The 136417-nt window shown below is 41.4% G+C and overlaps 1 protein-coding gene across 7 annotated transcripts; it reads left to right on the forward strand.

Annotated features, from left to right (window-relative positions):
- Window positions 1-21683: 21683 nt before the first annotated feature.
- On the forward strand, window positions 21684-114052 carry ARNT2 (aryl hydrocarbon receptor nuclear translocator 2). Of its 7 annotated transcripts, none has more exons than XM_052671663.1 (20): window positions 21684-21832; window positions 41185-41296; window positions 46785-46832; window positions 49746-49790; window positions 52410-52623; window positions 54219-54432; window positions 72155-72257; window positions 74485-74550; window positions 74982-75067; window positions 82928-83004; window positions 84979-85113; window positions 85987-86061; window positions 91145-91296; window positions 97851-97923; window positions 98083-98206; window positions 101549-101648; window positions 102265-102403; window positions 104468-104633; window positions 106915-107051; window positions 109359-114052. In XM_052671663.1, the coding sequence occupies exons 1-20, from the start codon at window positions 21802-21804 to the stop codon at window positions 109455-109457; spliced, it is 2196 nt and encodes a 731-aa protein (XP_052527623.1). In that variant the 5' UTR covers window positions 21684-21801; the 3' UTR covers window positions 109458-114052. The 7 variants fall into 7 exon arrangements, with proteins under 7 accessions (XP_052527623.1, XP_052527627.1, XP_052527621.1 ...); XM_052671667.1 differs by lacking the exon at window positions 21684-21832 and adding an exon at window positions 21950-22064; XM_052671661.1 differs by lacking the exon at window positions 21684-21832 and adding an exon at window positions 27492-27552.
- The last annotated feature ends 22365 nt before the right edge of the window (window positions 114053-136417 follow it).

Consider the following 136417-nt stretch of genomic DNA (forward strand, 5'->3'; position numbering starts at 1 on the left):
GATCTCAGGTGGCCCTTCGCAACCTTAATGATTCTGTGATGCAAAAAAGCATACCTGGGATTCAAATTGGGAAATTTGCAACCCCAAATTCATTGGGTATTCTGCTGAGGGACAGCAGTTAAGCTGGGAACTGTCCTGGAATTAGTGAGCCAGAAGGCGATGGCTTTAGGGAGGTTCATGTTTTTGCTTTGCTGTCCCAGTGCTTTTCTTTCAGTAGAGTAACTTTTGGCTGTATTGAAGCAGCACTTACATGCAGCATTTTTTCATTAGACAAAACCATTTCCTCAGTTTATCTTCTGCAGTTTCCAATGGGTGCTGTAAAGCAGCATGCCAAGCTAGATTTAGATAAGAATTATCATCTCTGAGATCTTCAACCTGATGTGCTCTGTCAGATGGTATTTAAATTGCATCTGCAGACTGATTCTTCTGCCACACCACAAACCTCACTATGGTTCTGAGTTCAGGCTGCACAGATAGAATTGTTACACTGCTTTTGTACCTACTAGGTATTAGTTTGTGCTGTGTGAGCTTCATTTAGTACAAATTACCAGCTCACATCAGAACTAAAGTTGTCGAGGGAGGAGCAGAGATACCTTTACATCTTGATTTACCAACTATGTCTATTTTGTTCTTATGCAACATTATAGCCTTAAAATTATAAGACAAGAAAGGGAAAGACTGCATTCAGTTGAGGAGTTTTCTGAGAGATACAACTGGCATGTTAGAATTTCATTCATTGCATGGCCTCAGCTAAAGATGCAAGGAAAGTTTCAGTTACTATTTCCAATAAAATCAGCCTCATTTAGTGATAAAATAAATCAGCCTCAGGCACAACTAGCAACAGTTCCATCTGAGACTTCCATTTCTTTGTGATGGAGAAGTCAGATGTTCTAAATAGATCAGGAACAATTTTTCTGTAAACAAAACTCGCTCCATTATAATATCTGTGATTTGATCTTCTATGCTCAGTACATGCAAGCAATGAGAATTAAATGCTTTTCCTTGAAAGAGAAAATAAAAACCAAGCAATGTCATTTTTTATTTTCCAAAGGGAAGGATCTAATCACACCATGTGCGGATTTGTTCTGCTGCAAGCATCTTTTTAAATCAGAATAACCTCAGCTTCTCAGCTGTTTAAAAAAAAAAAAAAAAAAAAAAAAGCTCTGCTCCAGTAAATTTGAGCTCAATTATAACACTTTATTGCAGCAAACAAAATGCTTCAGTCCCTAGAGAGGAATAACATTGAGAATGATGAATCGTCTGCTGCTTTATGACCAAGGGCCTGTGAAGGGTCCAGTGCTGAACAAATTTCTTAGGTTCTGCTCATGTGAGGATTATTTTTACCTTATTAAAATAGTTTTAAAATCTCTGCCACAAATTGAAGGCCCAGAAAAATACTCCCTCTAGACCTCAGCCTCGTTATTGTAATATAATGAGTTTTAGGGTTTTGAGTTTTCAACGTTTTAGTAACCTGCAGCTTCTTTTCATGCTAAAAAAGATAAAAAAAGAGGATCTGTATTTATTTAGCACTGCTAGGGTTTGTCACATAATGAAAATGCAGAAAACAATCTGAATTCTATCTCAGTTTTGTTTGTGTCTATCTGTAAGGAAGTAACCATTGCAGTGTGAGTGATGGAAATTTTCACAGGAAGCCCTTTGCAGACTTTCTTATTTACTGGTCAGCTAAGAGAGGAATAGGAGGTTGTGCTGTACTTTTCTGAGAAGCCTTACACACAGGCAGTCACAACTTTCACTTCTTCGTGCTATTCTGACCGTGCTGATGGCTGTTTTCATCATGTGCTGAGGAAACAATTGTGAATTCCGTGTGATGAGTTCCTCTGTCCAGGAGAAGCTGAAAACATAGGACAGACTTCTCGAGGCCATCCCAAAATCCACATCCTACTCCCAGAGTGGCTCAATAGAAAGGCTTTCAAAGGTTGGATGAGGAGAGCTCTTCCCTGCCATAGGGACTGTCTCTCACAGTCACCCACTCACCCTTCAGTGGATTAACATTGACATTCTTTTGGGATGGAATGTGATCTTCAGAAGTTTCATGACTGCAATATATGGCTATTTATAAATACCAGAGAGTCGAATAGTTATCCTGTGTTGCAAAGGAACCTTTCCTAATTCTGCAGTGAGATGGTGCCTTTTATATAACAGTTGGATGTTTTGTCTGAGTGGATTTGGCAATGGCTCCAGCAGTTCTATACGGTACCAAAAAGTCCCTCAGTTTGCTACTCCACTTCTTTCTATTCTACTTTGATGCTGAATTAGAAGAAAACTGTTCAGCCTTGCACTGAGTGAAAACAGAGTACTGGGTGTTAATAAAATTAGTTGATTCTCCTTAATACAAGGAGTCAGCTTGCTTTAGGAAGGCCTCCTTACATTCTCCCCTCATTGCTTTCTTTGTGATGTGCATCACGTTAGCAGTGACTAAGGGCAAAAGTATCAGAACACTCAAAAGATTGAGTTGTTACATAGATCTGATGGGTTGATGGCTCAATAGTAGAACTAGATGATCTCATTGGTCTCTTCCGACCTTAATGATTCTATAATCAGCATAATGTTAATGACAGCAATTGTAGCAGACCTATCTTCTCCTTTATTTCCACTGTGGCTTTTTGTAACACGATGTTAGGGCTGTTCACCATGTAACAGCTATCTGTACATGCCAGTAGCTAAACGGGCATATTTGCTGAGTTATATTTTTCCAAAAAAGTTGGAAATGGATTTTCAGGTTCTTTTTCCTCTTCCAGGTACTTATGTTTATCTCCTGAGGCTTGAAGTGTATCTTATCTTAATAGGAAGTAGCGGTAGTAGGGAATTAGGTGAAGAAGTTGGGTGAAGTATTTTATGTTTTCAGTGCATTGCTTTACCCTCTAGGAGAGTATTTCAAGAAGTCTTGAAAATTATTTTCCGTCTTGTGACAGAAGTGATCTCTTGGATTTGGTTTTCCCCACTTTTTAAAAAGGAATCTGAAAAAAGTGAGAATCCTCAGACTTTCATGGGAGAATATTCTTGGTATAAAATGGGTTGTAAAAAGAAACAGTATGGAAACAGTGTTGGGTTTTTCTTTTGTAGGGAGAAGGAAAGATGAAAAACCAGAAAGTGTTAAAGGGAAAATGCAAACTTACAAAGTGTGAAGGCTCTGTTTGCTGCACTTTTATTTGAAAGATCCTCGCTTATACCTCAAGTGAAGACTTGCCTACACGTTGCCCCTTTATTCATATGAATTACAGAAAGCAGAGAAAGCTTACTAAAGAAAGCAAATTCAAGAGTCAGAGATGCTGCAGGGCAAGAGTCTTTTACACCAAGGATCTAACCAGTGAATCTGGGAATTATTTGTGTAGTGTTCTAGATAGCTGATCTTAGCTGCTGCGGTTTGGAGAACCAGGGGAATTTATATTGCTTTCGTGAGGAGTATGTATGCTTCAGTCTGTACATGTGAAGATTATTTATAGAGTGAAGTCCAAGAAAGCTGTTTAGTCTGGGGGAAAACGGAAACCAATAGGCAACAAAACAGTGGTCTAGACATGATACCTGGGGTAAACAACTTCAAGGGAGTTAAAATAACAATAACTCAATAAAAAAAAAAGTTGGGAAAATGCTCTTTTCCAGGCCCCGGGCACTTACACAGCTGGCTCGCCAAGTCTGAGAACCCAGAGATCAAAAAGGATGTGAATCTTAAAAGGGCCTTGTTGGAACAAGAAAGGAAGGAGTGGGCTGTGAGCAGCTGTCAGGGGATGAGAGGAAGAGTCTGAAAAAGGAAGGGAATGCAGCTGAGACCAAAGATGGAGATAAGTGAACACTCTGGAAAAACGTAGGCTGAAAATGCTGCACAGTGCTTTTTTCAGCAGCAGGTGGAAGTAAATCCTAGCGCACCTAGCAATATCGTAACTAGAAATACCTGATCATTGCGGAGATTTGCACTGGGCAACTTTTGATGGGATTTGATCTTCAGTGAGCAAGAAAGAGAATGAAATCTAAAACTGGATTTGAAACCTGAAATTCCCTTTTTATCTCAGATTCAGCTTATTTTGTTCTAGCATTTCCCTGAATTAGTCCAACTGTTCTTTCTGTGCAGTGGAGAAACTTATTGTCAGCTATACTCAGAGGGATCTGTAAAGTGCTGTTATCAAGTGAAGTCCATACTACAGTTATGGTGCAGTGCAGTTGTAGGGTAAGGATGCTTTTTTAAGAGGGAGTTGGATCTTGAAGACAAGCAGGCAAGGAAGCAAAACTGTCTGCTACTTACTTGAAAAGAATCTAAAACCTATGGTGAACTAAGTTGAGCAGTTGGTCATTTTTCAGGTGGTGCACTGTTTGTACACCTGATAAATAAATAAATTAAGGTCAACAGAAGGAAGCCTCTGATTTGTTCTTCTGAATGACAATGTAATATTTGGTAACCAAAGAACATCCATGCTCTCATCCCGTGCCTTAGTCTCACAAATACATGCCATTTAGCACTTAGCAGTATTCTTTTAGCATATTCTCATTAGAATTAAGATAAGGTATCAGACCAACAAATGATTTGAATAACTGAAAGTGATAAAGGCACAGGTTCTTGAGATTTCTTTTGCTGCAGGCTTGGCTGATTCAGGCATCTTTGTAGCACTGTCACTTTAATATTGCCTGACTTAATATTCCCAGCAGTAACTACCAGCTCTAACTCCTTGTCTGTTCTTTGTTCGCTTTATTTCTTTTCTGTTGTCACAGCTGTATAAACCCAAATTTTAAGAAAAATCCACAGGATTTGGGATTTCTCATCTTTTCTGCCTTCATTACAAAATGTTTTCTGTTTCTTTCTGTCATTTCCTTTGTATTGCAGATCAGATCAGATAGGTGTGTTTTAGGTATCTCAGTTACTTGAAATGAATACAAAAGCAGGAAACATGCAGGTAATGAGAATAGTGGGGAAGAGCTGGTCCTGTATAATACCCTTGTGTTGAAAGCTTAACAGAAATAAAAGCACTAACAACAAATCTATAAGGATAGATTTGTATGAACAGAAGAAATACAAGGAAATAATTAGCAAAGTCAGTTGAGAAAAATATCATAGATTTGCCTAAAGAGGAAACTTGGTCTTTTGTAGTTGCTGATATAAAAGCCACACGGAACTGCGAGCTAAGGGTAGGGAGACTTGCAAGGAGTGCTGTGATCCTACCTGGATGAATAATTCATACAGTACAAATGGAATGGGAAAAAAAAAAACCTAAATAAAAGAAAAAATATTTGATCAAATAAAGCTATTTTTTTAGAGACCAAGAAGTTTATGATTACATTGGGAATGCCAAAAAAAAAAAAAGTGAAACTAAAAGCTCAGGTTTAGGAAGAGAGCTGTGGGAGGTGACAAGGCACTGCTGGCTATTTGCAGTGTTTGCTTGTGTCACTGTCCATTATTGGCTGGTGGCTAAAGCAACATTCTCAAGATTTGCTTAAATTCTCTGCAGAAGAATTTGCCCTGAAATTGTCTGGGAAGCACATCCCTTAAGCTTGAGCTCCTCTGGAAAATACACCGAGTTTGAACATGACAGTGAAATATCTTTTTTTTTTTTTTTTTCTTTTTTTTTTTTTTTTTTTCCCCTTTAACTCTGATCCCAAGCTGTGCAGGCTGGGACAAGCCATAATCAGGCTCTTGGTAAATTAGTTGTGATCTTCTCCATGCATCACTTCTCTGCAGACAGCATCACATCTGCTAACTCAACTCCTGGCAGCTATATTCCAATACAGTAAGGTTTTCTTCTGCAAACAAAGGGCTCACTGAGACAACAGCATGCAAGCACAAGCATTGTCTGTGCGGAATGAGAGTTTATGTTTGGAATGATTCTTCTATCTTTGAAGCCTTGAAAACCTTAATAAATATTTTGGAAGCAGATGACTGGGGGTTGTTTGGAATTTTTTGGAATCCCATCATGCCTTGGATTGCCATCCCATCCCACGGATTTGTCTCATCTATATGCTATAGCTCAAGCTGCAGGCTCCAGTGACTGTCTCAGTGAGCTGGCCACTGCATGACACACAGATATTTGCTACAAAGTACTAACAGCTAAAGTAAATGAGATTCAGTTAAGCATTCAGTTATTGCTTTTGAATTTGGAATTTCTTGCTCAAATCTCCAAGAAAAGATTATATTTTCCAAAAGGAAATCCCTCTTGAGGATTTACCATATAAAGGCTGTAGCCCAGAGCAGGACAGACATCATTCAGTAGTGATTTCTGTGTTGGAGTCTCTGCAATTGGAAGTGAAAGCTGGAAATATGCTGCAATCTAGTGATAAAAATTGGCCATTTTAGATTGGATCATTGGTGGATATTGGGATAAATGCAGTTTTCATAGATGGTTAGAATTCTCCCAGTAGACTTTAACTACAATTCAATTTGCTGCGCAGAGGCTAAAGACCCTCATGGTGTAGCTGAGTCCGTTCCTTCACTCCTCAATAACATGAATGTGTGCCAATCTTATTGCAGGCACACATCTGCCCCAGCTCGTGTCAGTGTGGCTCAGTCCAGGTCCACTCACAGATGGATGTTTGCAGGGAGTATCAAGCTAAGCAACAGCTTGGTTTTCTTTCTTCCCATCTTTGTGGAGAACCAGCCTAATGTTTCCTCTGAACATAAAACTGTGCTGGCTCATATAGCAGAGGGTTTAAAAGTCTGTCAGAAATACTGTGCTGCAGAGTTTTCAGAGTGACGTATATCCTCATTCCTCTTCAAAGCTAACATCCACCTAAGCTGTGGTTAAGAGCCAACCACGCTCAGTACAAGGCAGGGAAAAGGAAGGCTCAGCCCTGCTCCCAAAGAGCTGCCATTGCAAATCAGGCATTGCCAGCCTTGTGAAACCCATGGGAAGGGCAGCTCTTAGATTGTCATAGATTTACAGTTCTGAGTCATTGCTTAGTGGCATCCGTATTGGAGAAATCTGTTGACAAGGAGAAAGTAAGGCGTGAAAAAAAGACATTAACAGTTCTGGCTCTGCACAAAGCCCACCATGCAAAGAAGTCTGTGCATGGCTACAAACATGGTACGTATGTATGCTGGCCCCACTGTCATTGTGTTTGTTCAATAGGGCTCACAATGGTTCCTGCTACATTTTCCTTTGGCTCCATCTACAGCTCTTGACTCCTTTCTAAGAATTCTCTTGTTTCTTTCTGCTCTTATTCAGCAGAACAGTACCAGGCATTGCATTCAGTTTTGAAATGCATTGAGTTGTTTGAACTCGCAACCACCAAGATCCTTTTCCTAGGGAAAAAATAGTTACAAATATATAATGAAAAGTGTTTAATGATCAGTAGCCTTCAGCATCTCTGACTGATGTCAGTTGGAGTCTTCCCATTGAAATTAACATCATTTACGGCTAAATAAAGGCCAGGAAGAAATGCATAGGGATGAAATATGTATTTTTAAATCTGTCCTTTGTTTAAAAATGAATAAATACCATAAAATTGAGATAAGGGTTAAATAAGTTTCTGAATAAGTAATGGTGATGCACTTAAATAAGTAGGATGGGTTATCAGTAACATAATCAATAGCATAAGAGCTTGCTGGAATATTTATATCTGTTCATCTCAAATAAACCTCATTTTCTGTTTGACAACAGGAACAAATGCTGTTTATTACCAGGAGACAGTAAGGAGTAGGATTGAGAGGGCCAGATCTTATGTTCCACTCACAGCACTTCTTTGAGCATAGCATTTTGATTTGTATGTAACAAACATCTCATACTTTTGATCTGTAATTGTTAATGTTTGATAGAGGGAAGGCTGTCAAAGCTCCAATATTATTGGAAATTATCTTTTTAAGTAGTTATCCAGTACTACTGACATTGACTGAACAGCAAAGTAAAAATGTATTTGTCTCTTCTGATGCTAATTTTCACGTAATGTCCTTCACAGAAAGACACTGCATTCATGCTCTTACTCTGTTTTGATAATGCAGCTCCCTGCTTTTCTTCCCAATTGTTCTAAAGTGATCCTTAAAATAGAAATGCAATGTCTCTATATCTGTGTATTTTCTACTTCCAGCACGTATTCCAACAGTAATCTTGTGTCATAAGTAAATGAAACCAGTAACATATACTATTACTGCTTGTTGCTCAGTGTTTGCTGTCCAACATTACTTCATAACCTCTGAGTTTATTAGGGGGATTTTGTAAGGCATTTCTGGAAACGTTGATCAGATGTAATTCCACCAGACTGAAAGAAATATTTTTTGACTTTGTGCTGTTTTGTGTCAAAGCCAAATTTATGTCTGGGTAGATATTACTTCTTATTTTTGCCAGATAAGCAGTAATACAACAAGACCTCTGTCTCTGCATTCCTCATATTTGGGGATCGTTGGCTTAGCAAGCTATTACTAACAAGCTGTTTTATTTGTGTCATATCAGAGATGAGATAACCAATGCCAGAATTTAGTTTTGTGGATCCTAAACAACTTTTCATTACATCTTTAAGTTGAGGGGATGCACTGGGGCTGCATTTACATTTGCATCTCAGATTTTTTTTTTATTTACCTCGAGTTTGTTCTTTGCTACAGCTCTGTATTTCCCTCAGCATTTCAATCTTTCATCCAAATGACATTTTTCCTTCTATGAATTGACTTTGAGCTTTTCTGTAGATACAAAGCTAAATAAGATTTATCTTATTGGTAGTTAATAAAGTCTCATCCTTAGGAAAACTGAATTCATGAACTGAATCTGTTGAAATATTATCACAAACAATAAGTTATTCTAGATCTTATTTTTGGCCATGTATCACACTCCTAAATGAGCAAAACGAAACAACACTTTACTCATCAATGGAGTAGTCTTGGAATAAAATGGATTATGTTGTCCTAAGTACTGAACTGTTTACCTACTGTAAACAGACATGATGTCTCCTGACTAACTTAGAGGCAAAATGGACAACTCAATCCATCCAGCCCTGTTGTTTCTGTCTTCTTGACAAGAGCCTGGCCAAAAGCTGAGCCATGAGTTAGAACTTCATTTCATCTCACGCTTTCTCAGTGCCCCAGCTGTCTCTTGCTGCCTCCTACACACGGATGTAAAAAATATGCAGTGGAAAGCAGGGTTACTTGTGTGAATCAGACTTTCAAGGCAAAATATTTTCCTAGGTACAAGCATCACCCTTAATAAAAACAAAGCACAGAAATCAGTAGGTCTTGGTGCTAGAAGACCTTCATTGCCACAGTCACCAGCCACTGGGTGTTACCAGTGTAGGAACTGAGAAGCAAACATATTGAAGTATATAAGGAAGAGATCTTCGCAGTTTAGTAACATTGTGAGATTTTTTTTAATGATTTGTTCAGTTTTGCTGCTTTTATTTCTGTGCCGCGTGTTTGATGCATGAGCTCTAGAGTTACTGTCTTGATGGTTTAAATTATATTCAGTACCTAAGTCTCATTTCACTGTTTGCTTTACTCATTCCTTAAAATGAGAAGGGCTTGTGGCTGCTTTAAACCATACAAAATAATGAGTGCTTGCTCACTAGACAAGAACTGCATAATTTCACTAAATACTAACATACAGTAGAGAAGACACTTTGAGAAATGTAATCTGTAATTCATAGCATTGCAAACCTCTCTCTTTAACAAGTAAATCCCAATGGAAGATCTCTTACATGATTCTCCCCTCTGTGCTGGGCATTGTCTACGTTTAAATTGTTTTTCATGTTTATCAAGAGTTGACCTTATCTTGTGAGAGACAGACTTAGAGCCTCTCTCATCCCAAAACTTCACCAAAAGGGGTGAAATGACCGGGCAGACTCTTGCCCTCACTGAAGACGATGAAAGCTTGTCACTGACTTTGGTTCTTGCCTATGAACTTCAGCATTTGTTCTATCATGGCATTGCAGTAAGTTTATATCCAGGTTGAAATGGGAGATACCTGTTTCCTAGTAGTTCTGTTTCCACCTTAAATATTTAAGTATAAGAAGTAAGCAAAAAATGTTCCCTTACTTTGCCTGTTCGTTGCTGCTGCTTTTGATTTAAAGCCTTTCAATTAATTGAGCACAGTGATGACAGTAGGAAGTTGCTGTCATGTGATTTGTGGGACAATTTGGCTTCCACAAAACTGTTGCAGATCCAAAGAAACAGTCCAGCAGACCGGCTGGTTTGTATGAGGGAGGAACATGGATTCTTCTGGCTATTAACTCGGTTTCCATTATGCTACAGTTTACAGTGTGAAAGTAGCCCGACTTGTAATGCTACAGCTTAGCATTTTGTCCTTACCTTCTGCTTTTCATGAAAATAATTCAGTGTGTTACCCCAGATGCACTTGCATGAACCTGTTATAAAACTGCTCTGAGTCTTCTTACTTAACCCCTGAACATGACATATCCTAGAGATTTTCTGGTACCCAATTCTTCTACATATGAAGCTAAACCTTGCAGAGGGAGGAACGTCCTTGATTGCAGCGGCTCAGTTGAGGTATTAATGGATAGTCCAATGTGAGCATTGAAACCAGAATCTGGGCATCCATCTACATCTGGGTGACACTTAATTTAAATAACCTCCTGTGACCCTTGTGTGAATAGTATTGTTCATCTAATTATAGGCAGATTGATCTTGCCCATAAATCAGGTGAATTGTGTATAAATCCTTAATGTTAGGGAGTAGGATCTTAAATGTAAGGTATGTGCAGAAAGAATATAACATGCAGAATAAATTACTCTTGCCAGAAAAAAGTCGATTTGCTGAGTTCTGTTTAGTTTTTAATTTATAAGAAACTCACCCCATCACATTCTTTGCATCTTCTGTTAAAATATTAAATGACACTATATCAAATAAATCCTCTGTGACATTAAAGGAAACAGAGAACTTAGCCATGCATTAATTACACTCCAAAATGTGGCATGCAGCTTAATAAGCATAATTTCAATAACCTTCAAACAATTACACCTATCTTTTAATTGGAGCAAAGGAAAGCTGTGATGCACGCTTTCAGACAAACTATTTCTTATGTGGAACTGTGCTTTGCTGACGAGGTGCACTTCTTGCAGCATGTCACACGCCAGTCTTGTTACGCAGGCTAAATTAACCTCCTGGATATGAGGACGAAAAAAGGCATTATGAGAACCAAGTAGACAATACAGGCATCTCTAAAGCAAAGCTTTCTGAAGAACAGATTGGATTTTGCTAGGAAAATGAAGTCATTTGTTTCTGTTTAAGGAAAATACATTGAAAGGACCATATATGCTTCAAATCCAACAATAACAGTTTAAGATGATAAATGTTATTTTAATGATCCCTATCTACTTTGTTATCTGAGTCATAGCACATATGTTTAAAACAGAAAACATCAGAATCTGCAGAGAAAGTATTAACGTGGGGGAAAAAAATCCCATACAAAATCAGAGAGAGATTAATAGTTTTAATTTACTTAAAAGATATTCACAAACTGTTATAAAAAACAGATTGGTCATAAGAATTAAAGTTGTTAGCATATGCATCTCACAGATTCTGTTATGTTCCTTATGCTGGCAAACTGACTAATGATTTCAAGATTGCTCTCCAGACCGAAACATGACAGTCCGTGTGCTGTGTGTTAGAGCTCTCATTGCTCTGCAGCAGAACAAAACGTAAATTTTGCAGAAGAATTTAGATATTATCTCACAATCTGTTCTGGTGAGAAGAAAGTTGTATAGCAGCTTAATATATATTTCAAACAGACTCTTGCAGCATGTAGGTGAATGATGTATTAAGTATACTGGCCTTGTATTTCATTTTCTTTTTTTTTTTTAATACTGTAGCCACAATCTTAGGATTTCATTGTCCTGTGGATTCTTCAGTTGAGAACTTCTGCAGACCGTTTGGCTGTTTTCTTACATATGTCTGTTTTTTTGTTGTTACAGTTTGGAGGCACTCAGAACAGGATGGGCTGAACACGCAGGTAGTTCTGTTGAAAGTAATGGCAATTGAACTGTGTACTCTGAAACCTAATGGTAATAATTAAAAATGTTAATGCTGCCAACAACCCAGCATTATTAGCTGGATGGGGCTTTGAGCACCTGATCAGCTGTAGGTGCCCCTGTTTAGTGCAGGGGAGTTGGACCAGATGGCCTTGAAGGGACCCTTCCAACTCAAACAGTTCTATGATTATCTACACTAAGCATAGGTATTTGGAAGCATATCCAAGATATTTCATAACAAAATCCGATCATAAAATTTAATATTTTGCCAAAAAAAAAAAAAAAAAAATGGCAAGAAGTCTATCTCTAACAAATCCTGGTAGACTAGAAACTTATGGCTCAATTATCCTACACTGTGGAAGTCCTCAGTATTAACAGAACTGCCTGGAAAATATGCTCCCATGCTCTTCTGAGCAAAAAGATGATGCTAGCGAGCTTTGCAATTGATGTCAGATGACTGGGGAATGAAACTCCAACCCCACGTGTTCCAGTGGTGAGGAAAAGTCTTGGACTTCCTGAGCATTGTTTCTTCTGCCTGGCAATGAGGATAGGAATAAATGAGCAACTACCAGTGAGCTCCTCTCCTCTATTTTAATCCCCAGACATACCCTGCAGGATCACACTTAAGAAATTGGAAAACATTGAATTGCACTATTTAATTGTGGTTAAGTAAACCTCCATTTGGCTGTGCAGGGTTTGCTTCCAAAAACATAATACAAATAAGTAAATAAATAAATTGGAATTAATCTATACTTACAACTGTGGGGCAAATTTACTCCAGAAAATAAATCGAGTAACTTAAGAAATATCTTTTCTTCCCTGTTGCCACTCTTTTGTTTCAACACAACCTGGTGGAGTGGGCTTTGCATATGGCTATGTGCTTCCAAGTGACTGCTGGATAATTAGTAATTCAGCATGACCCTGAATGCTGTCACCCACAAGATGGTAATCACACATATTATGTCTATTTTGCCATTGCTTTGAGCAGGAGAAGACGGAAGGATTTGCCTTCTTCACTAAGAATTTTGGCAGTAGAATTAATCTGCTTCCTTATGGTATTAATAGGAGTTCACTTTTTTTTTCTTTAATTCAAATAATGTCTGAGAACAGCATTTGATATTAAATATTGTATGGGAACTGCTGAGTCACGGCCTGAACCTCTGATTCATCACCTGAGGCGAGCCATGAGTCAGCCAGAGGAGCACAGGTGAAGGCAATTCACCTGTGCTGCTGGAAGGGGTTGGAGCCTGGCTGCACCCCTCCTAGACCTATTTAAGAGCTGGCTACCAGAGGGGAAGGATCTCTTCTGGAGATCGCCTCTATTGGTGTTTTGTGGTGAGCCCAGCCAAAGGGTAAGCCTCCCATTTTATGCTCTTTTGTTATCATTGTCCACTTTGCCTAACTCTCTTGATTATATTGTGATTGTAACATCTTGATATCCGTTGATTATACAGAAATGATAGTATAAAAATGTTGTGTCAACATGTTTCTGTGGAAAATATTGCAAGAAAAGATGTGTTTGGTAGATGCTGGTCTCCAGGACACATTGCCTCTGTTCTGTCACCTGTGGTCCTATAGTAGGACAGCGTCCAGTACTTCAAATACTCAATCACATGCCAAAGGATGTGTTCATGGGAAGGAGAAGATAGTGTTCTTCATTGGTAAAATGCAGAGTATGCCATATTTTTAATGATCATCTGTCATTCCAGTATGAGTGGTTGGCAACCCTGCCTGTGGCAGGGGGTTGAAAATAGATTGTCTTTGAGGTCCTTTTCAATTCAGGCCATTCCATGATTCTCAAAGGCCTGATTTGCCCTAAATTCAGTGAGGCAGCTGAGGGTAAGCAGGGGGATTCAGCAGTTATCTGATTCTCATTTTGGCATTGGTCAGCATCAAAACTGTGTAGATGTTTATCACTACCCAGCATTACTATTCAAGATGAGAATCTACTCATGTGTCTCTACTAACATTTAGCAGCTTCCAGGCAGCTGGGTCACAATTAGGAAGTCTGTCCTTTCTCTCTGGAACATCTGTTCCAGGTAATAGGGACAGCAGAGGAAACACTAGCTTGATGCTGAGTATGATTAAAGGCAAATTTAGAAAAGAATCAGCTGTTAAGCACCATTCCAGGAAGCACTGGGAGCAGTACTTTCCTGTGACCCTCTATTATTACTTAGATTCTTGCTAACCACATTGCACACAGCCCCCTCCTCCGCTTGCTCAGTGCTCTGGTCTGTCTCCGTCACGCACAGTCACTGCCAGAGATGCTGGTGATGTCATTGCAGCATGGGAGAATATGTGTAGTTCTGTCCAGACAAATGCAGCTGTACAACCTTAATACCTGCCCCACTTGGGTCTGGAAATTGCCATTATCTCTGCAGTCCTCTATAGCTCTAACGGACCACAGGCATTCCTGGAAAATCCTCTCCTCTGATTTTGCTTTCAGTCACCTTTCAATGCTCTTAACTGATGGATCGTAACTTTGAGGTGAAGCACAGTGTTCTTAGAATGGAAACACTGACAAAACTTGGAAACATCAGATTGTGAAATAATAGCTCACGATCTGAAGAATCAGCCACCAATCCTCTGTCCGTATTCCAATCTTCTGTCTTTGTTTATCCTTCTCCTTCACACCCATGGACAGGATAAAGCACATCATGAAAGAGGCAGTATGAAAAACAGTGGTTTACTTACGTCCCACTGACTAAACTTACAGGGCATTTCCTTCCCAAGTTCAGTGTGAGCATGCTGGAGTGAATTTCATGCACACTCAGAGAGAAATGTCACTTTGGAGTGGGTCTTCCAGAAGTGTGAATCAGTCTGCTTGCCCACTAGGAAAGGAAAAGTCCCAATAGTATCTGAGCCCTCTGGCACTGTTCTCTGCAATTTGGGGGTAGAATTGTGGAACAGCGAACTACACTTCTTATCATACCTCTTAAACATGCATGCATGACAAGAGGTTTTTATTTCCACTTCCAAACCCACAAAATGCATTTGCTTGTATCTCAGTATGTGTTTCCATCCTATTTGCATTGTGTCATTACCTCCTGCACCAAAAGATGCAGCACTCTGTGTGCCAGCTCTCTCGCTCTGCTGTTTAAAATCCTGGTGCTGAGCCTCCTGTTCCAGGTGATCGATGCAGATGCAGCCCAGGTGGACGGGAATTAATTGATGTGACATTTTACTATTAATTCAGAACATAGGGCTGATGTTAAGAGGGGTTTTAATTATTCAGATGAAGCCTCCTAGTTCAGGAATCCCCTTAGATGCAGTCTTCTGAAAGATGTAGGAGTGCAACAGGGGGAAGCATAACCATTTGCCTTGTCTTTGCCTTGTTTTCTCAAACACTGCAGAGATAGTGGACACTGTTAGAATGAAAATGCTTGGGCAGGTGGATCTTTGGGCTGATTAGATCTTACACACTGGCAACTTTTTCAATGTAAGCATTCTTTATTTTACTTTTTACATGTTAACAGATAAAGAATTAGACTGTACTTGAGGTGATCTGGAAGGATGGATAAGAAAGAAAAATTATCTACTGCTATATATATATATAGCTATTAAAATATTCAAGATGGTTGTTCCTTCTTTGTAAATGCAAATGCAAGAATCATAAAGCATATGGTAAGGGATACTCCATCACTTCTGAAGCACACTTTTGCTAGTATAGAAATGAGTTATGTTATATTCCATAATTCAGGGATTACATTTTGAACATGATTAAGCATGTCTTTGAGGCACAGGTACACATATTCACTCTATTTCAGAAATAAAATCAAGTTGGAAGCTACCAAAAATATTTTCTGTAAGCATTTAAATGAATGGATCTGCTAAGAATTTGCATAACGTCTTGCTCATGAAATGCAAAACCTGTCATAAATCATAATTCAATTTATAACACAATTAAATGCATGTGTCTCTGTTCTCTGTTATGGTTCTTGGAAACAGTTATCTTGCACAGCTGAAGAAAGAGGGGCTGCCAAAAGCTGAGAATGAGCACGTAGGAATAGAAAGCAAATACCAGGTAACCACTTCCCTACCTGTTTCTTGTGGTTTTTTTTCAGCTGTCCTACAATCAGCCAAAATCGTTCAGCATACTTCAGATTCCTTCTAATTTCTTATTTTGTTTATGACACAGTACCACCAAATCTCATGGCACTCTGGCTGCTTCATTGAAATCAATTGTAAGAACCTTTCTGCTATTTTGGTCTTTTTGCAGCTAATGATCCTCAGCAAATCTCTCTGATGAGAAACAGAAAACTACAAAGGGACTAAAATTCGGTTTGTAAAACTTACCCAAAGACTCGTCATAAATTCTCATTTCAAACCAGGCTTACACCTCCATTAAGTTGGCAGCAGTATTTTTCCAACATTCTGTGTTTTTAAAGCATGCTTTTCAAAGCCCATTGCCATAAATTTGAACTTCTTCTAGGCCTACTGTTGGTTTCACTGTTCTGTCAGAACGCATCAATCTTTTGCAGATTACAGAAAGATCAATTCTAGAAATAGCATTGGAAACCTTGAAAAGCTGAACTGAGAAATGAAATACTTCTGACACAGTGTGTGGAGATTACATTACTTGAATCTTTACATTTTACTGCAATCATTGACTTAGTTAAGGGGAAGATAGGGTAGCAGGAGTCTGGGAAACCAGAAGTTTAGTGCTGACCTGAGTAGTGAATATGAAAAAGGCCCTTTCTTCCATGCAAATGACTGATCATTTTTAATAAATTAACCAACATAATCTTAAAATCCAGCTAATATCACAGAACTGGTGAACTGAGCGATGTCATACAGAGGCAGAACTGTAAATCAGTCACAGAATACCTCAAGTTGGAAGGGACCTCACTGTCACAGAGTCCAGCTCCTACATCGAGTCCAGCTCCTACATCAAGTCCAGCTCCCAGTGAAAGCCTTCCTCCAGCTGTGCAAATTTGTTTCTGCAGAATTTAGCTCAAGCCCTTATTTTTAAAGCTGGAAAGGAATAAAAGAAGTTGAGGAGTGCCTGGTGACTTGGGACTTTGCTTCTATGACTCCAAAAGGTCTCCAAAAAATCTCATCTCGTGCTTTAAATCAGCGTCCTGACTACAATATATCAGAAAAAGAAAATCCCTTCAAGTAGGCAAGCTTTTACTGAATTGCAAGGTGAAACGTCATTTTGAGGAGAAAGGCTTCACTTCCTTGTGTCATTTTGCTGATTCACATCCCATTCTTGCTCATACCCTGGCATTTTGGTAAGCAGAACGCTGTTTATAGTTTTTGTTTTTTGCCTAATTGCTTAAGAGAACTGTTTCAGAGACCTAATTACATATGCACCATAAACATTTTATTCCTGTATGCTATGTGGTCAGTTCTGCCCAAAGGAACCACCAGCAGCCTCTACGGTTTTAAGGATGGCTTTGTTTCTGTTAGTAAAGGATGTTAATGCTAGGAATGCTAGTTAACATTAGAAAAATTAAATGGAATTAGTAAACTTTGTACATTTGTTAATGTTTTTGCATCAGTGATTCCTCTCTTTGGCCTGATAATCGAGTTTCATTGTTCAAATATTCGTTGTATGTGGTTAAATGGACACAAACCAGGACTATATAGAATGTTAGAGCTGAAAGTAACCAGCACAGGAACATTTGCCTGATTTCAGTTACTTTTCTCAGATATGGGAAGTTCTGCCACTGACATTTCATCTCCAACAGGATTTCTCCTATAGTCAATGTCATTTTCTCTACAGTAAAAGCACAGAGAATTTAACAGCAATAACCATCATAGAAACTGAATTTCTATACCTCCAGGACTGAACAGAGATTAATGTAACTTCCACATTCTTATCAAGGTATTTTATTGTACTTTATGGGAACAATACAATTTACTCTTAAACGATATGGGGCAGTTTAAAGAACAAGGCTGTAATTTCTTAACAAATGCTTTGAAGACCTTCAGGTGATTGTTCATTTTTAAAATGTCATGATTTTCTCTATAGCTTATTTAGGCAAGTGTGGTCATCCACACATGACAAAACAAAATTAAAAAGGGCACTTAATATTCCAGCTGCCAGCAGTTGGGTGGATGGGGTTGCTTAATATACACGTATTGCTCCAAACTGTCCAAGACTTTTGGATAAATTAAGTGCAATGTATTAATGCAATTGCAGTGGCAACACAAACCACATAGCTGGGAGGTCTTTTTACAGTATGAGACATTATTAACGTGTCCCTGGTTCTGATTATACCAGATTAAAATGTTTGAAATTTTACTTACTTTCTTTATCTCCCCAGGAGAGTAAATTCTGTTGAGGAGCTGAATTGTCACTGTTTCAGACCTTGGTGTTCAGCTGTTTTAAAGTGGAATTGCCATAGACAATAGCCGAATGACCTTTTATATACATACATACATATATATATTTGACACATTTTTTCCTTCACTTTGAATTATTACCTTTTTCCTTTGTTTCTGGACTACATTGATCCAGGGTGGATAAACCAGCTTGAAAACACTCATTTCTTCATATGAAATAATAATTTAAATAACCAACACAACACAACACGACTTTCCACTATTTAAAAGAAATAAAAACCTCTTAGAAATTATTATTGCACGGCATGGGACAAAAACACATGGGGAGATAGAAGTTTAAGTTTCCCAACTTGCAGATCAGTGCTGAAATTTCAAAGGAAATGTGTTAATGAGAAACAATTATAGTGTGCTGCAGTGCTTAACTGATCTATTTGTAGTTCTAGTGCCAAGATGCAGAAGACACATCTATGCTGAGCACTAGTATCAGTGATAATAGGCCTCTAAATTGGAAACGATCATTACAAAGACACCAACCAGACTCTTTCTCTGGTACATAATAACAAGATTGAGATAAAAATCGCTTTTCCTAATTCGTTCACTTTCCTGTTGCTGCACATCCTGTCAACATTTGTTTGTAATTATATTAATATGGTAAATGAAGCACCCCGTTGTGCCTCACAAAGAGTAAATCTGTCTCATATTGCTATATGTATATATTTTCTCTTGGTACTGATAATGTGTTGTTTAATCTCAGTGAGTGTAAGGGTATAGATCAGTGCTGGAACCCCATCCCCTAGGAATTGTGCTTCGGCCAGCGGAACAGGGAACGATCTTGTAGAAATGAAACGGTACCTAGTTTATTTCATGCTGTACTGTGAACCCATTCTTTGTGTCACAGAGAAAGCAAATACATGCCATGCATTTCCACCATTACTAGAACATGCTTCAATAGCAGTGATGATTTCTTTCATCAGTTACCGCTGTTAGAGATCTCAGCACAGACATGGAAAGGCTCAGAAGGACACAGCAAGGAAATTGTTCATTCCAGATAAGTAGAGGACAGTTCAATTCATTTATGGATTGTTTCTAAAAGACTCTGCTAAAACTACCTATTAAGATAGAGGAGATGGGGAGGAGGGAGAATCAATCTCATCTCTCAATCTAAGTGAACAAAGAATTGCATGTGAAGCTGAACGGAGTGAATAACAAAGCTCACACCAAACCCAAAGGAAAAGAAAAAAGAGCCTTATTTTGCATAATTATGTCTGAATTGCACTAAATTTGACAGAACACGTTCCATTGTAAGCCCTAAGGTCATATTTAGGTGGAGCAAAGCATCACATATACTGGCTGCAGTGTGCTTTTTCTAGTCTAATCTGAAGTCTCATGGGACAGCATGCAAGGGGACGGCATGCACAGTTGAAGAGCTTTGGTTTAAATTCGGTTGTTCGGTTTAATTGATACGTGTGTTGAAAGCTATGACAGCACTCTGTCAGATCTCTACGTTTCTGGGGTGGCTTTCTTATCTCTAAAATAGAAATGAAATAGAAAATATTAATGTTGCTCTGTTAAGAGAGTGATAAGGTTTAACTCATGAATATTTGTAAACGGCTTCACAGGACACTTCAAAAGTATGCTTCAAAATGCACAGTGTGTTTTTTAAATGGTGTTTTACCAGTGCTACCATGCCAAGGGTTTGGTTGAAGCTTGTGTTTAAAGTGATGTCACCGAGGCTCATGGCAGAGCTTTCATGGTCAGTACTACCTACATAATTTGAACACGGGTCTTCATAGAAACCCACAGGAACAGAGCTCTGCCCTGTGCCCTGGGGTAACCTACTCAGAATGAGCTTTTTCTCCCTAAATGTAAGAACCTAGAAATACTATGACCAAGGTTCTAAAATGACAGTAACAGTCCTGTTTGAATGAAAACAAATTGTATTTACAGAATTGCTGATAGAGCATGGTCTTCTTGTACTATCAGTATAAAATGTAGGAATTAAGAAGGCAAATAAGAGCATCCCAAACTCAACAGCTCAAGGAGGCACTAAAGCAGCAAGACGTTAAAAAACAGCCCAACATCTCATAGGCAAAAATTAATAAATCAAAGATAAAGTAAACTTTCTAGATAAGCAGGAGCATTCTAATGCTATCCTGATAAAATCAATCTACAAAAAACGAGTCAACAGTTTCCATATTTTCTCCATCTTTCTGCAAATGTACATCCTCATGGCTGAACTGTTTCAGGTTACTTATTGATCAAAGTAAGGGAGCGATGTGCAATTTTTTTTGCCTTGAGTGATTCCATTAACTTGTGCAGGACTGCTTGGGGCCACCAAGCACAGTCGAGTGAAGCCGCTTAACAATTAACAAACCTCACAGCGTTCCAAGGGCATGAAAGAGCCAAAAGCCATTGCAATACAGGTTTGCTTTGTTAGTACTGCATATACACTACATGTGACTGCCGCAGTTGTCACATGGGTTGCTTCCACCAAATCATGCAGCTTGTTAATTAGAGTTATTGAATTGAGTTGGAAGGGACCCTTAAGGGTCATCTGGTCCAACTCCCCTGCACTGAACAGGGGACGATGAGACATAGATGTAATTTGTATATACACATTTGGGAGGAGCGTGGTCGACTGTCTGAATTCCTTGATTCTTTTTTCCATTCAAGAGCCCCAGGAACTGGGAGGTCAGGATACTAGGAGAGAAGGTTCTTCACCAGCGGGTGGTGGGCATGGAGCAGACTTCCCAGGGTGCTGGGCAGCCCTAAGCTGCTACATCAAGATCTCCTAGAGATTGGGTCTGATTTTTGGGTGGCCACATGTGGAGCCAGAGTTTGGACTCAATGATCTTTATGGGTCCCTTCCAACTCGGAATATTCTATAGTTCTATGATTCAGTTATAACATTTCAACTAGAAGCACAACGAAATCAATATTATTAATAATAGACAAAGTCTCTTTGTAAGCATGACCCACTGGAAACATCACATCTTGACCTCCAGACATGGGCAGCATATTTGTGACTTGAACACACTACCGGACCTCAGCTTTTCCCCCAGAAAGCTGCAGAGCGTTTGCCCAGCTGAACCCCACGCCACTCTACTGCGAGTGCGTTCACCGCAGCAGAACCCCGCGGGCTGAAGGACCGGAAGCCACGGTCGCGGGCCTCGGCTCGAGAGCTCTCCCTCAGGAGCCGCGCCCTGTCAGGACCGCGCCACGGCCGCGGGTTCGAACCCCGAGGGGGGCGGCAGTTCCGGGAGCGGAGCCCGGCGCTCTCACACCGGGCTTCGGCCGGGGGTCCCGCTCGGGCTCCGGCGGGAGCGGGCGCAGCGCACATGTGCGGCCGCCCGGCACATGCTCACTGCGCGCGGCGCATGAGCAGAGGCGGCGCGGGGCCATCGGACATCTTGGGCCGCCCCGCACCGAGCGGGGAACGCCGTTGCCGCCGCCGCCGCCGGGCCCCGGGGCGGGAGCAGCCCGACAGCCTCCGCGCCTCCCGCCTCGCCCGCCCCGGCGCCGGCTGCCGCCCCCGCCTCCCCCGCGCCGCTCAGAGCATCCCTCCTCCCCTTTGCGTTTGTCTTAATTCCGCTCAGAGACAAGATGGCAACGCCGGCGGCGGTAAACCCTCCCGGTGAGTAGCGCTGCTGCCGGTTCGCCCCGCGTGTCCCGGCCGCACGGCGCGGCCCCGCCCGCCGCAGGCACGCAGCGCCTGGGAACGCGGTGCGGAGGGCGGCAGCGCTGCCCGTGCGGCGGGAGAGGCTGAGCTGCTCGGGGGGTCCCTCACAAGCATCGGCTCCATCCTGGTCTACGGGCACGGGGAGCCGGGTGTCGACAACGCAGGTTGTGGCTGCGTTTGCCAAAAGGTGCAATAATAGCGTTGGATTTTTTTGTTTGTTTGTTAGTAACTTATGAAAAGAAGGAACTGAACTGCAGTTTTCTCTTTGAGTTCTTTGCTGGGAAAGGCTTTCCCTGAGGTGGCGGTGGGTCTGTGTGGAGTGCCATAGTGGATATTGCTGTGATGCACTTTGACCGGCTCAGCGTTGGGTTGCCTAGTGTCCAGTATGAAACACAGTGGCACAGCGGAGCTTGCACCGAGCTCAGTGCCAATGAGCACTTTCATCAGAAGTGGATCCAGTTTTATGTCTTTTAATTTCGTTGTATTTCCTCGTCACTGTCAGTTCTGATTGCAAGTGGTGTGCTGGAGTGAACCTAACACCAAAATGTTGTCCTTGTTGCTTTCACCCCCTTGTGAACGCTGTGACACACACAACTGGTGTATTTCAACCAGCAGCAGTAAAGGAGGCAGGAGCAATCCAGTCGGATTGAGCTTTTGTTTTCAAATTCTATGTATTAAACGAAAATCAGTATTTAATGATGGGTTATCAAATGTGTTTTATTTAGCGTCTAGGCTACCATGTTGTGCACGATAGCAGAATTCCACCGTGCGTGCACGTGGCACCAGTCAGCAAGTGGTTTCGAGCAGCTGAAGCTTGGTTTGTTTCTTACTCTCTGCTCCTCCTAAGCTATGCAACAGGAGCAGCCCCAGCCACGTGCAGGTCTGTGCTCAAACCGCTGGGTTTAGTAAATCTGGCAGCTCTTTGGCACCAGCCTCTTTCTCCTGTTCCTGCCCACCTGCAGCTGCAGCCAGCAAAGCTGTGGTTACATAAGAGGTATATATGCACCTCACGAAGAGCAGCCTCTAAGCATGGCTTTGCATTTGTTTCTCTGTGACCCAGGGAATGCACATGTTGTGAATTTAGGGAGAGCTTATGGGAAATAGGAGCAGCGTTGGCTGTATGCGTTGTGGTCCTCAGACTATTCAGCGCAGATTGCAGGTCCACAGGAAGGATGAGGGAACGAGCTGGTTTCCTGAGGTGAACTAATGCGTGCTTCTGTAAGGCTGGGGTCACAGCATCTTGTTGCTCCACAGCTAGGTAGTCAGAGCAGAGCTGAGCTGGAAGAAAACTCATTAGCTCTTAGTGATCCTCCCTCGGTATTTGCGTGTGAGTGCTGCTGTCAGACAAAGGTAGCTATGCGTGGGCAAAGTCAAAATGAGGAGATTTTGAACTGTGTTCACAGTGTTTCCTCTACCACGGACAGAAGATAGAGCTGCACAATGTATATTAGTTTATGCTATATTGTTTGACATGGTAGCAGTCTCTCTATTTTTTTTTATTCTGGACTAGCTGTGAAGCAGTACAGAGAAGCAGAATCAAAAGCTTTGCTGAGAGGATTTGACGACTGCTGTTTTCTTCCTGGGCCAGATCCTCAGTTGGAGTCAGATGAAAGCAGCCCTATTAGTATTGGTGAAGCTGCACTGCCTTATGCCAGCTGACTTCCTGATCCACGATGTTATGGGAGCACAATAGAGAGATTAACTTGTTAAGCATCTTTAATGATGATTAGAAATTACAATATGATTAAATTTTTATTAAGCAATTGTCTGGGGTTCTAATAACATTTGGTAATTTAGGCAGGACATTAACCTACAGCTACCACAATACAAATACGTGTGGCGTTAGTCATATCCTAAGTAGTGGAATGGGGATTATCAGATGCAGAAAGCCGGGTGTTCTGTGGTTCTGAGGATGAAAGTCCTTCCATGTGGTATCTCCTGGTGCACAGCCACGTGCTGTTGTGTGCTGTTACCTCCTCTCACATGCTAGATGCAGATTGATCCATTTTTCCTGATTTCCTTGCAAGGAAGGGTTTGAGTAGCCAGAACTCATGGAAGTTGGAGAGACTTGCAACCTGTCCTTGTTAGGGCTTGTGGGAATTGCAGTGACAGGAACAGGATGGTGACAGGGACATGGCCACCCCTGCTGATAGTTCATGGTGGTGAAGGGGCTCGTCCAATGCTGCAGTGGGACATTGCACTGATGAAAGTGAGGGGCTCTGAAGAGTGATCTCCTGTACAGCTCTTGCTGTATGATTGACCTTAGGAATATGATCTGGTTGGAAGTACTTTGTTCATTTGTCATAATTCAGATGACTAACTGAACACAATACAGGTGTGTGGGAAGTTCATCTGCATTGGCACAAAGCAGCAGAGTTAATTTATTTCCTCCTGAAATAAGATTGGCATATTAAGTGGTTTTTAAGAACAAAAAAATTGTGGGGGTGTAACAAGCATTTCATAAATTACTGCTTGCAGCAAAGAAACTTAATGCCACATCTGTTTTAAATATATGTATTTTTGGGATGCAAACTTGTCTGTAACTGTTGTTACTTGGAGGTCAAATTCTGCTTAACTTGCAATGAAGTAGGTGATGTGGTGATTCTTGTATTAGTCCATTTAGGATGAAAATGTAGAACTCATAATGAAAACAATGTTTTATTTTCCTTATTAAGTGATCTTGGGTGAAAAGTTCCTTTTCGTTCCCAGGGTATCCAGCTGGAATGGAAAATGGGAGAGTGGTTTGCCTGCACCTGTAGCTCTCACATATTCAACACAGAGCCCAGTTGTTGGTTTTACTGCAACAGTAGTAGCAGCTTTGCCCTTCATTTACTGTGTAGACTATGCAATAAACCCCAAAATCAGTTCTACAGCATTCTGTGCGTTCTACTGATGGTGGGCTGTAATGGGCTTTAATGTTTCTGGGATGCAAAAAAGTAGTCGCTTCTAAGATAATGTTAAAACAAAGATCTCAGAAGCTCAACGCACATTAAACTGTGGGATCCATAAAGTACTGATTCCCTTCCTTCTTTTTTTTTTCATATCTTTGCTGCAGCAGATTTTGCTCTTTCATTCAGACTGTGTTGTGAGATGATAGTGCTTATTGGATTGTTCTCTGATAGTATCCTGACCTTCAGGACCGTGTGCGGAGTAGCAAATTTCTTGTTACTTTTTATCTACAAGATAAGAAACATTTCATTTTAAAGTATCTCTTCTGTCACGGAGTATTTATTTAAAATTTGCGTATGCAGCTTATGGTTAGTTTCAAATATTTTTTCAAATAGAATAATGTTTTCCTGAGGCTCTTAATAAAAATGCACAACAAAGCAGGCAGTGCTGATGCCTGTAATACCATATGGTTTTGCTGTTTTTTCTTTCCAGTAAGAAAAATTGCTGTAGAGATTAAGTAGGAAAGGCAAAAAGCAGCCATTTCAAAACAATCAAGGCAAATAACACCTTTGAGTTAGTGATTATTGTTATTAAGAGGACAGAAATGGGGCTGTCATTAGGAAGATGAATGCAGAGATTATGCTTAAATGGCTTGTGAAGATCAGATGTGCGTGTAGTTTAGGGTAATTTTTTTAGACTTAGTACTTCATAACTGACAAATAAGAATGGGAGTGTGTTAATTCAGTGCTAACTGAAGAAAGTGCAGTGCTATTAAAACTTGCAATAGAAAATGGAAAGAGGGGGCCTTGAGTTTAAGACCCTTGGGGGATTTAGATCTGCCTGTAGCAAGGTCTCCTTGGGTGGCCAGAAGTACTCGGAGGGAGATTTGTAAAGAAATCTGAAAATTCAGAGCAATGCCCTCTCCCATTCAGTAGGATGGTTTTGCAGAATAATAGATTTGCTGGCCCAAACAGGCAGGAATTCAGAAATTCCAGAAATCTTGGATGTTGGGTCAGTATACAAACAGTTGGTACTTGTTTGTTCTTGCCAACAACGCTTCTTTTGTTCCAATGTAAAGCATTTCCTCTCAGTCCATGTCTATCCAGCGTTCTGTTTAAAGAGAAAGAGAAAGTTGTGTAAGGCTGCTTTTGTACATTTTAGCTTCTGATTCTAATCCAAAGTGGATGCGTAGTGTAAGTGAAGTTTAAAAATAAGAAATAATAATAATGAATCGTTCATCATCTACTATTGAAAAATCAAAACCAAAAAGCAAATTGATCTTGGTAGGCAGGTATCTAAATTAATATTTGAGTATGGAGGGTGTGCTTTTGGTCAACGAAATGAAAAGCATTGCCCTGTTTAGTTAGCACATTCTTGGAAGATCTTCAAGCATCAGTCTGATGTTCTTATACCTGTTTGATTTTTTCTTGCTGTTCAAGTCTGCTGTTCTTAATTGGTGGAATAAATTCTCATGGACCAGATCTGTGCTTCGTGGTTACTCCTAAAAGTGACAAAACATTATTGCATATCAGCAAACATTGGCCTGGCAGATGGATAAGTTATAAGCTTTGAAACTCAAAAGCCAAACATAGAATGTCAATTTTTTTTCGGAAGAGTTATTTGAAACTTTGAGTGCTCACCGTTTCAAATGGGTTTGTGTAGAAAAATGGCAAAATGAATAAAGCATCTTTTGTATGTCCTGGTGTTACAGTTTACATGAATTAATGGCCATAGTTGTGCAGTGAGTGATGGATTGGAATCCTCAGCTGTAATTTCCCTTTTTGTAACCAAAGCTATCTGCGCATGGAGAAAGAGACCTCCTTTGTTTTGGATGCTCTACGTTTTGAGCAATGTTTCTAGTTTTTCTGTTTCTTCTCCTTGTCAGCTGTTAATTCCATTCGCCGGCCTTTCTCCCATGTTCCTATCCTCTGCTTTCCATTCTGCGTCCCACTTTACATTGGCTCCTCGAAGGGTGTTGTTAAAATGTAAATACATCCTGCAATTGTACTGCTGCTTCCCTATAGTCTATCAACAGCTTATGAGATCGGCCTTTACAGTCTATGGGTAGCATCTGAGCTCCTTAGGTAAAAGCTGTTCTTCTGTTGTAAGTAGCAGTTGCGCTACCTTTCACATAACGGAGCCGGTATTTTAAAGTATAATCAATTGGCTCAAATTAGAACCATCCATAGGTTTATTTCTTCTCTACATGTCTGTATGTTGCTGTTCTGTTCAGGCACAGCTCCTAACGTTAATTTTAAATGTTTGCATTTGGGCTGCTGCTGTTTTTCTCATCTAAATGTCAGTTGCATTTGACAAATAGAATAACAAAATAATCATTTTTTTTTTTCTCTAATCAACGAAAAATGGTGTTGAATTGCTTAATTACTGGCTTTTCCTGCATACAGATGGGGAGGCTTTTCAGGTAAGTTGCTCATACAAAATGCCTGAAATGGGTGGTAATTAACAACTGGCTCTTCATTGGTATGTTAATTGTGCTGCCATTTGTCCTGGTGCCTGTCCTTGTTTAAATGCTCGGTTACACTGAACTGAAGCGTTCTCTTCCTGGCAAACACGGAATGTATCGGAACAGTTTGACTCCGAGATATATGCAAATATTTTATGGGAAGCAGCATGCCAGTAAATCACTGAGGTGCGAAGAACAAAAACACTGCGGATTTGTATTCTGCAGAGGTAGAAGCAAAATCTGTTTCTGTGGAATGTATGGGCGTGATTTTGAAAAATGTTCTCCATTACGTTTCCAGTAATAGTCCAGAACTCAATTTTAGGTAAGTGGATGGCTGGGGGGACTTGTTACTGTTAGCTGTGCCCTTTAGAGAAGGTAGGTGGACAACTGAGCACTGGGAGATGCTTCTCTCAATGCGTGTGTTTGTGAAACTGCATTGCCTGTAACAAAAGGGGTGGAAAATCAAGCTGAACTGGAAATGCTTTTAGAACTTGAGGTAAAACAGGTTATTTTGGATGCAAGGAGAGTTAAAGTAACTTCTTGTGTATGGATCATGGCAATAGTTTCAAATCTTATTTAATTCACTTCTGAGAACAGGGATTGCCTTCTGTTACCTGGATGGTGCTTTGCACAGGGTAGCCCCAACCTCCAGGTGTTACTGCAGTGGATAAAACCAGGCTGCCTCTGGCGTGTATCTTTAGGTTATTCAGTGCTGTCCTGAAGAAGGGCTGAGCAATGATGCAGAACGAAACCAGGATTTTAGTTTGCTAAGCATCGAAAACTGTTGGTCTTCCTAGTGCTTTGTGAAGCCAGCAACCCGGGAAAGTAGGTGCTGATTTTGCAACAGTAGCCATAAGAAGAGAATTACAGTTCTTGTAGCCACAGCCACTGAGAAGGAGCTTAAGTACACAGGAGCTGTGCAGGCAGGCCCTGTGACTGCCTTCAGCAAAACTCAGGTCACGCTGCCTGCTCCTGTGAGTCATGTTCTTGCTGTTTTGTATGGGGACACCAGTGGTTTCCTCCCATTTAATTTTTTAGGGCATCTTTACGAGATTGCCTTGCTCTTTATGCATTCTATTCCCCTGTATATCCTCTGCGTTTTCTGTAATGAGTGGTGATTTGACTAAAAGAAAGCAGGGCTGCGTAATGAGAACTTCCCTTTGTTATGGGATTTTCAGCAGCCTTTGCAATGTGATGGCCAATCTTTGGAAGTATGTAAAGGTTTTCATGTTCCTGGGATAAATATTCTTTTGCTAATTTGTCTTGTTGGTGTTTTCATATAAAAAAGGATGACGTTTAATTTGCTGGGCAGTCAGCTTTGTGGGAATAGCAATTGCTGCATTGAAGTTTGAAGTATGCATTTTCATTGTTGAATTTAAAGTAAATGAGCCATCATGAAAAAAATACAGGACCATTTTCAAGCTCGTTTATGAAGACTGGAAAAGAAGAATGCTTTCTGAATACGTGGGCACAGTCAAAAGGTGGGGTGCAGTCCAAGTAATTGTTCTTCAGCTGCGTTCTTCAGCCGGCATTGACAGTGAGACACAGTTTGGATGGAAGAGGTCTGACTGTCCACCTCCACTGCACCAGCGCCCAGTGTAGGGCTGGGTTTGGCTACCTCTGACAGTAACCATTAGCAGTTGAGGTGCTGAGGGCAGGTTTCCCTCTGAGTCATCATGGTGGTGATTTCCTGCATAGAAAGCAGTGGGCTGAAGCATTAAGTAGGTCTTAAACGAATATAATAGTCTCCAAAAGTCTCCTGTTAAAGAATAAAACTGCAAGAGGGGGTTTTCTTCTTTCACTGTAGCTGATGGCATTGTGAGTTATGCAGTTTTATGGGAGTCTTTTGTTGCTCTTGTAAGTTAATCAAGCTTGAGAGCTGGCTCTTGAATGAGAGCAGTTTTTGCTTTTATTTTTTCTAAATGAGATTGAATGGTTTTGTACTTGCTTTGAAGCTGTGCTCTCTGAGATGTAGTGGTAGATCAAATATATTTTGTTGGCCTTTCATTCAACAAACAAGCATCAGAAATTTCCAAGGTGTTTGCTGACTCAAGACTTATTAATTATTGTTGTTATTTTCTTTTAATGCTGTTCTCCTTCAGCCACTTGAGCCTTTTGGTTCTGAACTGGAAATGGAACTGAGGCTTAGGATTTTAACATCGTAGCGAAAGGTGCCAATCTGAATTTCTTTCACAAGGTTCCTACGGCCTTGATGTAGGATTTCAAGCAGTCATATATTCTAAGCACACAAACTAGCTTTCTCTGAAGCTTTTCCTGTTGTTGATTTGTATTTCTCACTTTGCTTTCCATGCGTGTTTTTAAAAAGAAGGCCATGTAAATACTCAAAGTAATTTTTGAGGTTAGGCAGCTGTAAAAGAAAACCTTAATTCTGTGGTGCAGTAATCCAATTAGAAGTAGATAGGTGGTTTTACTGTTGGCATTTTGGTTGGATAGAATCAGTTGGAGATCTGTGGGTGGAAGGAACATTTACATGAAGTTCATGCTGAATTGTGTTTTGCTTGAGGAAAACTATTCATTACTTGCAAAGCTGGCACATGGTTTTTTTTTTATTCCTTCTCCAAAGTATTATCTGATGACTGTGATGAAAAGGTTGATATGTCATTAAGGAATTGGTTCTGCCTCATCTACTGATGAAGTGCAAAACCTCTCCTGCCTTTGGCATAATGGAATAAGGTGCATGCAGAACACCAGTCCTTGCCTTATCCTGGGAGGGTTGTGCCTGTGGGAAGTGTTTTGGGATGTGTAGTGATGGCCTTGTCTTGGCATGGGATGCTTGGAGGTCAATAGCATCTCAGTGTCAGCTTTGCATCTCTGCCTGATGAGATTGTTTTTTCAAGATGGTCTTCAGGACAAAATGTTCTTTTATCCTTGTTCAATTTAAGATGTCTGTGGTAATTATGAATAAGGATTTCAGAGGCCAATAAATTCTCTCCGTACGGGGAAATTCTTGGCTGTTACAAGCTGCCTGCATTTTTCAGTTTTATTGCTGGCTGGCTGCCTCCTGTCTGCGTTCTCTCGGTCAGCTCTCAGACATGTCTACAAGCTCTGGGCAGGGTCAGATCTACTCCAGCTTTCCTGCTCAGCCTCTGACAAGTCCTATGGCATCCCTGTGCCTGCCTAGCCACCTGATTTCTTCCTGTTCTCCTGGGTACCATTTGCCTGTCCTGCATCAAATAGGGAATATCCTTCTTTTCCTTCTTTCCCCCCCCACCCGTAGTTATGCATATAATTGATAATGTTTTAATAACAGACTTTTATTGCAAACAGGTTTATGTTGGTCAAGCAAAGAATTTTTCTCCTTTTGGGAAGAAAGGAGATCAAAAGCAGTGTGTGTGTGTGTATGTATGTATCTGTGTGTGTGTATATATTTAGATAGAGGAGGTCTGACTGTGCCCACCTCCACTGCACCAGTGCCCAGTGTAGGGCTGGGTTTGGCTACTTCTGACAGTAACCATTAGCAGTTGAAGTTCTGAGGGCAGGTTTCCCTCTGAGTCGTCATGGTGGTGATTTCCTGCATAGAAAGCAGGAAATGGCAGGTGTTATTTATTCTAAGCACATAAATAATGATCAATTCATGTTTGGGTATGGTGTTGGGATAGTTTTTCTTTAGTGTCTTAGAAAAGTATAGCATGAGCATTGACATACAAGCATAGGCATGACATTGCTGAACTAGCAGCGATCCACCTGGCTGTACAATCTTAATAAAGGCTTTACAGTTTATTTCTTGCTCTTTTAACTGATGATCACTTAGTCTGCCTTTGAAAACATATTGGTTTGTTCTCAGCCAGGTACAATTTCAGTTCAGATTGAGAGCAAAATATTGATTGGCTCATGAGCACAAAAATATAAAACTGTGTGAAAAATAGTTTCACTGTGAAAACTATGGGTCATTTTTCAAGTGTTTGGTGTTTGCTTGGGAGCTGAATTTAAAAAATAGGGAAATGTATTATTAGGAAGGATACGTGGTTAGTAGGTTAACTTTTAATAGTCTTTAAATCAAGTTAATGAGCTTTCTCTGGAAGTAAATATGTTTTCAGAAATCAAATCATGATTCTTCCTGCTGTTGCGATGTAATGATAAGCTATTTGTGGTGGCTTTTTGTTGTTGTGTTTTTTGGTTGTTTTGTAGAAGCATTGGGTTGCTAGCAGTTGTTTGCTTTCTTCTGCAGAGCTCCTGTTGCAGTTGGAACGTGACTGCCAAGCTTGGCATTCAGAGTAATTGTATATGTCCTCTGTACTTGTCTGTGCTGCTCTTCAGTCAGCAAATATGGAAGTTAAAATTTAGTTTGATCAATATTTGTAGACAAATACTCAGCTTGTTTTTTGACAAACATCCAGTTTGTTTGTAGTGAGATTTTTTTCAGTGTCATTCTTCAGTTCCGTGTTTGATGTATCCACAGAACTGTCTGTATGCTTTTGGGAACAAGTGGCTTGTAATGGATGTCAAATCACGTTTAATATAAATAAGGACCTGGGGGGGGGGAGGGAGGGGGGGGGGGGGGGAGTTGTATTATTATATGTTTTCATTTGTGTAGTAGTTTACTGGTTGAACATCCAATTAGTTTTTTGTATTTTGTGATGGTGAAAAAGCAATAAGGGCATGGCCTTCAGAGCCAGTTCCTTCCCGAAGCAGAGCTTATCTGGAAACATAATTAATTGTCTCTCTTATTTTAAAATTGGTAATTGTGACTAAAGCAAAGTATAAGATTCAGTATTATGAAAACTGTTCAGGAAATAGCTCTGTGAAGAAGTTAAGCAGATACAAGTGTTCTAAAATTCATGACAAATTCTTGGGTATATAGTAAAAGTAAAGGGATACCAAGGAATCTTCTGCAGCCAAACATAGCAGAGTTTTGTACTGATTGTATGCCTATCAAGATTTCTCTTACACCATATTGTTGGAGTGTTGTGTTTGGAGCATGTGTGGGGATGAAAAAGTCCAGAATGTGAAACAAAAATTGCAAATGCAGCTGCAGATGAGCTTTCCAAAGCCTGTGGGCTTCTATTGTTTTTGGTTTTTTTGTTGTTGTTGTTTCTGTTTGCAGACATGAAAGATATAATGCTTGAAATTGCCTAAAAGGCAGAGTGTTCTAATCAGTGTAATTAACAATCCTGGGGCAGTGAAGAGCAGGAAAATCATTAAGACCCTTATTTGTAATTTACTTTTTTTTTACTGTTAGAGACATTTATCTTTTATGGAACTAATCTTCAAAGACAAGAGTAGCTACTGCAGGTTGGTATGTCAGAGAATGGAAGTTTGAGATGATGTTCTGAAGGTTGTCTTCTGCTGTCTTCTTCCATTTCTAGATGGAAAAAGATGGGAGGTGTCAGTCAGAAAATCTCACATTCATAGAATCACAGAATGATTTGGGATGGAGAAGATCTTTACGATTTTACCTATTGGAGGTTCAGTAAGGAGTAAAATAAATTTAATATTTAGTATGCTAGGCTCAGGTTGTGTTTTTATAATGGAGTTGTGTGGTTTTTTTCTTCCTCTACTTCTAGAAAGCAAACATTGCCTTGGAAATTGTGAGGAAGAGGAGAAATGGGAAACCACGCTATTTTTAGAGCATTTTTTGTGATGCGTTGTGATGTTCCTTTTAGCAACATCACACAAATGTTCTTCTTCTTGCTAATAAACTGGGATGTGGAAATACCTGGAAGACCAGTTAATTATCGTAACATCAAATGAGCATCGTTTGCTTGTTGATCAAGCAGAACTGAAGTCATTAGTGCTATCAATAAAATATTGTTTAATGAAAACAAGAGAATTCTGATTACCCAACAGTGCCCAAGGACACTGTAAATATACTGATAATTAAGTGCTTGCTAACAGGAGTTGTTCTGAATAAAATGTAGAATTAACATACTCTTTTGAGTCACGTATCAGAAAAATCTTTGTAATAAATAATGAAGGCATTTGAAGGATGTGAGTAACTGATTTAGAATGAATCAGAACCCAGCTTGGTCCATGCCTTGTAGGACAGCTTGTGGTCCATTACTGCAGCAGCAACAGTCACTTAAATCTTCCATGGTGGGTTTGTCAAACAGTTCCTCAGAAATACTTTGTTCACATCCATAATGGTCTTCCTTCTCAGTCCTCTATGACTTGGCCAAGAGAACTGATGACCAGAAATGACATCTCTGGGTGTTTGTGCTGTGCTCTGTTGTAGCGGGCTGGTGGGGCACAAGGTACCACTCCAGTCTAGATCTGGTTCTTCAGAGTCATTCAGAGTTGTAAACTTAGATGAATATTGTGAATACTTGCACCTCTGAGCTTAGAACATGCTTACATGTTTTTATATAATGAAAACACATTGTAAGAATATTCTATGTTAACAGAGGATTGCACATTAATTCATTCATGAGGAATATCTCTGCTCAATATTGAAGCCATATCTTGTCAAAGTTCTTTCAGCTTGAATCAAAAGTTGTAGGCATAGATACTGCCTTGCATGCTGGTGAAATTGGATAACTGACTTTTACTGTAGATAATTTAATAGATGGTATGGACAAGAATCATGTAAAGTTGACTCTGAAGTCACAGAAAATGGTTTTCCTTTAAGTTCTGTTTTCTTACCTACACCATTATAATTATTTGAGTGGTAATTTCAAAACATTTTCTTCAAATTGAATTTGAGCTTCTACATGAATCAAATTGATCTGAGTTCAAAATATAAACCAACTTCTGCTGGAAGAAAAATGGCTAGATAGACAGTAAGAAGCCAGTCTTTCTATTAGGTGAGAAATAGTTTTTAAGTAATCTGAAGCTGATTGAATAAAAATGAAATCTCAGATGATAACATAATAACTGCTCAATAGTTTATCTCTGTACAAATTGTTATTATTTATTTCTCATAAAACAATTGCATAGGAATTTAGTAAAGTACATTATCTCATAAACTTCTGTTCTAAGGTAATTTTATTTTGATTATTAATTATTAATTTTGAGATAATTTTCCAAAGGACAATGAACCAAGAAATGGGGGAAGGAAAAACTGCAGTGACAATATAAAGCAAGTAATTGGTCATCAAGAGTAAAGGCATACTATAGCAAGTAGTTTATTTGACTATTTGTGAAATAAACAAATAGTGGGAATTGGCCAATTTCTTACCTTTGTAGAAGAAGCAAGCTTAAACATCGCGTATCCTGTGAAAACTGGCTGTCCTGTCCCTGGCAAAATGTTCTTCAGGCTCAGCATGCCTTTTCCAGCATTGGCCAACAAAGGTGCTTGAAGGAGAATAAACTCAGGGCAAGCATCTACAGGACTCCCCTGGGTACATTCCCAACCTCCAGCCATGTGTGACTCACAGGCTTCTCGAGCCAGCCCTGATGTTTGTATTTAATAGCACTCAGCGGGTTTCTTTTCCACAGTTTTGGGCAGGATCTAATTCCATATAACCTTCTGACATCCACAGCTTCCTGTTGCAGGGAGCTTGGAGTGTCCCGACTGGTCAGAAAGGCTTGGTGGAAGTAATTGTGTTTGAGGAGTGTAGTTGTGAGGACATCCAGCAATGGAGATCACCTGGAAGAGTGCAGGAACTAGGGATGGTTGGATGGGCAGACGAGACTTAGCAACGTGGAGGCAAATGAACCAGAATTTAGTCAAAATTAGTGCTAATAGTGTTCATGCTAATGGTGGAATGATGTGAGTTTGATGGTGATGAGTTTGTTTTGCTTGCACTGGAACAAATTGAGAGCAACTCTATTGGCTCTTTGCTTTCCTTCTGAGCAACAAAATGTCAGCATCTTATGGAGTCCTTTTAACTGACCAGTGGGATCTTCTGGGGCAGCACCACGTTGCTAATTCAGTGTGGTTGTGCCTGGCTTCAGCATAGCCTCAGCTTCTCTTGCACTTCCACTTTACCTCCTGGTGTTTCATACAGCAAGTATTTTGTTTTAAAAAGAAGAAAAAATGCCCTGTATGTGGATTTCTAACCAAGAGCCAGCCAAAACAAGCTACATGAAACACACTTGTTAAACAATGAATTAATGGACTGAGCGTGATCTATCTCAGAGAAAGCTGAAGGAAAGTCATAGCACTTAATTATTTTTCATCTTGTTTGTTTGCCCAGGCTGGGTGTATGCTTCTTCAGTTACTGTGAGTTCACTAATGGGTTAGCTTTGGCTGCTCTGATACCCAAAATGAGCCATAAGTTGTAATTGCTAGGTTTGACATGGTAAGTAAAAATCACAGAAAATAACTTTGAATGTTACCTTCTGTTTCTTGTGTACAACTTATAACTGTGCAGTTATTTTTGGCAAATACCAAATGTCAGAGGAGGAGGGAGGATCACCATTCATTTTAAGTTGAAATAATGCATTGTGTGGGAAGCCTAATTTTTTTTTGTAATGCAGAATCATTTAATTAGTACACCTGCCACGTGTCACTAGTATCAACTGAAATAATATCAATAAAACTAGGGCAGTTTAAGGCAGAATAAAGTGACGAACTGTTTTATCAGTGCATTGTTGTTTGTGTAGTGGCCTAAGACCAGCGAGGTCGGGTTCAAACAGCACAAACACTACTGCTGTTGACTGCAGTTGTACTGTGACCCTTCAAGTAAGCTAAGCTTCTGTCTCTTGTTTTAGTACATGTTGAATTCCATCAGCCCCTTATAATTTGTTGGAGGGTGGGTGGGGAGGTGTGAAAGTTTAGCAGGATTTGTCAGCAAAGTTGGATTTGCTAGCATATTAGATGGAGCATGAGGAATAGTTCATCTAAGCCAGATATTGGATAGGTCAAGAAGAGATAACAAGGAATTATGAGTGAGAAGTGGAGAAACAGCTAGGAAAAAATACATGGGAATATGTGAGAAGGTGAATTGGTGTCTTGCAGTTTGTCAGGAAGGTGGGAAGAATGCAGAAGGTACCGAACTAGATGGGAGCAATTCCCCTGAAGTAGATCAAAATTTTACTGGTCTGGGTCTACTTTCAATTTTTTTTGTTTGCATCTTGCCTCCTTTTGCACATCCTCATGGTGCCTGACTGCAAAGCAATGCAGAAGGGGTGCTTTGTACTGAGAGGCCAGGACTTCCCCAATGCGTGCTATGGGCACAGCGATGAATTGCAGAAGCACAGCGAACAATTTCAGCCCTGCGGCTTCACCTGTTGTTCTCCCAGTCTACTGGTGGGACATATTAGATGTCTGATACAATTGCTGCGTTGCCCTGATAGCTGTTAGTGCTTTTTCTGGGGTCATGGCAAAGACAGTGGTCTTTTGACCATTAGTTAGGGCATCTCTTGTATGGTTTCTGACTGTGTTGCTGATCCGGTCCCCCAAAATGACTGGCTTAACTGCATCATTTTTTCCCTTAGTATTCACTTGTGATGCAGAAGGATGAGAAATCTCATTTAAATTCTTAAGAAAGGAGCATTTCTTTGATAACAACTCACTGTGCCCTAATTTTTCTTCAAGATTATGAGGGGGGCATCCCCCCCTCAAAATACGGGGTATCTTGCTAAAGGGAAAAGTGTAAAATTAAGCAAGATTTATCTATTAATCCTAAAAGCTCTCCCTATCTAAGTAACCGGTTCCAGAACCTAAATGGTTAAAGTAGAAAATGTTAGTAATTTTGCTGCAAATAAATTGATCAGTATGCAAGACGGTTGTCACTGGCTGAATCATGGTCCACAGTTAAGGTAAACAGATCTGTGATGACATTTTCTGAGCAGAATACCAATGCTGCTACATTTCTTCCCAGAGGTTTCTGACACTTCTTATATGCGGATAAAATCCCTCTCCAGGAAGGTGTTGCTCGCAGGGAAGAAATAGCATCTTTGAAAGAGCCTTCTCTAAAGGTGGGATTTATTGTATTTCCTGATTCATTTGCTGTGAGAATTGTCTTAAAGAACATAGAATGGGATGTTTTTGCTTTCCTGCTTATTCGCTCAGTGCTGCAGATCTTTCTGATCTGGAATCTATTTAAAGTATCTGGCAGTGAAATTCAATAAAACAGCATTTAGCGGAGTTATCAAAAAGAATGTAAGCACTGTAATTTTTATGGTCTCTGAAAGAGATCTCTCATTTTATAATCTGTGGTTAACATGCAAATGCAATGACTAAATATATAGTTAGGTTTTAGCATAGGTGTTTCTGTGAAATTTTTTTGGCTGTGTGATGGCTTCATATGTTCATTGCCATATTCAAAAGAGATATGCTTTGGTTTATTCTTAAATGTCTCTGTGCTAGGCAGAAATCCCCCTCTGCAATTGACTGCAATCAGAACCTCTTTGCTGACATGCATCGAACTCCTGAATGACTTTAGAGTACGAAAAATACCACGAAGGTTTTGAAATCTGCTTTCTCAGAACATATAAAATGTCTGGGTGTTGCTAGAAAGGGGAGAGGGTACATGCATAATTCTTCATTTAGCCTTAGATCTACATTTCCTTTGAGGTAAGTGATGTCTCAGTCATTCTATGGATTGGGGTGGAAATCTGTTACGTTTGTGTTTATATAAGTAGAATCTTATCAGTTTAATCAGATGCCAGTGTCTGCCTTTAATTCTGTTTATTATACTAAATATTGGGGGATACAAGAGCCCTGTGAGGAGCAGAGGCATGCTCAGTGATATCTGACCTGTCAGAGCAACCTGGAGCTGGTCCTTAAAGTTAATGTCAGAGCTCCCAAGTCTGCTAAGTGGGTAACAGCTCCTCTAGGCCAGGGGCTTGAGGTTTGGGTTTAATTTGTTAAGTTTGGGTAAATGAGCCTTGGTTTAATAATCTCAAACTTGAGAGGAAGGTCCAGATGAACCCAGCTGATATCCCTCCAGTGGTGCTTGTGGTTGCAGTTTGCATGTGCTTGCAAGGTATCCCTGCACAGCACTGAGCCACTTCGTGCCTCCTGCTGTGCAAAGTGTGTGCTGATCCTTACAGCTATCCCATCTCTTTGAGATGAGTTTGGAGTTTCCCGAGGCTGGATCCCTACATTTTACCTGCTTATTTTTAATATATGCTTTCCTTTTTTTTTTTTTTTTTTTTTTTTCCCCCACAAAAAATCCATACATAATTTTGGAGTGACATATGTGCAGCACTGGAGGAAAGTGTAATATCAGGGCTTGAACGTGTTCAGCAGTAAATTTAATTCTGAAGGAAAGAGAAGAACGAATGCTGCTTTTACAGTGCACCCTGATGCTATCTCTGGGTTAGCATGGCTCCTCAGGGCTCCTCAGGGTGGGTGTGAGGAGCAGAGCAGAGCCAGGTCCTGTGCCGGGCAGGACATCAAAGAGGTGAGGCCTTGAAGGTTGTCTGCTCTGAACAGAACATCCACTAAAGTGTGTTCTGGTGAGTTCTATTTTCATAGTGTTTCTGTGCCCTTTGGCAGAGCTGTAGGTCACTTTCTAATTTCCGTCCAAAATACTGTGTATATTTCTCAGTTGAAAAGCAATGTTCATTCAACTCTAAGAAACCTGTTTTAGATGATTTTTCTGAGTACTGCTGTATGGTTATTGATGCTTTTTCTTGACCATTCAGTGTGACATTGTTTTACTTTCTGAACACATACCTTTACACTCTCGTTTTAATTTGGGGTACAGTAGGCACTGTTTGTCTTATTTCCATTGACAGGAGGAAAGTCTGCTTGAAGATCCAGTCTCGGAAAGAGAACAGCTTCTTTCCTAATTTTCATTGCTGCTGAAACACTTCTGTGGGCATCAGCACTAACATCTGTATGGACGTGGGCCTGGAACATAATCCTTTTATTGATTTATTTATCTGATTATTGTTTATCCAATGTAGCACCTGGTTCTGCAGTGCTGGGTCAGGCATCTGCCTGAGTAATCAGGGACCTGGGGAAAGAGGTTTACTCAATCTAATCTGGATGGATGTGCATAGGATGGTGCTTCGTTTCTATTCTGTTGCTCAATAATGTTACCTTCAGCAATCATCTCTTACTTCTAGACATTTAAGAGGAAATGAATCCTCCCCTTCTTTTGGTTTGTCATCAGTTTTATTTTATGCTTGAGCAAAATGAAGGTACAAGAATTTCTCATCCCAATTACAAATACAGGATTGCTTTCACTCTTAAAATGCCACTCAGTTGATTTTATTTATTTATTTATTTTTTATGATTACTGCTTAAAAAGAAAAATCTTGATGATTTATACCAAAATGTGTTTCTGAGTGATAGGGACACTTTGCAGGTAGATTTATGGCGTTTTTACCATCTGTTTTAATAAATGAGTCAGCAGAGTGTTTCAAAATGACCTCCGGTTACGTTCATGAAATGTGAGTTTGAATGCTACAAGTGAGTTATCGACGTTAGAATGCTACGAGTGCTCTTTTTCCCTGAAAATAGTTTGGTTGTTTAGAAGCTCATGCTTTCATTTATATGGAAATATGTTAATATACATTAATGCAGTGTTTCCATGTACTGAAGCTTTGGAGACAGCAGGGCTCTGTGGTGTGGTAATCTAGGCAGAGGTCGCTTTGCCCTTGCACATTTTGAAAAACACTGGAATGGGTATTTTGCTGTTGCTTTTTATTTGAAAAGAAGTTAATAAAAGGAAATGCACCAGCAGAAATTCATGAAATCGTTGAACAGATAAAATGGTATTATTTGAAATGCATAATGCTGCATAATGAATTTGTATAAAGTGTAGCAGAGATGAAGTGCTCTCCAAACATAATGAAGGAAACATGGATTCCGTAATTGAAGTTCTGTTGTACTTATTTGCTGGGAAGAATGGCAGGATTTCTGAACAGATTTGCTTTCCATTAGCAGATAAATATATCTGTAGCTCTGGATTCCCAGCCAACTTTAAAAAAAAAAAAAAAAAAAAAAAAAAAAAAAAAAAAAGTTGGATGGAAGATTTTCTTTCATGATAATTAAATGTTGTGACTGCAGATTTTTACCTCTAAAGTGAGTGTAGCTTATCTGCATTTAAAAAGTTTTAATTGCTGGCATGCTTTACAGGAGCTGCACAGAGATAAAAATGTCTGATCCATGGAACAAGAGAAAAGGATATAAATATGTTATAGTCCATTTTTCTTTTTTAAAACTGTAATAGACAGTCTTACTGCAACTAATAGGTTGTAAAAATACTTGCCATTAGTGTTCTGAAGGTGTCAGATGTGTGCTGTTGCTAATTCTCAGGTCAAAGATTTGGGGTTGAGGATGTCATTAAGCTGGGGCTGTATCATGGAATCATATAGTGGCTTCGGTTGGAAGGGACCAACCAAGGACCATCTAATTCCAACCCCCAGCAGCGTGCAGGGCTGCCAACCACAATATCAGGCATTGGATCAGGCTGCCCAGGACCCCATCCAACCTTGCCTTGAGCACCTCCAGGAATGGAGCTCTGGCACAGGGGTGAATGCTTGTGTCTGGGGCTTGGGTCAGCTCTACCAGGTGCCAAGCTGAAATACAGGAAGGCTTGCAGCTCTCCTGAGTTCAGCCTGGTCTTTGGAATACTGCTAGAATGTAAGTGATAAAAACAAAAGCATCACCTGGGAATTCATTGCTACTCTAAACTCTTGACTTCTTTGGAGGACTGAGATGTCTCTGAAGTTTTATTTTTCTTAGTACTTACAGTTACATTTGTCTTGGAAATGCAGCTCTGCGTATCTGTATGGGGCAGTTCAGCTACTGTGAGAGGTTGCTGGCCTTCATATGGCAGCCCATCTGAGAAGCTGAGCTGTAGCAGTTTCAGGTAAACTAAAATAGAGAGAGACCTGCTGTACACTGTGTTCTTTTATCTGCCTCCTAGGCACTCTTAATGGCTATTGACAAACCTAGACTTGTTGTAAGAGGGCTGAAAATTTGCTTGGCTTTGGTGGGAGAGCATTTCTTTCTCTTAGAGGAGAAAAAAAGGAAAGCTTTTCCCTGCTTGTTTTTGAAAGAGCTTTTCTCTAATTTTGTCGCTGCCGTTGTCTCCTTGGGGGTGATGGATTAAAGGTTTTTCTCTCTCTCTTTCCCTCTTCTGTCTTACAGAAATGGCATCTGATATTCCTGGCTCGGTGGCCTTGCCAGTGGCACCGATGGCAAGCGGCCAAGTGAGAATGGCAGGGTCCATGCCTTCCAGAGGGGGAAAGCGACGCTCTGGGTAAGGCATGTCTTCAGGGCTGAAACTGGAAATATCCATCTGTATGTTTATTATGTAATGTTGATGTAGGTAACTGTCTTATGGCATTAGTCACTGGTGTTCTGTTTTTCTCTTCAATGTATCTGCTCTTCCTGCAAGATCAAACTTGCTGATAAGAGTACTGTTTGTTGTTTTGCACACTTCAAAAGATTTTTCGGATTTGGCAAAGCATCCAGAAGCAGAATTTGGATCCTGTGGCTGTTTTTCATGTAACGATTGCACGTTGCCTACATCTGTTTAATCTCAGGAAGAATTCATCATGTGAATAAAGGTAGCAAGATTTGTTCTTGCTTGTGCGTGCCTGCTATCCAACTTCATCTGAAAAATGGATCTGGAATCTCTCAAATAGATGCCTTCTGTTGAGAATGTTTTCTTTATAGTCCCAGGTACATGGAAAGCATAAGCAGCCTCTCTGTTCGATGTTTGTGGTCTGTGACATTCTAAGCCTTAGTGGAACTGTAGCAGAGTCTCTCCAGCTTGGGGAGAAGGAGCCTAAATCAAGTCGAGCTCCTCACCTACTTGAGTGTCCTGCTAAAGAAAAAAATCTGTTTTTTTCCAAATGTAAAAGTTGATGTGACGTAGCCATAGCTTTTCCACATCAGGTTATTCTGTGCAACTCATAGAATCGTAGTAATCTGTATTAGAAGAAAGATGTCTTGAGAGCTAAAGAAGAACAACAAATCACTCTCTAATATTATCAATTTTTTTTTTTTTTTAATAAAAAAAGCTTTATCACAAGTAATGATCTGTAGGTGATTCTTTTCCAGAGTTCTCTCTGGTACGATTCTGCCTGCAAACGAAATCGATTGGTCTTACATTTAGTCCTAAGCATTGCAGTGGAAGGGCTTGGAATGAATGGTAATGTGAATAAAATCTTAACTGACAGGCATCTGGTGAGAAGCCCTAATTCCCTGTGAGAGCCATCCAGTCCTAGGTGCCGGGTTGAGGAGCAGTGTTGAAGCCTTGCTCCTGGGACGAGTTGAGGAAGGAGAACATGGACCTTATCTTGGGCACACGATTGGGCTTGTGGGGTGTTTTTCTGGGGGAGGATCTTCCTTCGGATAGGATGGTTGTTCCCCTTTGAGTGTGCTTCCATGTGCTGAGCCAATTGTATAAGATTGCTTGGAAAAATTACCCCAAATCTGTTTTTGATAGACACTTATGGTGGGAAACATTTTGATGACAAAGCCTGTTCAAGCCTCAGTAGAAGAAATAGAGCATTAGCAACTTTTCATTGCTACATAGCATATATAACCTCTTGTGCTTTTGGGTTAAAGGATATTTATCTCTTTTTTCTTTGATCATAAGCCACACAAGTATGCACACCAAATTTGCACAACAAATTGTGGTTGCAAAGGATTGATGCTACTAACTGTGAAATCTTCTGATTATACTAGGTACTGATTTGATAATTAATTGAAAGCTGTACACTAAACATTGCATTTTAAATATCCTCAATCTATTTGCAAGGAAGGGGAGTGAGGGAGGATGGGAGGAACATAAAATCAAATTATTTGAAATGTACTTAATATGCAAATTCAGTGAATTAGATAGTATAAATTTGCAGCTATACCCAGACTGTGGTGTTTCATCTGTGCACTGTGGCTCTAAACCAGCAGCCCTTCTTCAAGCCTGAGCCGGGGGTGCATTTTTTTTCCTTTGCTGTGCAGTATTCAGGCCTGGAGGGAAAGAATGCCTGCTGTGTCTGATGCCTTGTAGCGTCTCTTTGAACAAAGTTGCAGCTAACACTTGGTCCTTTCATTACTGCCCTGGTGGTGCATCTTTATGCACCTAAATCCTTGGGCGTTTTAGAAATGAGTGCTTTGTGTCAGGCATAAAGGAATATAGCTCTGAACGCAGTGGTCTTTTCTAGCTTCAGTTATCTCTGAAAATTGTTTCTTTTTTCATAATTGCTGAGGCAAGCTGGCAGAATAATTGCTGCGTGGTCTTGAATGTAGATCAGTTTGAGCTCATTGGCTATCCAGGAGGTGTTTCTGTGGTGCAGGCATTCAGCTTCATTGACAGCTCAGAAAAATATTTTTCTTTTCTACAGATTATACCAAGTGCTTTGTAGAAAAAAAGTGAGAGCCTCGTAGTGTGTAAGCTAATACATCGCTGTGATCAATAACTTCCTCACATAAAGTAGTTTTTCTTTAGGCTTTGCTGTATTGGAGGATAAGGGGCTTTTTCTGCAGTCATGAAGGGCTGAGTTCTTGTGTATTTACAGTTGCATTGGTTCTGTTCCATTCCATCACACACTCCTGTCTTTTCTCTAATGCAGCACTGGGAGATCTGAGCAGGACTGACCGCTCCCCCGTCTCTCCCCCCACCTTGTACTGCACGAGGGGCTGCAGTGCACACTCCATACACAGCTCAGCTCTGCCCCTTCCCATGCTGAACATACTCAGCATTGCTTAGGAATTTTACATAGCCATTTTGCTTCAGTGTTCAAATCCTTTCCCATCTCGTTTTTTAACCTGTGCAGAACCTCCTTGTGTTTGTTTGTTTGTTTTTTTAGTTTTTTTTTTTTTTTTTTGGTATGGAAATGTTTCCAATTAAATACAAATAAAAAGCATATTTTTGTCATATTACTTACATTGCTCACATATCTTCTTGTGGAAAATGTATTTTAGTAAGTACTTCATACGTCAATTCCTTTCACAGATTGATGTGATCAATGTGACAAAGGAAAACAAGATTTATATTCTTCAAAACAAAAGAGTGCAGTGCAGCTCTTTCTTAAAGTATCTTTTTAATGGGAATTTTAAATGATGATAAGATACTCCTTCAGTGACTTCTGAAATTATATCATTTGTCTTCTTTGAGGCTGCTTCCACTGCTCTGCTAATGTGCAGTATATTCTGTCTGAACAGAAGATCTGCCAGGGTAGAGGAGTTGGTTGGAATATTATTTTGTTGCATCTTGCTGTGATGAGCTAAAGGTTGCAGCTGATTCCCTGTCTTTCAGTTTGGCTTACTGTAGAGCAGATGCAGTGATTCAGTCAGGGAGCTGAAATCACTGGATTTTAACCTGGGATTTATTTCATGCTGCACACCAAAATTAGTAAACTTGTTTATTAACAACCGTGGGACAGGAATACACTTCCATTTTTACAAATATTGACACTTTTATGAACTTCATGTAATTTTTTTTTTTTTTTTTTTTTTTTGCACTTGGAAAAGAGTTGAGATTTTCTAGTAGTCTTACAAAGCAAAGATCTTAAAGACTTGAGTCTGCTGCAGTCTGGTAGCAGACTGTGGTGAACCTACTGCGAGTATGATAGGAATGACCTACAGAAGTTGAAAAATCAGAATCTCGTAAGAAGAGAAGCAGATATCCAGCCACTTAGATAAACTGATGAGTTACTTCCAAATGGGTGAGTGGGGCTGTGCATACAGCATGGGCAACAAGGCTGAGCCTCATCAGTTTCTCTGTCATTTTCTGTATTGCATTTTAGAAACAATAAAATAGACTCAATGCAGTAGAGGCAATATTTGATTCGGTGTGGTGACGGGGAAATTCATCTCTTAGCGCTCAGTTGAAGTATTTCATGAGAAGCCAAGAAAATACCAAGGCATGTAATCCTAGTGTATTGGAGTGGAAGAAAAAGGGAACACAAAATGAATTCATCCCAACTCAATCTCTGAGGAAGGGTCCTGGCATAGCACAGGACGTGTGGCTGGCCGCTGGAGGTCGGTGTTGTTCTGCGCAACGCAGCTGTGAGGTCACTGCTAAGGGAAGTGATTTACAGGGTGGATTTGGTGATAATTGGGTGAGCAAAAATGCAATTTCTTCTGAAAATGATGATTTCATCAAACTTAACCAAGTTAAAGATGTATTTCTTCTTAAGACTCCTTTGGGAAAATGATTTTCTCCCTGCTTCCTCTAGCAACGAATAACCACTATTGCCATCTGGAAAATATTACTCTGCTGTTCCCAATTCCTTTACATATTTGCTGCTTGTGTCCTGATTGAACGTAGGTTGCTGTGAGTCAGATGCATCTTTTATAGACCAGTCTGTCTTTGATATCAAAATAAGGAAGCAAGGCTGTACTGTCTAGATGGGGCACATACTGCTGTATGTTCATTTAATTATGAAGAGTTCTTACACCATTGTGCCCACACTCTGAGCATACAAATCTTAATTTTTAATTTGAAACGTTTTTTAATATTGAGATAAATATCGTTGTCACTTTGCAGAGTTTTGCAGTTAATATGACATACCTATTGTTAACGTGAAGTGGTAGAGACATTGAGTTGGTAATTATATCAAATTTATTGCACTGAAATGTTAGAAAACTTAGGATGTGAAGAAGCTCAACAAAACCCTTTATAAAATGGAACTATGATTTTCAATCTACATGAATTACTTCTATGTGGCTGCTCAAGTCTCCATCATACTAACATACTTCTTTATTAAAATTGATATACCAATACAATAATTGTATCTGAAAATTTTATATTGGCTTGGTTCTTAGTCTGTTGTAATGCCAAAGTCACCTTTGTTGTTAATGGGATGTCTATTCGTCCACCTCTTCATAGAGGTGGTGGTAAACTGCTTGGAAACATTACTGCTTCTACAGAATTTGTAGCAACTTAACATCAACAGGAAGGAGATGATCATGCTGCCTGACATAGGAGAGTAATGCAGTTGGCTAATTTAGGAGGTTAATCTTTCCAGTCTCACTGTGTTACAAACGAGGAAAGGTTCCTGCTTTTTGTGGCTCCAGAGCAGCCCAGCTAGATGGCTGGGATTTGGCCCAAGGAGAAGCTCGTTCTGTTGACTTAAGGAGGTCTTGGACACGAGGAAGGTAAGTTAGGTAGACCCATAGGTCACTTCAGTTTGGCCTAGATGAGGACCGCAATGTAATTGCCATCTGCAGGCTGGCTGGCAATTCTTGTGAGATGTGGTTGTATAGGGCTAAAGAACGTATCATAGTTAAAATCAATAGAGGCAAAGTACGTAATCCTCTCAGCAGAGAGGCTCAGAGTTCATTCTGGTTTACCTCCAATGTGATCTTTAAAACAGGGGTAAGAACATTGTGTACCTGCAGAACTTTATATTCTTTAGGCAGAATTTCAGTTCTTATGTGGAGTCTGTACTGATTTCTGAAGGCTTCTATCAGGCCTAAGAGAGAGTTCTTATCACCACTTCACAGGAGCTGCATTTGTCTAATATTTTCTATTATTCGTTAATGTAGGTGGTGCAGATTTTTGAAGAGCAGAACACAGCGAGGGTTTATTTGTTGTTTTGTTAACTTGTGTTCCTCGTGTTCCTGGCTCCATCCTGAGCTACTTTCAGAGGAATCTGGAGAGCATGAGACTGAATCTATGGTCATTAACACCTCCAATTAACACAAACTAAACAAGATTGAGAACTGCTGGCTTGAATGTGTATATCACCATTGCCAATTTCATGATTACATATTTGGAAATCTTCATGTTACAGGATGGATTTCGATGATGAAGATGGGGAGGGACCCAGCAAATTTTCAAGGTGAGCCTTCATAAGGAGTTGGCCAAATTGTTGACTCTTTCAGTGGAGGAAGACAGCTTTCTCAGTGCTGCTATTTTAAAGTCTGTTGGCAGCTTCTTCAGCCCACAAGTAGTCAGACAACTTGTCTTAAATTCTAGTTAGCTTTTTACCTGCTTCCTCTGCAGGTTAGGCACACTGGTGGAAATTTGCTCAGTGTAGCTGTTGGCTTGCAAAGCTGACAGTATGCTTTGTCATAATAATTTCATCTGCAGCTAAAAATTGCAATTTTTCTCATTTGACGTGGCTTGGTATTTCAGCTGCTGTAAATGAATTTTGGTTATTTGACATTGCTGAAGTTGTCTTTCTGCCACTGAAAACGAATTTTATTTTGAACTTAGTTCAGATGTTTACTACTTTTTAAAACAATATGACAGATCCTAGAGGCGAGGATTGTTTTTTTTTTGAGATTAAAGCTCATTACATACCATTAAGTGTAACTGGATAGTAAAAATTGCCAAAATAAATATTAATATTATAGTTAACATGGAATATTCTATGCTAGAAATAAAAACAAGCATTAAAGCATCATTGCCATTTTTCACTTTTCCTTTTGTTCTGATCACACTATCTGCGTTTTTTCATCAGAAACCAAGTGGCTGCTCTTGGAATAGGTGCTTTGAGGCCTACAGATAACTGCTAATTACTCAAATTGTAATTGCAGCTATATAGCTGCAGACATATTCAAGCACAGCTGTCACTGTAGGGTTTTAACATTATCATCCTAGCCAGTCTGAAAGAAAAGTACGCTGAAGATGTGCTGTAACACCATAGCGTAACCTTGTGGATGGGACCAGCAGCACTCATGTTCAGCTGTTATCATTTCCTGAAAGCATGTTCCAGCCTGTGGTACTAAAACTGATGGTCTGAGGGCTAGTCATAACACTTTCTAGAAGATGCCTGCTGCCAATTCATAACCAATAAGGCCTAATTTGTGCCTGTACAAGCATCAGGGTTTCTAGACACAGTGCTACACACACTTTTGTCTGGCTCTGCCCTGGCTTCGGCCTTTGAAAATCTGGGGGGGAGAGCCAGTAGTTCCATAATTTTTTTTGCAGAAGTATGATGTGCTGTGCTACGTCTCTGATTCTAGATGCTAGATCAAAATGTGATTTTTAAATCTTAAACGCTGTAGAAATCCCAGATGGATTTTGGAGAAGGTACAGAAGAACAGTGCAGAGATAGAGTACGTCGGGAAGGATCCACTCAGAGAGGTCAGCTGTGGGGCTGAAAGGGAGAAAAGATTAGTGGAAGCAGCAGCACCTTGAGCAACCAGCCAGATGAGGGTGAGCAGGCAAACTGCAAGCTAGGGCAGCTCTGTAGGTAGTTGTGTTAGCATGGTGCTCCATGTGGGTTAACACACCTTACTTCTCAGGGAGTTCCCAGCCAGCTCAGGTATCTGCATGGCTTGTCATGGGCACATGAAGATGCATGTTACTTCTCACCTAATGGCATATGGCAATTCCTCATTGAATCTGTTTTTTTGTTTAAACTTCGTAGAGCACTGTATGTTCTCTGGGCAGAGTCAAGTGGAAGAAAGTGACTTTTCACTTGAATGTTTTGAGGGTGCTAGTGCTAAATGTAATGCAGAAAGGAGTGCAGCTCAAGTCTCGCTTATGCTTTGGCATGAGAGTGTGAATGAGATTTAATGAGGAAGGAAAATAAGTCTCGTAGAAGATTTTGTATGTTTTAACTACTTAAAATTACTTTCAACTCATTTGTGAAGAAAAAAATAATTAATATTTCAGAACAGAAAAGATGCTTTCTTTACACCATCTTTACTTATCAGGTAATATGTGGAAGCTCCATAGGCTTTCTTTAGCAGTAAATTACATTGTTTTAGAAAGGCGTAATTCTGATAGAATATCTGACTTTGCTGTTGTAGTAGTAATAGTCTCAGTTCTAAAAAAGCCTTTTGCTTATTTTGTTTTATTTTTGTGTTTTAAAGAACCTACACATTCTGTTTTGGAGCAAGAGTTTTGATTTCTCCAAATATAGTTTTCTAGGTGCAAAAATATGTCTTTGTAACTTCTTTAGCAAACTTAATTTCAAAGGCTTGATGCCTTTCATAGGAAAAGTATATGAGGAACATATTATTTTTCAATGAAATGTTGCATTGCTGCCTGTCTCTGGGACAACACATCAGAAAGACTGAAGGTTTAATCAATGGGGCTGATGTCCCACGGATCTGGATATCCTCATTGATTTGCTGCAAGTATCTGTTTAGGCATCAGACTTCTATTAATTCAGAAAGGAATGAGGTATCTGCTTACTTTTAGGGATCTAAGCCAGTTATAATTTCACTTCTGTTCACCCAGCAGTTTCATGCCTGCCCAGCTTTTGCCAGTCTTTCCAACAAGTGGTACAGTGTAGATACCTACTAGAGCTTTTTTTTTCTGAAGGCATCTCTGTGTAATGCATTGCACTGAAGTGTGTGTCTCTCTGCCCTGCCGTGTTATCTGTAGACCATCAGTGCCCTCTGCTGAGTTGTGGTTGCAATCTGGAAAAGATAACTCTCACTTCCAACATAGCAATGAATATTTCATGGGCTGCTGTCGGTAGAAGCTCAGTGGTGTTTTCTGTTACGGTGCTGGTTGTGAAGTTTCCCAAGTGATGAGTGTATGTTAGTGTTTGCGTAAATCCAATGAAATGTATCTTCAACTTTTTTTTTAAATGTACAAAGGAAGTTTTTGAGTTGGCGTGGCTTGGAAGTTCCATTGAGCTCCATAGTTTCTTTGCTTTATCATTTTCATGCCCTCATTTTTCTTGCTGTTTTTTGTAATAGTTTGCAGTTGTGAACCTCTTTGCTTTTTGCTGCGTGTTGACTTTCCTAAATGTATAACCCTTGTGAATTTACTTACTGTCTTTTGTTTATAGGTATGATGGTGATCAAATATCTGGTGATAAGGAAAAGTTTGCAAGGTAGGCATGTTCCCGAGAGGTCTCCTGCTGAGAGAAAAGAAGGGAATGGTCATATCCAGAACATCTCAGTATGTGTGCCTTAGCTTAGAGAGCTGGTTATTTTGTTTCTAGATGGGAAGATGATCAAAGTACTCTGACACGAAAAGGATGGCCAGGAACAAAGAAGGAAAATCAAAAGTGATTTTTTTTCCCATTTTTGTTTTCTATGATGCCCTTCTGACTGATCAAAAGTAGAAAGGGTTGGCTGATCTAAAAATTCTTGAAGTCAGCAACACTAACCTTGGACCTTCGTGGGTTTGAATCAGCTCCCACAATCTCTCACAATGTAATGTTCCTCCAAAACTTCCATGCAAAAACAAAGTTAGAAATTACAGAATTAGGACATCATATTGAATGCATGTTTATGAATGCCAGGGTTCCATGGGCAGGCCCTTTTGGAAAAGGAACACGATCTGTCTTTTAGGAGTTTAAGTTTGAGCTAGCTTCAGGAAACTTTCAGAGCTTTGTTTGGTTGATCCCTTTCATAGCCAATTGGTTAACGTGCTATTACTTTTTATGATCATAAATAAAATGGACTATTGAATATTCTTATTTTTCTTCTCTTTTGCTGTGTGTTTATTCTTTACAATAGTTGTTTATAATTGATTGGGAGTATCAAGATAATTTAGTGGCAGCTAGGGGAATATATATTTGTAAATGTAAAATATGTGTTGAGTGCTTGTGTTTTTTGTCTCTCAGTTACCATTTCTGTGAAAATGCTGAACTTAGATCAAGCTTTCATCATGTAAAAATGCATTTTTCTTTCTTTTGCCCATATTTATCTGCATATGTATGCTGAGTTGTACACACATGCTGTTACGTACATGCACATTGTCACACAAGATGTTCTGCTTTTGTGTGCATACAGTCCAGCTCTCACAGGCTCTGTTCTCTCCCACAGATGTACAGACCACGCAAAGGCTCTGTGTCAGCCCTTTGAAGTGGAAAGTTTCATTATTAAGTTGTAATAAATAGCTAAATCAGTAGTGACCTTTTCCAAAGGACTGCATGTAATTTACTAAAACACAGTGGCCTGTCACTGCGGGCCTTATAAATTCCTTGATTTCATGAGTATTGGTGTAGTAGTGTAGGCATCAGTGGGAATAGTAACTGCATGTAGCCCTAACACATAGCATTTCTGTAGAAAGTGCCTCTTGCATGGAACACTTGTATGTGCAGGAAGGAGGTTATATGCTGTAAAGTAGGGCAAGCCCATGCATTCCTTTATTTCGGAAAGCAGCATACTACAGCTTGGATTTTTCTTCTCATTTTAAGAAAAGGCTCTACTATCAAACTTACTGCAAAATGTGCCAAGCCTTTCATGATCATTCTTCATAGCGTTCAATTTCAAAGAATGCTGGAATTTCTTTTAAAGTTGTGTTATCATAGTGATCAGAGCTGGTGGACTCTCCATATGATCACCATGTCATCTTGTTGGATCAGCCAGAGATCCCACAAGAAAAAGCCGTGCAGAGCTCATTGAAATCAGTGGAAGATGCTGCTTCGACATCTGAAGCATCACATACCTGTTGTATACTTGTATTTAGCTGCCATCTGACAGGTACAGTATGTGAAAAATAAGCTCTAGGCACTGGAGAATTCTAGGTCTCTTTGGACCATCTCTCTCAGTTGTGTGTACTGGTGTAATTCCTTGATAGCGATCAGACAGTGGTGACTTACAGTAAGAGAAAACTGAACTCTGAGATCTTCAATTCTGGCAGGCTTTGGTGACTGTCAGTTTTGAGAATTCTCAGTTGGCTCACCAACTCAGCCATATGTTTTCTATAAAGGATGAGAACATCGAAGCTCAGCCTGTAGCAGGGCAGCATCAAGTACTGTCACTGTTACTTCCCTGCTGTTTTAGTTTGTTTTTGTCTTCAATTCTGACCTATGTCTGATGAGCCAGATGTTTACTTGCTGTCTTGTGTATTTATTTTATATATATACTTTATTTATTTTAAGTAGTGTTACACCATGTATGGTCTCAGTTCTGCAGTCTGATCCTACAGCATTTCCCTGCAAGTGTGAGGCCTTGTACTGGGAGGCTGGACTTGGCACACAGCATTAGAGGACATGGAGATCTTTGTCGTCATTAAGTGGGTGTTTTCAGCTGGGATACAGGGTTTTTTCTCCTACATAGTGAGATGTGATCCAGTTACTAGTGAGAGCTTTCCTCTATAGGAGGCTTCCTGTAAGCATAGCCAACACCTTGAGCAAGGTCTGGAAGGTGTGTGGTGCATCACAACTTCAGCAAATTCAGGACTTTGGCAGGAGTTGGCAGGTGTACCTCAAATCTTTCTACTTCTATTATTTGTCCTTAAACCAAAGGAAATTAAACAGGAACCAGCAGGATAGAAATTTGAGTTCTTTCACAGCTATAGGCAAATCGTCCTTCTGTGGCCTGGATTTTCTGGCTATAAACTGAGAGATAGCAATGCTCAGCTTTGTAAAGCACTTTCCTCTCCTGACGTGGTAACTACAAAACAAGTGTAAAGTATTACGATCTCTTACCCCCATTTGAAAATCTCACACTGATTATGTCTGCTTTTCTGTTGGTTTGGTGTTTCTCTAAACGATCAGGGAGAATCACAGTGAGATTGAGAGACGCAGAAGAAATAAGATGACGCAGTACATCACGGAGCTGTCTGACATGGTGCCCACGTGTAGCGCGTTGGCTCGTAAGCCTGACAAGCTGACAATCCTCCGGATGGCTGTTTCACACATGAAATCAATGAGGGGCACTGGGAACAAATCTACCGATGGAGCTTACAAGCCATCGTTTCTTACGGAACAGGTAGATCTTCTCACAAATGTCTGTTTGTTCTGTAAGGAGTTCTAGGCAGCTGAACTGGGCTGTGATGGATCCCATCTGTAATATCTGGGGTACTTTACTGGTTACATTTTTAGTGCAAGAGGGAAGGTGCACCCAGTACTTGAAGAAAAACTGTGTTTGACTGAATGCACTGGAAATTCCTACAATCTTCGCTGTTTGTGAAGTCCTATGGGTGTAATGTGCATTTTTGTGGTCTGAACAATTTAAGTACTTACATGTGTAAGTTATGGCTAGAGGCAATACTTTTTTTTTCTGTTAGAGAAACAGCAGCTGCTGCTGACTTCTCAGTATTCACATCTCTACTTATTTTGGCTTTCCTAAAGTGTGCCTCTAGAGGTGCTGTGCCATTCAACTGCTTTTTGGTACGACACCTTGCTTGCTTAACATTGCAATTTTTTTTGAATCTTGAAGAATGACAGAATTTATTTTAATCTTTGTTAATAATATATTCAAAGCAGGTCTCGTTATCCTTTGAATAGTGCAGCAGTGAGTTTTTTATTTAGAATATGTTCAGAATTGGTGTGTTTTCTTTCCGATGAAAAAGTTGAAGCCAGCAGTAGTCTTCAGGCTGATAAGTATTGATGTGTTATTCATTCTTTGGGGGCCTTAGCAGAATTCATCAGGTTATAATCCTCACCTTACAGGTAGTATCTGCCACTTGCTCACTCTCTTACCTGAACTGGGAAATGGATTATCCAAAGCTCTGTCTGAATTCCAGATGCAGTAACTCACTGCCCTATCTTAGCAAGCCCTTGCATTCACAAGAGCCACCAAGCAAGAGCTGTGAAGCTTGTTTTCTATGAATTGGAGTAATAGTTGTCATCATTTCACAAGAGAAGTTTTCAAGCTCTGTTAACCAAGGGTAGCATGTTCTCATGATGCATGCAGCCGTTTGCATATGCATGTCAAGCTGTTGAGTGTCTAGACCAAGTAGGTATCTGAAAGTGAAGGACAGATTGGAAAAGGAAAGCAAGAAATGATGCAACTTTCTTATGCTCAAACATCCTAAGGGGAGAGGAGGCTGAGGATTCCTATCTTACCCATGTTACAGTTTCTGTCTTCCATCTAGTGACTGTTTAATTTACAAACAGAGCTTATCCTGAGGGGAAAAAAATCCTCAAAAACTGACAGGAGAGCTTGTTCATTTCTTTCCAATTAAATTATCCAGGACGTGTAATTAAAGGATGAAACTGCCATATGAGTTATAGTCCTTAATTTCCTCAGTACTTTTAAATTACTTTTATTTTTATTTTTTTAATATTAGATACCAATCATGCAACATGCAGCAAGTTTTACTTAGTTAATTTTCCTAATGTGAATTGAGATCACCTGTTGAAAGGCAATAAAGGAGAACAAAATTTTGGTTGTTATTAAGGTCAGTTTATGTCTTACTGCAAACTTGAACGTGCCGTTATTTCAGTACTGCAAAGAAAACTTCCCCCAGTGTTTTGATCATCTACTAAAGTCTCTAAAAAATAATATTCTTTGGCACTGGCAGATGTGTTATTTAATTTCTGTTTCATGCTGTCCTTCTAATCAAATCCCTTCCTTGGAAGGAACTGAAACATCTTATCCTGGAGGCTGCAGATGGGTTCCTGTTTGTGGTTGCAGCGGAGACTGGGAGAGTCATCTACGTATCGGACTCAGTGACTCCTGTGCTCAACCAGCCGCAGTCCGAATGGTTTGGCAGCACATTATATGAGCAGGTTCACCCAGACGATGTGGAAAAGCTACGGGAGCAGCTGTGTACATCTGAAAACTCAATGACAGGTCAGATTGGTCCAAAGCATGGTTTGTTGTATTACAGATCCCTGCTGATGTTTTCTGCTGTTCAAACAACTGTTTTACAAATCTCTTAAAAATTGAGTTCAGTGAGATTAGAATACCTTTTTCCTGCAGGCACTGAAGTAATATAAGTCATCTTTTGTGTTACTGCATTTTGTTTGACTTGAGTCAAATCACTTTCATATAGCTCTATCTTCAAACTTCTGGCTTGGGTAGGTTTGGAAGCTGAATTGTTTTCAGACATCGTCTGGAAATCTAGATTGTTTTGCCTTCATTCTCTGTGAACTTGTGACTTCTTTACAAATATGTATTTCTTTATGGCAGTGTTTATTTTGAAGGCAAAAATCATTCTTCAGACTTTTCCATTTTCATAAAAGCTCCTTGTGGTTTTCTAACGGGAATCCTGGAAAAAAAAAACATCTAGTGTTTGGCAGCTGGAAGTCTGATGTGGATTTTAAACAAGAGTTCTGCTCCTGTAGCAGTGGTGTAAGTTAGCTACAGTTGACAATGTGTTATTTAACACAGAAAACTGTATTATACTTGTAGTATAATTCTGGCTTTTACAGTTATTCATGTTTGAGGCTGCCAGTAGGGAACTATCCTCTCTTTAATAGAATATGCATATGTCAGAGCTATGAGAAGTAACTAAATCCTATTTTAACTCAAAATTGGAAAAGGGAAAGCTCAGCATCTCTTTTTATTCTTCCATATAATGTGTTTATAGCTAAAAGAAAAAAGAAAACAACTACAACTGGGAGAACATTACGTATAACCAAATCCTGATCAGTGTTAAAGACACATAATTTCTCCTTGCTGTAGTAGTTCAGACTTCTGACCTGGCTCGCTGGAAGTTTTGTTGTGTTTCATAACTCAAAGGACAGTGAACCAGTTTTGAGTGAACCTGCATGCTGTTTACAGCTTCCATGTTAAAGCAGTGCCAAATTCATGGCTTCCTGTGGTTTGAATATGATGTGGTTTTGGCAGAGCTTTCCTCTATTCATATTGAAAACTCAAAGCAAAATTCTGTGGTAAAAATCCAGATGGATCAAAACCAAACAAATGATTAGGGGAACCTGTGCAGAACAAAACAGCTGAGTTCTGTACCACTTTAAAATGTATATGTGAGATCTGCAAAAGAGCACAGTCACTGTTTTTACTATATAGCATGTTACACATTATAATGCACGTTACCATTTTCCTCTAAGAAGTAATTCAGAACCCAGTTGAACAGTCGCACTTAGACTTCCAGAAGTGTTCTGATGGTTAGTGGGCTTAAGCTGCATAAACTAAAGCAGGACTAGAGAAATGCTGTGCAGTTCTGAAAGTCCAAATCTGTGTTTCTTTCATTTTTCTTTTCTTTTTACACTGAAGTCATCTTTAGCCAGTGGAAAGAAAAGTTCAAATAATTGTATTTGTAGAGCTAAATCCTTTTTTTCCTGTCTGAGTCTTTTGGAGTTGTCAGATTGCCACAGAATTCTTTTAAATCAACAGCACAGGGGCAGCAAAAGTTTTCCCAGTGTGAGAGAAACGGCCAGTTTAGAGCCAGGGTGGCCTGCTTATCTGCACTCTTAAAGGTGTGAAGTCCAGCTGGGTGTAGAAAGATAACTTTTTAGAGACTGGTGAATATGTGTAACTACAGCCTTTTCGAGCATGTGCAGGGAAGAACAGTTCACAATTTATCCTAACTATACAGAGATATTGTACAAGTTTTCCTGTGCAAAGTTACTGTGGTTACTTGTGCACTGCAATTATTGACCCTGGGAAATACCATTAAACAAGAGCAGCACTTCTCTTTATGGACTGTTAGCTAAGCATCAGTTTTCTTTTAAGTAGCATGTCAGGAGCATCGCTCACTCCTTGAGAATACCTTTTTGAGAGCAAGGTCATTCCAGAGTCTGTTCAATCAGTTCCACTTTCCTTCCTGTGACACAAGCCATATTAACAGCATTGTAACAGGTAGGAATAAACTGTAGTGAACAGAAATAATGAGTGCCTTAGTGATTCTTAGAAGCAAGTGAAGTAGGCAAATGCTCTTCTTCCAAGTCAATGTTTACCAAACCAATTGGGCAGCCCAAAGTCTCTCTAGGCTTTCAAAAGTTACGTTTCATGAAGAACAAAGGCCAATGCAGACTTTAGGGAGCTGTAAACTGCAAGGCAGCCAGTCATAAATTTTATTTCTTTCTTTATTTACTTATTTATTTTCCTTCCCAAAGTGGAGTTCACCACAGGCAGCAGGAAAAACCACATTGTTTAGTGGCCTCTGGCAGTTGAATACAGGGGCTACTTAGAAGAAGAGATTTTCTGGTGAAAGAGTAATGAAGTGCTAAGATTTTTAATTTTACTCTCTTCCTCACCTTCTCGGGGTTTGTTTTCTCAACACTGTAGCCTCCTTCCTTGAGCCCTCAAACTGAGGAACTAATGACAACATGCTGACAAAGGAGAGCCTTCATTTGCACCAGATCAGAGCAGTGTCCTCTGACTGTACTTGTTATCAGCGGTGATCATTATCAGTGCATTTCTGGGGTTTTCCCAGCACCTCCTAGCAGTCATATGTCATGCATAAAATGCTCCAGACCCCAAGAACTTGTGAGGCTGCCATTGCCAGAGGGAAGAGAGAAAAGCTGATGGAGAAAGCAGTTTTCCTCTCACATTTCTACCCTCAGGAATAAGACCGGGACTGTGGTTGCATGAGCGTCTCTTTGGCAGTCGTACCAGCTTATGCAATGCTCACCTCATTTCACCCATTAATATTTTGGCATTTGCCATGACTCACTGTAGTACCAGATAAAGGGGCCAGCCCAGCTGAAAGCTAGCCTAAGCAAAAAAAAAAAAACACCTTGTTTGTAGTTGAGAGCTCTTTGGCTTGCCTTATCTTGGGGTTGCTTGAACTCTGTGCTAGCACAAAGGAGAAGCAGGGAATAGTTACAGATCAGGAGAGGGCAGGACTTCAGGAGCAGTAAAAGCATATGCCAAACTGAAGTGGCTGTTTAACTATGGACTTAAAACCGTGATGTGTTTGTGGAGTTAATTGCTTTCTCTATTTTTAACTGTCAGGATATGGGGAAGGATGGATAGTTTCTATTCCATTTTATTTCCTTGGAGATTTTATTCCCTGGAAATGGAACAGTTGTCTGCTTGTTTATTGTACATTAATTGCTAACACATTGTAGCAACGGGAAAGCTGAACTGTGGTGTGTGTGTATGGTTTGAAATGCTCTAGAAAAGACAGCAGCAGCTGAGACTTGACAGCAACAAACGGTCTTCCCAGGAAGCTTGTTTGTGTTATGGATGTGATTCATCAGAATGGGCTAGATATTCCAAGTAATAATGTATTTTCCCTTTTCGTTCCTGGAAACCTGCATCTGGGAAGAGCAAATCACTTTAAATATACACAAAATAAAACCAACAGTAGGATCCATTCACAAAGACATCTTTGTTATCAAGATTCACTGATGAAACTGATGGATGTTGGGGTAAGGACGCAGGTTCAGGGCTGGAGGTTGTGAACTGAGTGAGTAATGCACAGCATAGCAGAGTCCCAGTGCAAGCAGGAGCTTCTAAACTGCTGCAAAAAAAACCCCCAAAAAACTCTCTGATGGCACAGAATATAGAACTTTGAGTAAAATAGTAAGAAAGGCGACTTCTGAAAAATACCTCCATTCCATTTATTCCCCAAAAACTGAACTAAGGAAGCACTGCACAAGGCCTGCTCAGGACACTCATGTTCAGCAGTCTTTATAAACTGTTTTGGCTGGGTAGCAAAGGGATGCTGAAACAGTGTACCTGTGACAATGAAAACCAGAACCTCCACAACTTCCATTTTTCAAGTGATTTAAAAGTGTGTAAGTCAGTTCAGTTGCTGACAGAAAAAGACTGAGGTTACTTCTGGACAGGACCTCTGTGCCAAGTTTAGTCTTGGCATAATATTTTATTGCCATATTTTATAAGTACAAAAAAGTAGAATTTTATGATGGAAATGGTGACAGAACACAGCAAAAATTAAGCTGATAGGTATTATTTTAGAAGAGAAGACCATTGTGTGACAGTTTGCAATGATTCATGAGTACCGTGGAAGTATGAGTCCAAATTAGTTGAACAGAGGATTGGATTGAGGAACCTGTCTCTAGAACCTTCAAGTAACACTTATTCTCCTAGTGGTGGTTTCAGCAAATGCAGTTTTCTGTCTAGCTGTAGAGCTTTTTACTGAGCCCAGTTCGTACGTGGAGCCACAAAAACCTAATGGTGTAGGTAGGAGCCAAATCGTCTGTAAAAAAGAAAAAAACAGTATTAAACTGGAAAGAGGATAATGCCAGAGACCAGTGGAGAAGCAAAGCGAAGCTTTCTAGAGCACTGAACAGATGGGAAATGCTCAATTAACAGTAAATAACCATATGGGAGACAAGATCAGGAATAACTTCTCTTTACAACAGATGCATTTCCTGAAATTCAGCACAGGATTTCTTGTGCTATGAGTTGTCTTGTACCTCCGTGTCAGCTTTCCAAGTCTGATTTCCACTTGATCTTTCTTGAGAAGGAGATTTATTTCCACGCACACTGGTAGCCTATGAATGCAAACATGGTTTTGATGCATGGTCAGTATTTTGAACTCTGACTCAAATTAATGAAAATCCAGATGATACAAAGAAGAGTTGGATGAAATCCTTACTTGGCTTTGCATGCAAAATTCTTTCAAGGGATTCAATAACTCACTTGAAGCATGCCCAGAAACTCAGCTCTGGCAAACAGAATGCCATTATGCCTTAAATGTCATTATCAACAGTGACAGTAAAACTCGTGATTAATGAGAAAGTAATGCATTATCAAAACATTTGATGAATGGGATGACTTCTGCCATGTATTAGCAAACCAAAGAGCTTCTCCAAATCAGTTTTTGAAAATTAGGTCAATCCATTTATTTAAAATGTATCTGTATCTATTAGAGGTATCAGTGCCTAAAAGCTTATACCAAAAAATAAACTCTGTATTCTGACAGATTTTCCCTGTCATCTTTCTGTGCTTTGTGGAAATTGAGATACTTGCCAAAAATGGATGTTTTTCTAATCGGAGCTGTTAACACTCCTTGAAAAAGAAAATTTCCCTTTTGTTCAGATAAATGTGTCCTCATTGAGGCACTTGCCAAAATTAAGAGTGGTAGTAAAACTTGTTTGGGAGTTTATTCTTTGCACTTTGCATCTGAAGAGTACATTTGTCAGAGGTTTATGCATCAGAAGGGCACTCTGCCTGTAGAGGGCTGTTTCAACTGGCAGCACTTTATTTACTTATTTATTTTTACTTCTGTGATTTCTCTTGTGTGTGTGAACTCTAAACAACCATCTGCCTCTGAAATGTGCCCAGCCCAGCAGCTTATGAAGGCAGAGTACAGAGAATTAAAACCAGACCTCAGTACTAAGATTTTAACATTTTAGCACAGCATGACTGACCTAGTAAGACCGCAAGCATCCAGACAGGTAGGGAGTGAGTTGTATTATTTTTTTTGTGTGTTTAGAGGGAATTAATAACTACATATGTCTCTCATTCTGGGATAAAACAGTGGTTCCATCATCAGATATTTTCACTTAAGGTCCTTGAAACGTAACAACCAGCAGGAGGAAGAGAAATGGCCATCAAGTGAATAACATGCAGGACAGCAGATAGGTAGAAGAGGAGGAGAGAAAGTTTCCATGTGCATGGCATGAGATGTCCTGAAGTTGTTCTCTGCAGGACTTCTTGAACCTTGATGCTTAGTATTTTATGGGACTTTTCCACCCGTCCATCCACACCCACCCCCACACACCCACTTTTTTCCATGGAAGGGTCGAAGCCTGAGAGGGCTGTGCCAGAATTACTGCACCTGCAGGAGGAGGGAACAGATATCTTTGGAAAAGAAGCTCTTGCATTGTCTATCTGCTTTTTCAGTATGTGAATTCCTGGAGCATACCGAAATGGTCATGTGTGGAATGTATGACTGGTTCATGTGAACTGAGTATTTCACATTTGAGTCTGGTTTTACTGTAGAAAGAGAGAGTTCTGGCAAGGAATCTTCTCGTATTTAAAACTTGTAAACAATTCTGCTTGCTGCAGACAGCTACCAAATCTCCATGTGATACCTGTTTTTCAGTGAAGTTATGTGGTCCCACCGGCATTGCAGAGAATGAAGATGTTTCAGATGTAAGACTTTCCATTCATACCAGCCCACTGCTGTGCCATTTTTCCGCAGAAAAACATCTGATCACAACTTTGTGGACTTTTTGTTCTGGTAGCAAGAAGGTCAAAGCATGCCAGCCAGTGATGGCATTGGAACTTGGCAGTGTCATGCACGGGAATGAGTGGATTTTGGGCTTTAGTCCTTAGTTCATCTGATTTTTACATATGGAATGAAGGAAGTGAGTGTTTGCTTTCCATTCTGTTAGCAGGCAGATGACTTGGTACGGTAGATGCTTAGGAACAGGAAACAAGCATGCTGTGCATGTACAGCATGTACATCTTGAATATCCCACTGATGTGGCTGAAAGTGATGCCCATGCCTCTCGCTGTATTTCCAGCTTCTCTTCTGTTGATGTTTGATTTGATCTACTGCAGTTTGCCAGCTTAGTGGGTAGATGAGGTTTGTCTGAACCTGTGAACCTGCTGGCATCCAGAAAGAAAACAAGGAAAGTTTTAAACATCCTGTGCATAACGGTAGTTGTATGAGACTTAATGTTTCCTTTCCAATGCATTGCCGTGTTTTTCAGTTGAAGTGAATGTAAAAAAATCCCTCATTTGGTTGTGGCTGTGAGCAGTGCCTGTGGTTGCGGGGTCTTAAAGGGGTAAAGCAGAGTCTGGAATTTGGGTTTTTTGTTAATCATGTGATAAAAAGAGGATTTCAGGGGCCATTCCTACCCTTTGACACACTAGACAATACCACAGAAACAGAAGAACCGAGTCAGCTCTCAAAAATAGTTACTTTTATACGATCATATTTTAAATGTATGGTACATTTAATCTCACTAACTTATTCCAAGAGAATTTTGTTTTGCTTTTGTCTCTGGGGGTGTTTTGGGGGGGAAGAAAAAAAATCCCAAAGGTTGGGAGAAGCCAGCTATGCATAAAACAGTTCATAAAGCAACTCCTACACAAACACTGTGACCCAGTGGTCTCCCTGCTGCTGAGGCACTCAGATTGGGTGGATAGTGCTGGAGGGAAGACTAGTGATGGTAAATTGAATTTTAAAAACGACTTTGCTAATTTTAATGGTTGTTTAAAGCAGTTAGTACCTGTTTCTACAATACAAATAAGGAAGCTAGTATTCTGAGACAGATGTCTTACACCTGAATAGCATTAGGAAATACTTTTAGGGTGGGTTTTCAGGTGCTTGGGCATGCATGTGCAAGTGGGTTTTGTGGTTTTTATTTCTCTTTAGTCCTCACCATGAGTTTCTCAATTGAAAACTGCCATGTATTTAGGTCTGTTATCACAGATGTTTGACTGGATTGTTTTCAGTTGCTGGGTTTTAAGGTTTTTGGTTTCTTTTTGAATGTTCAAATATTTATTCAGCCTGCTCTGTTTTGTTATGATGAAATATATGGAGTTAGCGATTTTTCTGCTTTTGAAAAAAACTAGTGCATTACAAATATCTCACCAAGATGTGCAGCTTAGCACATTGCCACTAAGGCAATCTGAGTGCGCCACTTGCAGCCCACTGTAAATCTTGGATGCCTCAGTGGACAGTCCCCACATGCTGGAAGGGTACAGTACTGTCCTTAACATCTGCCCTGTGGAGAGCCAGCTTTTCCTTCAGGCTAGTTTCTCTGCTGTGCTGCCTCAATTAAGCTAATACAGTGCACTACAATATTTTATTATTGTGTGATGAGTCCCAGCTTAGAGAGGAGCATTGCCTCAAAGACAGTCTTTCACCCCAAGCTTTAAGCAGAGAGTAACTGCCTTACCCACGCTGCTGGCATCTTTCCCTCTTACCTCAAGCTCTCCTACTTCATAGCGAAGGAACAGCAGTGGTTGGACTTCCATGTTCTTTTCCCTTTCCCAGCAGCTTGCTGGGATCATGGCACCACTCGCCTTCACTGTCCCGCTATGGGGAGGGAAATCCTTCCATGCACTGGCACACAGCTAGCACAGTGATGTGGCCCACTGACAGCATTCTGTGGTTTGATTCCCTGGGAGGTGGTGAAGGTGCTGTCCCTGGAAGTATTCAGAAACCATGGAGATGTGGCTCTGAGGGACGTGGTTTAGTAAGCATGGTGGGGATGGTTTGACAGTTGGACTGGGTGATCTTAGTGGTCTATTCCCACCTTAATGATTGTATAATTCCATGGTCCTAGGGTCTGTTTTACTGTAATGCCTTAGATCTGCACTTGGATCACTGAACATACTCCGGTCTGTTTTCGTAGCATGGGAACTCATGCAACTCATGTTCTGTATTTTCAAAAAGATAAAATGTGTAATAATGTTTTGTTACATAAGCCTCGTTTTAATTGAACTAAAGGAATAGCCTGCAGCTTCCCTGAGCCTTTTGTTTTCCTCCTGCTCTCTTACCCTCCTTTTGTTTAAATTTAGTTCCATTCACAGCAGATGTCTCACAAAGTCATCCAGCTTTTATCATTTATTTCCTTCAATGGACTGTTCCATCATATGCCACTGACTCATGGAACTGCCCATAACCTAATTTTAGAGCTAGATTATACTAATTTTTACTAATACAGCATATATTCTAGTTATTTGACTTTGATAATGAAGTACAAGTCACTCAGAATGCAAGAAGCTGAAGCTTTTTTGGCTAAGTGTGTTTGAGTAGGGCTTTCTGCTGAGCATTCAAGTGAGACATTGTTTAATTCAAAAACTACTTACAAGCTTTATGTGTTTATTGTGTAGCTGTGAATGGTAAAAGAATGAATTATGTTTTTAGAATTAGTTTGGATGCCTCTGCTAATGGTTGGAGTAACTGGTGCTGGGGTTTTAGATGCTTTTTCTAACTGTAGGAAGTCTGCTTTGTCTTTTGAGGAACTTTGTATCTTGGGTCACTGGCAGGCCTAAGCATGATGATTTTCTCCATCTCCTTGCAATATATCTGATAGCTGTCAGGAGTGCTGCTGCAGCTGCCCAGCTCACGGAGCCATGAGCTTGGTGATACTTCCTTGTTTAAAAGTAGCTACAAAGATCAGAGCACAGCTGTGTAAGACCTTTCCCAACCCTATAACAACATAATGATTCTGCTAAGTAAGTTTGACAAGACAGTACAAGGATGGAAATCAGAGAACCGCCATCCCAATTTACAGGGAGGGTACTAGAAATAGGGATGACTAGGGACAGCTCACACATCTGTATGGCTTTGCTGAAGTCATTCTATTTAGCGTGCTGAATGCTTCCCATATATAAGATAACTCTTGTTGAGTGTCCCAGATGCACTTAGTCATTAAAATGTTTTTGAATTTCTTATGTTATAACTTAACTTTCCACATGTGCTTTGAATTATTAGCTTGTTTTTTTTTTTTCTCTAGTTTTTCCACGTCCCTCAACAGAGAAGCTTGCATGTGATCTCTAATACTATCCCTTCAAATATTCCCTTAAAATTAATTCAGCAGCATGGCTCAAAAGCCCGTGTAGTTTCCTTTTTAATTTGATTAAAAGGATGCATATTTGCCCAACGCTGTGGAGAATTACATGATGCAGACTGCTTACTCAAACACGAAGGCAGGCACAGCAGAGACCTTTTGGCCTCGTGAGTTTTCATAAGAACAAGTTGTATTAGGCAAACAGCTGTGTAATGTGAGGGGTTTCTTATTAAAAAACAAGGGGAGGGGGCAGGGAGAAGGCTTTTCAATTTCCCTTGGCCTGGTCAGTGTCTTCAGTTAGTAAGTAGGAGACAGATGGATTTGTAAAAATAGCTACATTTCGACTGCATTACTACTACTACTTTTTTTTACTTTAACTTTGATTGCTGCTGATTGGAATCTGTTCTTCATTCTATTGTAAGAATGTCATAACTTGACTCTAATGCTTATACAACGCCTTTAGCAATTAGATGATGTAAACCTTAATACCACTGGAGAGGCTCAAATAGCCCCCCTGAGAAGCCAGGCCACTGAGAAAAATGAGCTTTGATGGTTTATATTTATAAGTGGAACATTATCCATCATTAAGGAATAGGTAGTTCAGGAATTTTTTCATGACTGCAGGGGGAAAAACGAGCAATGGAGAGCATTTCCTGCTTCTAAATAGCATTATGAGTATAGAGTACTTGATTTAAGTGAAATATATTTTCCTTATTTAGGTAATTCATTTCAAATTCTATACTGCTACACCAAGAGGTTATCACTGGATATAGAACCAGATAAATCAGCCACCCAGGCTGTGGTCTTCTCTTGGAAGTGTGATCATGTACATTTCTCATTTAAGCTGATTATGTCCCGATAAGCACACAGTCATCGTGAGATAGCATGGGATTTCTGAGAATCACTGTAGAATATGTAATTGAGAATTATTACCTACAGCTACAGTGTGTTGAGAACTCACATTGCTTATGTGAACTTGGGTCCTGCAGTTCCTGCTGCTGGCTGACTGCAGGCAAGTGGAAATGTTCTCTTGCGCTTCAGTTTTTTCATCTTTAATAGGAATAAAAGCATGGATCTCCTTTGGAATTTACTTTCTTTGCTAAAAAGAAGTACGTGCTCACAGCCAGTTACTCATTATTATACTCATATTGATGCATTTATTTGGTATATTAGTGACGCTTTATAATGTAGTTGGATGAAGAGTGGGATCTGATGCTGCTTCCTGCTGCGCCTGTGTGAGCAGTGAAGCCCACGGCTGTGAGAGCTGAAGCAGCCTTCTAATAACTGTGTGAAAGGCAGTGTCATCTTCAGAGCTAGTGCAACTGCATTTTATCTTTGCCGTCCCACAAGCTGCTTGGTTGATACATGTGCAGGATAATGACAGCTGGGAAGCCCTGTGTGGTCCCTGACTTTGATCCAGGCTGTGTAGGGCTGGCTGATTTATCACTTTTGTGGTGATTTTCAAGGGATGTTGGTATATCATCATCCCTGTGGCTCTGTTCTTCTAGATGTCTGTGGTTATTTTGCATGGCATACTATGCAGGCTTGCCCACGCAGCTGTCTTGAGCCACATTCCAGCTGGATGCCTACACTTGATCTCCAAATACTCCCTATTTTCCACATTAAATGACAGATGGGACAAAGTCAGGAAGGACCTACAGCTTCTTCCTCTACATCTCCAGCTACAAGACTCCGCACACACCTTTTCTGTGTACCTGAGAATTTCCAAGTGCTGGAAATGCTGCTGTGGTAGTTGTGCCTCATTTTGCTTTGCCCAGTACACTCCTGTTCCACGCTTCTGGCTCTACTCTGCCTTTTCCATGTCCTGCTCCACCTAGCTGTCACCTCCAGCGCTCCCACTCCTATTGGAGGTGTGAGGAGAGACCGAAACCACCACGTATTTTCTTCATCCACCTTTGCCTGCTGCTGTCATGCTCCTTTTCAGTAAAACCTGATGATTAAAGGTGCTTTGCATTGAGCTGGTTGGATGCTAGGAGACTCCAGCAGAGGTTGCCTCAGGGCAGGAAGTCCTGTTCTGCAGAAGAGAGAGAAATAACAGTAGTGGTGTACAGCTATGCAGGAAGGGTGAAGTCTCCTGTAGTGAGTTCCCATCACCTGCACAGTCAGACCAGCTGGGACTCAAGGCTGGGCTGTGTGCATGGGGATGCTCTGCCAGATGCCTTCAGGGCAGAATCCAAAGGCTCCACCCAGACCCTCACCTACTTTCCATGTGTGAATTTAAACTACGCGCACACTTGAATAATGCAGTTGCAGTACTTATAATGCATAAATCTGAAGTGTGAAAGAGAAGAGCCTCCAATCTGCTATGAACTCATCTGTTCTGTGTCATTACAATCCTGGCAGCACTTCCATGTGTGGAGGGAATGGCTCTGCCTGCACGCCTGGGTTGTTTGTGGCAGGGCGTCTTGGTGAATGAGTTAAGCATCACGAGTTGGCAAATGTTTTGTGAAAACAACCTCATCAAGCTCTTTATTCTGAACTGTGCATTCTTTGTGGCTTCTCTTGGGTATTTTAAAAGCTGTGAAGAATTGGTGTTTTTGTCACAGGTTTAAAAGATGATTAACTGCTCAGTGAATATGAAGTAGTAGTGTTAAAATAAACACCAGATTATCAGGCACTGCCTATGAGATCTGTGCTGTAGCCACTGATGTGAGTGAGGGGAATGCTCTAAGTGTTGTTCCTATCTTTGTGTTGAGCTGGTGAAGGGATGCTCCCTTCTTGGAAGGTAATTTGGTGACCAGCAGAGAATTTCTGAGCTGTGGCATTTCCTCTCAATCTGCATGTATATTGTTTTATTTATATATTGTGAGCCACCTCTGGTTTTTATGAACATGATTTCCTGGAGGGAGAGCCAGTTTTGATTCTCAGCCTATTCTTAGGTCATCTTTGATTTTATTTTATTTTATGTTGAAATCCACAGGGTAGAAGCTTATTTATTAAACTTAATAGAGCTTATACCACTCGCTGAGATGCATTAAATATGAGATACAATTGTATCCCTTACCATTATAATGGTATAAATTTTTAAGGTTTTTTTATTTTAATTGTTGAATTAATACAGAATAATTGGTTTGCTCTGTCATGAGCTTACTGAGAGTAACTTAATATAAATAGATCAATTTTCAGCTGTTTTAGCTTCTTACTGAAAATATTTAGTTTATATGTTCATAATGCATCTCTTGTTTTCAAGAAGAGTTCTGCCAGCTGGTATCTCACTTAGTGTAAAGCAGAGTGTTCAGCAATGGTTGGTGAATATGTGCAAACTGCTATCAAGGAGGGGAAGGAGTTGGTGTTCTGGACTCTGATTGCTTGTCCAAAGCAGCAGCCAGCATCTTGTATTTGTTCATTTGCAAGGTTGGGCTTCTGTGTGCCGGGTTGCAGCTGATAGCTTTAGTTAAGAACATCTCTCTGCTGCTACTTTCTGAAAGCTTCACGTACTGATAGCATCAACACAGAATAAGTCTTTTGTTTTCTGACATTTCAGCTCACATTTGGATCGGTGTTCTGAAGCCTCAGTACTTTGACCATGAGTTTTCTTTTGGTTTTAATTATTTCCTCTTGTTTTCCTGTGTCCCTGTCTTGCTTTTTCCGTTTTTGTAGTAAGATAAAGAGGTTTTTAGTTTTCATAAGGATTTTTTTGGTGCAGTATTCCTGTGTTCTGTTTGTCTTCCCTGAGTAGCCTGTGGAGTATTTTTGATGAGCACAAAGGTATCTTTTGTTACTTTGTCCAAACCAAACTTAGCTTATCCTTCATTTTATTTTGCCTGGAAAGAAGTATGCAGACAATCCAGTGGCAGAGAATAATTACGAAATGTCTTTGACCTGCAAAGAGCACATTGGATGCTATTACAGCGTGAGTTTGCTGGGTTGCTGAAGGCTATCCTGTTGAGGGCAAGGTGAGACTCCTTACACTAAGATTTTTTTCCTTACTAACTGAGATTCTATGCAAGACATCAGTCCTTCTACTCTCTTGAGTTAGATGGAAAATTGTATTGTGAACTTTACTGTTTTTTTGTGTGCATGATGCCAAAATATTTGAAAGTAAATGCAAGTAGTTTTTTGTTGCAAACCAGGGATATTTCCTTACTGCAAACTCCAGCCCTGAAGCTGGATACCATACAGTTGTTTTTGAGACAGACATTTACAAAGCTACTTGCACAGAACTCATTTGCAGAAGAATGCTCTCACATAACAGGCCCTTCTTTCTAATTACAGGCTGTGAGATTCTTAGGAACTAGAAATCCAACAGGGAAAGCATTTGTGATAGAATTAGGCGTAGATGTCTGTGGAGCTTTGATTCCACCAAAAAAAGAACTGAAAGACTAATAAACAACAGACTGTGTTTGATAATCAGGCTATAAAGCCTAGCATGCAGTGCTTATCCGTGAAGGAACAAATTTCTAGCAGTCTGGTGCTGTTGTATAAAACTGGATTTGAGCCAGACTTCCAGATTTAAAGCCCCTTGAACTCCAGTAGGCCCGAACCAGTCCTTGGCTTAGGTTCATCTCAACCTTTGCAAGCACAGAAAAGATATTTGAACATTCACAGTAGCAATTGAAGGTTCAAAGGGAGGAAAATACATCCATGATCTATTGACTGTTTGCACATACCAGGGCTTTGTTACTACCAATTTGAGCATTTGTCCTCTTGATAGCTTTTAGAACATCTTTGGAAACACACTGCAACATAACACAAAGGGAACGTTCCAGGCATGTATCCACCTGCACTGTTTGAATTGGTTGCTAGCTGTTCTCTCCATTGGGAGAGCTTAGCTTTACTTGTCTTCTCTAATTTTGCCCCAATAATTAATCTCTTGCACATTCTCCTCAACTATGTTGCCCACTCTTACGGCCCTTTCCTGTTGTGGCAGAGGACATCAGCTTCCTGGGTTACATGATGGGTTCTTGCTCAGAAGCCAACTGGAGTATTACAAGTTTAAGCAGTACTGCCATCTGAGTGTGGTCTCTGATGGATAATTTCAATAAATGGTCAGTTATATCCAGACTAACTCGATTTATGTGATAGTTTAATAATCTTGTGGTTGTTTATTTGCTTTCACTTTTGCAGCAGAATAAACTGGTTTTCTCTAAATTGTGCAGCTGCTGCAAACAGTAATAAGATGGCTGTGTCAGACACTCATCCTGCTCTTGCTGTGTCTGAGGGTTGTCGCTGAAGCTGGAGAGGAGAGAAGTTTAATGTGAAAGAGAACTACATGCAATTACCTATTTGTATGGAGCTCACTGGGGGATTCAGCTGCGGGTGGCAGTGAATTGCATTTCCCTTTTAAAATTGCTCCACTTAAACTAGACAAAGAAAAGGGGCAAAAAGTGCACATGTGCACTGTTCAGTTAAAGGAAGTTGTCAGAGCATCCTGAAATATTTCTTACAGGACTATAATTACCAACTTTTTTATCAGATGTGTGTTGTGCAGGTGTCCTGTGGAGAAACCTAAGTGAGTATTTATCACCAAGGAGGCAGCAGTAGTGTACAGGATCAGGAGCACACAGATTGGAATATCGTATGGCTCTGTGACAGAGCTATCATTGCAGTGTATCATCTCCTTGAGCCAAGCTGCATATGTGGAATGAAGTTGTGATTTAAGTCAGTGTAGGACCCACTGAGACCCACTGTGTGAGCAGCTGCCGTGAGTTGTGGGTGATACAAAAGCAGGTAGAAAAGGTGATTTTCTAACTCTGTGCTGGCAGAAGTGGAATCCTGTTTGCAGAGTCGAGTGCAGAGCGACTGAGGAGTCCTGAGAGATGTGGCTGTGCCTTGAGACCAGGCCTTGTGTTGTTGCAGCTGCAGACTTCCACAGCCTTAGGAAACTGTCACAGATATTTTGGTATAGCTCCAGCTTGTCCTGACTTCACTGTTATCTGTCTGCACTTCTTCAGGATTGCCTGGTAAAAGCTACTTGCTGTAAACCGCAGTCTGAAAGTACAGATAGGCTTTTAGAGCAGTTTGCATGAAGTTAAACTGAGAAAGGATAATGCTTTGTCAAAATGGTCATCATTGAACACACAAGCTCTGCAAACAGAGGGTTCTTAGCAGTGGCTAGTGTGTATGCAGTGCTGTGGACAGGCAGAAATAATATTAGACGGTTCCTTTATCCCAAACCAGCATTTACCTGTGATATGTAGCCATGCTGGTCACAAACTCATATCAATCTTGTAGCAAGTTGTTGCTCTGTTTTCTTTCCCAGAGATGCTCTGCACACTTGATGTCCTCAGTATTGACATCTTGAAGCTCTGACAGAGCTGAGAGCTGTGTAACAACACGCTTAGGAGATGCCTCTTCTCCTAGGGATGCAGGTTGCTTTGAGCTGAACCAAAAGCTTTGTTCTTCATCTATTCAACTACGTATTCTCCATGTTTTTAAGAGAATTTGGGCATTAGCTTCTAATGATATATGTCGCGAATTATCTATTCTTTATAGTATGTCAGTTGGCTATGTATTGTTACAGCACAAATGGCAGACTGTTGAAACAAGCTGCTGAGATAACTGTGTCATACCTATGTACCAAACACTTCTCTGACTCATACCCCCACCCCCACCATCCCCTGCAGTGATTTTGTAAGCCAGTGCAAAATTTAGACCACTGTTTGTTATCTGATACATATTTCTAAGACACTGCCAAATAAAGTTGAGTTTAAAAACTATGATTTTCTTGTTGGGGGCTGCACTCTTGCCAAAGCAATTCATGTCAGCAGTTTTAAGTTTAGCAGCCACATAGTTCTGAAATGTATTTATAAATGATTTTGAGGAAAAAAAAAAAGATATATTCCCATTAGCTGTTTGGGTTACATTTATGTTACTGCTTTTTGATTATTGGTATCACATTTACAGATTTGTTTTAGAATGAAGAAAAAGCGAAGTGCACAGAAAACAGCTCTTCTTTTGTTTATGTGCATCACAAATTTAATGTTTTTAATGAGAAAAATACTTCTAGTGGCTTGCTTTGGCTTGCATCCTCACATGGACAGCATGTATTCTAATCTTTAAGCTACTTTGCGAGGACTTCATTTCCATTCTTGGATGGAGGTAAACACTCAGTTAAAATAATTCTGCAGTGCGTATGGTTGGCAGTAGAATTATTTCAGAACTGAATTTTTGGACAGAGACTCCTAAGTAAACGTGATGAGGAAGACTTTGGCTGTATTCTGTGTGATTTCTCCAGTCTAGCACAGAGCGCGTATCTTGCTATAAATTTGCCTATTGTTCTATCTTGGTAAAGGCTTTAAAGCTGGTGGCCATGATTTAGTTGTCTAGCAGCTGTTTCAGTGCGTTTTTCTTGCCCGCTGTAATTGTTGTGGCTTTATCCAGCCCTGAAGCATTGTGGAATTGGGACAGTGATTCATTTCTAGTCCGTTTCTGGTCCATGTTAGTACTGTGCAAGATTACGTGTTCATCTGTTAATAATTGAGCTGTAGTCACAGAAGTCAGTTCTGTCTACTCTTTAGTGACATGCGGTAGGAAGCCAGGTGATGCTCAGACAGTGCTGCTGCTAATCTAAAGCTTTCTGTAGTAACCACTGCTTTCTGCATTGTTAGGAGAGTGCAAAGATTAAGCCGTGCTACTGCTCTGTTACCTTTGGTTTTATTTTTCTAAGGTCCTCTTCCAAGTTACTGTAGGAGCATCACCCCAGCTCTGCCCTCATCTGTCCTTATTTCTATGTCTGTCCCTGAGGGGGAAACCTTGATCTTATGTATTCTTCACCATCATTACAGCCCTGCATCTCTGAGGTGCTGTTATGATGGGTGTTCTGGATAAACAAGGTGAAGTGACTGCCAGGGAAATGGTGCATGTTGCTTTCTCTGCAGTGCTGGGAAGGATTTGAGCAAGCAGATGAAGTCAAAAAGCTATTCTTGCTGTTGTCGTCTTCTCAGTCTCCAGACATTTGACCCTGTCTTAACAGTTGGTTTCAGGCTAGATAGAAAGGAGAGAAAAAAAAATTATGACTCACATTCACTGAAACTGTTGGTTAAGCCAGCACATAACAGATGCGAGACAAGCTTTTTGGTAGGCTTTCCCCCCCAAATAGGCTAATGGCATTAAGTTTATGAGTGTATTGTCATCTTCTTTTGTAGTAAATGGGTTTAAATTTATGTACTAAATATCATTTCCTTTCCTGGCTTTTCTAGGACGAATCCTGGACTTGAAGACTGGAACAGTAAAGAAAGAGGGTCAGCAGTCCTCAATGAGAATGTGCATGGGATCAAGACGCTCTTTCATTTGCAGAATGAGGTATGTATGTACCTGGTACTTCTGTTGTGATATTCTCAGATTACCGACGTCAAATATTTTGTTACTCTCTCCTGACCTTGTTTGGAGACTGAAGCTGTAGTGACATATTCCAATTGAGCATTTCCAGAATGCTGACTTTTGTAACTCTAGTAAAACTGAAACTTGTTTTCCTTTATGATTAATGGCAAAGCAATATCTCGCTTGTGTTGCAGTTGGGTGTTTTTTTTTTTCAATGTGGGATGTTGCATGCTTTCCCCAGAGACCCTCATGGCAGCTTCACCCCTGGCATGTAAGCAGTTGTCTCTTCAGATCAAATTATTTGAATCAGTACTTTGGGAACAGAGCTTTTGCAAGTTTAATGAAAGCCCAGCTCTGTGTTTTTCTTCAAGAAACCAATAATATTAAAAGAATTTTGAAGACAAACAGGAATTCAGCTGCATATTTGCCGTCTATGGAAGAATTAACCTAAGCCTGGTATGAATTAACTGGATGTCAGCTAGTTGATTCTAGATACATGAGTAATTGTTAAAGGGTTTTTATTTTGAAATTTTCCACCTTCTCCTGTGTTGCCTGGGCTTCTTGAGAGGTCTGCCTGCCCAATGGTTCTGACGTTTTCTGTGCAAACAGGATAACTCTGTGTGCTTAGAGGGGGAAGTACATAATTGCATATACAGCCTATATCCAACATACGTGCTGAGAACAATCAATGCACAATTTGTTATGGAATGAGACACACAGACCAAAATATTTACATGTTACAACGAATGTGTGTGCTTCTGTTAATTGTGGTGAACGTTCTATGCATCCTGCAAGGAGGCTGAATATCTGGCACTTGAAAGGGGTTTATGTACCTCATACCTTTGGGATAAGATGTCAAAACTGTAGCTCCTCTTATATTAGCTGTCCTTGAACCATGCAAAGGCTTCCTGTGCTTTAGACTTCACAGCGATACTTGCAGGCCAGTGGCAATAATTTGAAGCCAGTAATGAGCATTGGAGGATGCAGTAGGAATCTTGTATTTCAATGGAAGTGTTCATCAGACAAGGAGAACACGTCAAGATGAAAGGAAAAGGGCAATAATCTAGAGAGCTATTCTCACAGCAGCTTCTTTTCTTAGTTCTGTGCAGTACATGAGGTTATAATCCACAGAAGGAGCAGCTGTATGTATTCTGAATCCAGTACTGTGCACATATCCTCACACATAATGTTAACGGTGATTTTTTTATATTTTAGCTTGTTAGGAAACAAAATATGGTGGCTTCAGACAAAGATTTCTTTAGAGACATTCAGTCTGATGTTTGCTATTCAGTAAGCATCTTTTCTTCTCTAACAAGGAGACAGCAAAGAAAGTTGGGCCTACTGTCCTATTTACTGCTGTTGCCCAGCTTTTAAAACAACAATTAAAATGCAGTTATTTCTTCACGCTTCAATTCTGGAAAGTCCAGTGCGTGAGGGTAATTTTAGACATTCCAACATCCCCATTGTTTTTAAATTCTGAATCTTACTTTAATTATTCATTCTTTCTCATTGGCAGTGACTGGTAAACATAAAAACAAAAGTTTAAAAAAGAAGCAAAAAAAAAAAATTGTTGGAAGAATGATGATCAAATAACGTGAACTTTCCTTGTGATTACTTCTTTTATTGCTATTGTTCTTTGTGTCAACCGAGAATGAACTGTTTTCATCTTTCAGGCTATTTACTGAGTTTCAAATGGATTGTAAAATTATGCTGTTAGGCATAGTTAGAAATACCACAAAACACACAAGAACAAATGTCTGTCCTGGCAAAGATCAGAGTGATGTCTAAAATTATAGCTGGTGTGCAGCAGTTGTAATGCTCTGTCCAGGGAAGCTACCCATACACTGAGATCATTTTGTGTGGGTATGTGGGGGCCTCACTCGTCTAGTTTTCACCCTGTTTTACAGTATCTGGGAGTGTAACTATTTTGTAGCCACTCTTGGAATTCCTATTGCAAATAGCCCTTAGATTTGGAGGGTTTGGAAGGAATCTTTATCTATTGTTTTTCATAAAATCAAGAAAATATTTGTACTGCACCCAAGAAGTTTAGGCTGCGAAAGCAGCAAGTTCTGAGAAAACATGTATCTGGGACTTCCTGTCAGAAATAAACATCCATAATTGTCTGCCTACATGTACAAATAAGGATCTTAAAATGCATTTTCATCTCAGCTGTTTATATTCAAAACTTCAAATACTTTTTTATTTTTAGGTGTGGAAATGCTCCTCTGGATCACTTACCTTTGAACAGAATAACCACCATGAGGAAAAGATACAGGTATTTAATTTACTGCAATGGTCAGTTGCTGTAAGCACCCTCATTTTTCCACTAGAGTAATGCTTAGTCAGCATACATTCTGGACAAACGTTCATTAGCCTACAGTGCAAAGTAGCCCAGGGTCACAGGGAGGAGAACTTAGTACTCACTTGAGCTGTGGCAGAAACCATGTGCAAGTGACTCAGCTATTTCCCTTAACCTGCTCCATCTCTGAAATAAGCTTCATTACTGTTTTCTGAGAAGTACTGTGGAAAGGAGGTGACACTTGAGTAGTGTTGTAATACAGAACTTAGGGTCATGGTAGGCTGTTTCAAACACAGCTTACAGATATTAGTGGATCACCAATAATAGTATAAAAAACCAAATCTATTCTGCGTGTCAATTAACATTATTTGTGTGTATTTGTATTTGTGTGTTTCCTTTTCATTTAGGAATGGCCTGGGCCCGGTAAAAGAAGGTGAAGCACAGTATGCTGTTGTCCATTGCACTGGCTACATCAAGGCTTGGCCACCAGCAGGTGTGTAACTTGTGGGCAGAGTGCAACGCACATCTTCGAGGACTTGGGAACCTGGATCAGGATCCCTTTACTGGTACAGAGCCAGGCTGAGTTTCTGTAAGGGTACCTCCATCTATTTGATCTTGATAAGCTTTTGATATCAAGAAATCAGCTGCTGTTACATACTCAGAATCTTCCAATTTTTTTTTTTTTACATGAAACCCTTCTCAACTTCATTGCCAAAAAGAGCTATAGAAGAGTTGTCAGTAATATGGGATTGCAGCAACTGAAGCCAAAAGATTTCAGTCTGATAGCCAACATAAAAATGGCCTCATTTTTAGAAAGTAAACCCAAAGCTCAGATACATCTACAAAAGAACAACTTGTATTTAAGTACCAAGTTGCAAGAACCTGTGTATGAAAATGTGTAATGTCAATTTAGGTGCACAGATCTTCACTTCAGAGTAGTGGTTTTAGTGGAGAATGTTCAGCCATTGTGATAAGTTCTGTTTTGAGGCTGTTTTTCTGGGAAACAGGTCTCGATATTTTTCTTTGAACTGGAGTTTACCTATTGCTCAATATTGCATATGGGAATATTTGCATTTGAAAAATTCCGAAGGGAAGCAATGAAGCTCATCTAGACATCATCATGAACTGAGCTGGCTGACCTTGGCATTTGCAGTAGTTGAAGAGGACTGTTTCAACATAACAGCACCTGACATGAATCAAACCTTGAGTCGTCCTGCCCTTTTGCGGTTGTACGCCACAATCATAAATCAATTTATTGAGGAATTTTGAATGCTAAAGGTGGTTTGTACCGTGTCTGTATGCTGGTGTGCAGATACCAGAATATGGGTGTAAACCTCGTGTTTATCTCCTGCTGAATTGTGGTTTTGAGTTATATAATCAGTTACCCGTGTTTTTCATCTCTCAAACAGTACACACATATATAGACATTTTCAATAGTACAAGACAAGCTTTTGAAATTTTCTGTAACTTTTGCATCCAAGAACAGGACTAATTTGTATCACAAGTGACCTGTGCTTCTGAAACAGTACAGGCAGTGAAAACCTCTCCTCTTGTTACTGATAAGGGTTTAATATATTTCATTGTGCTGTAGAAATCGAAATGTTTCAACTTCATTCCAATCGCAAAAGAGCGAACAGAACAGTGTGTGTAAATTGCTCTACAAAAATGAAACTGTTTCTGTTGGTAATTCCAAGCGTAAGAACGTTTAGCTATGATACACGAGATCTCTCTTCAGAAAGGTGTGGGTGAAATTAGATCTTTGCAGCTCCCTGCTTAACTCGCGTGAAGGCCTGCTGCATGGTATCAGCTCCTTAGAGACCTGATGCTTCTGGGGTATGTGGTGTTTTGCTCTACTCCAGCTCCAGAGTCACGCTGCTGTCCCATGCTTAGCAAGTTCTCCAATCCAATCCTCAGTTCTCATTAATTTATCTTAAGATTATGGCAGTGTATTCTTCACATAAATATTGCCTTGTGTCTATGTCTCTCCAGTCTTCTGGGGCTTTCCAGAAGGAAGTCATCTCCTGTCAGCCTTGACTTTGCCCAGATAAACCAGGCTTCTTCTAATCGCTGCTCTCACTGTGCATTTTCTTTTCTTTATCCATCTGTTTTAACTTCACTTTTCAAAATGTAGATTGTCAGAACTATAAACATTTGTTCCAGGTGACACTGTAGTGATGTATCATGAAAATGATACTTTCTGTCCTGAGAGGCAGAATATGATATAATCTGTTTCTTTTCTGTGTGATGGCATCCTAAACCACCTAATATATATATCAGACTGCCTTTTCCTCAGTTTTTGTCAACTGAAAATCTTTGTAACAAAAATAGCTTTGAATCTTCTGATTCACAATGTGAAGTTTCATCCCATTTCTAATGCTGTAGTTTGTGGCAGTTATTAGTCCCCAAGTGCATGCTTATGCATTTAGTAATGTTGGATTTCATCCCACTTCTATTACTGCACTCCTCAAAATCACATGGTGATCCCCATATGATATCCCACTGCTCCTCCACAAAGTTAATGCCTCCAAACCATAGCACAGTCCAAAGGAATGGTTTAGCTTTTAAGAGCCTTACGTGGAATTTCAGTGGTCTTTTATATTAACATCCAAATTGTTACTCATCACAGTCATGCCTGTGTCTTTTTCGGGGCATGTAGTCCAGAATTGAGACATCTTTGAGTGTTTATTTGCCCTCACACCCCCACAAGTCTTCCCCATTTCGTGTTGGTGATTTTCTTATAACCATTGTATTTGGGAGCTGAATGAGAATATCCAAAGGCTGAATTGGCACCCAGTATGTTTGGGAAAATCAGTGGCAACAATACATTTGTTCCCATTTCCAGTGGTAATTCAACCATAATGTGCAAAGCAAATGAAATAACTGCACAAGTAATTTAATTTGCTAAAGCTTTTCTTACTCTGTAATAAAATCACTTTTGTTCAAGCCAGGTAGCAAGTAGCAAGCTGCTGGTCTTTGCATCATCTCTGCGTTCTTGGGCATAAATGGGTTTGTGCCACGTCTCAGCTGGTTTATAAATTAACCATGGAAAAGATCATTTTCATTTTTTTTCAGTTGCCAAGTTTATGCTTCAGCATAAACCCTTTATCTTGTTCTTTCAGAGCATGCAGTGTGACACGTGCATTATGCAACTGATATACAACACATATCACATACTTTCATGAACACAGTAGCAAATGTTTTGCAAATACACCTAATCTGCACTTAATTTAACACCAGTTTTTTTTCTCTTTCTGAGCTATATTTCATTGTCCATTGTCAATGTGCCTATACTCTGTGTATCACAGTGAGTACTGATGCAGAAACATCACGACAAGAACTGCCCTGTGATCACTGTTAGTGTTACCTACCCCACATTTTTCCCTTTTTTCTCACCTTTGTGGAGCAGCAAGACTCATTAACTAGCAAGCTGCCTCTTTTTCAGTATGTGAGAGGTGGAAGGAAAAAACATCATGCCTCATCCTCCACCCAGAAGAGATCAGGGAGCATGCAGGACCCGTAGGCAGCATCTACCTTAGGCATTTCATAGCCAAGCAGACCAAGGAATGCTGCAGCCTGTGCTCTCTCTCTTGGTCTTCTCCTAGAAGAGGAGCTATTTGTCTGTTGTGAGAGACTTGCTTCTGGGTGAGTGAGCCACAGAGAGAAGACAGAACTGTTTGGAGCATGGGTCTCTTCAGGCTGGGTGCATTAATGGTCTCGTCATTGTCCTTTATTCTGCTTGTGACAGAAGGGTAAAGCAAAATTCACATGCAAAACCCCCAGTAATATAATGTATTTCCTCATAAATTACATCTTGACCTTAGGTGGACTTAGGTGCATCAAGTAAGCTTTATGTGGAAGTCACATAAAAAAAAATAGTAGCCAAATATCCCAGATTCCAACTGATGTGTTGTTGATTTCTTATGTGTAGCGTGTATTAGAATAAGCAATGGCAGTGCAGTTTTGGATTATTTTGAAGGAGGTTAAAGGATCTCTTGTTTGAAACTGGCTGCATCCCAACTCCAGCCTTTGTCCCTCTGTTTCCCAAGCTAGAAGGCTGTGTGATTCTTAGCTGAGGGAATGCTTCAAGCTCCTAACCAGTCATAAAGCTGAGAAATGCTAACCTTTTCCTGGTCGTTCAGTTTTAAACTTAAGCAATCACTTAATTTTCTTCATTTTTGTTCCTCCAGAGCATCTTATTCCTGAAAGGAAATGAACCTTATGTGGTCCATATGATATTTTCCTAATAGTTTATTTTCATGCTGTAACAATTGATGGAAAATATTTGGTGGAGAGAAAAGATACAGTCTGTTGAGTTGTTGCTACTTTTCTGTAAATCAAAAACATGACCCGCAGGAAGAAAACATTGTGCAGAAAAGGCTTAGATAGATCCTTGTTACAAAAACTTCAAGTAAAAAGTCCCAGAATAGTATTGAATTCAAATAATGTCGAAATCTTTTTTTTCTTCATTCGTTTTTTATCTTAAAAAAAGAAACATTTTGCTCTTCCAAGTCAGACTTACGGTAACGTCTTAACCACAGCATGCCAAAGCTGTTAGGTTATTCTACAGTTTTGGCAGAATCTGGACGTTTATGCAGAAGTACTCCCTCTGCCAATACAAAACAGAATACTTGCTTGAATATTCTTTGCACTTTTGTCATTTTTAAAGTTCTTTTTAAAGAAAGAAAATAATTCAGCTTTTGGGATTTTTCACAAGAATTCTCTCTGATATATGATAAGTATCCACACTTTCCAGTGTTGTCTATAGAAAATAATCTTGTGCAGTGCAGTTCCATGCATGGATGTGTAACTGCAGCTGTAATGATGGAGATAGGCATTTACAGAGGATTGCTAGTGATCATGGAGCACTTATTACGTCCTTTTAAATACTCAGAAGTAATTTATTTCTGACTGTAGTAAAGTGAAACCACAAATCCACTGACACAGTTCTGTGTCTCAAAGAAAGCATGGGGCAGAAGGATGGAGAAAGAAGGCAGAAAATGAAGTTGTTCTGTCATTAGTGCCAATTGGAAGCTCAGTGGGAAAAAGAAAGAGTTCCTTATGTCCACACAAACACATGCCATTACCCTGTGGGAAACTGTTTGCTGGCATACAGGACACTTGGAAATTAAATATAACCTCTGACGGCACAGTGTTCTATTTGTGATGCTCAGTTGCAGGCTTAGCTTTTCAAAATGTTGATATAAACTTGAACAAGCATAGCACTATATTTATTATTCAAGAGAAGCGTGTATTTGGTGTTGAGAAATACGGCCTCTGTCAGAGTTGCATACAAAGAATGTGAATAACTGCTGTATGTTTATTTTGTTGATACCTCCAAAAGGTCAGTGTGGTGGTTGCTGTCCTGCATGCTTTTGAAGCTTTTTCTGGAGATTCTGATGGTGCTTGGTGAACGTAAGGAGCAACATTACGTTGTGTTAAGAGCTAGAGAAACTGGTAGTAAGTGAAAAGCGTGTGTATGTAATTGTCCTCGTTGGAATATGCTCAGTAAGAAGCTTACTAAAGCAAAAGTGAATTTCTTCTAGAAAGCATCTTTGTACACACACACACAGAGGCGCACACAGTTGAATCTTCATAATTATCAGCAGCAGAGTAAAGAAAGTAGTTTCTACCTGTGGAGTGCTGTCAATAGTAGCACCTGCACTACAAACAAGTGAACAATCGTTTTGGCATATCTTTGCCATAGGCATTTTTAGGGCAGGGGTAGTAATTCACTGGGTCATGTATCAATAAATTCCAGGCAGATTGTTATTTTAATTCATAGTGTGGGATAAATGTGTTATATGGACCAAATGTAATCCATCCTGCAAAAAGAAAAAATAAAGAAACCAATGAAAGGTGAAATTTAGATCAACCATTTCCTTTGTCAGTGCTGGAGTTCCATCAGATATGGTGTTGCTTAGCTAGGTTTAATTTTGGAGATTGTTTATGTTGCTTTCAGTTTATTTGGGCAGTAGTGAGCCTGTACAGAGTTCCTAAAAAGGAAAGTGTTGTTGAAAGCTGAAGAAAAATGATTATGCAAAGTGGAAGCCATCCAGCTGAGTATCTTTGCTGTCCTTTGCAATAAATACACTGTGTGCAGCTAAAGAAATGATTGAAAAAACCAAGTCAGGAAAACCAAGTTAGGAAAATTGACCTCTCCAAATGGAAAATTCCATTTAAGAGAAGACCTTTAGGTTAAGATTATCTTAATCTTATCAGATTATCAGAATGCCTAAAATAGTTTCCTTAAAAATGGAAACTCTTGTAGGGTCCTGTGTTGAAGAAGCCCACTTCTCAGAAGCAAAAAGCAGCCACCCAGAAAACCCTTGCAGGGGGGAGGACCTAGAGGCTATCTGTGCTATCAGTGAAGTCAGGGCATGAGTCTGCGCTTGCTTCAAGCTCTAACGTTTAAGTTAGTCCTTGGGGCTGGCCATTGGTCCTGCAGGTTTGCCCCTGGTGCAGGGTTCAGGCCCAAGGCACCTCCCAGAGGGATGCAGTCCCTGCTGCAGGCTTCCAGCCAGTGTCACAGCCTTCTCCAGTTCGCTTTCTTTGTGTGGGTTGTTTTTGTACTCTGCTGCAGTCCTTTCACATCAAAGTCAGCGTCCTCGTGCTCCTTCCTAAACCACTGCATCATTTCATTTGTCCTGCTCTTGGTTTACCCCTTTGTTCACAGCTTTTTTTAAGATGAAACACTGCTGCATTCTCAGTTGTCCACTTTATACCTATTTAAAATGAAAATTGGTCATGTGGAGGAGTCTGATTTTAGTTTCAGTAGCTCAGCTTTCCCTGCCCACCACATTGTGTGAGCAGATAGCCACATGTCTGCCAAAATTTTGTCTGAAGTAGACACAGTTTTCAGTTGATGTTCTGTGCTGCTTTTTCAGGGTAATCTTCTCTTTTTTCTTAAGAGGCTGCCAAGTTTAATTCCTTTGCAGAGTTGGGCTGTCGCTAGCTAATTGCTAGGTCTTTTGTTGAAGAAATAACTCTGTAAACACAGTAAGGAAGAAAAACAAAATAATTCTGCAGTATATCTCTGAACTGCAGCTTTGTGTCAGGTTTATGCTCTCAGATACATAAATGACTGTCTCAGAACATGGCACTTGTCTGTGTTTGGAGTCTATTCTGTAGCTTGCCTAATGTGTAAAGAAAAGAGAAGGAATAGTGCTGTGTGAAACGTTAGGATGTTGCTTTGTGATTTAACAGATTGAAAGGTTTGAAGCTGCAGATTGCCCTAATTTCAAAGGTGTTCTATATCCAGATCAGGTAAAGAGCTTCACGTTGTGGTTCCATAGAGGGACCTATATTGTATAGCACAATGGGAAGTGATAAATACCTTATTGTCAGATAAGATTGAATTATTTTGGTACAAAATCCTTAATTCAAAGACTACTTCAATTCGTTTACCAGCAGTTACAGACATTTTTCAGAGGTGTCATTTTAAAAAGTAGTATGCTCCATCATAGTCCAGAGATTGACCTATGTGAAGAACTATACACCTTGAGAATAAAATGGTGCTTGTTTCATAATTGGCTTTGCAATTAATTCCATTGGTGCCTAAAGTGCATCTTAAATGATTCACTGCCTGTTGTGACTGAAATCCTTGAAAAGCCTTGTGAAAGAGCTCACAAAAAAAATAAGTCAGCAGTGTCACTATTGGAAGATGTTTTGCAAATCCTCTGTAGCAAACTGGTATCTCAAAACTTAAGTTGGGAAATAGCCTTACTAAGGCTTAGCCAACTTGTGAGTAAACAGAGCTAGTCTCAGTGCTCCCATTTGTGAAACACTGAGATGGAAAACAGCACACATGTATGTCCTGAAATTTTTCCTGTGTTTGTAGTAGTTACTCCTGTTACACAACTGAAACATGCACTGTTAGCAATCCGCATTTTTTCGGTCTTTCAACGTAATAACCCAGGTTTAGTGTATGATAGAAAAAAGTAAAACCGTCTGTTAAATGTTAGCATGAAGCTCGTGTGCCTTGTTTTTAAGGCTGATAATAGATTATTCGCAAAGAAAACTGAGCATAGTGTGCAGTGACTGAGCATAGTGAAGTGACAGCGTGATTCCAGTAATGTGCTGTAGAGCAGTACTCATGGAAATGTTGTTGTCTATCTCAGTGTCACGGAGTTTCTGTTCTGCTTCAATACTTGCTCTGTATGCATTTAAAGTCTGTAGGATCAAGTTTTGAGGGAGCATCTGATCTGAACCAAGTGATAACGGCTGAATCATAGAGAAGACGATCGTGTTATTTTGTATGATGTAGAGCATCTAGAATAGTATGGAACCAGGCCAGCAGCTTCTCTGCTCATCCTCATTTCCTAATTATAATGGTATTTGTTGTTGTTTGCCTTAGGAATGACTATACCAGAAGAAGATGCTGATGTGGGACAAGGTAGTAAATACTGCCTCGTGGCAATAGGAAGGCTTCAGGTAATGCCAGTCTTTTCTTATGTGAACTACTTCAGAAAACATAATTAGTGTTGTGGTTTGGTACCTCCGAAAACAATGTGGCTTGATGTCTGATTGTGCAGTCAGTGGCTTGTTTAGAACATGGTGGCAGAACAAATTGAAAATTTGATTTCAGTATATATATGTGTGTCTCACCCAACAACTGCAACAAAGATGCTCCTGGAATGTGAGTGCATCCCGACCTGATGCTCTGCAGAGTGCATGGGGATGGGATATTCTGGATGGTAAGGAGCTTGGGAGCGCAGGTGCTGTAATGGCTAAAGTGGTTCCCAAAGACAGTGGTGTGCTCCCTGTTCTTCTTTGATCCGTTCTCTCTTGCTGGCTAAGCAATTACTTGAAGAGAGATGATTGCAGGAGTTGGTTTGAAAGTGATAAAGATAAAGCAGTCAAGAGGCGCTTCACAGATGATAGCTTTTTTTCCTCAGCGTGTCATTTTATGCATTCATATGCATTCATGATGCCAGCCAAGGGAACTGTGAGAATAAAATTTTACTTTTTTATCCAGACTGTTGCAATTGATGTATTATGGTTTTTTTTGTCTGTTGCTGTACGAGTTCTGAGCTGGAGTTAGAGCAGTTGCAGTGGATCTCTTTCACCACAGCAGGAAAGCGAGCTTTTATCTTAGTAGTATGGGGATTCTGCCAGGAGTTTATGTGTTAAAGCTTCTTACGTGATCTCTTGTTGGCCTGCACTCATTGCCATCTGCTATGATGGCATCACTCCTTCTTAGAAGGTAGAATGACCCCTTCTTAGAGCACAGGTACCAAACCTGTCTTATTCAGTGTGACCAGCTGCACATTGCTGGAAGAATTAGCACTTCTGCAGTGTCTCCATTGTGATGGCAGACTTAGGAAAGTATTGCACGATGTTTTCTAAGTTAATCATACTTCTATAATCAGGGGTAATATATTCCACTAATGGAGAGGAGTAAGATATGCGGATTCGTGTGTTAGAGCTGCCAAAAAAGACTATTTCTGAGAAAATTGCATTAGTAATATGGAGTGTCAAAACATCTGTTACGATAGAGAAGGCAGTGGGAATATGTGAGGGAGAGGAGAAGAAGGCTCTGGGGATGGCTTTGATTGCAAAGAAGTCAAGGTGCAGAAATTAAAAGCTGTGCTCTGTAACAGCAAATAGAAATCTTGCACACAGTTGACCAGCAAATCGGCTTCAAGACAGCAAAACAGTGTTCTTTTTTTTTTCTTTTATTCTGGGGCCTTGTTAGTCCTGTTGGCTCTGAAAGTTCTAAGATAAAGAGTGGTCTTATTGTAGTCCCAGCAGGAAGGGTAGGGTATAGAGAGGCCTGGTTGTACAGGTTTCAGGCAGAGGGCTGGAAGTGCTTCATTTTGCATGGAGAGCTGTGTCTTCATGATGAGCAGCCACATACTGGTCTAACAGCATGACCTGTGGAAAGCTTTGCTCAGGTTGTTTGAGGGGTTTCAGGTGACGTTTGTTTCACCTGACTGTGGTTATCCGAAAGCTGAGTGTTTGTCTGAGCTGGTCCTGCTGGATGCATTTGCAGATAATGAGTTGGCCTCTTCTATAGAGTGGCTTTCCTATCCTAAAATGGCAGGCTCAAATTGTCATTTGGGAGGCTCTTGTTCATGGTTGACAAGGGCAGGAACCAAGAAGCCTGACTTCAGCGCAGTCCTACAAAGCGAGATGAACCCAATCTTACTTTTGCCCTCCCTTATTGGGAACTTCAGATGTATTTGTTTTCCTGCTGTGCTGTTAAGCCTAGGAAAGTGCTATGGGATGAGCTAATTGCACTGCAAACTAGCATTAATGGCACGTCTGTGTCATGTATCTGTGCTGCCGTTTTGTTTACAGCTTTCCACGGTAGTTAGTAATCTGCCAACAGATTTTGTTCTTCAGCTGCACAAACGTGAGGTGGGTCTTCTGTGGACTAAATGCTGTGGACTTGATTGGTCCTAGGTAACCAGCTCTCCGGTGTGCATGGACATGAATGGCATGTCAGTCCCAACTGAGTTCTTGTCAAGGCACAACTCTGATGGAGTCATCACCTTTGTCGACCCCAGATGCATCAGCGTCATTGGCTACCAGCCCCAGGTCAGTGGGCCCCGTCACTGCTGACATGCATTAGAGCTAACGAGGAGAATCCTGTTTGCACATTAAAACTGAAAGCAGCAAAACGTGAAACATCTGTAGCTAACAATCTATATGCCATGAACTGAATGCTGTTCATTTTTCTATGCTGACCATGCTTCTGTAAAATCTATTTTTCCCCTTTGTTAAGGGGGTTGTCTCTTTATTCTTTTGAGATCCAATTAAAATCCTAACAGCAAGATGCTTTAAATCTTGCACAGCGAATACATTCTGTGACAGAAAGTTAACAGGGCTTGGAGGGAGTTTTAGTCCTGTAATTCTTAACTTCTGCCAGTTTCTTGAAGAAGAAGAAGAGATCATTTATGGCATTATTTTCCTTTAGACTGACATCCTGCTCCTCTCAGCAGGAGTCTGCTCATAGAACTGAGCAGAATAATAAATGAATTTCTGACTACTGTGACCCTCCCTCAGATAACTCTCAACACTTCTATTTTACAGGCAAAAATCATATCTTACTCATTCGTTTTTTCCATTTATATTGATTTTAGGTAGTTTTATAATGACTGATGTTTCACAAAAAATAGTTTTAGTAGAAGATTGGTCTTTTCAAGGCACCATTTCACGGGTATTGGAATTAATGCTTGTTTGTAAACTCGTATGTCTGTGGAACTGTACAAATATAATGCAAGATGTGATGCCTACAGCTAAGCCTACAAATCTCTGTGTTCTTCTTTGATTAACTGAGTAGCCCTGTTGAGGATGATGGATCCAACGTCTGCAGGGGTTACTTACAGATCCGTGCATGGAGTTGTGTTGCAGTTTGGGCTTTTTACGCAATTTTGTTTTACTTTTTACACAGTTTTTGTTTTATTCTAGGATCTTCTGGGGAAAGACATTCTAGAATTCTGCCATCCTGAAGATCAAAGCCATTTGAGAGAGAGTTTCCAACAGGTACTGCATCTTGTTCCTTTTCTTCTGCTATTTATTTACTAACTACTCTGTTATTTGGAGAAATAGCTTTTATTTTACATTCCAGGGTACCTTTTTTCATTATCCAGGAGTAGGAGCTGCAAAATAGAAGGCAACCTGTTGATCTGTTAATAAACACTTAAGCTGCATAAACCATAGTTTAAGCTGCGGCATCTGTTGGCTCTGTTTTCAGAAATAAATCACCTGCCCTACCTTCCTGCGCGTGTGATGGTGCAGCTCAAAGTACATGATGGCTTGCTGACACCAGGGTTAAGGTCCCACTCCTCGTTTCTGCCATCCCTGACCTCCCCACCCTTCCTGCTACCCTGATGCCATCACAGATAGACTTGCCTGTTGGGTTAGCGAAAGGACTGCGTGATTTTGCATAGGAGGAGCTTTCAGATGGCTCAGCTCCCAGAGCTCGTTGCCTGATGGCACCAGTGGTGCAAGAAAAGCAGTAAAAACACATATGCTGTGATTCAGTAAAGCCCAGATGATTGATTCCACTAATTCATCCAAGAGACAGTGACAGAATGCTGCTAGATAATAACATGTCAAACATCCGTCTGTGATTGTCTGAGTGCAGCCTGGGGCTCAGGAAGGCTGAATAATGTTCTGGTCTAAGGCTCAGTCCTCACTGTGTGCTTGCTGAGATTGCACCAGGCCACAGGGGCTGCTGCTGTATCCTGGAGTCACTTCCTGGGGACTCTGCTGTCACTGCTTAGCATTGGGCATGTGCATAAGTGACTTACTGGATCAGGGATTTGTGTGATTTTCAAGGTCGTGCAGAAAGGCAGCAGGAAAAAAACCCACAAATTAGAAGTGAACATTCCTCTTCTCTCAACCTGTGTCCAATCTATGAAAATACTGTGCTGTTTCTTTAGCAGACCGTTCCTCTTTCTGTATATTTTTGTTCAGCACGGTAGCAGTGTGATTGGGGCTGTTATTTCAATCATGGAATAAAAGCCTGATGTAAACAGTTCAGCTATGCACCAGGTGGTTTTTATTTTCTAAAGAATGTAAAAAAGTAAAGGTTAAACATTCACTTGGAATTTCTTTTGTGCTATTTTATTTGTCTGCACTGTTGGAAGACAGTTCACAATTTTCCCATCAGTGATCTCAATGCTTTATATATTATTACAGAATTAATGTTTGCTTTATTCATACTTCAGGACAATAGATCAGTGCAGTTTATTTTATTATTGTTAGTTTGGCCTTAGAAGTCTTTTCATTAAAAAGGTAACTGATTTCCAATAAACCATTCTTTGTTTTTTTCCTCCCCCAAACCCTTTAAAACTTGATATTTTTAATTTGCTGGCAGTGCCAGAACCAGGTTTGTTCATAACAGAGGAGGGGAGGAGGGAGGGATGGGTATGCAGGTTTTGGTCAATTGCCAGCATCCATCTCAAAGATTTTACTTCCTTGAGAAGATAAATTCATTCATCAGGGTGGGAAAATCAGGTCAGAATGAGATATTCTCAAGGCCAAGATCAACAAATAGAGCTTAGTATCAAAGGATCCAGAATACAGCTATTTGATATCCAGTAGGATACTATTCAGATTGGACACTTATACAAGGTCTGGGTGTGGTAGTAAAAATTTCTTGATTAAAGAATGTTGCACATTGAACTCAAACTACAAAAGTTTTTGGGTTTTTTTATGCCTTATGATTCATTATTCTGAATTTTTTATGCCTTATGAGTCATTATTCTGATTTCTTCTGGGCAATAGTAATACTTTTTGCACCTTTTTTTTTTCCCCTGTGTGCTTTCCATTCAGTCCTGTAGCCAGCTGATCAGCTTGAAATGACAAAAACAGAATTGCAACACATTTCCTAACCTAATTGCTTGTTGATGGAGGCGCAGGGTTTTCTGAGATAACTACTTGTAGGAAGTACAGTGGACAAGGGTAGAGAATCCACAACAAGATGTGCATTTGTTTGCATTAGGCCTCCCTTTTCCTTGCCTGAGATCTGGCAGCGGTAGCTTTGTGGAAGAGTAATAGAAAAAAAACAGAGAGATTCTAGGTGAGTGCCAGCGGAATTATTTTAAACCATCTAAGCTTTCTTCTGACTTAAAGCTAGGATTATTAGATAATTCATACAGTGCAATTATAGTGCCAGGGTGCAGGTTTTGTTTCAAGCACGCTTCTTCATCTGGATGCTCATCAAAGTGAAAGAGCAATCCAGGCCCCAGAGTCTGGAGCTGGCACACTTGTTTCTGGGGTTGCCTGGGCCTTGGACCTCATTGCTCATTTTGAGACATTGTTGTGTCACTTTCACTGCCATCAGTGCCTTTGGTTTTATCCATCATACTGGGAGACTGATGGTGAAGTTTGTCACCTGGTTCCCAACTTTTGACTTCAGTGAAACTTCAGCTACCAAAGGCAGAGTTGTAAATGATCACTGCCGAATATCTGACTTCAGACTTCTTATAAGCAAGTATGCTGCCCAATAAGGAATTAACTATCCATTTTTATTCATTAATGCTATTAAAATGGGCAGTGGCATATTGCTCTCCACATTCAAATGCTGGCTCATCATTTCTTCTTGTGAAGTCAAGAAGCAGTTGTTTCTTGCTAGCAGGTTGCCATCCTATTTTTTTAATTTTTGGTCCACACTCATGGGTGCTTTTCTCTTGATTTATTATGGGACCTGTTTCTTCTCAAATTCTGTTTTTGGATTTTCTCAGGAACAGTCTTTGCTTGTGATGTGTGAGATCTGACTGGCTTTGTGTAATTATTGGAACTATTTCTAGAGGATATTCTTGTTTATTTATCAGCTTTAAATTGCTTCTTTTGGAATGGTCTGTTTTAACTTCAGATATCACAGAAGTAATCTTCAGGGCTCATTTCAGCAAAGCACTGCAGCATGTACTTAACCATAAGTATGTGGTAAATTCATTTATATTCAATTATGCCCGTAAGAGCAGTTTAATTTAGCACATGCTTAATTCCCACTACATTTGGAGCTCAGCACACTGCTGAGTATTTTGCTGAATTAGAGGCAAACCTCTTTTGTCTTTCTCTCATCTGTGGTTACATCTATCTTTATTTACCTGTTTCTGTCCAACATAATTGCTGACTTCTGTGCATCCTTTGGAAGTTCTCATTGCCCTCTGTTCAACATCCCTGCAAGATCTTGTTGGGTCTGTTCTACACTGAAAAATTCACCTATACATCTAAGAGGTCATGAGTACCTCCACTTCTTTTTTTTTTTTTTTTTTGTCTTTCTCATCAATTTTTCTCTAATTAGTTATCTTTCTCCATTCAATTATTTCCCTCTTCTTTTTCTTCTGTCCTCTTAATTCGGACTAATTACCCTTCTCTAACTGTTTTCATCATTCCGGTTTATTGCTTCGTGACAAAATGTAGTAGGTTCTTCATCCTTACTCCTATCTTCGTCTGCCTTATCTTAGGCAATTTAAATACTGTTCTTAAATACTGCTACCTGCTCATTTGTTGGCAAAAATAAGGTGTAAAGGGAGCTTGTCAGCATTTGGACAGGAAAGCTTATTATAAGGAAACAAGTGTACAAGATAACGATGATTTTTTAAGGCATTTGCTATCATTAGGAATGGGCAGTGAACAGAAGAGATAAGGGAGCAGGTGCTTAGCAGAGCCCTAGCTAGGTGGGTGCCAGACCAAGTCCCTGAACAGAGATTTCTGAAAAGGAACTTGATAGGCTTTTCTTGGATAGTCTTTCTTAAAAATAGCTTACAGCTCCTGCTAGCTTTGTGTCTTGGAGTCTGCACAATACATCTGTTCTTGTGCTTCAAGGGCAGGGCATATGTTAAAACTACTTCTACTGTGGAGTTATGAGCGGTTGCTTTGACTGGGAATCCGTTTCTGAGTAATCCTGTTATTTAGTGCAACAGTGATCAAGAAGCGGAATCACGTCAGGATGTGGCACCAGGTCACCAACATCCTATTGCTCTCTCTTACCATTGAAACAGAAGAGAATTGCAGTCTGTAAGATGGGCTGACACTTGGTGGTTGTCTTGGCAACAGAAAAGCTTGACTGTGTGAGCAACACTTCAACATCTTTAGTTCTGGAGCAGTTCTGTCTTAAAGGAAGATGATTCCAAGTCGTGCTGGGGTAGTTGAAGCCCCCCATGCTCTTGTGCACCCCTCTGACAGAGGTTAATGCCCTGAGACCAGAAAGGCTGGATGAACACAGGTGTCTGCTTCTCAGCTACTGCTGAGTTAACACCCAGAACCCTCCATCCGTTACTCATGTTAATAAGCAGGCATAAAAATATCGTAGTGAGAGAGCACCTGTGTTGGCTTTGCACTCTGTGGGAAGGAGAAATAGTAGAGTTAAATCCCACGGGGAAATATAAATCAGAATCCCCGTGGACAGACTTTGACAGGTAGAGGTGCTCACTATGTAATATTTAGAGCGTTTCAGGATCAGATATTAGTCATCTGAAGACAGATTTGGGCTTGTAATGTGTTTGGGGAAGGAAAAAAAAAACAAATAGTCAAAATAGTCACATACGATGTCTACAAAAAGGAAAAAGAAAACATTAAGTATTTTCTTAAATGTAGTGTGATTTAGTATGTCACACACATGAATTGTACAGCTAGATACTCAAGCAGAAAAGCAGACAGGCAACCTCATAAAATGTGTTTTCTTGTGGACTTCTATTTCAGGTACAAAGTTTAGTTCATGATATACATATTTAAAAGCTGCCTCAGTTTGGTTCCTGTGGAAATATGTATTCTATATGGAATGTTTGGTAAATATTCCGTATAAAAACCTTCTTAAAGCTTCCCTCTTGGGATAACAGCACAACCTGTTGGTTCCTGAATCTGTATGCTCTTTATAAGCAGGCTGGAGTGAATGTCTTATGTAACAAAATGTGTTTGGGGGGTTAATTCTGAAAGAAATAGCTGCAAACATCTTTCAAATTTTGGTTATTGTCTCTTTGAATGAAGAATTGTCTTGCTTTGTCCATAGCTTTCTGTAATTTACGTTCAGAACACTCTGGTTTCTGCTGCTTGTTATTCATTTGCACAGCAGATAGCAATGTCCTTTTATTAACCTTTCCAAATGGTTTTGCAGGTTGTGAAACTGAAAGGTCAAGTCCTGTCTGTGATGTACCGATTTCGTACCAAAAACCGGGAGTGGATGCTGATCAGAACCAGCAGCTTCACCTTTCAGAATCCTTACTCTGATGAGATTGAATACATCATCTGCACCAACACTAATGTAAAGTATGTGCCCTTCCAGATGCTCATCTATGTGCTTTGGAAAGAACCGAAGCATTTCTTTTTGCTGTTCAGCAGTGTAAATGCTCATTCAGGTTTTTGTGTTACTAGCCACGTTTTGTTTCTCTGTACCAATCTGTAGCAGAGCTTTTCTGCATCACCAGATCCTGCAGCGTAGCTGCTTCTCTCATTATCCTGCGATGCTTCCAGGCCTTGGCTGCACAAGGAGAATCCTCACTTATCTTTGTTGTCATTAGGCAGGCCCCTTGATCTCAGTCCAGGCTGCTTTAAACTAACACAGAGCTTCCGGCAGGAGACCAGCTGTCCTGATATTGGAGAAAGGTTCGCCTGATTCCTAAGCCAAAGAGAAAATTACATGTGTGCTTTAATAAGTATCACGCAAGAAAACAAGACTCCTGCCTCTTGTCTGCTGTGATCTTACTGTTATCCTGGGTATCTTCTCCTTGAGCTCTGCTTGCTCTTGCAGCCTATAAAAGCAATGGCAATATGATTTCCTAGTAGGCTGAAGTGGGAAGGGCTACTCCTCTTCTGTTAACATCTGGTAGAATATCCCTAAGTATGGTGATAGATCCAGCCCTTCATACGAAAAGGGGAATGGAATCATCATGTATTTGAATAAAAACTTCCAAAAATCTGTCACTGGACTTTTTAGAAGGAGGTGGAATTAGTGAGTGTCTCATTCTGTAGCTGATAGAACTGCTTCTAAGGAAAAGTCTGGCTAGGAGTATAGCAGGGGTTTGTCACTGTTTAACTGAGCAGAGAAGATTTCGGAGCCAGCAACTGCAGAAGCTAATCTGGTCTTAATAAAGCTGTTGCTTTTGTAGTTGTTAGGGCTTTTTGTTGTTGTTGTTTTTTTTTTAATGTCCTTTTCATAAATATTTCCTCTTTCTAGTGTAAACTTAAATTATTTCTAAAACAAAATCTACTTCTGGTCTGACCAGGGTTTTTTGGTGGCTTATTTGTTTTTCTTTTTTGCCAAGTGTTTAACTTTGAGGAAATTATTAGATTTAAAATCTCAACCTGTTGGACTGTGTAATGGAAATGCTGAATAAGCAATCTACCAGTGGAGATGCATGATGAGAATTCTACTTGGAAAACCAAAGCCCCAGGGTGTTGGCATTTCATCTTAGGAATCTCATAAGTGTCTCTGTGTGCTCCCTGACTTGCTGCTGAAGAAAGGTATTTGGACATGACACATACCTGGGGTGGAAGACCTGTCCTTTCAGCATCTTGAAACCCATCATTAGAATCAATTTGCTTAGATCTTTTGTGCTTTAAAAGTTAGATTTAAACAACCAAACAGTTCATTGAAAAGAAGCGGCCTGAAACCAGGGATGATCATCTTCCTGATACTTCCTGCACTGATATTTCCACGTTTATGTTGCCCCATATCTCTTTTCAAAATGATTTGTTTGCAAAAAAAAAAAAAAAAAAAAAAGGCCAGCAAAGTAGATGGTAATTGCTGCAGTCTGTGCTAGGATGGCTTAATTGTGCTTTGTTCCCAGGAGTCCACAGCTCAGAAGGTGGAACTGCAGACTGCATTGTGTTTACTCTGGGAATGCTTCTTTCTGAGAGTCCTCTATACTGTTCAGCTTGGCATTGCAGCAGTCACTGAGATGAATAGGATTGTGCCAGATTCTGGCTCCTGTTATATTTCTTTTGCTGGGTCTGAATAACAGCCCAGCAATGCTGCCCTAATATGGAAGTTGCCTGCTGCTTCTTTGACAGTGGATGTTCCTTCTTTTCTCTTGTGTTGAAAATGTTCTGGTCCTATGGCAAGATACAGCCCATTATATGTCTGCTTTTGAATGGGAGAAAGAATGCATTATTCAAACTGTTTTCTGTTTTTCTCCCTGTGCTCTCACACTTCTCAGACAGATGTCCAAAGAGAACTCACTGTGTTGTAGTGCTGTTCCAGGGATATATCTTTGCTTTTGCACATTTGGGATCATGTTTTGACTTTCGATTTCTTGGATGCCTTGAGACATTATTTGGCATGGTAACTGCTGCCTTTTGCCTCCTCGTTCAGCTCCTGCTCAGGCTGGCAGTTCAGTGCTGTTGGCCATCCAGGTATGTCAGTGGCTGCAGCCATTGCTCTGGTTCAAGCAAAGTGCTTCACCAGGAGACCAAGCACTGCTGCTTTCCAATGCACAGCTACATGGAGAGACACTTTATCTCTTACTATGATAATGTGGCCAGCTCCAGGATATACAAGCTTGAGGGGAAAAAAAAATTCAACAAGCAATTAAAAAAAAGGCAATGTACACAACAAATCTAGGTTTAAATAACTTTTTATCTGAAAATAATTAAAATCACACTGCATACATCTTCCCCTCCCTCTCTCCATTCATGGCATAGCTCTCATATTCTGTTGGTCAGCGAGCAATGTTTTCCCAAAAGACTGCAGAGGGCAGTGGTGGATCCAGTTGTGGAGGGATTCATTGATTATTGTTTGTTTTGGTTTTGCTTTTCTCTTTTCTCCCTTTTTCTGCTCTAAGGATTTTCCTTTAGAGCTTCAAACGCTCAGCTTTCCAAATCTGCTTTTGGTGCAGAGTATATTGGGAAATTAGGTTCAAATGTTCACTTAGTTCCTTGCAGAAAAAAAGACAAGAAAACTCTCAGTTTCACTGGGGTACAGTCATCCAAGAGAAACTTCCTGGAGAAACGAAGCGTTTAATGTTTAGCATTTGTGCTGTGTTCGGCTGAAAAGTCACCCATCCAACCACATCTTCCTGTGCATTTGAGGCTGTTTGATTTCCAGAAAGAAATAATAATTGGGATTAATGTTTATCTAACAGAAAGTACGCAGAGCAGCGTTTGAATGAAATAATCCATCCCCATGCCATCTGTGGGCTGCCTGATCCATCACGACATGTGTAAGATGGGCCCTTTCACAGCAGTGACTTGGATACTAGACAGAGAGGAGTTTCAAGACTTCCTGAAACAAGACTATATGAGGGCAGTCTCAAGACTTCTATTGCTGCCTTTTTGTCCAAAGCAGGGAAATGTGTGTGCCTTTCTATTGCTTTGATGCCTGAAAAAGCAACAGGTTGTGTTCCATGTTTATATGGAGAGATTAATTCAGCTGAAATCCTCTTCAGTGTCCACAGGAACTGGTTCAGAATATTTCCTTTTCCTCCAAATGGAAGTAAAATTGAATTAACTGCCAAAAAGCTTCAGCTTTGCAAAGGGCTTTCTTGCTCAAGCCACACACTGTCCTGGTTTCATACTGGATCAAGGGGTGAGCCTGGAATTCTGCAGCATGGGCTGGAATTGTTGACTTGGGCAATACTTTACTTGCTGTGTTGGGTATCACACAGAGCCCAGAACGTTCTCTTCCATTTACTCCTTTAAGGTGTGAAACCAAAATAGAAACCAAAGATAGTTTGGCTTTTGGTTTCAGAATCCAAAGGTTATGGGATCACAGAATCATAGAATTGTCAGAAGGCAGTTTCAGTTTTGCCGAAACTGATAGCACGTTTCTGTTTGGTACCACCTTAAAGAAACAAGCTGGCACCCCATGCCTGAAGGGATGCGTGTCTGCTGCCATTCCATCAGCAGGGCTGGTTGGGTGACATGCCCACAGCAGCAGTCTTCAGCTCTCCCTGGTCAGATGCTCCAGGAACTGTAGTGTGGCTCCTTTCAGGCTTCAGACATCATTCAGACTGTCTACACAGTAGCAGCAAAGGTGCTAACCTGGCTTTGCATTCCAGACTTTGAAGCAGTGTACCTTACACAGAGCTCAGGAAGAAACACTCAAGTATTTGATGTTTATAGGAAGTGGATTTAGTGGGTTGTTCACTGAGTTCTGTGCTGTTAACACAGTGTGATAGCTGTAATGTATTGCATGAGTATGGTATGAATATTTAATAAGTATCAGAGATGATAGAGAAGGGCAAAGGAGCACTGAGTTACAGGACTGCCTACAAAACAAATAACTGGTGAGCATGCTGTTTGGTTTGGCTCATTTGTATGTATAGAGCTGAATCAAGAAAACATGCTTTCTACGGAACAGAAGAGACCTAATGTGCTGTTTATTGACACACGCACCAAGGCATTGGTAGTAAAAACAAATGAAACAGTGTAATTAGCTTTCACGTTAACAACAGGATTTGATGGGTGTTTATTATCCACAGGGCGGTATTTAGAAAAACTTCCCCATAGATTTACCATGATTAAATTACCTCCCATAGTTCTGCTGGAAGAATGTGCATTTTATGCTTGCAGAACAAAGAATTTCTTTGCGTTCCAGAGGTAATTTTTTAGGGATTCTCTGTTGGCTGAAGCAATGTGGAAAATCCATGCTTCTTTGGTGACCTGGAGGAATGACATTTTTGCTTGTTACTCATGGCACAAAAGTGGTTCTGTGTACTATGTACTCTACAAAGTAATGCTAGCAGAATGTGTTTGGCCATCTGCTCTGATCTGGTGTGTTGCAGGTCACAGATTTTTGTCTAATTTGCCACTGAGCCTAATAGTAGCTAGTGCCTGTGTGAAGAATTACATGGAAAAGCAACAAGTCAGGACTGAAAGGCATCAAAGGGTGGAAAAAGTTGGAGTGGTCCCTCCATTGCTGTCATGTTGCTCCCAGTCTGTTTTATTTGGTCTCAACATTTGTCTCAGTCCTTTGGCGTGTGACCAAAATTATATCCTAGTTATCCAGAGCTTTGAAGTCCACAATCTTGCTATTTTGGAACATCTTGCCTGCTGTAACTGCTCATCTGTTAGGTGACTTTTTTCTTCAGAAAGAAGTCAGAAACATACAGAACTGCAACCACTGTCAAGTATCATTTGCAGCCATCAAGCTCATTAATCCAGCTCCAGTGTTATCCTCATCTCTGAGTTTTAGCATCATTTTGAAGGGTTTATATTTCCTTTGATAACTAGGCAAAGAGCATCATAGGTACAGCGTGCATCTCTAAACTAGGAGTAATCTTGCTGATTGTGACCAAGTGACAGAAAGCAGCTGTTACTGGAACATGCAGAGCATTCAGGTAATGTATCTGTACAAAGAAGATCATGCATTGGAGGGTGTAATTCACAAAAGACACAGCATTTAGTCACAAAATATTCCAGTTCCACTTCTGTGCCACTAAAACCTTTAACCAAAGTTCTCTGCAGGGATTCGGATATTCTTCTGTGGGAAAAACCAAGTAGCATTTTTTGAGGGACCATTCCAACCTTTTCAAAGTCAGCAGAGTGCCAGAAGCCGAGTGTTGTGTCCTGTGTTATCAAACAGTTACAGAGTGCATGTGGATGAGCTGCTGAGAATGGGGTTTGAATGGCAGCAGTGTGCCTGCTGTGCTGGAGCTCAGTGCTGCCCTGAGCAGCTCTCACTCTGCAGTCCCAGCTGGGACTTGGGACACAAATGGGTTTGATGTCTGAATTTGTCTTTTCCAATCTTAAAAAGCGAGTGGATAAAAGGGTTCAGAACATCACTGTGCTGGGTACATGACAGCTATAAAAAAGATACGTACATTTTTATAAATAATATTTGTGCATATTGAATGTGAATATCTCTGAGTGGTCACCACCTGCTTGTTGTCCCTACAAGTCTTCATCTGTAGGAAACACCTGTTGGTTATTTCTTGTGACTTCCAATGACTTTCTCTGCTGGTATTGCTAATTGCTATAGTTAAAGAACAGTGCCTGATGCTAAACACAAATCAAGTGCATTTCAAGCATCTGCAGAGGCTAAAGTTCTTTGTTCTGGCATACAGCCCCCGAAGTTTATTGGCTCTGGCAGTTTCTTCTGAAGTATTTTTCTATTACTGCTGCACATTTAATTTTTTCCTAAGTTCATATAATTGGATTAAAGCTATTACTTCCAGTGATTCTTATCTCCTTTGAACAACTGACATTTTTTCTGTTTGATTAGCTTTAGCAGGAGGCTTGTGTTTTCTGTAACATTTGTCAACACAGATTTATTTTAGGTAATGCTTTCATTTACATAGTAGTACAAATTTATTTCTTGATGTTCACCTCCTTAAAAGATTTCAGAAACGAGATAGGATGTGACTTGGATCCTTAGGAGAGTAGAACTGAAGAATATTGAAGAGATTTTATTACAAAGAAGGTTTTATATTCAGTTCTAACTCATCAGACTGTTCCATTTGCCATTCAAGCAGGGTTCTGATCACTTTTTTCTTATTAACTGGTGTAATGTATTGGTGTTGCTGTACTTTTCCTGTTTACTTCAGCAGGATCAGGGAAGAGGTTTGGCATATTCATCCTTAACGTGAGGAAGATGTTTGTGATGGTTAAAAGTGAATCCTTAAGTCATGTACAAGGAGGTTGCATTCCATCCTCCATTACCTACCCATATTTCTGTGCCGATACAGAAGAGCTCTTCATGTGCCATATCACATTCTGTGGTGCAAGTGTTCTGAGTGTAAAAGCTTTCAAAACAGATGAATCTCAGAGGAAAGGACTTAATGCCTGAGAGACATTTCTCTCAGTATTAAATAGAAAACTGCGGCTGCCCGTTTTTCTGTATCTTAATTGTTTTTTGTAACAACATCGTTTTGCTTCCTTTGCAGGCAGCTTCAGCAGCAGCAAGCAGAACTTGAAGTACATCAGAGAGATGGGCTGTCATCCTATGATTTATCTCAGGTGAAGTTTCTCAGTACTTTTAATACTTGTGCCTCTAATCTTTTAAAATGTAAAGCATTGGCAGATTTCAGCAAAATTAAAGATGCGGTGTGACCGTCCCTGAACTCCTTTTTGTGAAATGTGTTGGAGGGAATTACCTTCCTCTGTGCATCTCTACAGGTGCCTGTTCCAAGTATACCAGCTAACGTTCATGAGAGTGGGAAGTCTGTGGAAAAGCCGGATGCTATCTTCTCCCAGGAGCGAGATCCTAGATTTGCTGAGATGTTTGCTGGCATAACTGCTTGTAAGTGGTGTTTAATTTTTCACCCTGTTTTAAGTTTGGTTACCTGATGTGGAGCACAGCCATGTGAGAATGTGCTGCATGACAGAGAAATTTCCAACAAAGTCTGTTTGCAGCACATTTCCAGAATTTGGGGTATTTCCCCCCCAAAGATGTAAAACTCAAGGGGTAAGAACAGCTATCATGTGGCCAGTTACTTATTGCTGTTCATTTCACAAAGGGATCTTAAGCATTGTTCATAGATGCTAAACATTCTGAGCAGAATTTTCAGTTTCCAAGTATATATTTTCTTTCTTAGACAGCAAATGTGAGTTCACCTCTCTAAATAGGCATTGATCAAGAAGGTTACCAAGCAGCTGTAAGCATGCAATTTTTCATCATATCAGAAGCTTCTACTTTGATGTTTTGCATTGGTATGCATCTGAGAAACAGTTACATTCTTCTGTATTTCAAAAAAATTACTGTGAGGACTTGCTCACAAAGTGCCCTCAGTGAAGCATTTCCCAGCCGTGTTCCAAGAGGTAGCAGCCAACTTGTCAGCTGGGCAGACATTCCTCTAGCTCACTTCAGCTTATGTTGCCTGTTGCCCTCCGTTGAGAAGACTGACAGCTGAAGGGGTCATCTGAAATATATCTGTAGGAAATAAGGCTCATTATTTCCACTGCTCGTGGAAGAACTTGTTAATCGTTTATTGTTCTTAACTGTCCCCACTGAAAAATAGAAGTTTTTACATTTGTTTTAAGTAAATCAATGTGCAAATGTCACGCAGCACATGAGGGAGACAACCACAGGGTTTGGCTCCAGGGGTGTTGGGAGATGACCTCACTGCATTGGTTCCTTGTGTCTGTCATGGCCTTTTCTAACAGAGAAGGTAGTGGAGCTGCAGGATAGCCCTGGTACTCTGTCCTCCTCTTGCTCTTACTCTTAACTTTGTTATTCTTGTTCATCCTTTTCCGTCTACTCTAACAGTGAGTCTACAGCTGAGGCCATAAAAGGGGTCCATTAGAAGGTAGCAGGACTCTAACCTTAAACACTAAAATATGTTTTCCCAAGCAAGAACATTCTGCTTTTTGGCTGCCTCATTGGCTCTTTCTCAGGCAGCTCTCAACTGTGGGGAGGGGTTAGGGTTAAGGGTGCAGCAAGCTGTGAGGTAGCTGAGAGGTTATGTTCTTGGAAATGCCATTTCTCTTTTTATTCTCATCAATTTACAGGGTATGCTTTTTTTGGTATCTTACCATGTCTGAATTTCTCATGGGAGCTGTGATCAAGGTCTTCTCTGAATGATAAAAAGAAATGGTTCTCAGTCGGAGATGAGATAGGCTATCCAAAACCAATATTGACAAACCTGTGTGCTGCTCGCAAGACTTTTTCATTATGTTGGTACCAGATCTCAAGCTCTGCTATGTTCTGTAAAAATACAGGTTTGACATACAGGAATTGTTGGATAATCACATGCGGTGGCCACACATAATTAAAAACTGAAGTGGAAAGAGGAGGGCTGGCATCACCCATTCATACAGGTGCCTTGTGGTACAGTTCTGACAGAGGTGTTTGTTCTACAGGCAGAAATACTGGTCCTGCTGCCACAAGAGTAATGGCTGACCAGTAAAGGGACCTTGGTATAGGGAAGGGAGTTAAAAAGAAGTTGGAATAAGGATGCAGGTAAAGCACCAAAACAAAGTAGATATACAGTGTTGTATGGTAAGGGCAGTGAAGTAGTGTGGCAAATCATGAATGGGAATAAGAGTTCTTAAAGCTGATTTAGCTGCTTGCGATTAGTTTAGCTGCTCCCTTTGTCTTGGCTTCATCCCGCAGCATGGACCCTCTAGCTGCCATGGTAACTTTTCTCCACTTGAGGAATTCAAGTTCATTTAGAGCGTTTTCAGTGCTGCTGTTGAGACATTTTCAAATGGCTAAAATAGCTGCAGGATTTTGGCTCAGCCTGTTCCAGCCCTGAGAGCTTGGTATCCCAGCAAAGAGTGGCCTTAGAAAATGAGAGGTCTCAAACAAGAATTACACTGCTGAAGGGGGGGGGGGGGGGAATTGGAGGGAGGGAGAGAGAAAAAGAAAAAAAAGAAAAAGAAAACAAAAAAGAGGCAAAATCATCTGCCCTTCCCTTTCTCCCTGCTGTTTTTATATCAGAGTGTAAGTTTGCAGCCCAGACTGTGCTGAGCAGGTTGTAGCCAGTGAGGAGTTTCTACAATTTCCTACACTGAAGAGGAGAAGCAATGCCAGCTTGCCTCAGTAGCATACATCCTCCTTCTCTGAAGTTCTTGTGATGTAATTTGAGGTGAATTCTTCATCTGTGAAGGAAATATAAGATACTTGTTAAGAAAATAACATAATAAAAACTTAGATAACAGCAAAGAGCTGGTGTGTATTGGAGATCCTTGATGAACCAAGCTCACAAGATCTCTGAGAGGTAGAGAAAGCTACAAAATACTTGTACTGGTTGTGAGCTGTGTGGGCCTTGTGTCCAGGAGGGCAATTGTGAGTGGGAGAATGAAAAGAGCAAAGGGGAATTTGAGGAGGCAGACATGATTTCTCGGCCTGTCAGAGGTGTGTAGCATCAGGTGGTTGCAAAGCCATCTGTGAGCTGTGGGTGTTTTACACTTGAAAATAGTAAGGGAAAATGGGGAAAGTGAATAAGGGGTGGTGAAGCGGATCTTTCATTTATTTTAAGAGAAGTAAATAGCAGTGAGGTTTCCCTGGGCTTCAGAATAATTCAGCTCAAGAAGATTAAATTAAGGGACTGAATGGCATTGTTGTCTAATTCAACTAGAGATTGATCTCCAGTTGCCACATTAAGAGCAGACTATAAAAGTTAATGGCATCTCCATGTGTGTATTACTCACTATGTTACTCTGTCTTTCCACACCACTACAATGCCTGCACTGTATTTCTTGGCTCTCCCAAGCCACGCATAGAACCCTTGGCTGAATGGAGCAGGGGTTCTCTGATACAATTCCTTGGTGCATTTAACCCTGCTGCTGCCTCCATACAAACGGGCTGCAAGATCTGGAGCAGCTTCCAGTGGACACCACGAAGGTCTGGACTGTGTGACTGCAGGGCATGTAGCAGTGTCATGTTCCATGCAAACAATAGCATTAATGAGGTACATCCTGGGGAAGGGCTGTGAAGTACACACAAGCCAGCTGTGTCTCTAATTTCATATTGAATTGTCATATGGCTCTTTTGTGTCATAATGTACTCCACAGGGCTTTTTCATAAAAGTTTGAGAAGGGAAGAGCAATCCCTGCTGTGTGTATACGTTGCTATTTTCTTTAAGTAATTTTTCTTGTCCCCTAAGCATTTATTTTTCTTTCATTCACTTTTCTTTTGTAGCAGATAAAAAAATGATGGCCTCAGCATCCACAGCAGGAAACCAGCAGCTGTATTCACAGGGAAGCCCATTTCAGCCAGGACATTCAGGAAAGAGTTTCAGGTACTGTAGTCCAGATCCTGAGCACTGAGTGCAAGCTGTTTCCTTCAATTTGGTGGAAACCACACTAACCTATAGCAAAAGGGCTTTCTTTGCCTGTATGAACTTATCTTCTTGTATCCTTTGCTCCTACATGATGTGTCTGCATCTGCGCTAGGCTTACAAGCAGATTTGGTTTACTCAGATAAAAATAGTGACTGCTAAGTAGATAGTTGTTGCTGTGATGGTGACATCGGTAAAAGATAAGCAGTAACAAATCTGAGAGGTGATGGGGCAGGCTCACATGTCTGTCTGATGAACATTCACCCAACTAGGAAGGTTCACAGATTTACCCAGAGCTGCTTTGTACTGCCTTGTGCTGCTTGTGCAGCTTGTGCAGGCTGCCTCAAGGGCTCTATTTGTCAGTGATCCAGTCTCGTGGACTCCAGTATTAAAAGGAACAGAAAGTTTGTTTAGAATGCCAGTATGCTCGGTAGTTCTGTAATGTTTTAAGTCATTTTTCATTAATACAGAAGGAACAGTTCTAATGTGATCTTGATTCTGAAAATTTCAATATCTGTAATACTATTTGTACACTGGGAGTGTGTCCTAAAGCTGGGAACTGTATCTGTTTCTTCAGTTCGTCTGTGGTACATGTGCCTGGTGTGAACGACATCCAGTCATCTTCATCAACAGGCCAGAATCTGACACAGATATCTCGCCAGCTAAATCAGAGTCAGGTTGCCTGGACAGGAAATCGCCCTCCGTTTCCAGGACAGGTATCAGTCAAAGCTGTTCTGTTTTCATAGTCGTTAGAGATTTGCAGTCCTTCTTCTTTTTATGTAAGATTTGCTAAACCTCATTTATAACTTGCTTAAATGTACTTCACTTCTATCATTTATTCTCAGAGATAAATCCATTCCTCCACTTCTGTTCCTTGACAGGTTATAATAACTTGAGACAGCAGCCCTATGTGTAGCTGCATTTAGTTTGTAATAATGTTCCTAATATTTACAGTTGCTGTGCTGACAGAAATCCCAATAGAAGGTCTCAGTCTAGCACTTAGTTTTGTGTGCACCAAATGAAATAAAAGAGGACAGCTGTTACGATTTACTATTAGGTTCACACATTAAATTCTTTCTTGCATCCGGCAATATTATCCACAGTTAGAAGCACAATCAACAAGTGGTGCATCCAAATACAGGTGTGAATTCGGAGCAGAGGGCACAGAATCTGTTGCTTTCCATTAGCACTGCCCAGTGCTACTCACACTATGATGCATGCTGGAGACAGCATGTCTTTGCATCAGGGCTTCATTAACCCAGAAGTCACCTCTTGTTCTTGTGTTAACAAGAATAAAGTGCTTCAAAACAAAGAATAATATGAAATAATCATGTTCTGACTATCATTAATGCTGTTCTTAATCACTAACTTTCCACTGTTTGGTAGGTTAGAATGACATCTTATGCTGGGTGATAAAATACCTTTTGAGTAACTGAGTTACTTCCACGTTGAACACATTGATGCTGCCCAGCCCTCAGTGTGCCATGGTTATTCTGTCACACCTGTTCAGTCAAACACATTTGTAAGTTGGCACTTTGTTAGGTAACATGGAGGATTCTAAAAGTGATGTTAAAGGATTACTCCTCCCTCTTTCTGTCCAAGTCAACAGAGTTTATATGTGAGCATGAGGAAATTGGAATTCATTCATTGTAAAGAAAGAGTTAAGCCTCGCAGAAGTAACACATGCTGTCCTTGTCATTGTAAAAAAGCTTTAGAAATGGACGATATCTTAGTTTGGAAATGAGCTGAAGAATTAATAGCATCTTCATCATGTTATATGCCTGTTGGGATCTCTCTTCCTCCCCCAGGTTCATTGCGTTTGTCTCAGACAATCTTCACTTGAGCGCATTGATTGCCAATAGCAGCTCACATCATTAAAGCATCTAGAGATGTAATCACCTTTTAGTTCTATTTGTGGAACTGGCTAGGCAGTGTTTTTCTTGGAACTTCTGCATTTCTTCATAATGCAGGAGATGGGAAATAGTTTATTAGCAGATTTTATCTGTAGTGTTACTTGTTGTTGTAGCACATGGTTTTGGATGACATGCTTCACCTCCCTTAGTCTCAGTATACATCTCAAAGCAGTCTTGCAGTGTTTAATCATTTGTATAATATTCATGGAGATCCTGTGATGAAACCATTATGTAGGTGAAAATGACAGCAAGTTGCTTTTTAATACCCTTGAATTAATTTTGCTGCCCTGTTAAATCCAAGTTGGACTGTTTGTTCCCTACTCCCAGGAATTGTGATTCACACTACCTCCCAAATTTTTTTACAAGGCAAAATAACTTTGTTCCCTGTATTCTTGAGGCAGGGAGTGTAAGCAGATCGTTATCTTCTTTGGCCAATTTTCCCCAAGCACTGGTGACTCTAATCATCTGAAAACTCCCTACGTTCTACAAGACAGACAGATAACTGTGATTTTCCTGTGGCACTGTAAAATCAAAACACATGGCAACTAATTCTTCACAGCTCTTCAGTTTGAGATTAATCCTTGTGATAGAGGTGAAGGAAATCTTGTTTTTACCAGTAGCTCTTATTGCCTGCATGTAAGTTAATAAGCAGGAGAGCCATAAGTGTTGATTTATAGCTTCTTGTGTTGCTTACGCAGCAATATGTTGGCTTTGACAGAAATTAAATATGACTGAGATGGGGAGAAAGTACACATTCATATCTGCAGGATTTATTTAGTTTATGCTGTGTATTGTTAAGAACGTGTGTCTGTAGAGATGCTCTTCAACAATAAAAATAATTCCTTTCTTTCACCCCGTATTCCTCAGCAAATTCCGTCTCAGTCTGGCAAGGCTCAGTCATCTCCCTTTGGGATTGGGACAAGTCACACCTACCCAGCAGATCCATCGTCATACAGCCCACTTTCCAGCCCTGCCACCTCTTCTCCAAGTGGGAATGCCTACTCCAGCTTAGCAAACCGAAGTGCAGGGTTCGGTAAGTTTTGAACAAAGCAGCACAGAAATGCCCATAAAAATGAAACGTTGCGGCACAAACGGAATTTAAAATCCTCCAGCTTTGTGTTTTGGTGCTTCAGTTGGGAAGCTTGGGGTGTGAGAAGGTTCTGCTCTCGTTTTGTGCACAGCAGACTGCGATAACCTGTTCCCTCCGTGATGCATCCTCTACATCCAGCAGACTTCAGAATGTTGTGACATTCTGTAATACGAAGTTGCATCTTTTTCCCTGTCAGTTGTGTCATGAAAGATTCATAGGTTGCTTGTGCCACTAATACGTCTTCCCAAACTGTAGCCAGAAGGTTCAGTCTCTACTTCTAATGATAACACCTAAATGGCACGATAAAATTTATATTCTTTCAGTTTTTCAACTTCTCTGATGGCATAGTGTTATCCCCTTGTCTGGGGATGGCTTGCTGCTATTTGGCTGGACACAGGATTGTGCTGACCATGCTGCCATTTTGGGAAGTGGTTTTCCTTTTCTGTGCTCAGCTAGTGGATTTCAGACTGTATGACCCCTTGGTGAAGATTTCTGGACTCCAGGAGTACAGCAAGATTCAAGAGTGAAAAAAATTGAACGTTTGTCAGTGATAAACACACACAGAGTGCATGGGAGATGTTGCTGGCTGATAGTAGGCTGCAATTCTAGAAAGCTTAGGTAGAATCATAGTAATGGGTGCAGTTTTTCACTTCTTTCTTGAGACTACGACAGGAGCAGATCAGCCTCCCTAAGTTCAGTCCCCTAAGTTCAGTCCTGTGCTGCACTGCTTGGAATAAATACAGTGAAATGGAGCTTTTCCCGCAGAGCTTATTCATGACTCCATTTTCATTTCCATTAGGCTTTGTACATTTGTTTATGAGACAGCCTTGCATTTCAGGCCTAAGCTACTTGGCAGGAACCCTTTCACCTAATGAGAAACATTTCCTGACCTACATCAGTTTGGATGCTATTAATAACAGCCTTCACAAAGACGAATGTCTTCAACCTCTGGCTTGCAGTCACTCTTTTGCTGAAAAGGAGCATCATTTGCCTCACTGACTTAATTTCAGTTTATTCTTCTGAGAAAACAAATATTGCAAGTTTTTTTTTTTTTTAAGAGCTACTTAGATAAATTTTATTTTGGCTAATAAAACGAATATAGGATTTCTGAGTCAGCTGAATTATTGTGTAGTAATGTCAGTAAGGAAGAGCTGTAATTGTTTACTTCAGATGTGATGGAAATACATCACTGCAGCCTGTATATCATCCTGTGAAATGTTCATTTTATCTGTTTTGCTTGGTTCAGCTGGTAGTCAGAAGGATTGAAGCACTGATTATGGAATAGTAATTGATTTGACATTACAGTGTCTGGTTATTGGAGACCTGACATAACGTGGTGCATGGAAGTTTGGTATCCTTGGAGGAGGTGCTGATAATCTGGGACAACCAGATCTACCAAGCTGGGTTGCCTGCAGCATGGGGAAGACAGGCAAAAACAGTAGGAATAGCTATTAAAAAAAAAAAAAAAATAGAGGGAAAAGTGTTAGCCTCTCAAGAAGCTTTCCAACATGCTAAATCTTAGAAGGAGATTTTGACAGTGACTAAAACTGTCCAAAAATGTATAAATTTGGGGCCAATCTGTAGAAATAGAGGACAAAATGAATTCGGCTTAGTATGAGCTGTGACTGCTCATGCAGTGTGTGTGTAACAGATGACTGAATTAACGTGTGTGGCATCATATTTTTTTCTGGCAGGTTATTTGGAAGAAATCCATCTCCCTGAAGTCATCATTTTAAATGTATTTACCATAAAACCTTGCTGTTCTTATTACACGGCCTTAGTCTTTAAAAGAAATTGTCACCATAATAAGATGATAATAATTTGCTATAAGCTACATGTTAAATAAATCATTTTGCAGCTGCAATATTGGCAGCTAAGATGGTGTAGCTAACAGCACTCCATATTTTTAATACAGCAATGTCTACATTTAATACAGCAGAGCTGTTGCCAGTTGATCTTACTATTTTGACATCATATACAAAATGTGAAAGTGCTTCTCAGATGAGAACTGTAAGCCCACTGCTGTAGAAATGATTAGGCTTTTTAATTAAAGAGATATTTGGATGCTGCAGTTTGTTTGTTTTTTAAGTGAAATGGCAAATGAATGGCACTCAGGGTCTTTTTCAGGGGATCGTTTGCAAACATAGGTGTTGGTGAATGAAGTCTCCAAAGCAGCTTTCCAAGGGGCTGCTCTCTGACTTCTGCCTTTCCTCTCTTCTTCCAGCTGAAGGTGGTCAGAGCAGCAGCCAGTTCCAGGGGAGGCCGTCCGAAGTCTGGTCCCAGTGGCAGAGCCAGCATCACAACCAGCAGAGCGGAGACCAGCACTCACACCCACAGCCCAGCCAGACCGAGGTGTTCCAGGTGGGCAGAGCCCAGTGAGCCCTAAATCCCTCTGTCACTGCTGGTTCAGATAACTGTGGCTGTCAATGAGCTGGGATGCTAGCAGGGCTTCATGCAGTTACCTGTTACTGTGTGCTGCTGTGGGTTTGTGTTGCTCGTGCCTGCTGTTAGCTGGAACTGACTGCTAAGTAACAACTAAAACTGTTTCTCTGTTTTATTTTAAGTTGTTACAACACTGGTTTCCCTGTACCTGGGATGTGTGTATTTTGCAGGGAAGCCATGAAATGGTGACAGTGTCTTTCTTACATTGTTGCTGACCTCTAAAATCACAGTCAAGTCCAATTAAACTTCATTTCAATTCTCCTTGATAGTTCAAACAGGAAAGGAGTGTGATATTGCATAGATAGTGTCCAGTAATTTTTTGAAGCTAAATCCAGTCAGATATCAGATAGCTGGTAAATAATCCTCTTCACCTACCTAATTTTGTTACATCAAGTACAATTTTGGGCCATCACTATAGGTGGAGTGAGTCTTAACAAGTTAATAAGTTCTTGTCCTTGTATAACTTGTTTTTAATTTAGATGGAGACAGTTTGCAACAAAACAATGGAGGTAAATGCAGAAAAGACAGCTCAAGGCCCGAGTAAGGTTTTGATGTGGGGCACCTGATTATCTTTTAAACAGTAAATTTCCCTGCAAGACTGGGCTTGTGCTCAGTTGCTCTCAGGAGCAGTGCAGAAGAGGCATTAGCCTGAAAATGTTCCTGTGTGAAAGCAACGGTTCATTCACACAAACAAATAACATCACTACACCTAGAATACCTGTCTGCATGCCATGTGGCCCAGACAAGATAAATCTGTTGTATCTCTCCCTAAGCAAAGTTTAATCACTTTGCATGTACTTTAAACCAAAAGCATCTTCAGGGTGATTTCAGTGAGCTGATGGCAGCAGAATTCAATGGCCTGCAGAGACACAGGGCTCCCTCCAGGCACTGTCTTGTGTCTAAAAGAAATGCTATATCCCAGCAAATATTTTATGAAATTATGGCAAAGGAGCGCCAAGGATTAAATGGGAAAAAGGAAGGATTGGATTCACTTGAAAGGCCTTCAAGAAGTTGCTTGTGCTGTTTGTGCCTGAAGCCAGCCCTAGGTTAGGTGGACGTGAGGAGGGAGGCAAACTCGGAAGAGGAGCCATCCTGCCAGTCTGTAACAGGAGACATTGCCTCAAAGGCCCCAGCAGCAGAAATGCCTTGGAGAGGACGGGAATTGAAACAGGTGGGGGCAGATAGGGCTTCCCATTGTCTGGGGAGGAATGTGGGGAGAGGTAAAGGCTGACACTGGCAGCTTGGAAGCTGCCCGTTCTGCCCACTGCCTTGTTTTTCACCGCTGGCAGCAATGCTACTGAGAGCTTGGATGGATTTTCATCTTCCCTGTTTTTGGGGTGACTGCTCAGAACGCAGCTATTCTCAGCAGTTATTCCTTCAAAGAGCAGATCTTGTGCGTTTTCTCTGTTTGCTCTTTGGATTTTGTTTTATTGTAAGGATAATGATCCATCCATGGCGAAACTTGGCTTTACAGTAAGAGCTTATTATTGTTAGGACTGACAGGAAAAGCAAGTGTAAACTCTTAGTTTTCTCAGCAAGAGATGTCTTTTCCCTGTGGCTTCAGTCTCCAGCTGAGAGGAAAGGTTTAGTATTTTTGAAGCCTCCTGTGGGGAACTCACTTGGCTCAAGACACGTGGGAGCAATTACCATGAAATCCCATTTCTTCTCAGAAGTTTCCACCATTTCCTCTGCCATTGAAAGCACACGAAGGCTGCTTTGGGCAGCTTGTCAGGCAGGGTGGGTGTGCAGGCTTCAGTGTCCCTCAGAGCAGCAGTACATTCACTTACAGAGCATGCATTCCCACCACCGTGCTGACATAGCAGGAATTCCTGTTGGTAGGGTGCAGGAGTGTCAGAGATACTGAATACTGCTCACCCAGTGCCGCCCTCAGTGAAGCTGGACAGTTTCCTTCTCTCCATGTGTAACTGCCCAGTACAATGGGAATTGTTTCAGCCTGTGGAGGAGTATTATGGGACGGCTCAACTGTGGTTTACTCAGAGGAGCAATCTAAAGCTGACGTCCCACATCCTGTTCAGAAAGCTCTGGCAAAACATAAGCAGCACGTAAACCTTAGCCCAGTACCCTGCACAGGTCCGTTCTCTCCGTATTTACCTAACCTTTTGCTTTTTCTGGTTTTACAGAATGAAAGAATGAACAGGAAACAGTTTGTGTCTGGATAACATGTTAGAAAGTGACACATCACTTTGATTTTTCCTTATCATGCAGGACATGCTGCCGATGCCGGGGGATCCAACGCAGGGTACTGGCAACTACAACATAGAAGATTTTGCTGATCTGGGCATGTTTCCACCATTTTCTGAATAGCTTGTGAAGCAGAAATGGAAGCTCTTCTTCAAGGCCATCTCAGTATATTTTTGGCTCTGCTTTTTCTGTGTTGCATTTCTGTAGAAGCTACTAAACCAGAAGATGCTCATATTTCAGTTAGTGGTGTAGGGCTTGCTCTCTCCTCCACGGGCTGCGTTAGTGCCGACAGAGGAGCTCCAGCTCTTGGTAGTGTTCATTGACAGCTCCGTTATATTTCTTTTTTATTTTATTGTCATCTACCTCAGAGATGAAAAACTTTGTTTGATTAAAAAAAAAAAAAAGATATATATCTCTGAGTCTTAAATATTTGAATGTGAATGATACCTAATACTTCCTTTGAATGGTAATTTTTAAATAGATCACGCAGTAACGAAGACTAACAGAGAAAAGGTAAGGTGGTGTGTTATTACAGTGCCTACCACTCAATTTCGATGCCTTGCTTTAAGCCTAGGTTTCTGGAAGCAGACAGAGTATTCTGTTTTCTTTCATTCTTGTAGTTTTTAGTTCACTTTGAATGTGAGATTAAGCAACATAATGTAGGCCTCTCTCACCAGAAGATTCAGCTCCACCTTTTCTAACTTAAATTTGAATGTGTGTACATTTTGGTACTTTCTGTATATCTTGTGATGTATGAAGTGATTTCCTGTACTGGTTTCTTTTGCCTTTTAATAGGGTCTATTCTGGAGTGTACTGAGAGGGCTTGATAATATGTGGAGGCTTTAGATACTGCAGGAGCCTCCATCACTTCACATAGTGTTCTTACTTTTAATTCAGGTGGTTATCTGTTCAGAACAAGCATTTACTTACAGAAGCTATTAGTCTGTTTTTGCACTGAATTGAGGCCTATGTAACTCTACACATTTCTCACTGGCTGCTTTAGTTTCAATTGTTCTTGCTTTCCCAAAAATACTCCCTCATAAAAATGACTGTAAGCCCATCAAGATTGCAGTTTCTATATTAGCTGCATTTCCTTTCTGTGAAGTACTTTTTATACTGTGAAACCTCACATTTTAGCAGTGCAAGGTGGTGGCCTATTACAGTGAAATCATTCAGGCTCATTTGCTGTAAGCAGTGAGATGGTTTTGTAGCATACACTTTTTTAGAGTTGGTAATGGTAATGGATATCAGTTGGACTCTTGTCCACTGTGTACACAGTGATAACTTGAATTTTTGCTTGGATTCCCAAGCAGTCATTTCTGTTAAACCCTGTTAACCCTTTTCTGTTAAACACTGGGTTTTCACCTTACAAAGTGTTTCGAGTACTGGCTATTCTGAATGCTGTGTGCTTTTGCACAGAGGTAAGTTCATCAGTCTTCCTTCAGAGCTAGTCATCTACCATATCCATTCATCAGAAATGTGGTAGCAAGTTTTTTATATGCTCTCATGCATATGATGATTTACAGTAGGTTGGGTTTGTAAGCTCAGCCTTTTTAATCATTTCTTTTGGGGTGGGAGAAGGAATTGCTCAGAAGGGACAAGGAGCCCAGAGTTCCTGCATGCAGGTTTTCTGCAACCTTTGAGGTCAGAAAGATTGGGAAGCTTCCCAGAGCCTTTGCATATTGAGGATCAATCATGGACCTTGAAACAGGAACCCACATCTAGATCCCAGTATCCACAGCCCCACATCTAGATCCTAATGTTCACAGCAATTCATCGACTTCACAGCACTACAGTTTAGCTTTTCTAGCTCCTCTTGAGTCATGGGCTGTGTTCCAATGGAAAGGACCACATACATTACTGTAGTCCATGTTGCCAGGATAACATCTTGGAAAAGCAAGCAGGCCCCTGTCCTGCAGTTTGCCCTGGCATCATGCTGAAAGGCAGTGCAGGCTGCCAGGCCCGCAGTGGCACAGGGACCATGGGGTGTTTTTCCACCTTCCTTTGCTTCCCCAGACCTCAGGCAGAACAGCATGTAGTTTTCAGTATCCAGGAAGAACCTTTTCTACTTTTTCTCTTGCCAAGTCTGGGACCAATCTCTTATCCTACGTGCAAGTGGGGCTAGAGACACTTTTTCTTAGGAAATTTTTTAATGTATCTAGATGCAGTGCTGCAGAGGCCTCAGATCTCCTGGTCTGTACTTGCCTCACCAAAATCACACTGAAAACAAAAAATCATACCTCTTCTCTCCCAGAGATAGGGAAAAGTACCTTCTTAGGTGAGCGAGCCATGCACTTACGCACAATTCATTTGAATATATGAATGTTAATTCTCTTGGAGCATTCTCCTTTTCCAACCATCTCTGAATTACATAAACAAAGCTCTGCTGTCCTCAGAAATTCACTATTTCTGAAAAAGAAGCCTTGGCGCATTGCAGGCTGGGGGAAGGCAGGGTCAGCATCTGCATGCTTTGGTAGGGAGCAGCAGTCTGTAGAATGTGATCATAAGGGAGAGCAGCAGATGAGCAGTTTCTGTCTCTGTGCAGAAGGTGCTGAAGATGATACATTTCAGTTCTTCTAGAATTTTTTAAGAACCATTAGTCTGTAAAGTGAAAAATGAATCAAAAATGCTCTGTTTCCTTTTACCTGAGACTGTTCTGAGCGTATTTATAATTTATTCTGAATTCAATCTACAAATAAGATGTATGCAGTTGTCTTTATCCTAATATCAGCAGTGATGACTTCATCCTAGAATCACAGAATAGTTTGGGTTGGGAGGGATCTCAAATATCACCCAGCTCCCACCTCCCCACCATGGGTTGGATGCCACCAGCAGGTCAGGCTGCCCAAGGCCCCATCCAGCCTGGCTTTGGGCACCCACAGCTCTGGGCTGCCCCACTACCCTCTGAGTAAAGCATTTATTCCCGTCTAATCTAAATTTCCCCTCTTTTAGTTTAAAGCCATTCCCACTTGTCCTATCTCAAAAAAAATTGACTGTGCAGTTAAAAATGCACTGTGAGCAGAATTTCAAGCACATTTTCCCTTCTTTTATTTGCTGTGTTTTTCTTTTTTCCTTACAGTGACATGCCAGTGTGCCTGAGGCATCAGGGCACAAGCAGCTGCTCCTCATCTGGTAGCCCCCCACCTTTCTGTTTGGGAAAGGGGATGGCTGCTCCATTGAGGTGCAGATGGCTCCATGTTGGGGCTTTCCCTGCAAGCCGTGGTCATCCATCCCTCTGCTTTCTTCACCTTTCCGCCCTTCCTTACCACTGCATTCCTTGCCACGCACAGATGGGGAGGTGTGGGCAGCCTTTTCCAGCGAGAAGGGAGCTTAGCGAGCTTCAGGTTCAGCAGCTCTGTGCTTCTAGCCAAGTGACCGAGGTTCAGCATCCACAGTGTCAGTGTTAGCTGCTCTGCAAAGCCCCATCCCAGCTCTTGTGGCAGAACGCGCCGCGCAGGCTGAGCTGTGCCGCATCTTTTTGTCTCGTGTTCGGCTGCTAAAGCAACTTCTTTGATAATATAGCTGGCATTGTAAAGTGCATTTGGAATGCTGACGTCCTTCCTGTGTGCCATTGGTGTAACTTTGCTGGTGCTTTGGCTGCCAGTCTCTAGAATTTCCCAAGTGGTGGCTTTCTTGTTTCTTTTGTGTGTTCATTGCTAAGCTGCAAATAAAGCTGTGATTTCTGATCAAACTGTGTTGCAGACACAGTGTTTCTCAAAACCAAATCTGCTGATATTTAAACTGCAAATAGTGTCGGTGAGCTGTTTCCACAAGTGGGCGTGTAGACCAAGATTTTAGATGCTAAAATATTTACATTCCTTAGTTTGAACAAGCTGACCTGTTTAACGAGAGGGACTCCATCACATTCCTTGTTAGAAGCACTACTGGCAGTACCTACGGTTATGCTTTAACCAGGCAGTTCCATTTGTAGCTTTGTTGCCTTTTTTGTTGTTGTTGTTCAAGTACAGTATGAAACTGTAAATACTTGTTGCAGCACTGCCTTTCTAACTCTTACTTACTTTTGGCACAGTGTTAAATAGTGTTGGATTTACCCAATTGCTATGACATATATTTTTATACATAGGTGTACTCTTTTCTCGAGAATAACAACAGCCATTTTGTCATCAATGCCTTACCAGTGTCATACTGCTGTTGCTCTTTGTTTGCAAGGTATCAGGTGGACTAATTTCTAGTTGAGGTATTTTCACTTTTCCTGGCAGTGCTCATTTGGGATCCAGGTGATTTTTGCCAGTTCCATTTTTTGCAGTTGTAAGCTGTGAGAAGAGGAGAATGTGAGCTTTGTGTTCTTCCTGTTAATGGAGCAAATGAAAGGTGATGGCACCTAATTGTCTATAGAAGGTTGGTCTTTTCCTGCTCTAAGCCAGAGTGCGTTTCATGGAACTGATGACTGTGGGCACTGATTACTTTGTGTAGATTAATGGTCTTTAAAAAAATAATTAAAAAAAAAATAATTAAAAAAAAAAAAGAAAAAAAAAGAAACCTCCAAAAATGAACTTCTGTCATTGTTAGGCACTTGGTTACTTATCTGTTTAAACTCTTCATATGGATGTGAAATTGTGCCGTGGATAAAGTGTATTTTGTACTTCTGAATGTTCTATATTTATGACTAACAAGTACAGAATCAGTTGTGTGTACGTATAACTAATAACTGCCTTTTTAAATTTCATTAAAATAAAAAGGTCACGAGCTGTTGTTAATTCCTGTCTTTTTGTAAATGGGTACAATATGCTGTTGGGAATCGTGGAGTGGGAGGTAATCCTGAATGATGCCAACAATCAGGCACTGGGCTTTTCTTTGCAATCTGTTTGTATGCTGCATGGTTTGGATGGGAAGGTCCCTTTTATCTTCTTCATTTGTACAGAGGCTGTCCAGCGGGAGAGAAATGTTGGTTTGAGACATCAACTTTTGAAAGAGGTTCCAGAAAAAGCATTAATTAAGAGCCCTGTTCTGCTGATGGCGTTGAGGTGTATGATTTGGGATCTGTATTGTAGAGCGCTTCGTTAGAGCACAATTGGTTTAGAATTGATTCATAGTCTGTGGCAATTTTTATTCCCTCTCTCGGGTGACAGCACAGTGCTTTCTTTGTCCACCTTTTGGTCTCATTATTCAAAGTTGAAAAATGCTCTCATCCTTCCCACAAACATCCTGGCGACCTTTCCAGACTTTCTTATATAAAGTGCATTTGCCTTTCACAGTGGTTCTTCATTGTATTTATACTGTATTTCTTTGTCTGCTTTGATACATTCCGAGCAGGATTTACCTCGCTAATAAATCCAAAAAGTTGATGTCTGGACCTCCGCAGGGAGCTTAAGATGCTCCAGGGCATGCATTCCTGCTGCAGGGTAGGTGGTGTTTTCACAGCCCACGCACCATTTTAAGGGCTCTGGCCCTTGTTGAGACCCCTCTGGGAAACCCACAGTCAAAGCAGGGCACTGGGATGTCCTTCATCAGCTGCAGGCCCAGCCCCACCTGCTCTGCAGGCTCCACTGGGTAAGTGCTCGTTCCCTAGGAGACGTGTTGGTCTGCGGTGATGAGGACAGAGATGCTGAGGGTTTGTTATTGTGGCAGTTGTTTGGTGCTTTTTGTTGAATTTTGATAGGCTCTTAGTTGCTTTTGCAAGGACATTATGGAAGTAGAAGGGAGCACACAGAACGGAGGAGGTGAAGGAGCACCAGGCAGTGGTGTGGCTGGGCTGTGGTGGGATCCCTCCTCGTCCTCTCAGATTGATGGCCATTAACCTGTACTCCCAGGTACTCAACCAAGCGTACTTTTAGGCAACACGGTGACGACTGGCTGTGGAGTTGCTGGGGGTATTAGTTTTGGTGTGGAATCTGGGTTTGGAGATGCAGATAGGGAAGGGAGCCAGATACGCAGCGATAACTGCTATAGCTCAGCATGGAGGGACACCATCCACATGTAAAGGCAGGCGGCAGGAAAGAAATACAGTTGATGTATCCCTACACTTGCCATATTTGGCTCTGTAGTCTGGCATTAATGACTCATAATAACGGCTTAAGTCTTCATTATGATGATAAAAGTATATTTTTTCCTAATTTTTCCATGGGAGCTAATTCTTAGCCACATTTCCATCAATATATCATCATAGTTCAGGATGTATTACTCATTTCATTTTCCTAATTTCTCTCCAAGTTGGATATAACAGGAACAGATACAGAGTTCTTCCATCCTTTTTCACCAAGGTTTGGCAGATTCCTGCTTGGCAATCCTTGGCAGCATCTTTCTTCAAATTTCTTGTTCTGCCCCACAGAAAATGAAATAACTTGAGCTGCATTAATGGATTTGGAATCATGTCCAAAGGTTGCTAGGGCATCTTTTCATTAGCTCTGGAAAAAAATTATCTTCTAATTATAGACTGGCACTAAATACTAATATACAAAATGTGTCATTTGGGACCCAGCTGAAAATAATGTCATCTGAAGGGTCACACATGGAAGATGCACATGCAGCAGTGCTTAAGTGCAATTACCACAGCTCTTGCAGACAAAATTTAACAGCTGTACACACATTAATGCCATTACAGCTATGCAGGCACAGACTCTGAGGGACAGAAGAGGGCCCCAGAGGTTGGATATTAGGAAGAATTTATTCTCAGAAAGAGTGGTGCTGCAGTGGCACAGCTGCCCAGGGAGGTGGTGGAGTCGCCATCCCTGGAGGTGTTCCAGAACCATGGGGATGTGACAGTGAGGGATGTGGTGAGCATGGGGGGCCGGGGGGGAGGTTGAGCTGGGTGATCTTTGTGGTCTTTTCCAACTTTTCCACCTTTTATGATTCTGTGATAACAAGGAGAGCTGCCTGAGATACCCTGGGCTGGGCTGTGGGCACGAGGAAAGATGGAAGGATGGAAGCTATGCAGCCCTATAGCCAGAAGGGTACAGCAGTGTCAAAAACTTGAAGAACTGGTAGTTTGTGAATATATACTGATGTGTTTTACTGTCTCTTAAAAAATGTTTGCTGTTGTTGGAAAGAAAAAAGGATATTCATTGAAATTAATTAAATTCCCATGAAACATTTAATTATTGAGAGCCTGTAAAGTGTTTAAAACAGCGCAGTTCCTACAAGACATACTGGTGCCCACTGCACAGAGATGCTTAATCTGAAGGGATTTGGAACTGAAGGTTATTTAGATTCTTAACATATTTTTAGTGACCCCCGTGATTTAAGGTCAGAGACCTCAGCAGGGAGTCAATGGAAGTTGTCACTTTAATCATTTTAGTTCTAAAGATTCATCAAAGTTGATGCAAATTGACCTAAATTTCCAGATCTTGCTGAGGGAGCTGCCAGGGCTGACCTGGATACATTGCCTGGTAATGAAATGCTGTAGCAAACCCACGGAAGCAAGTGTCGATGATATAAATAAGGCCACTAAGAGATGAAAGCCCTATGGGGTAAATGCTGATGCAGATCAATGCAGGTACGCAACACCTCAGTGCAGACTGAACGCCCACTCTGCTCCAGCAACAGATTTCCCTTTCCCCGTGCACAGCTGTGTCACTGCAGGGTGGGAGAGTGCGTTTGTGCACCGGTGTTAATAAGGTGTCAAGAGAAATGTACTCTTGTAAAATCAACTAAGACTTCGCTATCGAGAAAGAACTTCATTAGAGAGATGGGAATATCAGACAGTGGGTCCCCGTTTTGCTCTCGTTTTTGTGCTTTTTGCCATCAGGATGTTTCGCAGTCATTTAAAACTCTGGAGCTGAACTCCCTGCAACAAGTCCTGTAATAACTCCTGTTTTCCAGGAGTTTCTAAAATTGGGCTAAAGATACCCTGAAGGCTCACATTTCTTTGCTGTTAAGGTCTGCTATTCAGAGGAGAGCAATCTCTCTCTCTCTCTCTCTCTCTCTCTCAGAAAGAAAATAAAAGGTTTCAGTTTCTTCTCATGAAGAGATCGTGCACTAAAAATGCTATTTGTTGGATTTTTTAGAACCTTTTCCATCACCAATGAAATGAGCAAAGCACTGCTGTTGGCAGTGGTGGTGGCGGGGTGCTCTGACAGCTGAATGGCACAGCTGCAGCCAGAGGCATCAGGAAGTGCCCCTATGGAAAATAGTTGGAATACCTTCTTTGCCTGGGCAGCCTGTGTGGTGCAGGGGCTGCAAAGGGCTCCAGCTGCGCCTGACATCAGCTGCACAGTGCCTTGTGATGGACAAGGACTGGAGGTGTCCTCTGCTTTCCTGGGAGGTGGAAGAGACGGCCTCTGCGGTCCCAGTGCCTCCTTTTGGATTTGGTAGGGTCAGCTCCAGCCCTCAGCACGGAGCCAGAGAAGGCACCAAACCCTGATGTGGTCACCAGTCCAAGTCAGTGAGAGGCCTCCCCAGCAAATGGAACATACGTGGCCGGGAGACTCTGCAGCCTCCTCCACATGCCTCAGCGTGTCCTTTTCCCATGTCCTGAAGAAGCCCCAGCAGTGCTCACTAACACACTGCCCAGTCAGGTTTTATGCCGCCCTGCTGTTCCCACACCCATCCTCCTTTGCAGACATTTGCCTTCCAAAGAGCAGAGCAGTTCTCTGGTATGATTCAAGGTGTTGACAAAAATCCCCTCGAGCTGCTGACAAAGCCCCAGAGATGCAGTCTATCAGCAAGGCAGTTTCCTCAGCTTTGCAAACAGCTTTTCCTTTTTATTACAAGCCTCGAGAAACTGAGATTGGAAAAAAAGGAACCGGAATGAAGAAACAAAATACCTGTTGCCTGATTGGAGATGGTTTTTTTCTGGATGATTTCTGGTTTTCCACCAATAAAACCTTTATTAAGGCAGTGAGCAGACATAACAACAAAGGGAGAAGTAAACAAGGATGTGTTTAATGGGTAAGATCACAGTTTCACTGTCATGTACAATATCGTCCTGTAGGATTATTTCCATCTTCACCACCCAGAAGCTATATGGATTTGGGAATGGATTTGGTTTGCGTGTGGTTTCTGTGTTTAATAGGAAGTCTACTTGGTAATCTCGGTGCACAAGTGTCCTGAATGGAGTGCCTGAGTCTGACTGCCATAGCAGGGGCTGCACTGCTAAGAAGAGGCTGTGGAATCAGCATGTGGCCCTAATTAGGTATAAATGTTGGTTTCATTTGATTTTTAACTGAGCTAGAGCCAATCATTTTATGCTATTTATAATCCCACTGCCACACAATCTGTGCAGGGGCAGTGTCTGATACCTTCCTCAGCTTTTTGGAAATCTGTAGGTTCATAGGCTAGAAGAGAAGTTCCTTGTTTGCTTTTTCACTTCACCAAGGATGCAGAAAGCTGATGTGATCTTACCAAGAAGGCTCGACTTCCTTCACTGCTGGGAGAAGTGAGCAGTGGCAGTACTGCGCTTACAGCTGCTCTCAGTTCTGAGCAGAAGGACTTCCACAAGAGCAGTCCAGTGCATCACTTCTGATACAGACTGCCTAACCAACTCCGTAGGGGATGAAGATGGGAGAAGGTCCTTTTTGGGGTGTTTTTGACACTGCGTACGTCGGGATCCCGCTCCTCTCCTGCCCTGGGATAACGCATTGATCATGCTGCTGCAAGGTGATCGTTACCGCTGCTTGTTAGCGATTGGGACGCTGGCAGGCACAGGGGTTAAATGGCTCTGTGCACCAAAGCAAATCACTGGTGACCCAAAATTACGACGTGGGAGTTCCTGACTCCTTGGCCATGCTCGTTCCACGAGACCACGCTGCCTCCTGAGAAAATATGTTTTCACGGTATCTGGCCAGCTGTGTAAACACATCCAGAGACAGCCATGCAATGCTGAGCTGCTCCCACCATGCAAGTCATATTCTATTTTGTTTGTAAGCACAAATCCTAAATCCCTCCTCCAAAATAGATATTTTTGCAAACAAAGCATTGGGAAATGAAGAAAAGCAGAATAATTCCAGATGACGTTGATGTTTGGGGCTGCAGGTGACACAGCGAAGCTCACTTCCCTTCAGACACTGAGCCTCTGGCTCTGTGCCCAGGCTGGAGGGCTGACACAGGAGGGGAAGGCTCCTCGCTTCTCACTTCTGAGGTTTCCTCGGCGGTCAGAGTGCCTCTCCCGAGCCTGAAAATGCACTGCTGTAAGATTCAGAGCTATGAGTCCCAACTCCTGAAAAACGGTGAGGTCTGAGCGCCATCGATTCGTAGTTTCCTCGTTTTGCCTCTATTATATGAGATGAGATTCTCCTGGAGTATGACATGTCCAACTGCCAAAAGAATGCTTTTGATTTTTTTCTTTAATTTCCCCTCATCTTGGCCATGAGTGGGCAACCGCCTTCGCTCCGGCTTCGTCGAATGAGTGCAGTTTGTCACTGTGAGCAGCACAGCTCAGAGCTGCTGTCCGTGCAGTCGCTCCTTGCCAGCATTTCAGCGATCCCACCGCTCTGCGCTCCGTTTCATCCTGAGCTGCTGAAAGCTTTATCCCCAGGAGGAGGCTGTTGCAGCGTGTTCCAGCGCTCTGCTTCGCTCTTAAGCACGCATCATGTTGTGTCTGTGGTGTTTATCAGCAGCGTTCTCTCTGTTTGTTCCTCTCCAGCAGCTACGTGAACAGCTGGGCTCTCCGGGGGAGCTCCACGCTGTGTTTGCGCTGCTGTGCGTGAAATAGAAATGCTCACCCTCTGTGCCTCCTGCAGCTTTCCCAAAGGGTTCCTCAGGGTCCGCAGAGGAGTGGGTCCTCAGGGTTTGTGGCATGGATCTGAATGAAAGCAGTAAGCACTGAGCCCAGCACTGCAAAACGCACAGCTGTCAGGTCAGGCTGCTGCCCTGCTTAGGGGGATGTGCTGTGATGGGGGGACGGGGCTTTTGTGGGTGGATTTTGGGAAGGCCCTGGCTTAGGACAGGCCTTCAGCAGGTGTTCAGGTCTCCATGAGGCCAGTTTGCAGCAGGCTGAAAGCAGCCTTTCAGGGCTACCAGTGATGACATTGGATGAGAAAGCATTTTGTTTAAACGGTAGTTTCTTCAAAGTATGATGTGAGGGGTTGGAAAAAAAAAGAAAGAAAGAAAAAAAAAGCTTTTCTAGAGCTTGAATTTGCTCCATAGAGCAGAGCACTGAAAAATAATGAAAGCCAGATGGCCCGGCCTGTCCCAGGAATGGGAAAAGGAAGAAAAGCCAAGCTCAGCATCACAGGAAGCTGCTGCCGGGGAGCTGGGAAAGGCAGCAGCCTGCACAGGGAGCACAGGGACCGGCACTGACCAGAGCAGCTCCGGAGATGGACTTGTGCTGAGGTTTGCCCAGGAAGGCAGGGAGGAAAGCGACTTCAGGGCATGCAGGTCTCTGGTGCACAAAGCTGAGCCAAGAGCCTGGGTTGAGAGTTTGATCTTGCAAAAGCTGTGTAGGAGTTCAGGGTCCTTCCTGGATGGAGGCTGCAGTGAGCAGCTGAGCTGTGCCGAGTTTCACAGCTGTGTTGTGCAATGGTCGAAGCCAATCCTGGTTCCACCACTCTTTGCATGGGAGTTATGTGTTCCTTGATGGAAATATACGAGCATGGCAGAAATGAGTCTGACGCACTTCCTAAAGGGGCAAGAGCACTGTACAAGTGAGTGTGTAGGCAGGGACATGAGTTTAAAGTAGGGCAGTGTGATTGTGTGTGTGTGTGTGTGTACGTGCACACAAGAAAAACACATAGGCTGGGAAATACCTGCAGGTATGAAGTGTGGTGGGTGAGGGGTGCATGCTTCCCTCTGCCTGGGCTCCTCTGCCAAAGCAAGGGTGAAGGAAAAGGGTGGAGGAGCTGAGCCAGGCTGGGCTGGCCTCATTTCACTCTGACAATACTGAAATTTGGAGGCAGCACCATGTGGCTCCTATGGCCACAGCTGGCTTCTGAACCGTGTGGAGTCTGGTGAACATGTGTCTTATTAGCATTGCAAGTTTAGCAGAGCAAGCATATCTTCATTAAGCAATACTTTAGCCAAGGTATTATAGCACAGTTTCCACTTCCTAGCATTTAACTTAGTCTTTTCCACTCAACAAGAAGTGCTACAAAGATAGACTGACAGATTTGGGGAGTTTCTTCTTCCAGTTTGGACATCTTAGGAAATTAATGTGGCAAAATGTTTTTTTCTGTCATTCAAACTTCAGAAATATTCCATGCATAGTCTACAACACAAGACTGAATCTCAGACAGCCCAGGTACAGCTCTTCACAGTGCTGGGTTTTCTCATATTTGCTGCTGTCCTTCCAGGCATTCAGAGCATCCCCAGGACAGAATGTGGGATTGGGATGGGGCTGGGCAGGCTGCACAGATGCAGTGATCCCATAAGCATGTGGCCCCCGCAGTGCTGGCTGAATGGGAAGAGTAAAGCTCCTTAGCGTGGGGCTGCTGATGGGGCAGGCCCTGTGCTGAGTTCAATCATAAAGTCTTTGTGGCCAGGACTGTTTTCATTTTAGTGGCTGTGCCCAGAATAACAGGAGCAGGATGTCAGTGGGAGCCCCCAGAGCTGCTGCAGCACAAACGCTCATCAGCCACTAACAGAAAATGTTTCCTGTCTCCAGCTCTTAAGGCAGCATTGTGGCCCAAGCAGATAGAAGCCTTCCTCTCTCTCTCCCCAGCTGCGGTCTCCAGTTCAGGCAGGTGGATCGGGGCAGAGCTGCCTGCTGCTGCATCAGCTCTGGATGTTCTCCAGATGCCAGTGGGGAGACCTGATGGCTCCTGAGAAGGAAATCAACGCACAGAGGCTCAGAGGAGTGATTGCTGGTTCCTTTGCCTCAGGGAAGTCGATGGCTCTGCCCAGAGGCAACGCCTGGACGTGGGCCAGACCTGGGCGAGATGGCCGGGCTGGGCAGACAGGGGAGCCAGAAGGAAGGAAGTGAATGAAGTCAGCCCTGTGAACTGCACCAGATGTGCACCAGAAGCTCCTGCTTCTCTCTAAGCTCATTACCGCTGACCGAGCGGTGCCCTGTGTGCCACCACAGCAGCTGGGGGGCAGCCAGGCACAGCACGGGTCTGCTTGTCCCCAAAGCTCCCATCCAGCACAAGCAGTCCTTCCCAGAGCCCAGAGAGAGAAATGGCAGCCGAATGAGTAAGTCAGATACCTTGCTGCTCGGGCAGCCATGGTGCAGCATCAGAGCATGGTGACTTGTACTGAGCAGTGGCTAGTGTGAGGCTGACACCAAAAACATCGGGTTGGTAGTGATCAGAGGAAACATTTGCATTATCAGGATATAAAAAGTCATGGGGTTTAAAAAGGTACATTCACCAGAGAGGAGCTGCTTAAGACAGCCTGCTTCTGGGACAACCAAACCAGAGCTGTGTGGCATCCAGGCCCTGTCCTTGTGGGCTTACTGCAGATTAGGTTTATCCCTATGCACCCAGCGGTGGAAGTTCTGGGATCACCACAGCTCCAGTCTGGGCTGTAATGGAGGAAGGAGGAAGTGAGATGGTCTGTGGGAGCTGCTGACTCCTGCAGATGAGGTGAAGGAGCCAGGGCTCGGCCTTTCCACCTCTTCTGGTAGCACTGATTTGCTTGACAGAGTAGCAGCTGGAAGGAGAGCAGATGCAGCTGTGGGGTAGGAGGCCAAAGGAGCAAGGCGAGAGGAGGAAAGCCCACTGTGAGGCCCTCATTCAGCCAAGCCAGCTGCAGAGCTCTCATGGGTTTTGTTGTTGTTGTTGTTGTTGTTGTTGTTATTTAATTGATTTTTGTACTAACAGACAATTAAAGTGATCTATTTCTTTCTGTCTGTCTGTCTGTCTTTCATGTTTCTCTAGTAATGAGTCATTTCCTGAGGGTGGAAGGGAAAGAGCATTTCTCCTCAAAGCCTCAGAACACTGTTTTGGCGTTTGGGTTGTGGGTTTTTAAGTTAATTGCTTGCCTGCTTGCTCTCAGTGAAGCGGCAACATCAAAACAAATATGGAAAAATAAAAAGCCACACATGAATAACCTCTGAACTCTGCTCTTTGCCCACGGGAATGGGTGTCCATATAGCAGGCAGCCCAAGGCACTGCACAAGGTAAGGGGCAATGGCTGCCAAAGCAGCAGACAGCTCTCCCACCATCTTCACCCACAGATTCTGATGCTTTTTCCAGCTCCTGCACGTCACTGGTGTCAGTGCCTGTCTGCTCCGCAGCACACTGACCTTTGCACATGGAAACTGGAGGTGGTTTCAGTTTAGTAAGCCACATGCCTTGAGGCTGTAGTGGATGTAGGGCAAAGCTGGCTGTTGTCCCCAAAGCTTACGCATTAGAAACTGCTGTCGGTCTGGGGAAGCCCAGTGTGAAGCAGTGGAGAGTCTGAATCTTTTCTGCTACAAAGCTGTAAGTAAAAAGTGCTCGTTAGAGTGTGGACTAATAAAAGTGGTCATGCAATCAAGCTAATTTGCTAGAGATTAGAGCCTAATTAAAACTGAAGAAGTGAGAGGGCTGCTAGCCTCAGTGCTAAGCACACATACAGAACAGCACACACTGACAACCAAGAGGACACTGGCTTTTTGGCAACAAGCAGCAGCAAATCACCTTGAAGGAGAAGCCACCCCTTCCCAAAGCTTCCACCCCCAACTACACTGCAACCTGTTTTGCCTGTGGGTAGGGATGGGCAAACCCCCAGCACTGGTGGAACAACAGCAAAAACTTCCATTGACATCAGTGGGTCTTGGACTCTTCTCATGGCCTGTTTTGTTTGTTTGTTATGCATTTCCTGTATTGCTCGGCTTCCAGAATGAATTACGTGTAGTTTCTCAACGAAAAAGGAAGAAAATATATACTTTCAGAGTTACTGCATGTGTGTCATGCAGGAAATACTTGTCTTGGTGAAACCCTGGTGTAATTGAGCTGGAAATTGGAGTAAATGCAATTATTTCAGATTCAGAGAGGCTTTTTTACTGCAGTATTTAGCTGGTTGTTTTCCCCAAGCGTTATGCCAGCCACTGGCTGGGGGAAGGAAAACATTTAAAGGGCCATCATTGACCCAGTGGAGCTGGCAGGAAACCCCAAAAGGTGTGCTGGGTGTGCACAAAGAGCACGAGCTCCTGTCCTCGTGGGGTGGGTACTCGCCAGGACCCTTAGACCTGCATGAGGTTCTGTGTAGCCAAGTGCTAACCCTTGGAAGTCAACAGGCACGTGGCCAACATCAGGCGCTTGTAAAAGGCAGCCAGTGTAATGAAAACAGCTTCACTTATTCACAACAGATTGTATTAACCCGTTCCCAGCTAAACTGGGAACAGACAAAAATTTCGCATATTAAAACAAAAGGAGGCAAGGGAGTACTGGTGACTAATTTCCTTCAAATCACGTCAGATAGGTCATCATCATCACCACAGGTCGCTTGTTTTGCTGACCAGCCCTTAGGTAGATACTCATATAGCAGCTGTTATTCTCTGCTGTCAATTGTGGTTTTCTGCCCAGCAGCAACTCCAATTTCCAGGGAAATCGGGAAGCCAACTCCTATCTACGCAAAAGATGAACTGTGTTTCCTGCAACTTTATGCCTCTAATGTTACCAGTTGAGTAACAGCCGGACACAAACGTGTCTTCTGCAAGGAAATATGCCAACTGTTATTGCCTGGAAGTGAATAAAAAGTACTTTTGCTTGTTAAAAGTTTTGAATGATTTGAAGCTGCAATAACAGTCCTGTCCAATCAAAGCTTACTCTTCTCAACAACAGGATGCGTTGCTCTGTTTAAGCAAGGAATAATGTTGTTTTAGTCAGTACACATGCTTTGCTTCCTGTTGGGAGTATTGCACAAAAAAGTCCTAATTTATTGCGTATCAAATAACTAATCCAGTGCGTATTTACAGATTTTATATACAGAGATGTTTTCTAGTACCATTTGTGTGTAAAGAAAACATGAGCTAGCGTGATCTGTTTATTTAGCCATGTGAGCTACAGCAAAATTCAGAAGAGTACCCTCTGAATAGGAGACTGCATTGCTGTTAGTACTAACAGAGCTAGATTTATTGAGGGTCTCGATGCTCCTGACTTAAAGTCAGAGAAGTTTACTGTCAGAAAGCATTCATTCTGGTGGTACAAGACATTTCTTTGCCCTTCAATCTCCCTGTTGCTTAAAAGGCGATTACTGGGAGCAACGGCAAGATTTAGCCTAAGGACTTCTGCATTTGTCCCCTGCTAATGATGTGCTGGAATCCTGTCATCTGCCAAGATGCGAGCAGGGCAGCAGTAACTGATGCCTGTCACTGCTTCCTTCCTTCCTTCTTGCCTTCCTCCCATCTTGGGAAGTTGGTTCTTCATGTCAGGCTGTGCTAATGAGCAAGAACAGATTCTGAGCTCTGTGTCTTGCGGCGAAAGCGCCAGCTGGGCTGACACCAGTGGAGCCACTCAGTTTTGACCCTGCCTGAGGACGATCCACATCCACTTCCAGGTAAATGCCCTGGGGCTCCTCTTGCAGCCAAGCAAGCCCTTCTGCAATTACCATTGCGATTATCCCTGCACTTCAGCACTGGGTGCTGTCATAGCCTGACAGCAGTGCACTGCGCTGCAGGGCTGCGTGCAGGCCCTGTGACGGTGCTGGAGGTGAGGGCAATAGTCAAGGCTGGAGACAGCTTTTGGCCTTGCAGATGTAAATCAAGGTTGTGCTGTTGTCTCAATTTGTGTATGTCACTTTGTAACTATCTATCCATATGTCTGCCAAGGGATTTTAAGCACCCAACTATCCTTACATGGAGATTGAGAGTTTCATTCACCTTTTGAAGACTGACCAAACTTCTCCTGCCAGGAGGAAGGGGATGCTATGCCACCATCCAATCCAGGTTTCCTTCTTCATGTAAATCAGGAGCTTCCCTTCTGTTCAGTGGAGTCAGCAATAAACTCATGGCCAGGTCGGACCATGCTTGTCCAAGCACTGAGGGTGTTCCTGTGTCCAAAATAGCACATATACAGGGAGAAGGGTCTAAAACGTCACAGGAACAACCATGTCCTTGAGCTTCACCTTAATCCTCTTGCCACCTGAACTAATTCCCCAAACACTTCAGCTCCTTTATCACTTACACCCCTTTTCCATCCATTTGTCCTTTGTCCAGATCTCACACTGTGGCTAACTGACCTAGATTCATTCATTTCTATGCACATCAGCCAGGTCACCCAGGCTGGAGAAGTGGGTCACTGTGCACAGTCCCTCCCTCTTCTAAGCAGAGAAGCCTTCCTGCTGCCACGTGAAGCTGCCTTTCCACCTCCCCAACTGCGTCTGGCTTCTGCAGGTGGGATGCTGGTAAGCAGTGCGAGGAAAGGGAGATAACAGGGACTGGCTTTGTTGGAAAACTTCAGCCCCAAAACAAATGCAGCACCTTGAAGCTCCCCAGCCAGGGGGTGCTGCCAAACGGATGCACTGCAGTGTGCGCTGACGAGAAATAATATGTATCTGAGATGGAGAAATAATCTTTCTGTTAAAGCTTATAGCAAACAAAGCTGCAAGTGTTGCTATTGGAGTGGAAGCTTGAGCTGTGACAGAGTGGATTTTCCATCCCTCAATAAACCTGATTTTGGCCAAAACTGTGAAGCAGAAAGCATTCTGCTTAACAGCAAAGAAACAGAAGCCAAAGATCTACCCTTTCAGTCTGCTTTCTTTTTGGATGAGGCTAAAATTATGCTCAGTGTTGTATTTATTGCTGCCCTGAAGGGACCCAGTCCAGAAAAACAGGAAAGCAGCTTGGTGCATGTGGACAGCTTTACTCATTTCATGGAACTGTTGAACCGATTCAAGTGAGTACTTTACCAGTTCAGAATGAAAACTCATCCGATTTCTAGAAGAAACAAAAAATCAATCCCATTTCAGCACAACTAAAGGATTGCACTGAACTTTAACCGATTTCCCTTTTGAAACGTAGACAGTAATGGTAACTTGTGAGAACAGACACCTCCCAGGCTGGATGCTTGGAAATGAACAGCACAGTTCAGGTAACGACATTTGCTGTAAAGCCAAGGAACCCACTTAGTCGTGTTACTCTCATGCTGTACTCTGACACTGTTCCCTAGAGGAAGCTGCAAGTATTTTTATTAGTACAGTGTGAGTGACTCAATCCCACAGGGTTTTTTCCTTCAGTCCTTGTGCAACCGATGGGCAGGAAGAGGAAAACTGTGTGTTTCACATGGGAAGTTTTCCAGTGTCTTCATGAAACTTGTCAGACTTTCCCCCTCTGCTTTCCAACTCAACAGCACTCCTGCTGCAGGCTGGCGAGGGCTGTGTGTACACATGGAAGTGATGGCTGACGTGTTCAGCTATGCACTGCTCCTGGTCCACCTATCCCTCAGTGGAAGCCAAGGCAGCCCAGCATATGACTTGGGTTTTATCTTCTGCACAGCCCTCTAATCCTTCCTCGGGAAATTACCATGTAGTTTATCTGCACCTTGGCATTAAGTTTTAAAACCTCAAGATTTTAACCTAAAGGAACTGTCTGTTTACTGCTTTTCTTTCTTATAAACGTCGCTGTTATTACCTCATTAGCTATTTAGCATCCTGTCCAGTTGCTTAGCTCAGCAATATCTCAGGGTTGTAACACCCAAAGGAAAATGTCACTGGTCTCCTTATCTGATACATTTTGGTTAGCAGAGATTTAAAGGAATCAGTAACAGACCCTTAATGAATATGTTTGGCAAGAAGTTACAACGTAACTATTTAGCTCTATGTCCTTTTTCATTCATTCTGCCTTATCTAAATGCGTACTTAACATTAATCTGCTGTCATACTAACTTGGATTGTTTTGCTTCTGGGTTTAGCATCCACATCTCTTGTTATTTCATTTCACTGCTTCTACTTAACCAGTAAATAAAGTGTCTTTTTAATTGTGCACCCACCCTCCTGCAATCCAAGTGGCCAGCAGCACACCTCTACAAAAAACCCCAGTCACACAAAGGTGTGAGGAATGACTAAACTAGCTCCATTCATTTTGATATTGCCAGATCATATAGAGAGAGATTGCTAATTAGATACAAAACCATGTGAGAATTTTGGAAGACTTTCTGCACTTCAAAACACCTCTATCATCTTCTAAAGAAGCTTGTTTCCCCTGAAATTCCTCACTTACAACAGCAGATGTAGCACAGCAGGTTCAGTAGAAAAGGGGGGGAAAGTTATTTTTTTCATAGGGTGGTAAATAATCTATTATTAAGTGAAATGTTTTATCCCTTTAGGAACACGTGAGTGTTTGCTTCTGTGGGACTGCTCACCATTCAGGGGTGGAGGGCTGACACTTTGCCACACTGCAATGTACTCATGGCACCTATGGCCAACCTAAGGGCTGCCCAAGACCACCTCAGCCATCCCAGCTGGCCTCCAGCCGAGGCAGTGTGCATCATCCAGAAAAAAAGAAGGGGTCTGAAAATAGGAACATTCCATGCTTCCTAAAAAGGCAGCTGACCCAAGCACGTCCCTGCACTCTGCGCTGTATTTGTTTGCAACTCTGCAGGTGCCCAGTGTGTTGAATGTATTTGAAGCAGAGAAATGCAACCTGATAAGGACAACTGTGATGTTTTGCGCCTTGGTAGGAATAATCAGTTGCAAAGAAATGGGGTGAAGAGCCAATAGAGCGAGCAGCAGTGGTGCTGGGGACCTGTGGAGGTTGGAGGGGGTTGCTGGCTCAATGGGAGCCAGCAGTATCACACAGCTCTTAACAAAAAAAAAAAAAAAAAAAAAAAAAAAAAGAGAGAAAAAAAGCCAACATCATATTGGGACAGATCAGTAAAAGTACAGTCTATAAGCTGTGAGATCATCCTATTGCTCTACTCAGCATGTGTTAGGCTGCTGCTGGGAGATCTCATCCAGCCTGGGGCCAGGCACTTGAGGACAGCATGGGTCACCTTCAGAGAAGAAGAGGAATGATTTAGAAACAGAAATTTTGAGGGAATGTTGAAGGAACTGCATGAATTTGAAGAAATGGCTGAGGAGAAACAAGGATAAGAATGCACACAGCTGCTGTGAAGAGGAAAATAAGCTATTCTTAATGATGATGTAGGTAGGAAAGGTAGCAGTGACCTTAAATGACAGAACAACGTAATTCAGAAATTAAGGAAAAAAAAACCAGCACAGTGAAAGAATGACAGCTGGAAAGTGGAATAGGCTGCCTGGTACTGCCTCACTCAAAGTACTTTCAAACAGGTTAAAAAGCCTTTTTAAGGAATAGCATGGGTTTGACTTCGAGCAAGACGGGGACACTTCCTAACACACTTCCTAAAAGGTCACTCCATTCTTTTTTATGCTTCTGTGCTTGAATTAAATGGCTTTTTTTTTCTTTTCTTTTTTTCTTCTGGTGAGGAACAAAGCCAGGATGTGCCTTTTCTGCTGCCTCTGCTGCTCTTTCCACAGAGAGGAGCATCTCAGGCAGTTTCCCCTCTTTCTTCCAGATTCATTCATCCAGTGCACCTGGCCTCTGCAGCCCCCCAGCAGCAGCACCAAAGAGGAAATGCATCCACAGTTCAATTCCCTGCTCCCTCACATGCTGACAGAAGCATGTTGGCAAGACAACCGGCTTTATCCTGGCTTTCTATGGGGAGCAGAGGTGACAACTGCTTAAAGAGAAAGGAGGAGCAGGTAATACCTGGGAGCTGTGCTGTCTTGTTTCCAGCCTCAAATGCATGCTCCAGGTGAAATCATCTGAACTGTTTTTCAGATTCCCAACCCTTTCAGTGGGACCAGCAATGCTCTCAGGCTAACAGATCTTTAGTTCTGTACTCTTAAAAAATGAAATCCAAGCTGATTATAACGGCTTTATTTCCACTGAAGAGTATGGTTTACAGTATGGATATAAAGATTGTCTTCATTTGAATGACAGCTGGAAAGGTTCATATGCTTTAGCAAAGCACTGCTGGTTTGTCACAGACAGTAGCATGCATAAGCCTAAATGTACTTTGCGATTCCAATTACGTGACCAGCACTCATGAATGGAAGCCTGAGCTTTATCTCCACTGACCTTGAGAACCCCCTGGAGGTTTATGATGAAATGAGGCATATGTTTTCTGGTGATTTCTGGAAAATGAAGAAACAACAACCACTCGTTTTGATTTTCAACCAAACAAATTGGTATATCATCAGAGTTTCCATATTACTGCAGGGGAATCTGGGGGGTCTCTATTTTTACTCCCTCACCACACACGGATTTGGCAAAGCTATGCAGGCACAGAGGCTGGCACTGTGCACACCACAGCCTCTCCCCTGAACATGTATGTGCACACACATAAACCAGATGAACAGCAATTCTGGCTCTTGCTGATAAATCAGATCACCTTAATAGGTGAGTTATTGCAATGAATGAAGAGGATGTCTACAGCTTGGTCACATTAGTGCCTCTGCACTATAGTAGACATGCACAAATTAGCTTTTAATTGATAGCTTGATTACTGGTCTAGACACAGTGGCACAGAGCTCTGTGTCTGTCCATATTTTTTCAGTAACAAAGCCCCAGTTCTTACTTCAGTTTCTGACCTGAAAGAAGTGCATCAGTTACAGCTTCCATACAGAGGGCCTGAATGCAGTGCTTGCTATAGCCGTGCTGAATGCAAGGATGGGAGCAGAGTGTGGATCAGCCACTCTCAGGTTATTGTAGTTGCCAGGAGCCCAGCTGGAAGCCAGGCTCCAAGTGGGAATCCCAGGCAGAGCAGCTGAGTAAGAATTCTCACTGGCAAGCATGGCGCACGAGGACGTGAATGCAAAGAGAAATGCACCTGCATGAAAGTGCTCCATAGAAACTGATTTACCTTTCACCCGAAGTATACTATGACTTTGACTACAAGGTAGATAAAGTGGTTTTGATTTCTACAATTATTCTTTCCCTCCCCCTCACCCCCCCGTGGGTTTTCTATTGCTTCTCTCTCTTTTCTCATGCACTATCTTCTATCTTCTTACTATTTTTCACGTTTCTTTTTCCTAAGGCCTTCAGTGCTGCTGCATCTCAGTTCTTCCCAACGTAGCTGTGCAGATTTACAACTCCTTTCATTTCCCATGACACTGCTTACAGTCACGGGACAAAAATCAGCCTTTTCGTGCCAGATTCCGCAGCCATTCTCCACTGTGAGTCTAGGTTGCCATTCCCTTGAGGACTAAACTAGATTGGGATTTATTAAACCCTGAGCCCTCTGTTTGAATGATATACAGCCTCAGGCAGTAGGCACTAAGGCAAATGATACTGCTTCTTTGTAAGAGCACAGTAAACCATGCTACAGAGTGCACTGCCCCAGGCATTCCTAAACTATCTTGTCCTGTGTCAGCAAGATGCTTTAAGAATTCTCTATAGAGCTTTCACTGCTCCATTTTTCCTCTGCTCCCACTCTGTGCATTTCAATACAGTAAGGAAAAGATTTTGTCCTTAATTGAAATTCCTTTCATCAGCCCAGATATAGCCTGAACAAAGACACTGACATGAAAAAGCAGCCAAGAACCTATCTTTAAAACGTCAATTTGCCAGTGACAAGCATAAAATGCAGTCACTGCGAATCAACACTCTAAATCCCCATTGTATATCACATAGCTGCCACTTCACTGCCTCCCCCCACTATTCCTCCCATAAGTTTTGATGTTTGTTCATCCTTGTTTTCCTTTCCACATTCTTCTCATACTGTATTCACAGCAAATGTGAGGATAGCAGGGTCTTGATTAAACTCTTGCAGACTTAGAGAAAGCTCTTTTAAACCTTGAATGGTGTCATTTATCTTAGACTTCTACCTCTGGAAGAAATCAATCATACAAGCTCTGTGAGTTTTCTCTATTTTTTCCTTTTTTATTCATTCTGGTAAAGTAATTGATGCACTTTTGCCTACACAGACCTGTAAATTTAATGCTCCATGAGTTTACATGGCAGGAAATTGCTACAGTCTTGTTCAGCTGCAGAAAGAGAAATAAGAAATGAAAGTTCTTTCCATTGGCACAGTGCAGGGAAGGATACACCCAACAGAAAAACATAAGTATAGGCTGTTCACTGAGAGCTATATTTAGCCTGCTTACCATGGGTGCCTAATTTAGGTGTTACACCTTAAGCTCTCGGCAGCATAGAGACCAGAGTCTGCTGCCTGGTGGCTGAGCATGCTGATTAATAGCATTTCTGTATTTCCCCTGCACCTTGGTTTTGTAGACTCTAGTGTGACCTGGACTGGGGGAAACATTTCCTTTCAGCCTTACTACTGCTTCAGCACATTCTGGGACAGGTCTGGGATACGTGGACACTAATTTGTGTAAACAGTAAGAAATAATACTCACACTCTTTGTGCAGCCTTTATTCAGGAAATCAGCAGAAATGCTCTCAGTTTGGAGTTTGTAAGCAGTCATGAAATAAGATGGAGGTTGCATGCATGCAGGTATTAGATGTGGACTGTTTACCCAGCTGTGACAGTTCCACAGTTGGAGTGCAGCAGGAAATCAGGTATGGTTAGTATATAAGATACACAATCTTTAGGGTGCTGCTGCCAGGTGTTTTATTTGGCTCCAATTTCACTGTCTGTTTGCCTATTCTTTTGTCTGTCTAGGCTCAGGAAAATAAAGTGGAATGTAAAGTGTTCTTCCCTTGTAACTGTGGTGGAGCTGCAAGATATGTTGGAAATGACACAATGAACCACTGCGTGCTCTTATTTGGTATGTTCACCTCTGTTATATTTTGCATAGCCATCTGAACATTGCCATGCTCACCTGAGTCACCTTGCCACATCCATCACTAGTTGGTTAAAGCCTGATGCTAAAAGTTTCACTGATACGTAATTGAGTTACTTCCCATTCTTTAGTGGGCTTGGCAATCTGTTTATTATTAAATGCTTGAATATTCTACCCTTGAAGGTCATCTATTAGCACTGAGTGAAGAACTAGGGTACTTCACTGAGTCCTAGTGTCATGTTAGTTACAAGGCACAGCAGTAGGGATATCTTTATTTACAGATCATTAAAAAGATGAGTGCTGCAGTAACAGGCAGATATAATTGTTTTTCTTGAGCATTTTTAAGGTATTTGGTCAAGTGAAAACTATGTAGACGCCTGCTGGCTGCAAAATGAAAAGGAGAAAGAGAAGAGGGTAGTATGGGGTAGGAGGAAAAGAGAGATGACCCGAGAGAGACTGCTAGCTTGAAGCACTATTTTTGAGGGGAACACACAGAGAGGGATCCCAAACGGTCATTTTTCAAGTAGTGATTTGAGGGGTTGAGCATGAGAAACAGAGGCACACTGCCTATCCTATTTCTGTGCCAACCACAGCAGAGTACCTGGACATAATGATGTGGAAAGGAGTGCAGGAGCTTTGCATTTCCTGGAAACATTCTCATCCCAGGGCAGCTGTCAGTTCTTTAGCAAAAGAAGTGGCTGAAGGACAGAGGGAGAAACCTATGAGGAACAAAAGCATCCAAGGAGCACCAGCATGATGGACTGTGATAATTAGGAAGCTCTAAGACTTGTCTAACATTTTAGGAGAAGAAACCAAACTCCGGGCAGTGCCAGGCACAGGGTGTGTGAAACAGGCATGAAGTCATCCATGCCTAACATTCCACAGCCATCCCTCCAGCCTCAGCCCAGCAAGCTGCAGAACAGCCCCAGCATCAACTAGTAAATCAGAAGGTTTGAGAAGTGTCTGCCACTGGAGTGCCATGCAAACGGATGGATAAAAATTCTCTTCATTTGTGCTCTTTTAAGCACATGTGCATTGCAGGTCTCTTTTGACATCTCAGGTTAACAGATATACTCTAATTAAGTGCAAATTTTCAGTCTCGATTACTTTACTTTATTGAGCCACAAACCTGTTGGTAGTGTTTTCAGAGCTATTCAGAAACTCCCTTTCCTTACTTCTCCATCCTCATACACCACAATTTCCCTTTGAGGCACTCCCTCTTTCTCCCTTCTTCATTTTATTCTCCAAGATTTTGGCAAATGTTATCATTCGTGAGAAAGTATCCACGGTACAAGAACTATTTGATTGCATGAGAGATGGACTAAGATTAATGTAAACTACAGAGAGTGTATTAGGAGAACAATGAAAAAAACTCTAATGAGGTTTGCACAGCCTTAGTTCACTTGAGGAGCAAATTTCTTGACACTTCCCCTTGGAGTCCAAGATGACACTTTAATCTCACTATTAAAAACATGACCTAAGGAAGGACCAGGGTGGAGCATGGGAAATATTGTCCTTTTAATTGTCTACTTTGGAGTAGCAATCTACTAATGATATAACAGCCCTTGCTGTCTGGCTCCAGGCAAGTCATACTCCCTTTGAGAGGGTTCTGAGAAATGTTACTTTCAGTAGGTGGTACATGACCAAATTCCAGCTCTTATCTTGGTTTCAGCATGTGTGCTGTGAGAGGAACAAGCTTTTCTCAGATCACACCAGCCAAATTACTTCTCAGGGCATACCCAGGGCTTTCTCAGGGTTGCATCAGTCTTCCAGCAGAATATTAATAGTGCCCCTTATAACAGTGCAGATAGAGTTTGAGTCTGCTTGTGATCTCCCAGAAAATTCAGTGTTCCTCATTTATCTGTTCTGCATTTTCTTTACCCAGATTGTTCTGTCTCATTCTGCAGAGGAATCACTTTCAGTTTCATCAGCTGTCTGAGTGTTCTGTAAAGGCTCTGTTTCTGCCATTTGAAAGAAGCCAGGGCACAACATCACTAGGTAGGATGTGCTTCAGTGCTCAGCCAGACCCAGGGGGCCTCTCAAATTCCCATCAGGACGTGCCTGGGACACAGGTAACAAATGGATGTTCTCCATCCTCTAGAGGAAATGTGTCTGCATCAGAGGCCATGCTTTCAAGCTGTTGGAGACACTCAGCTGTCAAGTTCTCGCTCAACAATCACCATAGACACAATTATGGCTGACTGAACTTAGGATTTCTAAAATTCCCATTGCTAGTAAAACTAAAGATTGATGTGAATGGGGGTTGGCCTTACTTTCTATATGCCAAAGACAAAAGATTATCACTCATGATCGACTCTTCTATGATTTTCTGAAAAAACTTTGTTACGCTTAACAAGTGTTCATACTGTAATAGTCACAGGTTTATCACTAATGAAATGACTTCGGCTCCTCAGCTCAATGCCCTTTGTGAAGCTTTGTTCCTCAACGCAAGTAAATGCCACGTTAGTAGAGCACTGGGAAGGTGCAGATGTGCGGGGTGGGCATGAAGGCAGGGCGGTGGTTGGATGTATGTGAACGACAGGCTGAGCACAGCAGCGTGGGCTTCCAGCCGCATGGGCTGTCTACAGATCACGCTACAGACAGGTTTTGTTGTTTGGGTTTTAAAAAGTGCTCTGAAGCAACGGACTCATCCAGTCATGGAGCCACAACCAGTGGTGGATCTGTCACGTGCCCTAACTATTTTGCTAATTTTTCCAATGAATTATTTGGGATGTTGTTTATTAGCCTGAAATGTGGCTGAGGCAGCTGGCTGTGTGTCTGATCAGCTCTCCGTGGCATCTCTTGAAGCTCTGGGTCACGTTCAGCCAAACCCACAAGCAAACACATGCAGGTCTCCACAGCCGTGCAGTCTGGGACACAGGGCACACGCTAGGACAGCAGTGCTGTGGATGCTACAATCCAAAACCGCTTTCATTTCTATGCATCTACACGAGCAATTCGCTTGGAGCGGGGCTCAAAGCCCTCATTCCGTACAGCCTGGTGTGATCAGAGCCACGCGGGGCCGAGAGGGAGCAACGCGGCCTCAGCTGCAACCGGCCCTTTCCTCAGGATAACCCGCGCTGCAAGGCTCGGGAACAGCACAGCGCGCTGCCGGACAGCCTCGCGGCGGGCGCAGCACTGAGCCCCTCGCTGACCTCCTCACGGGGCCGCAAACGGCCTCAGCGCCCCGCCACCCCCGGCACTGCCGCGCATGCGCGAGCGGTGGGCGGCCACGGAGGGGGAGGGGGCGCCCCCTTCCCTCTGCACGTGACCTAGGCCGCGGCGGGGGGCTCTCTTAAAGGGCCAGGCGGCGCGCTCCCAGCGCGAACGTTCGAGCCTTGGCTCCGTCTACCGGCTTCCTCTCACCTCCTTCCCCGTTCCGCCCCGCCCCTCTCCGCGCACCTGTCGGGCTGCCCGGCGCAGGCCTAGGGGGCAGCCGCGAGCCGTGGCGGGCGGCGCAGCGTGGGCAGGGCCGGGCCCCCGCCTCGTCCCCGCCGGCACCTGCGGCCCCGCGCCCGTAACCCGGAAGCGGTGCGGCGACGAGGGGAGAGCGCCGGGACATG

The sequence above is a fragment of the Tympanuchus pallidicinctus genome, unplaced genomic scaffold, assembly GCF_026119805.1.
Source record: "Tympanuchus pallidicinctus isolate F22 unplaced genomic scaffold, pur_lepc_1.0 scaffold12, whole genome shotgun sequence".
Classification (NCBI taxonomy): Eukaryota; Metazoa; Chordata; class Aves; order Galliformes; family Phasianidae; genus Tympanuchus; species Tympanuchus pallidicinctus.

What these genes read in the sequence shown, in the direction of transcription:
- ARNT2 (XM_052671661.1), top strand. Translation starts at nt 27,507, where the DNA reads ATGTTCTCCATTACGTTTCCAGTAATAGTCCAGAACTCAATTTTAG. An exon ending in TCTTTCATTTGCAGAATGAG is followed by an intron (nt 72,258 to 74,484) that starts GTATGTATGTAC and finishes TTTTATTTTTAG; the next exon opens with GTGTGGAAATGCTCCTCTGG. An exon ending in TGGCAATAGGAAGGCTTCAG is followed by an intron (nt 83,005 to 84,978) that starts GTAATGCCAGTC and finishes GATTGGTCCTAG; the next exon opens with GTAACCAGCTCTCCGGTGTG.